The following is a 144179-nucleotide window of genomic DNA, read 5'->3' on the forward strand; positions in this document are numbered from 1 at the left end:
TGTTCTGTTGCTTGCAGGGGACTGTCATGAATGCCTAGTCTGTCTGAGATACAGCAACCTGAAACAGCTGGCTGTGACTGGAGTTACCTTGGTCATTTACAAATGAATACACCTTTTCTACCACCACAAATGATTTACTATGGAGTCCTTGCGTTCACCAAGACCACTTATTAATATTTCACACTTAAATCACATACACATGTAGCATGAGCCTCACTTGGCTTCGTAAATAAATAAAATAGGAAATAAAACCAGAGTCACTAACTTAATTGTTAAGACTTGGCGTGAGAGGAGTACACTTTGGGAAAGATGGCTCACTTAAATCTAGATCTCCTCAAATAAATTAACACTTTTACTAGGTAAGGCAGCTGATTTAAACCTTTCTCACATGGCCCTCATACCCACCTTTGGAGGTTAGCTGTCAGTCAGAACAGATTGTTTCCCAGAATGACACAGGGCTTTCGAAGTGAGTTGTCTATCCCTGTTATATGTCTGGCATCTCAGTGGGCATGTTTCTCACCTCTGCCCGTCCTGTCCAGCTGGTCAGGTCCACATGCTCTATATATACAAACTCCTCAGAGATGCTTATCTGTCCCAGGGCCTGACTAATTTCAAAGGACTCTTTATCAATTGAACAGGTCACTTAGGTCAGTCAGCGAAGCACATTTTTAAAGGTTACATACAATATACACATTTTCATACATGAATATTAAGGGAAAACAATAATACATAATCGTATGGGAATTTAGACTGTAAGATCCAATGGGACTGATGTGAGTGAGTTCTCTGTACAGAGTTGCGGAATTAGTGTCGCTATATAAATAGCTGCTGCTGCTGATGATGAAGTCTATACAACTACACATGTTGGTAGGTTAGTGTGGGTTTTTGACTGCTTGTTAATACTTAGGAAGAGATCATTTCAAAAGCTATCAATCACATGTCTAGGCCTACATTTGTACATTGAAAAATAATGAAAGAAGGTGTCCATTGCCAGAATTTAGTAGGACCATACAATTTATTTTGTACATGTTACTTTACTCACGCCTTTTTTATTTCCGAAGCTGTTCTGCGGATGGGAGCCACAGCACTGATCTGCCTTGTGATCTGCTCCTAGATGGGCTGGTGTCACTTTGTGGTGGCTTGGCTGGGCCCAGGAGCTTATTCATCAGGGATATTTTTTTATGATGTAATTTGTTTAAATACAGAAATCTATGGTGAGTGTCAAAAATTCTAATGCAAACTCATTTGTTGCGTAGGTACGGTTCACTATCATCTTTTTTCTTCTGTAGAAAAGTATAGACCTCACAAATTTTTATCTGCTGATTCCATATTTGCCTGGGCTGCTGTTATATAGGTGTATTTAATAACTGCAACAACCACACCACAACTACATCTGCATGTGGCTCCAAAGTGCAGTCCTTTGAAGAGTGCTGTGTTAAGTTTATGAAAAATGTTAAGGATAATTTAAAATAATATAGCACCTGTAGAGCTTGAGAAATGTGGGACCAAACTTCACATAAATACTGTAATGTAAAAGTGGTGTCCAAAGCATATACCTGCTAACATTGTTTAAATATAGTATTTAATCTATTTTTTCTCTCTCAACAATTTCCAGCTGAACAACAACATGAAGAGTTGTAGGAAAGAATCTCTGTCTAAAATGCTGCAAAAAATAAAATGAAAAAAAAAACCGGCCAGCACCATGGAGGGCATAGCTTGCACTTCCCTCCAGCCACCTACATCTCCCTCCCATCCTTCCTTATATAAAGAGTGCAACACTAACTGGTGGGAATACATCCCAGCTGTTCCTGATGCTGGGACAAGCTCTTGTCTTATCAAATAGTCCCCTAAAATCAGGACTATCCAGTTGAGAGGTAAAAGTATGTTATTTTATTGACCATTAAAAACAAAGATACAATGGTTGATTATTTTTATTTATAAAGTGCTTCCTTTTTCCTCAATAATTTTTATTGAAGTTTTTGCAAAATATTTGGGGTACAGAAAAAAAATGGAGGGGAATCAACAAGGGGGGATACAGTGGGGAACGCCCTAGCAGAAGGAAGGGGGTAGTTGCTCAATGAGTATTGGCAAAAATATAAATCCACACATTCTGAAAAAAGAAAAGACACAACAAAACAAAAAAAAACCCATTACAATGCACATCATAGAAACATAGAAAGAACGTCCAGAAGATGTCGTGGGGGGAATCACTTATCCTCCTGGGGGGAATCAGGTAAAGCGAGGAGAGAGTGGGTGGGAGAGGAGGAAGATAACCCTCTATTTGCACCCGCTTCCTCTGTAACGTATACATGGCACTTGAACAACTTCATGAAGGGGCTGAAGCAGAAGTGGAGTATGGCATGTCTATTGCCTCCATTTCAAAGCTGTACTGCATTTTAGAAATAATTTGAGCCAGCATAGGGGATTCATAAAGTGCTTTAACAAAAACATACATGAAAAATGCTAACTTTCAGGTTTTTAATATTGAACATAGTACAGGGTGCTGAAAACTTAATAAAATAAATTAAACTTGAATCTAAGTAAAAATTATTATAAAAACACTGTCTATTGTATGTATCTATATTGATCACACACATTCTTTCTGCAAACAACCTACCGGATCCTTTTCAGTCAGGCTTTTGTTCTCAACAAATGAACAAATATGCAATAGTGTGTATTGTACCACATCAGATAAATAGGCTGTGGTAACAGATATTAATTATAAATGTTATTTATTCATAAAATTTCAACACATATAAAAACATTAAGTGGAATAAATAATTGAAACACAGTTGGTACTAATGAACTCAACGCAAATATCAACTAATGCTGCAATGATGTTACATGCTAAAAATCAAGGGGTAAATGTAAAAGTTTGCCTTTACAAGGCAGCACCGCTTTAAATTTTACATGCAAAGTCGCCGATCTCCCGCGAGAGGAAAAAAAATGGAGCATAATACATTTACCCCCAAATTTAATCAATAGATTGAATAACAATCCAAATATGTTGCTGGAGCTAAGCACATTCACTGTATATTTGAACGAAGTAATTCAGTTTCCAGAGTGCAAACTAAAGAATGTACTGTATCAAATAATATTCAGGGACCAACCTAACCACCAAATGTCCCTACTTGATTAAGTATGAATGCTGACTAAAGATAAATCCTTTACATGAGCCGATGTTCTCACCTAGATGACTTGAGAGGGGAACTGAGATGTAAATCAGCACAGCTCGGTGTGCGCAGGGCCGTCTCTTCCATAGGGCAGCTGGCGATACGGCTCCCTCTCTGGTCTCCTCCTCCATGTGGCACTCGCAGTGCATGTTGGGCGTGACGTCAACACGCCCGCCCGACATCCTTTGCAGAGCGCAGCACGGAGGAGGAGACCAGGGAGGGAGCCGGATCGCCAGCTGACCGCAAGGTAAGTATTTTCTTCTTTTTTTTTCAGGAACTTTTCTCTCTCGCTGCCTCTGACGGGCCCCCTGGGCTGCAGGGCCCATATATATATAATCATTTTATTTTTTTTGATATATATATGGGCCCAGGTGCACTGCTTTGCCCGGGGCCCCAAATGTTGTTAAGAGGGCCCTGGGTGTGCGTAGCTATGTAAATCACCCACAATATTGAAAGGGTGGGCGATGAATGGACTCCTCTCCCTCCGTACGCAGGGGAACCAAGTTGTAGTTTAGCACAGCTCCGTGTACATTGCTATGTAGACCACACACAGTGTACTGAGGATCGTCAATGTTTGAACTCTTCCTTCCCCGTACACAGGGAGTGCCCTGTCAATAATCCCACAACAGTGCAGATGGCAAGGTGATGTTATTCAAATGCAACAGTCGTAGGTCCAGATTTAGAATTCGTTGGTAGAAATAATGATAAAGTCTTTAGTGCTTCATGCTCCCAATTACAAAAAGCATCCGCATAAGGTATGACGCGTTTCATAACCTATAGGTCGATTTCATCAGAGACATCATTTTGCTCTCAACACTCCACAGAGACTGCCCTGACCAAGGTTGTCAATGATTTCATCACAGCTAAAACTAAAGGCCATTTATTACTCTCTTCTAATTCTACTGGATCTGTCTGTTGCATTTGACACTGTTGACCTCTCTATCCTCACACAAACGCTACAATCCCTAGGTCTTCAAGATACTGTCCTATCCTGGTTCTAATCCTACCTATCTAATCGCTCTTTCAGTGTTAATTTCTCTGGATCCACCACCGCTCTGCTTCCTTTATCAGTTGGAGTACCGCAAGGCTCAGTCTTAGGTCCTCTGCTATTCTCTATCTACACCGCTTCTCTTGGAAAACTAATACGCTCCTTTGGATTACAGTATCATCTCTATGCATCTTTCCTCTCCTTATCTCTCACCATCTGTGTCTCACTTCACTGACTGTCTTTCTGCCATTTCATCTTGGATGTCCTCTCACCAACTCAAACACAATCTTTTAAATACAGAATTAATAATATTCCCACCCACTAACAAAAGCGTCTTGCCTGACATTTCTTTTTCTGTTGATAACACAACCATAAATCCCACCCCGTAAACTTGCTGCCTAGGTGTAATCCTTGACTCCCAACTATCCTTTGTTCTTCACATCAACTCTATATTTACATCATGCAGCATACATCTAAAAAGCATTTCCAAAAAAACTTACATATCTCACACAGGACACTGCAAAAACTTTAATTCATGCACTCATCATCATCATTGCACCAACATACATCTCCTCACTTGTCTCAAAATATCTCCCATCTCGACACCTCTGTTCTGCACAAATCTGAGTCTTTCTTTCACTCTCATCACATCCTCCCATTCCCAGTTACAGGACTTCTTTTGTGCTGCACTCACTTTGTGAAATTCCCTCCCTCGCACAATAAGACTTTCCTCTAGTCTTCAAACCTTCTAGCGTTTTCTGAAAACCCACCTCTTCAGACAAGCTTATAATATTCCTCAACTACCCTTTTAATCTCCCTAGGTTACCATGTTACCACCGTCTACACAGCTGACACAAGACGAAAAACCTCTGACCAACATTGTTGTGTGACTGATCATACAGCCCACTAAATAATTTTTACCTCTGCATTCTAGCTGGACCAATATGCAATATAATGGAGCACTTACTCTTGTGTATCAAACTCCCATTGCCCCATAGATTGTAAGCTTGCAAGCAGAAACCTGTTACTTCTCTGTATGTATCAACCAGTATTGTTTTATAACGGTTTGTTCCCAATTATAAAGTGTTACGGAATCTGCTGGTGCTATATAATGTTGATGATGATGATGATGAGATATATATATATATATATATATATATATATATATTGCAAAAATGTGAAAAACTTGCACACCAAACACCAGAATAGAGAAGGAATGTGATCTAAGTGACTTTTACTGTGGAATGATTGTTGGTGCCATGTGGGTTGTTTCAGTACCTCATAAACTGCTGATCTCTTGGTTTTTTTCCAGACAACAGTCTCTAGAGTTTACACAGAACAATGCTCAAAACCTAAACCATTACCATACACCATCCAGTGAGTGGCAGTTCTGTGGGTGGAAACACCTTGTTAATGAGAGACATCAGAAGAGAATGGCCAGCCTGGTTCCAGCTGACAGGAAGGCGACAGTATCTCAATTAACCATTGGTGATATGCAGAAGAGCGTCTCAGAATTCACAGCACATCCAACCTTGAAGTGGATGTGCTACAGCAGCAGAAGACCACACATCACCCTTGTGATCGCCACACAATACACAGGACACGATGACAGAACTGCCCCTGGCAACCAGAGAAGCCTCACCACCCTCCCCACGCCATTTGCCCTCACATAAAAAAACAAACATTTTTTTCCTACTCTTGGCTGGCCAGGGCCTATTTCTGTGGAGAGGCCTGGGGCTGCAGCCCCATCAGGCCCATTGTTAATCCAGCCCTGACTTGAATACTAGCTGAACTACGCAACAGTTGTGTGCTCTTTTAAAACACGGATAATATGCACTTTTTGCGTTACGATTGTGCTCTGATTGTGTTTTAAACACAATCAGACCAGCCGGGCAGCACACTCTCCCTACCTGTCTCTGCCAAACGGACTGCACATAGTGTGCAGCCGCAGGCAGCCTCTTAGCTGGCAAAAAGGGGACAGGGACTAAATTGCCACCCATAAATCACCCCTGTGAAATAATATTCTAGATCCGCCCCTGCCATGTCTAACCTACATATATTTTTACATCAAAAAACCCAATTTTCTGTCTTTCTCTTTATTCGCATTGACCATTGGCAGCTCATAGGGTACCAGTTCTTAAGACATACCTGGTCAGCTAACATGTGTCACTCACCGGTCCTCTGGGTCAAGAGTCAGCCCACTCTCTACTCTGCCGGTGCCCGTGCGACGCTGCGGTCGTCCACCATCTTAGCCATGCTTCTGCGCATGTGCAGACCGAAGGACTGTTGAAACCTTTTCCTCTCCCTCATTGGTTCTCCAATTGTCTCCTCCTATTTAAGGCTTCCCCTGACCTTCCTTCCTTGCCTGTTCTTGGTTCTCATTCTGCTGAGGCAACCAAGGTGTTCACACCTCCTGGATCTTATACCTGTCATCCGCAGACAGCTCCACGCTACCTTGTATCATAACCTGCAGCCTGGACAAGCCTCATCTCCACCTTAGTGGTAATACCTGTCAGCCGCAGACAGCTCCACGCTACCTTGTATCGTACCTGCAGACTGGACAAGCCTCATTTCCACCTTGGTGGTAATACCTGTCAGCCGCAGACAGCTCCACGCTACCTTGTATCGTACCTGCAGACTGGACAAACCTCATCTCCATTTTGGTGGTAATACCTGTCAGCCGCAGACAGCTCCACGCTACCTTGTATCGTACCTGCAGCCTGGACAGACCTCGTCTCCACATTGGTGGCAATACTTATATCTCTCAACCCCAGTTTGTTCCTTTGTGACCTGCTACTATACCTGCCTCCCTCAGAAGCATTCTCGTTCTACTTCCATCCTCCGCTGACCACAGCTCGGCCTCTTCTCTCCCAAGACTCTCCGTTACTTCTGAGCCTTCTCTACTATCTAGCCCTGGCTAGCACCTAACCATCTTCTATAGCTGTTATCCGTCAACTCTACCTTACTCATCAGAGGGCCACGACCTGCACAGTGGAAGCCGCTAAAACCCATACTTCCTTGCGGGAGTTCCTGGAGAAGACCAGCCGCTGTGTTAGACTCCGCGCCTCTGGTGGGCAAAGTCATCTATTGGTAGATTCTGGGTCTAGACTCCTAGTGACTGTGACAGTAAGAACAGGCCATGACGGACCCAGGTTCGGAACCTACAGCTAAGGATCTTTTACAACACTTGGTTACTCGGGTAGAACAACAAGATACCGTTCAGCATCAATTACTTCAATGCTTCCAATCCCTAGTGTCTCGGGTAGACTCCTTGCAGCCAGCAACCTCGTCTCCAGTTCCAAATCCTCCCATGGTGTCTCAGTCCTCTGAACCACCTCAAGTCCTTACACTTTCTGCATTACACCTGCCTACTCCTTCCAAGTTTGATGGAGACCCAAAAGCTTGCAGGGGCTTTCTCAATCAGTGCTCCATTCATTTCGAACTTCAACCTCAAAATTTTCCTACCCATCGCTCTAAGGTAGCCTATATGATCTCATTGTTCTCTGGACAGGCTCTGGCATGGGCCTCCCTCCTCTGGGAGAAGGCTGACCCTCTCCTAAAAGATAGTGCTGCCTTCATTTCTACATTTTGAAGAATCTTTGACAAGCCCGGACGAGTCGTCTCAGCCGCATCCAGCATCCTTCGGTTGCGACAAGGCTCCTGCTCTGTAGCACAATATGTGATCCAATGTCATACATTCTCTGCTAAACTCCAGTGGAATAACGAAGCCTTAACAGCTGCTTTCTGGCAAGGTCTTTCTGATAAAATTAAAGACGTGTTACCATCTCAAGAATTACCCTTCTCCTTGGATGCCTTGATATCCCTATGTAACCGAGTGGACATGAGATTCTGGGAGAGAACTTCGGAAAAAGAGCCCTCTTCAAGGGCACCGATCCATTTGGCACCTCAATACCGTCACCCCTCTCCACCAATAGAACCCATGGAGTTGGGACGCTCTAGATTAACACCGGAAGAGAGGGAGAGACTCCTGAAGAACAAACTTTGTATTTATTGTGCTGACCCAAGTCATGTTCTTAATTCTTGCCCAAAAAAAACAGGAAACGCAAGACCCTAACCTGTTCCGTAAAGGTTAGGTTGGGGTCTCTGGAATCCTCTCCACTCTGTAAAGCCTCAGAAAATTGCTCCTTTCCTGTTACCATCTCTACTTCTACCAGTTCTTTTACGTTTCAGGCACTCTTGGATTCTGGAGCAGCGGGGAACTTCATTTCAAACTCTCTGGTGCTTCAATGGTCCCTACCAGTCATTCCACTAGACAAGACTATTGTCATCACGGCTATTGATGGATATCAGATTGCTAACAGAATCATCACTAAACGTACCATCCCTCTGTCTCTTCAAGTCGGGGCCTTGCATCAGGAACAAATCTCCCCCTTGGTCCTTCCTTCTACTACTAGTCCTCTCGTTTGGGCCTTCCCTGGCTCCAACTCCATTCTCCACAAATAGACTGGAATTCGCCTCAAGTTGTATCATGGGGTTCTGCATGCCATGACCGATGTCTTCCTCGGGTCCTTCCAGTGAAAATGTCCAACTCCTCGCTGAGTCCTCCTCTGCCTGGTCTTCCTCCACAGTATGCTTCCTTTTCGGATGTATTTGACAAGATACTTTCTGAATGTCTTCCTCCTCACCGTACCTGGGACTGTCCGGTGGAAATACAACCTGGTAAAATGCCACCTAGGGGTCGAGTATATCCCCTTTCGTTAGCAGAGACCCAGGCTATGTCAGACTACGTTAAAGAAAATCTTCATCGAGGCTTCATACGACCACCTACTTCTGCCGCAGGAGCGGGCTTCTTCTTCGTTATAAAAAAGGACGGTTCATTAAGACCTTGTATCGATTATCAAGGTCTTAACACAATTACTATCAAGAACTGTTACCCTATTCCTTTGATTTCTGAGCTCTTCGACCGCATCAAAGGAGCCCGGATTTTCACCAAACTAGACCTCCGCGGTGCTTATAACCTAATTCGGATCAAGGCTGGAGACGAATGGAAGACAGCTTTCAACACCAGGGACAGACACTATGAATATCTTGTCATGCCATTTGGGTTATGTAACGCCCCAGCTGTCTTCCAAGGATTCGTGAATGAGATCTTCCGGGACCTGCTTTATGTATGTGTCGTTGTGTACCTAGACGACCTACTGATTTTCTCTCAGAACCTTTCCTCACACCGACAACATGTTGCCGAGGTTCTCTCTAGACTTCGTAATAATCAATTATTCTGTAAGTTGCAAAAATGTTCTTTTGAATTATCTCAAATTCCCTTCTTGGGGTACATCGTCTCTGGAGTGGGCTTGGAGATGGATCCTGAAAAAGTAGAAGCGGTTCTACATTGGCCCCTGCCAACAACTCTCAAAGCTTTACAACGCTTTTTGGGCTTTTCCAATTACTATTGGCGCTTTATTCAAGGATTATCCTCCATTGTTTCACCCATAGTCTCCCTTACCCACAAGAGTGCAAACACCAAACAGTGGTCTCCTGATGCCCATCAGGCATTCCAGTTTCTTAAAGAGGACTTCACCTCTGCTCCCATTCTCCAACAACCTAATATCACTCTTCCGTTCTTCCTCGAAGTAGATGCCTCCAACGTTGGAATAGGGGCCATCCTATCTCAAAACTCAGTGCAAAAGAAACTTCATCCCTGTGCCTTTTACTCTCGAAGTCTTCTGCCTGCAGAGAGAAACTACACTATTGGGGACAAGGAACTCTTAGCTATCAAAGTGGCCTTAGAGGAATGGAGATATCTGTTGGAGGGGGCTCGCCATCCTATAACCATATTCACCGACCACAAAAATCTTCTCTATCTACAGTCCGCCCAATGTATGAATCCACGACAAGCCAGATGGTCACTATTTTTCTCCAGCTTTGATCTTGTTATCACCTTCAAACCAGCCTCCAAGAACAAAAAGGCGGATGCATTATCTCGAGCGGTTGCTCATTCCTCAGACTATGAAGACCGTATGGATCGTCCAGTGCTTGATCCTAAATGTGTGATTCTTTCTGCTTCTTCGGCCACCGCTCCACCCTCTGGCAAGACCTTTGTGCCCTCCCTACTTAGAAAGAAGATTCTCTCTTGGCATCATTCCTCCCGTTTTGCCGACCATGTCGGAGTACGGAAAACCTTGGAGACGCTCTCTCTGAATTATTGGTGGCCTACTATCAGAAGTGATGTCAAAGATTTCGTCTCTGCCTGTGATATTTGTACCCAGTTCAAGTCGTCCCATTAGGCTCCGGCTGGTTTGCTTCAACCTTTGCCTATACCTTTTAAACCATGGACCCATATAAGCATGGATTTCATTACCGATCTTCCTCCCAGCAAAAGATTTAACACCATTTGGGTAATCGTGGACAGGTTCTCCAAGATGGCCCATTTTGTCCCACTGGTCGGCCTGCCTTCATCTCCCACTCTGGCTAACCACTTTATTAAAGAAATATTCCCAATTCATGAGTGCCCGTCTGAGATCGTTTCAGATAGAGGAGTACAGTTTGTTTCCAGATTTTGGCGTTCCCTATGCAAGATCTTGGGTGTCCGCCTGTGTTTGTCTTCATCTTACCACCCTCAGTCGAATGGCCAGACCGAGAGAGTCAACCAAGACCTTGAAACATTCCTGAGAATTTTTTCTTCAGCCAACCAGGACGATTGGGCAGAATTACTCCCGTGGGCCGAATTTGCCCATAACAACACATACCATGAATCTTCATCTAATACTCCATTTTTCGTGGTCTACGGTCACCATCCTTCTCTCCCAGAATTTCCTTCCCTCCCTCCCACCCAGGTTCCTGCAGTTAATTCTTTACGCCGGAGATTCTCCTTGATTTGGTCCCAAGTCCGGTCCTCTCTTAAGAAAGCTTCTTCCAGATATAAATTCTTTGCCGACAAGAAAAGGCGAGCAGTACCCGCATTTAAAGTTGGAGATCGTGTCTGGCTGTCCACTAGGAATATCCGTCTGAGAGTTCCTTCTATGAAATTTGCTCCACGTTTCATTGGGCCATACAAGATTACGCGGGTGATAAATCCCGTATGCTTCAAATTACTACTGCCTAAGAATCTTCGTATTTCCAACTCCTTCCACGCCTCCCTGCTCAAGCCTCATCATTAATCGATTTTCTGTTCCTTCCTCTACACCTCCGCCAATTCAACTTCAACAAGAAGAAGAATTCGAGATCACTCACATTCTCGATTCCAAAGTCTCCAGAGGGGTCCTTCGTTATTTGGTTCATTGGAAAGGTTTCGGTCCGGAGGAGCGCTCTTGGATTCGTGCTGCTGACCTCAATGCTCCTGTCCTTTTGAAGAGATTTTACACCAAATTTCCTGGTAAACCTGGTGCTAAGTGTTCTGAGACCACCTTTAAAGGGGGGGGTACTGTCACTCACTGGTCCTCTGGGTCAAGAGTCAGCCCACTCTCTACTCTGCCGGCGCCCGTGCGACGCCGCGGTCGTCCACCATCTTAGCCATGCTTCTGCGCATGTGCAGACCGAAGGACTGTTGAAACCTTTTCCTCTCCCTCATTGGTTCTCCAATTGTCTCCTCCTATTTAAGGCTTCCCCTGACCTTCCTTCCTTGCCTGTTCTTGGTTCTCATTCTGCTGAGGCAACCAAGGTGTTCACACCTCCTGGATCTAATACCTGTCATCCGCAGACAGCTCCACGCTACCTTGTATCATAACCTGCAGCCTGGACAAGCCTCATCTCCACCTTAGTGGTAATACCTGTCAGCCGCAGACAGCTCCACGCTACCTTGTATCGTACCTGCAGACTGGACAAGCCTCATTTCCACCTTGGTGGTAATACCTGTCAGCCGCAGACAGCTCCACACTACCTTGTATCATACCTGCAGACTGGACAAGCCTCATCTCCACCTTGGTGGTAATACCTGTCAGCCGCAGACAGCTCCACGCTACCTTGTATCGTACCTGCAGACTGGACAAGCCTCATCTCCACCTTGGTGGTAATACCTGTCAGCCGCAGACAGCTCCACGCTACCTTGTATCATACCTGCAGCCTGGACAGACCTCGTCTCCACATTGGTGGCAATACTTATATCTCTCAACCCCAGTTCGTTCCTTTGTGACCTGCTACTATACCTGCCTCCCTCAGAAGCATTCTCGTTCTACTTCCATCCTCCGCTGACTACAGCTCAGCCTCTTCTCTCCCAAGACTCTCCGTTACTTCTGAGCCTTCTCTACTATCTAGCCCTGGCTAGCACCTAACCATCTTCTATAGCTGTTATCCGTCAACTCTACCTTACTCATCAGAGGGCCACGACCTGCACAGTGGAAGCTGCTAAAACCCATACTTCCTTGCAGGAGTTCCTGGAGAAGACCAGCCGCTGTGTTGGACTCCGCGCCTCTGGTGGGCAAAGTCATCTATTGGTAGATTCTGGGTCGAGACTCCTAGTGACCATGACAACATGTTGACACATGGCATTTTAGTAGGACCATTTGGTCAGATATCGTGTTAATGTGTGGATGCTTACACGATGAACGTCAGTCGTCCCAAAGTACCAATTGTCGTCAGGGTCATGGCAATAAACATGTCACGGTGACTAAATGTAGAGAGTGCTGTAGATGGAACAATTTGTTTGTTCATTCTGAGACTGAATATTTTGTTTGAGTCACAGAAGCTAACTAAATTTGTTATATCTGGATAGCTATAACAAGATGATTAATCAGTGTGACAGGAATGAATGAATGCATATTGTGCTGTCATTCTCTAAACGACTATAGGACCAGATAAAGAGTACAGATCTGAAGGTAAATCGTGTGTAGTGTGATGCATGAATCACCCGACCAGTCGGACCTTCAGTCGTAGGTACAATCATTGTAGATAACAGATTGGTCAGAAAATTCTCCAGTGTGTACCTAGCCTTAGCGTGTTCTGCCACACAACAATGATCTTAGTCTCACTACCCAGGATTCATGCACTTAAAGTTGCAGGTTTGCAAACTAGGCTTCTGAAGGGAAGAAATACTGTAAAGCTTTTTACTACAGAAATAATTTATTTTGAAGAAAAAGTGGCCAGGGATATTGTAGTGCAAGATCAATTAGTGCGCTGCCTCAATTAGCAGACTGATTGGGATCCATCAGCCGTTACCTTGAATACCTTGAATTACAGCCCTGTGAATGCTTAACAAAACCTTTATTGTCATCAGGCCTGGAGAATTTTCATAATTTGTTGACATTGAACAACTGTGTAAAACTTTCCATGGGTGGCAGCTAAAGCTGCGACAGTCCAATGACACATGGCAGAAATTGGTTTGGTTTTTTTTACTTTTTATTTTGGATTATTGAAATGAACAAAGTGTGAAAGAATAGGGAAACAATCACAATAAGAATACATTACAGGATGCAGCCAAGCATAAACAGACCAATAATAAAAACTCATCTCAGATTTTGTTCATGCATTGAAACAGTTTTTTTAAATGGGGGTAGGAGGTGGGGAAAGGAGGGAGGAGTAGGGTACCAGGTCGTTGCAGGTGGGGCAAAACACTTTATAAAGAGATAGAGGGCATGGTTTCAGGAATGGCCTCAACTTGTAAAGTGGTGCAGATGAGGTCGAGCTGTAAGGCTGAGAATAAGATGGCACCAAGAACAATTCTGTAGATATAGGAAATCATACCTTTTCAAAGGGGGTGAGCAGAGACACAGACTATGGAAGGGGAGGGACACCTATATGGAGAGACCCCACAAAGTGCCTTAGTTGAAAAAGCTTGAAGGATTTTGGCAGAGGTCTAAAATTTGGATAGCAGATCATCCTAGGAGTGAAAGGCGGCTTGGTGTAAAAGGTTACCAATAAACGAATACCAGAAGCAATCCAAGCATTAGAATAGGCAGTGGAGAGACCCGGAGGGAAGTCAGGGTTCCCTCCATAGAAGTAAAATGGAAGGGGAGGACGGCTGTATGTCCAGGTGGCCCGGCAGGTCTCCCAGATCTTAGATGAAAAAGTCAGGGTAGGACACAGTTTGATGAGGGGAGATCTAAGGTGTTTAGATAGACCCCAGATGCAAGAGAGGAATGGCAGCATGAGGTAATTGGTTTCAATGTCTACCCACGACAAAGATGCCGAAGAAGTAAAGGAGGCCACAAACTGCCTCCAGTGATTAGAGCAGTAGTAAATCTTCAGATCTGGGAAACCCTTGCTAACACATCTAGTGAGATTCTTGAGAAGAGCTAGTTTGACCTATCATTGCACGCAAACTTTTCCAGACATTTTTGGATGGAGGTAAGCTCAGAAAGAGGAACCCTGGTAAGAAGAGTCTGAATGTAGTAGAGAAGTTTGGGCAGGATATTCATCTTGACAGAAATGAGCTTGCCCAGCCACAAAATATTTAAGGGGAGACAAGAGAAGAGCTCTGAGTTGGTAATAAAAACACCAAGATATTTAATATTTTTTTTTGCCACTGAAAGCTAAATTGGGAAGTGAGGTTATGACCGGTCCGACTAGGCAGGTTAAGTAACATAGTTTCCGACTTCGTAATGTTAATTTTGTAGCCTGAGAGATTACCATAATGATCCAGAATTCTGAACAGGTTGGGAAAGGATGTTCTCGGCTCAAGATGATGGCATCAGCAAAAAGAGATAACGTGCTTTCAAGATCCCCCATTTGCACACACTGTATGTCAGGGCAGGCTCTAATGTTTGAAGCAAGGGGCTCTATCATGAGGGCAAAAATTAGAGGGAAGAGGAGACAGCCTTGGCATGTACTGTTAGTGATGCAGATAGCATTAGAACTCTCGACGAGGGGTTTGAGTAGAGGATTTTAACACCAGTAAGAAAGCTTCCAGATATACTATATGTCATTAAAGTTTGTGACATAAAACTCCAAGAGATCCCATGGAAAGTTTTCTCCACATCTAAAGACAGAATAATGGCTGGGGTTTTCTTAGTATTGATTATATTGGCCTCCTTGTGTTATCCCTCGCATGGAGGCCCGGTACAAACCTACCTGATCATAATGAACGAGGAATGAATATACCGAATTAAGTCTATTCACAAGAGTCTTGGTGTATAATTTGACATCATTATTCAGCTGGGAAATGGGGCAATAACTAGTGCAATCATAGACATCCTGGCCTTCTTTCTGGATCACAGAAATCTGAGCCTCCAAGCATTTCCTGGACCAAGACTTCCCACTATGGATGGAATTGAAAAGAGTGTGCAGATGGGGGACCAGGATGTTACCAAATTTTTTAGGACTTTATAAACTGCTCAATTTCCAGTGAAGTGATCTCAGCTCTGAGAAGAGTCATGGCTCTGGGGGAGGGGGGTATACCTTGGTGATATTAGCAATAGAAATAAAGTTATCAGTCATCCGAGAGTGCCTTTATTCTGCAGAAGGACCAGAAGGTTGAGGGAGGTTATAAGGTTGTGAATAAAAGGTTTGGAAAATGGAGCGGATCCGTTAGGTATCATAGTGCAGAACATCACTTGAGTTCCTGATGGCCAGGAGATTCCAAGCAGCTATATTAGTTCTGGGGGTAAATGTATCAAAGTGCGATTTTGCAACTCCAGCGATTTTCTCGGGAGAGTTGAAACTCGCCGATGTATGAAGCTGAGATTTCATGCAAAATCGCCAGAGTTGTGCTTCTGTCAAAATCGCTATTTGCAAAATCGCCAGAGATCAAACTCCCGACTGTTTGCCACTGCAGCTATACAGCTCTCAAATGTATGAAGCTGCGAGTTAGCAAACTCAGGAGAGTTTGCTTCTAAACACTCCAGATACAACACGCTGCTTGATAGCAGCGTGTTGTATAAACACATCACTGTTACCCTGGCAGTGTTAAAACTGTAAAGAATAGATAAAAGTTGAAAAAAAAAAAAGTGTGAGGTCCCCCCGCTATTCATGCTTAACCCTAGTGCTGCCTGACTAGTGCTGGTCCTGTGAAAATCGGGGAAAAATTTTGCGTGGGGTCCCCCCCGATTTTCACTTTACCAGCACTAGGCAAACCAGCCAGGGTTGGCGGCACTATAGCAGTGGGAAACACGGCAGGGGTCCCCCTGCCATAATGACTAACCAACCCTAGACTGTTCAGCGCTGGGCTGGATTCCCTAGGGAGTGGGTTTATTTTTTTCAGTTTATTTTTTTCATTCTTTATCGCCGTATTACCTTACTACCCACAGCCCAGGAGTAGTAGGAAGAGCCCTAGTGCTATCAGCACTGGCTGGTTCTTTCTAGGGGGGGGGGGGGGGGGGGGGGCCCGCTCGTTTTTTTTGGCGTACCCCACTCCCTAGGGAATCCAGCCCAGGGCTGAACAGTCTAGGGTTGGTTAGTCATTATGGCCGTGTGTCCCACTGCTATAGTGCCGCCAACTCTGGCTGGTTTGCCTAGTGCTGGTAAAGTGAAAATCGGGGGGACCCCACTCAAAATTTTTCCCCGATTTTCACGGGACCAGCACTAGTCAGGCAGCACTATGGTTAAGCATGAATAGCGGGGGGACCCCACGCTTTTTTTTTTTTTCACTTTGATCTATTCTTTACAGTTTTTACAGCTGCTGGAGCTCCGGCAGATGCATGACACGTCAGTGTAATAGTGATGTGTTTACAACTCACTGTTACAACACAGGAGAGTTAGCTAAACTCGGGAGTGTTTACATCGCACAAAATCGCCAGAGATGACCAGCGATTTTGAACTTCAGTGTCAAAATCGCAGTTTGATACATTTCAGGTTTTTTTTTCAAAACGCACGGGTAAACGATTTTCCGCGATTTAAACACGCTGGCAAACTCGCACTTTGATACATTTACCCCCTGGAGTTTAGTAGCCAGGAGTCTGATGGCTTTATTGCCTTTTTCATAGTATTGCTGGTTCAGGCCCTTCAGCTTATTGGCGGCTTGATCAGAAAGAAGAAGGTTAATTTCTTCCCTAACAGAGCTAATCCCTTGGAGAATATTGGGGTCTGGGTTACACTTATGTCATAATTCATATTCTCGCAATGAAATAGCTGGATGGTTTGGGCCAGTTGAAACCTTTTACATTTGAGAACTATGTCAATGAGGTGACCCTGAAGGACAGCCTTTGTAGATTCTATAGGGTCATTGGGGAGATATCAGGAGTACCATTTGTATCAAATGTTAAGTCTCCAGGTCGGTTTTGGGGGTCGCTGAGCTAAGGAAGTGAGGACAGCTGAGATAGGGGCATGGTCTGATGAGGTTATAAGGGGGATTTGGGAAGGGACAAGTTTTAAAGTGAGGTCGTAGCTGAGTAGGATCATGTAAATTCTGGAATAGGTATTATGGGGAGAGGAGAAAAAAGTGTAGTCGCTAACTAGAGAATCCACAAGTCAAAAAAATGCTTGCAGGGCTTGGAGCTGTGGGCATCTCTCTGGATGGGGTAGGGCATAACGGGGTGATGGGCGATCTATATTAGGGGCCAGGACAGCATTAAAGTCACCAACGACAATCAGCTCTCCTCAACTAATATATGCCAGCAGGGAGCCCAATTCTTGAACAATTTGTGCTTATCTACGATTGGAGCATAAAGATTCACAAGGGTGCATGTAACATTGTTTAAGGAGCCTATTAGGATCAAGAAGCTACCTTGGGAATCTAAGATGTCGAAACTAAGGTGACGTGCAATAGAATTGCAACATTGCGTTTCTTTGGCCTGAGATCACATGCATGGTTGTTCAGGGGAAATTTTTGGGTTCTATGTTGAGGATGAAGGCAGTTAGTAAAGTGTCACTCCTGATGCGACCAGACCTCCCTTGAGAGTTTGGAGAGAGGAGTGTAGCTTGGCATGTTTTGGGTAAGTTAAGACCCTGCGCGTTATACAAAATAAGATTTAGGGTCATGAGAGGGTCATTGGGCGGAAATCAGTAGACCAAGGCTGGTAGAAAATGAGAAGAAGTCGAGGGCAGATAAGATAAGCGACAACCAGAGTGAAGGGAAGGGAGAGATGACAAATTGAAACAAAAGTCACCAGTCTGTTATGCTCATTAGGGGCGGGATGTGATGAATGAGGCATTAAGGGGAACAGCATAGAGACCGAGGCTCTATGGGGGTGCATGACTGGCAGCAATCAATGGCAGGGGGGCAGGAGATCAGGAAGAGGATCCTAAGTAAGTCACAGTGAATGGGTAACTGTCATTTAGCCGATATAGGTCCTACACTCATTGGTATAGGTCATCGAGGTCTAGCAGATAGACCAAAGCTGGAGGCTGCATAGGGCCGAAAAAACAGGAAACCAGGCATAGAGGAAAACAATAAAAATAACACAAGTTTGACAAGAAGAGAAATAATGCAACTATGATTCACCTTTTAGCAGCAGAGGGGGTAATTTATGAAGTGCAAAACTGCCACTCTGCAGCACAAATGCAGCTTTGGACTCGCTGCTTGTCTTACTTTGTGCAAGTACACCTAGGTTTCCCCCATGGAGCATAGGTATGTGGAGCAAGATGAGTGGATTTGCAGAAGAGCGGACTTGGCTGAGTGAATGTCTTCATAGCGAAGATGTTGCACTTTGGTGGAGAAATGCATTTACAGGCACACTTGAAGCAATGTAATAAAATAGTCCTAATGGGACTAGGAAGGTCAGAAGTCTCCTTGTTATAGTGGTAACTAGCCCAAGCTTACTTTCACTTAGGGTGGTTGAGAATTTTAGAGTTGGGGCATGCTATGCATTTATTTTGTTTCTTGTTTACTTTAAGCAGCAACCGTCATATGAAATCAGGACATGCAGGAGACTCTGTGTAGACCAATCAGAAACTGTAACAAAAATGATATAAAAAAATAATAAGACTTGCTTCTGGCCATTTCTGAAAGAGATAACACCAGAAAAATGTCTGATGATTTCTCCGGGGTTGACCCAGTTACCACCGATTACTGCCGTACCCATAGACCTTCTTTATTAAATTACAGCAAAAGTATATTTTTTTTGCTGCAATAAGTGGTAAAAGTTTGCTTTTTGCCACAAGAGGGGTCTGATTGATAAATAGACCCTTTGAATGTTTCAAATATAAATTGATATGTCTACCTTTATACAGGGCCGTCTGGCACAATGGGCAGGTGCCCGGGGTGCTCGCAGTGCATGTCGGGCATGACGTCATCACGTCCGCCCGACATCCATTGCGGAGCGCAACGGAGGAGACCATGGAGGGAGCCGGATCGCCAGCTGACTGCAAGGTAAGTATTTTCTTCTTTTTTTTCAGGATTTATTTTTTTTTTGCTGCCTCCGACGGGCCCCCCTGGGCTGCAGGGCCCATATATATAATAATTTTTTTTTTTTCTGTATTTATATAGGGGCCCCGGTGCACTGCTGTGCCCGGGGGCCCAAGATGTTCTTAAGAGGGCCCTGCCTTTATATAAGAATGTTCTGTGTAATTTACTGATCACATTGCTAATGAAACGACAGGTATGTGTAGAACTATTTACATAGCCTATAAAGTCTGAGTACGATGTGTAGATATAAAATCTCCCTCTTCTCACTGGAAATTCCCTTTTCTAAACCAGCCCCTCACCCTCCTTCTTGTAAACCACATCGGTAATCTAAAGAGAAACTGAAAGTAACAGAGTCAGAGAGACAGACAGAGAGCCGGGAGGTACAGCTTGTACGAGAGGGCCAAACAAAAAACAAAAGAGACAGAGAGGGGGTGAGATCAGGATCCAGAGAAGGAGATAGAAAAACACCGACAAGAGACAATAGAAAACTTAGAGATGGCTAAAGCGTGTACTCTGAAGATTAGCCCTGCTAACAAGGAAAAGGTAAATGTGCTTCTTACAGTAGTGTGTTAAAAAGTATATTTGGGAGGGTGGGAGTGATAGTACCTGCAAACAAAAGGGCAAGGAGGCGTTAATGGAAAACAGTTGTTTTGGAAATACTTATTTTCACTATGAAAGATTAGGCAACTTGCTGTTACATGGGCTGAGGCCCATGAACATTTGTAACCAGGAAGCAGTTGCACATTAACCCATTGAATTGAAAATATACAAAGATATAAGTCTGAAGAGGTTAAATTTGTTCTTTACATCTTTGAACAATCATTCTTTTACATCGGGAGATTACAGACACACTTAATCCACCTCTTACCCACCTGGGACACTGGTAAGGTTGGTATGCAACGTACATGCAAACATGTCCTAGTATTAGTAGAATTAATGAGCACTGGTAAGTTAAAAAAATATATATTTAACTAATCTTTGCTGACAATGCCACATATTTGTTTTTACATGTGACTGTATATACCAGTGTTGGCTAACCTGTGACACTCAGGGTGTTTGTGAAACTACAAGTCCCAGCATGCTTTGCCAATACATAGCAGCTTATTGCTGGAAAGGTATGCTGGGACTTTTAGTTTCACAACACCTGGAGTGTCACAGGTTAGCCAACACTGGTATATACTGTAATATTGTGAATATAGGCCGGTGAAAAACAGAACCTTGGACATCATTGAAATTATTGTTAAAAACAAAACTTGTTGAATAAATAAGATCACGTGGTTGTTGCTGACAAACTATTTTTCTCATAACATTCATAGCATTAGGATGCTTCACCTTAACCTGCTAATTACAAAAGTTCAGTTTGACAGTTTCGAGTGACTTAAATGGCCAACAGATTGCAATAGTTAAAAGATGCTCAATAAAAAGCTGACCCTAGTCTCTCTCTGTCTGTGTGTGTGTGTTAGGGAATTTAGACTGTAAGCTCCAATGGGGCAGGGACTGATGTGAATGAGTTCTCTGTACAGCGCTGCGGAATCAGTGGCGCTATATAAATAAATGATGATGAAGCAAAATCCATTAAAGATCAGAGTTATTAGCAGCAAAATGTTTAAAGCAATTTTGAATGCAGACCTATTTAACTAGAGAGACATTAATCTTGTGCAGTATTCCTCTAATGCTCGCCACACACACTGTAACATTGCAGCCAATAATGGGCTGTTGGCCTGACGTGGCAGTATGGGTTGCTCAAAACGGCCATAATGCCTGATGATAAGATGATCACAATCAATTGCATCATTATTGAACATTATTGGATGGTAATTGCACTTGGAGAATGATCACTCGCAACCTATGTGTATGGTCATCTTCCAGTCTCACTGTCAGGCTCGAGCTATGCTGGATATTAAATTATCCTTTGTAGTTTTGATGTTTTTGAGCAGCATTTGCACATTATTTAAATAAAAGCCTCATTAAATAGGAAATTGCATCCGAACAAGGACACATGAAATATGAGCAATCAAAAACAGTTTACAGACCCAGAAAGAACACTATTAAAGGGATATTAAAATACAGCCCTCTATGTGTTGGTGAAATGATCCAACTCAGCCTTACCATTACTCTAAGCTTGTCCCATATATTCATTCGCTGGTCCATGGCATGTTAGTCTCAGTTCTACATATAGGACTTAACGTGGCAAGGGTGAAAAAAAAGTTTCAGTACTGGATGAACAAGTTCTACAACAATGTTGTCTGCTTCAGGCCTTAGTTGAGGTAGTTTAACTTTACAGTTCTGTAAGCCGTGGTCATAGCAATAGAGGCAGCAGTGAGCCCGACAGTGACCCCAATATTCTGCATGGGCTCAGGCCTACTTGGTTTTCTCCCTCTCATTGCAACCATGGAAGCACTAGGACAACCTACTTCGCAGTTATAGGACGTGTCCTAAAGTACTGGTGTAATAACTAATAATTAGTAAATCTCCAATATCTACCAAATAGGCTGCAATGATCCTTCTGCACGTACAAAGGGGCTGGCTCATAATTGCCATGCCCATGGGCCTTTAGCTGCACCGCTGGCTGTTTATCAAGAATAAAGTTTGCAGTTTCCAATATTTTAAAAAATATTTTCATGGGGCACTTTGTTGCTGAGCCAGTGCACCTATGAAGAGGCTACATAAAATAATGTGTTCTCAATAAATATTAGTTTCTGAAGGCTAGAAAATAGTAAAGATACATGTCAAGAAGTAATCCAAAAGACAGTAACATATTAATTTTATTTAGCAGTTGGGCAATACTGAAAAATAAAAACATTTCCAGGAAGAAACATGTCCAGGGAATATATTTAAAACCTGGACTAAACTGCGGATATGAAAAAGTGGAGATGTTGCCTATAGCAACTAATCAGATTCTAGTTATCATTTATTTAGTACATTCCACAATATGACAGCTAGAATTTGACTGGTTGCTATAGGCAATATCTTCACTTTTTCAAACTCGCAGTTTAGTAAATATACACCTAGGAGTTATTAATGAATAAAGTGCAAATGTGCAGTAACCAATAGCAACCAATTAGCAATTAGTTCTGTCTTAATGCAGTTTAAAGGGGTGATTTTTATTGTAATAAAACAGCAACAGGTTTATATCCAAAGGTAAACATATAAAAATGGCATCTATCACAAGGGAAATACAGAATTTTCATGGATGTCATTCCACCCTTGCAATTCAGTTTTTAGATATGCATAGTATATAACTATCTATATATCTATATCTATATATCTATATATATATATATATATATATATATATATATATATTGTGTGTGTGTATCAGTCATGCACTAGTATAGTCTACAACCTGCATTGTACAGTAAATCTATGATTTGAATGGAAAGTTTGTGCATCAACTATTGGTTTCCAGTGGTACTGCAGTTTTTTATTTATTTATTAGTAGTAGTACAAGTAAATGTAGTAATATTTATTTTTTTAGCTACATAATTGCAATGCACAAAGTAAAGCTTAAAGCTTATGTTTGTTTATTTGTGTCATACAGGTGGATGGATTCTCTGCAAATCTTTATAATCAGGTAACATAAAAAATAAATATAATTCTTTCCATTTATCTTTCTACAAAATGAATTTCATCCTGTTATTACCATATACGGACGTTTTGTAGCTTATTTTTAAAATTTAAGGAAGCATGTAGACAAAATCATGTGACATATCATAGAGACATTTGTACTAGAAAGCACAATAGACATGCACATTATTGATATAAGAGTGCAAAAAAAACCGCTTCAACAGAACCCGTGTGTCACTTGGCCATGAAATTTCTCATCAAATTACATTTGACAAATTTTTACCAAGAAGCACTTGCAAAAAAAGCATTGTGCAGTGACAGTATCAAGCTCTATTGCCAGTGTGTATTTAAAGTATAGATGACTAGTAATAATAGTGTCAAACCTTTGCATTTTATAGCAGCAATTCCACTCATGTACCTTGGCCCAATGAGTAGTGTCACAGCATTTTTTTTTCAGCAACTGATCACTGAATATATTTTCAATGGCATTCTGTAGCTGAGTAGGCAAATGCTGCTTCAAAAACATTGCTAAACAAAAGTAATGTTTAATATCAATATTTTGTAGCATAGGAAAAACAGCAATTACCGTCATAGGCAAAGCCCAAAACTCTCAGGTGTGAGCTACAAAATGGCTGCTCTGTATATAGCATTTTACACAATCATACATTTCAATTTTTAAAGAGCAAAAAACATCTTGTGAAGTTAAATAAATTGGATATATGAAGCTTCGTTTCACATGGAGGTACGTCTCACCCTATGTTTCCACATCAGTGTGACAGGAGCCTGACATCACTACTTTTTGCTATTGGAGGAACATGTTCATTCCTCTATCTAAATCTCAGCCTGTGACTTCCAGCTTCCAACCATTTTTCACATGACATCATAACACTGCCCCTGTCACATGCAGCCCTGTTGCTTCTGGGAGCATTCTGATAGTCGATGCTATTCGACAAGTTTGCAGTGAAAATTTAAAGCGGCAATGGCTTTAAAGGCAAAATAATGCCTTTAAAGCCATTGTCACTTTAAATTTTCACTGCAAACTCGCCGAATAGCGGCGACTTGCAAAAATTTGAAATTAATACATTTACCCCCAGGATCGCACCGGACACACAGTTAGTGCAGTTGAATGTTGATCACACAGAGAAATCTCGGTTATTGGCCAACTATATTTTCTGATGTTCTTGATCAGATTTTGATTTGTGCTGGGTTTTTTTACTTCTACACTAACAATCATACTTGAGAAAAATTGTTTGAAAACAGTAAAAATCACATAGGGCCTGAGTCATTAAGGAGAGCAAAGCAACAAAAAGGAGTAAAGGAGTAAATTTGCTCTTGTACAAACCATGTTACAATGTAAATTAGTTAATTATTTTGCACGTAGGAAAACACTGGCTCCTTTTTTTTTTGGCACACAAATGCTTGATATCTTTATTTTTACACTGAAATTTAAAGTTGATCTAGGACATGGCCTCCTCCAAGTATAAATCTATCCCCACATTTTAAATTTACGTCCACCAGCAATGCAACATGGTTTTGCCAAGGTGCAACGTTATTTTTGTTTGCTTTCCTCTCCTTAATGACTCAAACCCATAGTGTGTCGACAGCTAACTTTTAGTCAACACTGTATCTTTTCATTGATATACCTTTATCACTGTAGACCAGTTTTAATACATATCCTTTACAACAAGCAACTTACTTTATCTCTTGCATGAGCAGTAAAACACTCAGGCACAGCTCTAGACCTCCAAAGGCTAAAGGCAGCAGTACCAACCATGTCTAATACTTGATTTATCTCCCAAAACAATTATTCAAAGGATAATAGATACAGGAGTAATTGCTGCTAAGAGAAATACGAATAAGAGTAAATGCTGTATTAATGTGCCAGGGACTTAGTACTTTCTTTATGGGGACAGTCAAAATCATTGTTACATATGTCTGATAATCTAACAGACTCCTGCTCTTCTTCGCTATATATAACATATATAAATATTTCAGTTTAATTTGCCTTTTATCCTTGTCAATTACTTGTCATATAAATATAGTATTGTATCATAGCATTGTGTTGACACTGATAATCTCTCTACAGGTCCAGAGCTTCCTGTCTGAGTTTGTCCCAGAGAAGATTCAGTCCCTGGACAACCTTCTCAAGGTCATTAGAGAGAAGTGTGTCAGAGGGGTTCCAAATAATGTGTTTTGGGAGCAAAGGGGGTATCCTTGTGTATCTTACCTGAAGGGTCTTAGCTATTGTTAGCTACGAAGCTGACAAATACAAACATTCAATTAACTAAGCTATTTTAGTTACATTATATAATAAATATAAGTGCTCGTGATAGTTTTGTACGGATTTATATACAATTGTAACGTAAAATATGGAGTAATGCTTGTTTTGTGCATGTGAATTATTATAATTGTGAAAACATCAACAAAGAAAGTTTTAACATTTTTCTTTTGCATATTTGTGTAAAAATACATTGACAACAAAACAAAAGTAAAACCCTAGCCACAAATGACCTTTTGACATTTTGTAGCCAACGTGGTCTGACCATTTTTTGCATTCACAGAGTGATCTCTTTACCGTCAAGGACCTGACAGCTCTACATTCTGAGCTGAACATCCCCATTCCTGACCCTCCGACTCCTGAATCTGAGGTGAGAGTTGTGGGAAAGAAGAAAATCTTTAGCTACCTGAATGATTTTCAAGGCACACAACTGTAGGGTGCTGTCAAAGTGAATAATAAGACTCAGTACTAGTGGTAGCAAGGTAATACAGTTTAGAACGGTATTGGGGATTTAGGGCCCTATCTATATGCTGAGTTTGAATATTCTCGGGTCTCCTTCTGGTGCTCTGGTTTGCTCCCATACTCCAAAGACATATATGATAAGTAATTGACTGGTGACATATGTGGACCCTAGTGTGCAGGGCCGGACTGGGACTAAAATCAGCCCTGGCATTTAAAGTACACAGGCCCACCTCAGGTTCAGCAGGAAAGTAAATATGTGCCGCCGCGCAGCTCAGGGTATTTATGACATCAGGGCCCCTATTATGTAACATGGTTATCATTTTAGATAAATACACAGGCACTACTGTTAGAAGCACACAGCTTTGCCTTCACAAGCAGTACGTTGTGAAGCGGGACATACCTCCCAACTGTCCTTGCAGTTGGACCAAATCCTGACTAAGTGAGACAGTCATCCAAAATCAGGACTGTCCTACCAGATTCAGGACACTTGGCAGACTGTCCTGCTCTCTCCTACCTGTCTTGGTCACTTTCACCACTTGTAGTAGCTGGTTTATTTAGCTCAGTTCATTCTTGTCTTGATCCTGGAATATTGGATGCCCTATTTTGAAAAAAAAAAAAATGGGTACATGAGATTTAGAAAACTCCAACTAGCCCCGCCCGGTGTTAAAACAATAGCACTCACGTTTTATAATTAGGCCTCCCTCCAGTCCCCACGATAATATTCACATTTAATAAGTAGACCTATTTCCCTCCAAACAGCCCCAACATTATATTAACAGTATACCCATTTACTCAAAACATATTTCCCCCTCCAAACAGTCCCAGCAATAAATTAAATAGCACTAAAGTTTAATAAATATAGCCATTTTCCACAACCATCCCCGGCAATAAATAATTCATATTCACATTTAATAAATAGCCCTCCTTCCCAAAATCAGCCCCATATTCAACTGATAGCCATAAACCACCCCAGCATTAAATTAAAGGATCCTTTCTCCTCACCTTAAATAATTAGCCCCCACCTACACTCCACCATTAAATAGCCTACCTCCCACACTATATTAAGATCCTTCCTTCCCTCACATATTATATTAAAATACTGCGCGCTCACACACACACATGCTACATTCAAAATACGCACACTATTAGCCACACATACACACTATTAGCCACACAGACACACTATTAGCCACACAGACACACTGTATTATTAGCCACACAGACACACTGTACTATTAGCCACAGACACACACTGTACTATTAGCCACAGACACACACATTAGCCACACACACTGTACTATTAGTCACACAGACACACACTAACAATAAACAATAGTGACCCACGGCGCTAGAAAGTGGAAAAAATATCTGATCTCAATGCTCACCACAATAAAAATGCTAATAAAGTACAGCAATAAACGTGAATAAATATATAAATGTGTGAATGAACCAATCTGTACTCTCTATATTGAAACCAAACAAAGGGGTTTATAAATTAACTAAATAGGAAAAAGGGAAACTGGATAGATCCCAAATGACCAGCAGAAAAAATATGCAATCAATAAATATTTCAAAAGTAATCCATAGAATAGGTTACAAGAAAGAAATATAAAAATAAAAATAAAAAATATATAAAAAATATAATAAAAGAAAAACCTCAAGTAGAGTACACAAAAGGGTACTATAGAGTCATAAAATACAACCCCAGCGATATTAACATGAAAAGTATGGATGGATGTATAAAAAATACCTCAAAGAAAATGTCCCAAAAAAAGGTGCCAAAGTCAGTTGAGCCCTCCAGTGCTGCATACCCATACAGACACACACTGTACTATTAGCCACACAGACACTATTACACACTTACACACAGACACTTACCTGTTACATCCGAGCAGCAGCAGCACCTCCTTCCTGCGCGCTGGTCAGCGGAGAGTCAGTGACTGCCGTCTATGCAAGTAATCACATGGGACGGCACCTGTCACGTGATGCCGTCCCATGTGATTACTCACATAGGCGGCAGTCACTGACTCTCCGTCCGCCGAGCAGCGCGCAGAGTGCTGCTGCTCGGCGGGCATGCGGACCGGCCCATCTGGCCATCAGCCCTTCTGGCATTTGCCAGAAGTGCCAGATGGCCAGTCCGGCCCTGCTAGTGTGTATGACTGTGTGTGTCAAGTTTGTCTGTCTTCTGCTTGTTTGCCTGCGTTTTCTCTTATTGCACTGGTTTATTCCCATACTCCAAAGGCATACATGGTAATTGACTGGTGACTTATGTGGACCCTTATATGTTTGTGTGTGTACATGTTGTGGAATTTAGACTGTAATTTCCAATGGGTTAAGGGACTGATGTGAAACACAAATATTCTCTGTATAGTGCTGCGTAATATGGTGTGGTTATATAAATAAACAATAGTAATAAAGTAAAAAATACAAAGTAATTTTGTTTCAAGGGTAAGATGAACACAGCTGTCATTAATAGACCCAGGTTTGTATTATCCACAAGTTAGCCTAGGTTAATGTCTTGGGCCTGGAACTGTCAAGGTGCCTAAGCTCTATGGCAAAACACTAAATTGGAGTCTATTGTGGTTGTGGTGTGGTTGCCATGTTATATGCTTATTTCCACCTTTCATTAAGATGATTAACAGTAATGATCTACTAGATTTTGAATTCAATTGTGTTCTATAGCCTATTGTTATTTTATTCCTATTCAGTGTTATTTGGTTCTTGTTTTGGTTCCCTTTAACACCTATATTTGTCAACACTACGGAGCCGTAATAGATTATAGAATGTAATTATTTTTAGCCCTGAAATTGTACTGTACATTGGGCTAAATTAACCCAGCTCTGTTAACAATGTGATAAATCTCATAGGTGTAAGGAATTGGGTAGAAGTATCACAGCACAATGAAAAACATTAATTTCTATAACCCAAATAGAACGCATAATAGTCATGATTTACTGATCATCACTTACAAACCCCTACAAGGACCATACCAGCCATTATAGACAAAACCAGATAAATGTGTATGGGTTAAGGAAAGAAACACGATTCTTGGCTACTCTGTAAGTATTTGAGTGCCTTAGTGCAAATGGACAGGGATTTTTTTATTTTTTTTAACTCAAACGCCTTTTATTGAATTTTTTTTAGAAGAGCATATTACAAACATAGCAGTGATTGCAGAGTACATACAGCAGATCAGTTATATTGAACAATCCACACTGCTTAGATAAACAATCAAACAAGAAAATAAAAGTGAGAAAAAATATTGGTACAAACAAAAAACGCATCTTTTGACCCAGTCTACATAAGCCAAAGACGGCAAAGAGAACAGACAAGAAAAACAGACGGATAGAGAGGGGGGGGGGGGGAGACAAGACAAGAGACTATCTGGTTATAGAAAGTGTACCAGTGGGTCTAGCCCAAGTACCCAGCTTAACTCAAAAACCGTTCCACAGTACTCACAGAGTAAAGTACTCACACCATATAAACCACTTAACAAGCTGGGAGGAAGCCCCTGTAAACTGATTAAAACCTATGGTTTCCATTTTGTAGCTATGTTGGATCTTGTTAATAATTTTAGGGAGCGCTGGAATTAGAGGTGATTTCCAGTTCTGGGCTATTGCAGCTCTTGTTGCAATAAGAATATGTCCAGTGACATAATGATAATGCCGCTGGAGATGTTTAGGATACAGATGAAGTAAAGCCATATCTGGGGAAGGAGAGATATTATTTTTGGAGACCTGAGAAATGAAATGAAAGATTTCGGTGGACAGGGATATCTTAACATGATAAATGTTGCTAACATGTTTTGTCCTGAAATGAACTACTTGAATTTATATTTTCTTTTCAGGACTCCAAAATGGAAACAGACAAAGAAGAAAAGAAAGGTAACTAATCTTACTTGCATCTTTCTATTATTGCTTTTGACCTTGGGGTATTTACATATCCTTCTGGATTTCACAGTTCCTAAATGTGGATTCTTGAAGGAGAATGAGAAGCTGCAGAAAATACAGAACATTGTCCAACCTGAGATAAGAACTTTGAGAGAGGGCCTAGCCCTGGTAAGTCTGAAATCAGTGACCTAAACATGCCATTGTCAAGTGAGTAAGTGTCAATGGCAGCAACATATCAGTATCTCTTTCTCTTGTAGATTATCACTTGGGTCCATCATCTAATTCCAAGAATTGAGGATGGAAATGATTTTGGGGTATCAGTGCAGGTACATAAATATTAATATGTCTTGTTATATATGTACACATTTATACAAAGTATAACCATTAAAATATAAAAAGATAAGCATTATAAGAAAATAAAGAAAATGAACATTAGTTATTTTGGCTCATTTTAAATATTTTTTTTCTTCTTTATATATAAGGAGAAAGTTTTAGAACGTGTAACAGCTTTAAAAACTAAAGTGGAGACATCTCAAACCAGCATGTTCAAGTAAGTAACCAACATTCACACTCTTCTCTAGTTACCGAACTATGACTTCCCCTTCTGTAAGCATGCTCACTGGTTCCATGCTTGGATTGTTCTCAGTCCGTATAGCTCTGTTGGCTGGTTTCATGTTAGTTGCTCTTAGACTGTAATCACCTTATCTCGTTTCTCATGATGAGGCCCTAATTCTCTTGCTTCAATACATAATTCCCTAATTTTGTGTATGTATGTATTTCATGTTTCCATGCATCAGATTCCAAATTACTTGTCCAGTTGTGCCACACTACATGGATTTGTGGACATCTATTAACTGCTTCTAAGGTTCTGAATTTGTGACCTGTTTTTCTCCTTTCAGGTATTTCACAGAAAGGGGAGATGCAGTTGCTAAAGCTTCAAAAGAGACACACGTGGTGAGAAACCTTAATCACATACACTGCTCTCCTTTCTTTCTCTTTTACTCGCATACTTTTCTGCCCAGTCCAACATCACTTTGATTCTCTCCTCCAGTTTCATGCTCTACTGCCTCTTAAACTGGTTTTCTCTAGCCCTTTCATTCCCATGTCTTCTGCCTAAAGACTATTCATTTTCTTTATTATTTTTCTTTGTTTCATCTGCCCAGATGGACTACAGAGCTCTGGTTCATGACAAAGATGAAGGCGCCTTTGTAGATCTAAGACTAGCTCTCATTGATGTGAGAAATATCTATGTGAGTTCCAACTTTTGTGAATGTAAAATGCATTGTGCAGCCAGAATGTGTGAAAGGAAAGTGGCTACTGAGTACATTGAATTTCTTTCTAGCTTGAAAAGGGATACAGATATATCCTCATTTGAGTGTCTTTTAAAGTTGAAGTAAACGCAGAAAATATTTTCATACGTGGTAGAAGGTGAATGCAGAATGATTTTGAGAGTAAAACCATTTACCAATTTCCAATGAAATGCTGCCATATGTCTACAAAACTCCATCCCACATCTTTAGTTTAAAGGTCTAAAATTTCGATTGTATGACTTTTTTTAGGGGTTAAATGTGTAAAATAATCCAAACAGTCTATTTTGCAAATATAAACCCTATCCTACCTGTATGGTCTAAAATTAAGCATACAAAGAACAAAATCTTGGCATATGTAACACCTAACCATCACTTCGATAGAGATGGTCATGGAGACTCCTGTCAACAAGAACGTGATTTATTTAACTGATATTAGTCAGTATAAAATTTCATTAATCACATTCACATATGTGTATTTCTACTGAGGATACATGCCCACCCACCTATATTACAAGACTTATCATAAATGTATTGCAATGTGAAATGCCCTGTAACGCAATAATGCAGCACTCACGTGATGATACTGAAGTTCTGCTTATAATACATACATATGCCAGCCTTAAACATAGGTTAACACTGGTGTTATAGTGAGAGTAGCTTTATTAAGAGGTTACAATGTAATGGAATGATACACTTTAATGTACTTTTGTACAGAGTATACACCAAGGTGGTAAGTGAGGATGGAATTATAAAGAGGGAGCACTGAAGTATATATTGCACAGCTCTTCTTGCAAGTAACATATATATTTGCATCTGTTACAGGTTGAAATATTTGACATTATTCTCAAAAACTTTGAGAAAATTACAAACCCAAAAGGAGAAGAGAAGAGTCCAATGTACTGACTTTCATTCATGGCACCTTTAGTGTACGACATCTTCCCTCTTGAACCCAACAGAAGACTTCCATTTTTAATCCCATTTCATTTTACACTGGATGCAATGAAAACAATAAATTGAATAATAGAAGACAGTGGTACTGGGTTTCATTTTATTTGTAGGATAATGTATTTTAAATGGGGAATATATTTGTTTTGAACAAGGCATTGTTTCATCATGTGTGTCAGTTATTCTGGTGTTGGGTGTGATAGACATATTGACATAAATCCATTAAATTATGTGAGATAACTAAAAGAAGAAAATATCACTTACCTGTGTTCCCTCGATCTGGCCACAGTGTCTGTAAAGGTCCAAGCAGAGGTTGCTGTGACCTACTTGGTGATGACTTGCATTGTTGTCAAGGTGTCTCTCCTGTGAGCTTTGAATTAATCAGAATGGGAAGCTCACAGGGCAGAAGCCTGCCCTACATCACAGAGAGAGGATCTCTTGCTTGGACCATTACATCCATTGTGAATCCCGCCAGATGAGACAAGTGTTATTCTTTTATCTCATAAAATTGCACTCTTACTCACTTTGGATAGAGTTATCCTGCGACTTGCACACATGAAAATCATTCTCCCGTTCATATATTCATAACTCTATTCTGGATCAGTCTTAAATTCTTGCAGTTCAACCTGTGCCTTTACACTTTGCTGATTCTTATCTAAAACTGGAGCGCTATCTGGTCTTGAATGAAAGACTATTGATCTCTGAGGCAAATAATAATACCTGAAAGAAGGAAATGTTTGGCATTGGGGCTAGCAAAAAGTGGTTACCCTCATTTTTACATTAACAGACCAGAAAAAAATCATGATGAGCCAATGACCATGCCCTCTTCCAGGATAATTATGGCTACTATTGAAGTTTTCTGAAAAAAAAATGACTGCTGGTATATGCTAGTAGTGATACTCATTAAATGACCACCTATCAATGGTGCTGTATAAAATGACTTGCAATGCAGGTTGAATAATCACTAAGGGCTAGATTTACTAAGCTGCGGATTTGAAAAAGTGGGAATGTTGCCTATAGCAACCAATCAGATTCTAGCTTTCATTTATTTAGTACTTTCCACAAAATGAATCTGATTGGTTGCTATAAGCAACATCCCCACTTTTTCAAACCCGCAGCTTAGTAAATCTAGCCCTAAGACTACGGCTCATCAATTTTTAATGTACACTTTAAAATGCAGAGTTGCTGCATTTGTCTTTTCTTATAAGGCATCTCCTTATTAAACACAGCATTATATTGGAAAATACAGTATACAATAGTTTTATTTTGCCATTTAAATTGTGTTTGTGCAAATTTTGTATAGGCCAACACAAACTAAGTATTTTCTTGGTATCTTTGTGTACCACCGAAGGAAGCCTATCTCAAGGGTGTCAAGTGTGCTTTTACTTTAAAGATAGCATTTACCTCCAGCCAGCCCTCCTGATGTCATCTGTACTCAAGGACCGATGAACTTTTTTCAACATATAATATGTAATTATTCATATCAGACCCTGTCCCAGTGGAGCTTCTATATTCCCTACCACATGGACACACTAGGGTTAATTTTTTTCAGAAGCCAATTAACCAATCAGTATGTCTTTGGAGTGTTGCAGAAATCTCGAGCACCCAGAGGAAACCTGGGCAGATATGTAGAGTACATACAAACTCCGCACAGATTTTTTCCTGGTCATAATCGAACGTGAAGTAAACTTAATCCAGTTGCAAGTACCACAAGAAATAGCATGAACAGCACAAACATTCACAAGGTTTCTCAAGATCACGGGTAACCAGAAAAGTGGGTGGGAGGGAAGTGAGCTACTTTATGGCTAACCACTGTCTTAATTCCACACTTGTTTTCACCCAGGCAATCAAGTTTTGGGATGCCCTATTAGGCTTATGGAATAATGTTAGACACATATCCGTACATTTAGAAAGATCAGTGGCCCAAGTAAAAAAAATCTCTATAAAAAAATGACCCACCAACACATTACTGCCAACCATTGAGAACTGATGACAGCTGGTGAGTCCCCATCAGAAGAGTTTTCTCACATTGACGCACCTGTTTAGCTGACTGGAGCTCCCCTGGATAGCAAAACAATCCTGAACTGTGGTTACTGAGATCATGGGGACCTAAGCTGTCGCAGGTGAAAGGAATTAAAGGAGCGAGCCAACTTGGGGGAAAAAAAGGAGAAGTGACAACAGAAATAAATAACCAAAACCCTTAAACTGGAGTGTGAACTTCTATAAGTAAGTGCACATACAAAAGTGGGTGAAACTGAAATAAATCTGTATTTAGAAAAGGAAAGCAGCATGACAAAGTGATCTTTTGCTATTCTAATGGGCAGATTCAATTCAGTGTGAGGACCCGCCGAAGAGCGTCTCAATGTTCGGATGTGCATATTGCTGACTATTAAAGTAAGGAATCTCTGCTCATTTTTCTGCCTACCTCCATGTGACATGAGGGAAATGAGTTGCGATTTCAGCCAGAACACATAGACGATGTGTCTGTGGTCTTTTCCATGGCGGCACCTCGTTTCAAATTGAATCTCCCCATTAGGGGAAATCTCTACTCATTTTCCATCCCATCCTGTAAAGGTGCACAGAAAAATGAGCGGAAATTCCTTAATTCCTTCAAGTAATAGACGACATCTCACGCTGAATTGAATCTTCCCCTTAATATAGATTATTTCATGCACTAACAATAATGCTTGGTACACTCTACATCTTGAATTTTAGACACTGGGCCTGATTTATCTTCGGATGTAAGCCCCGTTGCATTCCGTATCTTGCATGAAATTGTTCTGCGCATGATCAGAAATGGACATTATGCCAATGACCGCAATTGAATGCAATTCATGTCACCCCTCCTTCTAAGAGTGTAAGCTCTTGCAAGCAGGGTCCTCTCTACCTATTGTCCCACGTCTGTCTACTGTCTGACTCCCACGTTTGTCTTGTCATGTCTTTTGCTGCACTCTATGTGAGCATTACTCATCTGTGCTAGTTATATGTATTGCCTCATCTGTTTGTTACTTGCTTCTGTATCCGGCGCTACAGAATCTGTGGCGCCTTATAAATACATAATAATAATAATGTCCAAATGCAAATTATACTTCTAATTGCCTATGACTTTAAGGGCGGAATGGGATAGAGAAGGGGAGGACGCATATAGGCAATGTACAGTAAGGGTATGCCGGGGTTGAGTGCACGCACATTTGTCCAATTAAAGCTCTGGGCATCTCTTTGGTACGTGTTTTTTAACCGTATAACATATAGCCAGAGCATACTTATACCCATATTCAAATGGAAACGTTTCTTCTGCTTGTACTTACAAATGTGCGAGTTAGGTATTATATTTCTCGAAGTGTAAGTTGCATTCCAACATGAATCAGGCCCTGTATGTTTTGACCAAATTAATGAATATTTTTTTATTGTACTGTATGTTTTAACCAAGTTAAAAAACATAATTAAAAAACATAGTATAGGATGAGATGTGATCTCGGCTTCTGAGAGAAGCTTATTTCTATGTGCACTCCAAGCAATGTAATGAAAAGCTTAACTCTCACAAAAGAAAACCATAATATAAAAAAGGTCCCAATGTCCCCTTCTAATAACTTATTTAAGCGATAAATAAGGCTAAATTAAGAAGTTTTTTCTTAGAAACAAATGAAAATGTTTAATGTAATTGAAAGGGGTGGTAATAAAGGGGTAGAAGCTTGGACTTTGATATGACCTTTAGACTTTTACACAGAGCAAAGGCCAGTTACCCTCTGGTATAGTGTTTGTGTAAATAACACAAATGTAAACCACATATAAATACTGTGCATATGTTTAATAAGCAATTAACATGTGGTATACATGTGCTGGACACGTTTTCATGCGTTTGCGAATGTGTCCAGCTACATGCGGCATGGAGTTTTTCCCATTTATTTCAAAGAGGTTACAAGGGTTTAGAAACCCCAGTAAAATGAATGAACTATTCAAATGATTTTGAGAAGCTACAATGATAAATTAAAAATATTAAAGGAAGTGTGGGCTGGTTCAAACTAAAACTGGATAAAAATGAGCGTGAGTGAGCTTGGCAGCCACTGAGGAAGGAGGAAATTTTGTGGGCCTATTTGTGACAGGAATCCTGCACTCACAGCCCACCGTCTTATTCACCTCGACATCTAGAAACACGGGAATGGACCTTTGATCTCTAAACCACCATCTTTGGATCCACTGGACCCACAAAGTCCCCCGCCACCACTAGGAGCATGGGTTAGATTCCTGCAGAAGAAGAATAACATACTCTCTGCTGACACTGCAACGCCTCCTACATCAGGTCTTTCAACCAATAAGCACCTCAAATATACAGACTACTTCCCACTGGTTAATTAAGCCTGAAGACCACAACCACACTATGTCGCGCTCCACTTACTCCCCGACTGTACAGTCCTGTTTGTGACTCCTGCAGCCTATAAGACCCAGAATTGGGATTGACTAGCTGGACAGTTATATGTGCACTTGAACACAACATGCAAGCACATACCGATTTGCACTCCCCTCCAATCTTGCTAACCATCATTAGTCCAGGGTAAGCACAAACGCCTGATTACCTCCACCATATATTACTTACTCCCAGCACATTGAAAATAGTCGTTCTTTGGGAATATCACCTACTCAATAATGCTACTTGAAGCACTGGCACTATCTATGAACCCCCACTGGGTTGCACTGCTTTAACTCATGCAGGTGTTCTGAACTTTTCACTCTATACTAAAGTTGTAATAACATCTACCATCATCAGAGGTCAGTATAAAGCCTTTCAGAATTTAAGAAGCTTAAACAGTACCAAACCTACTGTGCTTAATTCTCCCTTTGGAAAAGAGCTGCCTTACAAAACCTTTGAAGTCTATTTTCACACAGGAGGAACAGGATACTATTATTTTTTTTTCCAATATGTCTAAAAGGAAAAAAATGTCTCGGCCACAGACACCAAGGGCTAGATTTACTAAGCCGCGGGTTTGAAAAAGAGGGGATGTTGCCTATAGCAACCAATCAGATTCTAGCTTTCATTTATTTAGTACCTTCTACAAAATGATAGCTAGAATCTGATTGGTTGCTATAGGCAACATCCCCACTTTTTCAAACCCGCAGCTTAGTAAATCTAGCCCCAAGTATTTATAATAACAATGAGAAATCACCATGTCACAGCCTCTCCGGAGAACATGACTTCAACTCGGACTCATTTAACCGACCATGGCAGAAATCACGAAACAAGTAAAATCTGTAATTCAGTCAGACATTCGTGCTTTATTAGCAGAACTGAAAACCAAGATCTCTGTGCTTGGATCCCACACAGATGCTCTGGAAAATAAAATGGACGAGATATGCAGCTAGCAAGAAATCACAGATAATGAGATCACAAATATTAAGTCTAAACTTGATACTCTCAAAGACCAAATAGAAGATCAAGAAAAGAGGAGAAATAATATCTGTATTAATAATGTCCCAGAGACAGTTACGTCAGATGATCTCCCAATTTTTAAAAAGATTATTCAAATTGTTAGTCCCAAACTAAACTACGGATGACCTGCTTCAAGACCGCGCTCTCCGTGCTCTAAAATCAAAACCCCAACCTAATCAACATCCACGTGATATAGTAGTACACTTCAACTACTATAGAATGAAAGAGATAGTCTGAACATCATTGAGATCACACAAGTATATCTCCCTCTCTGAAATGACCCCCCTTAATTTTAAAGACCTCTCACCTACGACACTAAAAAAGAGGAGGGATCTTGTAGAAGTCACCTGAGTCCTTTGATTCCACGACATCCATTACAGATGGGACTTCCCACTCTAACTCTCATTTACATATGTTGGCAAATCCTTCTCTGTGAAAACCCTGGATCAAGGCATGACTCAATGCGGCCGCAAGACTCATCTACCTCTCACGCTGCTCCTCCTCTGCCTCCCCTCTCTGCCTTGCCCTACACTGGCTCCCCTTCCCCTACAGAATTCTTTTCAAACTCCTCACCACCACTTACAAGGCTCTCTCCCACTCTACTGCCCCTTATATCTCTAACCTCCTCTCCATTCACACTCCCACCCGCTCCCTGCGCTCGGCCAATGACCGCCGCCTCTCCTCCACTCTGATCACCTCTTCCCATTCCAGAATCCAGGACTTTTCCCGTGCAGCCCCCCTTCACTGGAATGACCTCCCTCGCTCCATCCGCCTCTCTCCTACTCTGTGCTTCTTCAAACGTGCACTCAAAACTCACCTCTTTCTCAAAGCCTACCAACCATCCACTTAACCCCCATCTCCTCCACTCATTCTCCCCTCTCTCCCATTCCCTCAACTGGCTCCTCTTGTGCCTGGTCTGTTTAACCCTCCCTTAGGATGTAAGCTCGCTTGAGCAGGGCCCTCTTCCCTCCTGTCTCCTTACCCGTTCTTCTGCTCCGTGTCTATTGCATCTGCCTGCCTGGAGTTTCTGAAGTATTGGTACTTTTGTTTATTGTTCTGTACTGTTATATCCTGTATAGTCTACTGTTTGTACTATGTGCGGCGCTGCGGAAACCTTGTGGCGCCTAACAAATAAATGATAATAATAATAATAATAATAATGACCATTCTTCAAAAGATGAGCTTTATAGAGATACCAGCCTCTGCGACCCCATCAATTACTAAACCAAGAAAAGACCACATCTATCGAAATGGTCAAAGGCCTGAATCTAATCTTTCAAACTATCCAATCGACTTCTTAAGTCTCCAAAGCACCGAGTACTTTGAGGATTCTTTCTGAGTTTTACTACTCTAAATAGGGCTCTCAGGTTCCATTTAAATATATATTGCGTTTAAGTATTTTTTGTATTTTGAATGACCCACAGATTTAACTTTTACATTCTATTCAAGTATTTCACTGTTTCTCAGGACCTTTTATCTTAGCAACTTTGTTTAAACTTTCAGTTGTGTTATTATATTGTTTTATATATTGAATTATGATGAGAGAGTAACTAACAGAATTGGCAGTTCGTTCTCCTTTTATGTTCTTTATAATGTGGTGAGTGAGTGAGTTCCTGCCCTCCTGGTATTTACTTTCCTCATGTTGCCCCTTTACACTCGTGACCTCAAGGTACTCCCCACAATTCTGGTACCTTTGTTCTATCAAATTCTTTCTGTCTGGATTTGCCTCCTCCATAGTAGGCCTGTCATCCCTTATTTTCCTTACTCTTCTTCCCTGGGAGTTGCATTGATTTATAAATATTTTCGCCCACCATGAAAATTTTATCCGTTAATGCTAACAGCCTTATTTCCCCCACCACATGCACAACAGCTCTTCAGCACTTTAAAAGACACCATGCAGATATAAGATTTCCCACCTTATGCTGAATAAACAAACGTACCCACTAGCCTTTTATGCTTCAACCAACTGCAAACAAAGAGGCACAATCATACTGCTACACAGCAAGACTACCATAGTCGTTGATACCACCTTAGCCGGCCCTCAAGGTTGATATATTATCGTTATCAGTGCCCAAAGTTCGACCAGGGTTACAATAGCTTCTGCTAATGCCCCAAACACTGGTCAGATTGCTTTCCTCACAGACATTTTAATTCAATTATCTAGCCTGGCTCATGGTGAAATCATCTTAGGCTGCCTTTTTGGATCCCAAACAAGACTGCTTCAACGTCTCCTTCTCTTGTCTGGACTCCGCCAGAGATTCTACAAAACTCTATTCACTCTTGAAATTACACAAATTGAACGTTGCTTGGCACATCTTGCTCCCCACAAGCATACAATATACTGTTAGGACTGATTAGCCACAGTTAGACATGCCTAAGGAGGATATTGATTAATGAGAGATCTTACCAATCCTCATTGCAATTATTATGCAGACTGTCTCTGAGATAAGATTAAAACACTCTCTCAATTATTTGCCTATATTATCAATGAATATCTACTGAACACTGAAGGGTTCTGTTTTTAATATTCACAATTTCTTTTTTTACACATTCTTTATGTATATTTTAAATATTGAGCCAACATCTAATTTCTGGAATAAAGGTGAATTTGCCAAATAATAAGATATGCTGGTTATGGAAAAATGATTTAATTTGTATAACTTGTAATCGTGAACTGAAGTGTCTTTTGTTTATTTCTCTGTGTTCCAACTGTGGTCTTTTTGTCAGGAGTGTTCAATTACTTTGGAAGAGCACCCACTTTAATATGGTCTTTCTAATTAAAAGGATAATCACGCTAAAGAAGTCAGTCCTTATTCATTATTGTGCGAGAACTGAAAAAATGTTTATTGGTAGCTACCCTGCTACCACAAGAGTATAAATTGTAGTTATTCCCGAGCCAAGTCAGAGCACAGATTGTTGCAGCAGCTATAGACCTTTTTTTGTTTTTTTTCAATTAAACTACATTTGTCCATCTGCCCTAACTTACAGACTCCCAATTCACAGCTTAGTATAATAAAAACGATCAAATAATAATGAAGATGAACTATTTATCTTTTTAAAGAGTTCAGTACTCATATACCTATGTTTAATTTGTGTTGGGCTCAGAAGATTGTATGTAGTGTACATATAATAGTGACTACACAGAGCCAGCACACCTTATACTACACCAGAGGAGGCGGACTAAAGCGGAGAGGTGCCGACCTCTACACCCAACAGGATGTAGCATCCCATTGGCCAATCTCTCCCTAATGAAGGAAACAAGCGGAAATAACCTGCCGCTCCGCCAATCAGAACTCACTTTGTGAGTTTCCGTGTCTGTTCGCCAATCAGCGCTTTGTGTGGGCGGAGTTATTTAGCCGGTGAAGCCGAGTTCTGGGGTGGAGCTGAGCTGACAGGTCTGTTGCTATTATTGTTAATTCTCATTATGAGCCACATTGTTGGTATTATCTGCAGACAAGTCCTCTCCGTATAACAGCCGTGTGCTAGCTGTAGATAACACTGCTCATTCCTATCGCCCAGTACAACGTTGAGCTCCTGTTACCTTCACCACCAACAACATAACCTATAGCACCTGGTCACTGCCTAAAGGGACATCGCTCGGTATGTTAATATGGTAGCACCAGCGCAAATTTAAATAAATGACACTCATAGTTATATTTTTAACAGAAGTCATCCCCTATGTGAATCCACCAGTTATACTGAGCATTTCTATTACCTGGGAGACAGACACTCACCCCGCCCACACATTTAATCTCCTTGTTAGTTCCAGAGTGACACAAGAATAGAGGCTTTGTCCTTTTGCATAATATTAAGTATGTCTGCTTTTTCCAAGATAAAACTTATATAAGTAATGACAGCTCTAATTATTTCAGCACAGGAATTCCTGTAAACAAAAATGCAAAACATGTAAAAACCCTAAGTTGCATTCACTCGATGGTAGTTTATTTGCATAAAATATTCTTGTCTGAACAATTCCTTTGCATTAAACTGCTCTGGCTATAGGATTTGTTACATAGCTAATTGTTTAGCAGCCCATAATGATCGTGGCATAGTACCCCGAGTGGATTTATGTGTACTTATGAGGAGTGGTTGGGTTATTTGTATGGGTAGATGTATGTCATGTATGAAAGAGTAATTTCTTTAGCATACAAGTTGCTAATTGTTTTATCATGTTTTACAGAAAAATGTGTGAAGTTGAGCTCTGCACACGTGTGTATGGAAAGATGATTTTACACGCAGCACGCTATCCTCAAAGTACAGTGAGTGGAGTTCTTCTGGGACGCAGGACACCTGACTGCATTACTTTATGTGATTGTGTCCCTATAGGTCACCTCCACCTGCCACTTGCACTCAGTCTAGAAGTGGCTCTCACACAGGTACCACATAGTCTAATAGATTTTGTTTCTTAGGTTCTCTATAACCTACAGCTCTTCTTAACAAGTCACCGTTGTCTGTCATTTCCTTTTTACTGTCTTTATGAATGTTTGTTTGTAATTGCTTATGTGTGTTTATTTTTCTCCATTTCATTATTGTTTTCTTCTCTCTACTCCACTTTATCTGTCAATCCTTTCACTCTCATCTCTCCCTCTGGCTGTCCCGCAGATAGACTCATGGAGTGTTCTTCAAGGACTGGTTATTGCTGGCTTTTACCAAGTGAACTCTGGCCTTAGAGATACCAGGTGAAAAGCTCTCATAAACCATAACACTGTCTCACCACATAGCTGGCTTATCATCACATCTGTCACACCCTACAATGTTTAAATAATAAAACAGTATCTCTTCTAAACTTAATTGCTTTATAGATCTATTTTTTGCTGTGTTTCAGTTTGCAATTTCAGGTAGCTTGTTCATGTAAAATCACTTGCATTTTATTTTAGTAAATGGTTCTCTAAGAGTTGCATTTGGTGAAATGAATTATGATCACAAGGCACCATTGCAAGTGTAGCCCTAAAGTAATATATTCATATCATTACATTTTACCCCACTGTTGAGGAAAGCCTCACACAAGTCTCAATTTAAAATGCTTATTCTAGATAGGTCGTTGAAAATGCTGCACTTAGTGTGCTAATAACGCATCCCATGGTGGCAAAACACACACACATTAAATAAATAAATAAATATATATATATATATATATATATATATATATATATATATATATATATAGATATATAAAATTACACACACATTCATAGCGTCTGCTCTGTGCCTCCTATGTTATACATTCATTTTTTTTCTCTTGCCATTTCAGCATCAGTAGTGCTGCTCTTAGATCAGCGTCATTGATAGCTGAATACCAGGAAGATGCAGTGTTAATACTGGTGAGATAATTGAGCATCTTTCATGTCAGCCATCATTTTGTTTGTTTTTTCCTCAGCCTGTCTCTGTTTTTGTTTCTAATCAGATGAATAATGAGCGTCTGTCGCCCAGTCCTGGGGTCCCTCCTCTCACAGTTTTACATCAGAACAGCAGCAAGCAGTGGGTTCCCAAAGACAAAACCTTGTAAGAATATCCTTTGTGATATATGCATCACTCCTCCAACATTTTCCTTTAAACTAGATTTGTCATTCCCAGCTTTAAAAATAAAACGTTTTGAAATGGATTCTCTTTCCTTCCCTAAAGCTTCTATAGCAGTGGCCATCTTTTTTTAACCTATAGGGTGACGTTATTTCTGTTACATAAGATGCCACTGGTATTAGGGACTTCCACATAAAACAGGGAAGGGATCATTTTAATGGTATGAAAAAGTGGAAAATTAGTATGCATTTTTGAACCAAATGGGTTGTATAATGTAATTATAATGAATAATCGCATATGTACACCTACAAACCTAGCAACAATTTAGATACATTTTAGACTGAGCATTTAAATGTAACGTATCATTATGTCAAACAGGCCAACTCTTTTTAGTAAGGAAAATCATTGTTTTGTATGGAATATGTACATAGAATCTAGAACATTGCTTATTGCTGTTTTTTTTCACAGGGTAATGTGGGGTCACTGGGAAGAGACCCAACGAATTACAAGACAACTAATTCAAGCTAAAGCATATCAACAACTGATTGACTTTGACACTCACCTTGATGATATCAGAGCTGACTGGACCAATGAAGAGTTGAATGTTGAAATAGCACGGCTAGCTGCAGCAGCAAATGGCAACAAATGAACTCTGGAAGTCCTATAATTGGCTAGGGGCTTGACTGCTGGACTTTCTTACTGTGTCTCATAGCTGTATGTATATATTTTTGTGCATACAGCCTGTTTGTGTAATAACATATACAGCTATTCTACTATATATGTTATGTAAAATTATTATGGCCCATTGATCCCTTTAGCAAATGTCACAATTCCTTAGTTTCAAGAGCATTAACATGTTTATTTTACTTCAAGTGCCTCCTTAGCTGGGAATCAAGCATTACAGTAAAGAAAATGCAAATATACATCCTGTTGAAACATATCACAAGAAGCATGGCAGAAAGCTATTGCCAAAGAGAAAAGTTGACAGGTTAAGTGTGCTTAGTAGATGAGTCTCTTGGTGTCTCCACGAGGTCGTTTAATCTTGCTGTAATTCTTGATAATGACATCACACAGCGTGGCCTGAGAAAGGAAAATAGCGTGGTCAGTGATGGAGGTACTCATTTGAAGTGTTTGTTGTGATTAATTTTGTTTTCATAACAATGGTCAACTGAGAAAATCTCCTTTAATATGTTGGATATTAGGTGCTTGGTGCTCACACATAGTCTGATCCACATGTCCAGCCTAATAGTCGAATGACTGGCAAAGATTGAACTACCTTATAGAGATTTATTTGTTTATCAGTGAGGGTAAAGGACTAGATCATGCAAATAGCAAGCAGTACCATCAGGAGATAACATGGGGTCACCTACATGCAGTTTCCAGCCATCCACTAACCGGATTTACCAATGAAAGCGAAGTGACTCTCACCACTCCAGATGTGACCCACATACCATGCTCTAGAGCTTTAGTATTTTGTAAAAGTAATAAGATGTGAGAGTTGATTGCATGTATTAGGAGTAAATAATGAGACAAAATTGGATGTATTTCTGTATCTATATAAACTGATAAAAACTCCACTATATTCAGAATAAGCATGGGAAATTGCTGCACCGAAGTCATAACTTCTTTATCAACAACATACTTGAATGGTGTGGTGGGCTGGCTCAGTGATTATGAGCTTATACTACTAAACAATGGCAGAAACTAGCTGGTTTAAATGATATCGTAAACCCCGTTGTCTGTTGGATGCCTCCTTTGTGCATACCATGCAGCAAAAAATGTGACTAACGTGGATTTGGCAGATAAACTGTGCCTTAAAAAAAATCATGTTTATAACTGTACAAATTCTATATAAAAATAATAATTTATTTTCAGATTCACTGAAGTAAAAAAAACAAAAACCCTATTTTATGTGACACCATGGAAGCCCAAAGAGAAATGCTAGAGTTGTAGAGGCAATACCATGGACACCATAGGCACTTACACTTGTTTAAGCCACACACTCCTCCCCTACTATGCCCCTCCTCTCCTGCAGATACCTCAGTTTTGTATAACCAAGTGTAAGAGAAAAGGGCAAAAGTAGAACCTAATAACCATAACGGAACAGAACTATTTACAGAGCAAAGAGAGGGTACGCAGTGTCCCCCAAGGAGTCGGAGAGCCAGATTTTACGGTGATAAAAATCCTATTTTCTCTTTTCTGTCATTGGGGGACACTACGAGAAATTGGGGACATACCAAAGCTGCCTCTAAGGGAGGGATTACTCTGGAACGGCTGCGCGCATTACTCTGCGCCCAAATCTCACATCAGCGGATGCACAGCCCTGCAACCTTTACAATTTTGGAAAAGGTATGAAAAGTCGAACACGTAGTCGTCCTGCACAACTGCTCTGCCGAAGCACCATGACGTGCCACCCAAGAAGCGCCAACATCCCTAGCAGAGTCAGCTATTACTGGGACAGGCCGAACATAAGCCAACCTAATCGTGGAAGTGATCCAGTGGGCGAGAGACTGCTTGGAAGCTGCTTAATTACAAAGAGGAAAAGAAAAACCTCTCTCCCATGAAGGATGCACTCTAAGTTCACATTTTACTATACAAAAATCATTTTATTAAATGTATTAAAACAAACAAAAAGGGAAATATTAATAGATAGTAGAAAAGTGAAAACAAAGTATGAGAATGTGATTAAAAACAAAAGTCATTTTCACCATACAGCCTTGTCAAATGTTTTTCAAAATATTTATATTCCATATTTATTAAAGTGTAATGCAACAACTGGACTCTCCTGTAGTTATTACCAATGATTAAATATTGTCTAAACTGCAAGATATATATCTCTGTATTCCCCTGATAATACCTGTAGTCCTCTATGCTCATAGTATTGGCTGCTTGATAAAGGTATCTTCAATAATGCTAGATAAATAAATGTGCCTCGTTTTATAGTACTGAATTCTACAGATTACTGAGAACTTGCATTACAATGCTCATGTGTCCATCCCAAATAGATTGATACTATAATGATACAAAGTAACCAGCTACAGCATCATATTATGTAGTTACATAATATTAAAGCAATATCATCTCGTATTGCTTCTAGTGAAGTGTTCACTTTATAAATCAGCAAACAGTTTATCAATTCCACCATACAAAATCCTACATTCGGACGTTCTGCACAGAGCGGGGTCCAGCTGTATATCAAACTGCCTTGTATTAACGTTCAGTATCTCCAACTTGTGGCAGATAAATCTGTATACAGCATATGATCTATGGCACTGTCTCTCTAATTAGGACAATGCCAAGGTATTATATTGTTGCCCTGTGTAGCTGTATGCCTCAGGTGTTTGCTTTATTAATGTTCCGTTTAGGAGTCGCTCAGTAAGATAATTAAGCACTTCTAGATCTCAAATGAATGTCCTATTTTATAACACTAGATCATTCATTTTGAGTGCTTTATACTCTAAACAGAAAGTCCGGCTATATAGAATATAACACAGCAGCGTGTCGGGATGCTTTTAATCATCTATCTCGCCGGCAATTATTCCACTCCTAACCCGTGTGGGTGGCTGTTAGCTGTATTGTTTTAATGCAATCATTCCTGGCTTTACATTAAAATACCAGTAAGCAGAGTCGAGCCTTTGTGATATTACCATCTATGATAGCAAATGCTGATCTCATTTATATTTGTTAATAATTCAAAGGCCACTTGTGAATCTTATCTTGTACTGAGGCTATTTATATTACTAGTTTAAAACAAATTGAACTATCTACGCAGCCAATGTGGTCAATTAGGTTTAATCGTAAACGTGTCTAGATCCCTGCATTGACAGCGTTATATAGCCACTTCTAATCATCTCTGTCAGAGGCACATTTCTATAGTATGCAGGAAGAGGATTTAGTTGTAAAAACAACTTGTTATAGAAAGAGGATTTAGTTGTGAAAACAACTTTTAACAGGATTAGGCTGTAGGTAAGAATTACAATATAGTATCGGCGTGTATATCCGCCTTAATTCCAACGCGCGTTTCGCTCGTGCTTTGTCAAGCTTGACAAAGCACGAGCGAAATAGATTGGTACATGCAAGTAGGCATCTATGATGTCTATGGACCCTAGGAACTCTCCCTGCCCTGTTCCATGCCTGCAATGACAGTACGAAGGGACTCTATCCGAATTTTGAGAATTCTGACCTGCTTGTTGAGTGCCTGAAGGTCTAAAATGGGACGGAAGGCCCCTTCCGGCTTGGGTAACAGGAAGAGGTTGAAATAAAACACCTGACCCCTCTCCTGCTGAAAAACCTGGACAATGACTCCGGCTTCCAGCAGCTTCTGGATGGCTTCCTGAAGTGCCTTGCGCCTGAGGGGCCAACAGGAAGGGCTGTGGAGAAGAACCTCCGCTGTGGAAAAGTCGATGACATAGCCCCGGGACACACATCCTCGCACCCAAATATCCGTGGTGGATGTCCACCACTGGCTCTGGAAGCAAAGAAGATGTGCCCCCACCAGACTCCCCTGGAGGCGGTCTGTCATGCCGTAAACTTGTCACCAGGCCTCGTGGCTCCTCGCCTAACAGTGCCTCTGCGCTCCCCTGGGGGCCGAGGATTAACCTTTGCTCCCTTCTCTACAGGGACCCAGAGTGAAGGAAGCCAACAGGCTTTTCACTCCTCTGGGTCTTGAGTTCGATCCCTGCACTACACCTGTAAAGAGAAGTAAAATAAAAACATGAAAACCTATATCTAATTAAAGTATAGGCAGGAGCCTATACCAAAGTGACCTATCTTCTAGGCACTGAAAAAATACTAAGGTATCTGCAGGTGAGGAGGGGCATAGTAGGGGAGTGTGAATTAAACAAGTGTAAGTGCCTAAACTCCTAGTCCCACCTACTATACCCCAATGTCTCGCAGTGTCCCCCAATGGTAGGCAGGAGAAACATTATTTTTCCAATACTGGGTTAAAAATGATGATGCAGACTGCAAGTATGTGCACTGATTTATTTAATAAAACTGTCAACTTCTAACAGCTAATGTGTGTACCTTTACTAAAGGATCTTTAATGTACCTGACATGCAGAAATAAAAAATGTACTATTAACAGTAAAGCCTAATAAATCTTCATTTAAAAATGTAGTTATTAAAACATGCTATATTTTGAGAAAACCAGTTGTAAAACTGTCCCTCGCACTCTGCAATGACCGCCCTTCTATTTTATCATTGGCAGAGTAAAATTTGACTGTTGTGGAAGGCTGTTCTTATAGCTGTTATAATTTCAGTGTAATCTCATGTGATTACTCAGAGCCAATCTCAAGCCTATGTAAAGTGGGTGTTTGTACTAAATGTTCTTACACTTTGTCGATGTCATGACACATGATATTCCAGTACCTCATGTTCAGCCTCATTACTATAGTGTACCTGATAAAAAGATGGTTATGCTCATGCTGACATGTACAAATGTGTATATAAAGGAGACTATAACAAACAACGATAATATATATTTGTCGAGATATCTGTTAATGTGTAGATGACAGGTGTGATTTAAACAAATAAAAGGGGCTCTATTTAAAATATGCAGTAGGTTCCAGGCTCTTTTGGGATACAATGTTTAATAATGTTATGATTTGCACAATTGTACCATATGTGTAAAAGTTCATTTGAAGACCACTTTTAAAGCATTTCAAATGTCTTTCACATGGTTACAAGCAACGGTGTCAATGTGGTTACTAGCTATGCAATTCCCTTTGAAATGTGATCTACAATTATGTTGCATGAATAATAAGGCCAGATTAGGACACTAGTTGGATTTGATCAGCTGTCACTTTCATGTGCCACAAGAACAGACTGCTTTACACCAGGCCAACAGATAGCTTCATAATGACAGATAAACACACTCCCCCTGCAGCACTCACATAGAAGTTCCTTATTTCCAAAGCTGTGATCCGCAGCTCAGAGTATTGGGATTCATCCAGCTGATGAACTAGAGCACGATAATCACCCTGAGAAAAGTAAAAGAGAACAGGTTTGATATGACAAAGGATTTGGGCTCTCTTTCATGATAAACAGTTACTTTATTCAGCCGTTAACACCAAAAATTCTCGGATTCTACAGTGATCATTTGGAAAATGTTTCTTGTGAAATAGTATTCGCCCCAATTCGAGACGACTTGAGGGTCTGTCATAAGTGTGGAACAGAGGAAAACACTGATATGGATAAGCTAAGCATGGACTCTTACCACATGGGGACCTTTTGCTGCTTTGGCCACGGCATCTCCTCGATCAGAGAGATATCTAAATGGAATAATGATTACAGCTAATAAAAACAAGTGCAAATATGTTTGAAACTCTAAGTGATATAAACCAACTACGTTTTGTAAGAAATAATTACTGCTATCTGAAAAGTACTCACTTTGATATCGCAGTATTGGATGCATCTAACTTGGTCCTCAGGCTTGTCATCACTTCAAATACTTTTTCCTGATAACAGAAAGAGACTAACATAGTATATGTCAATATAAACGGCAGTGTTGCATCATGCGCAAGTGTCACATGACTCACCTGAACAGCAACTCCAAAGTTATTCCCGTCTTCAATCTGTGGAATCTGAAGCTGCAGCCAAAGAGAAACCTGAGAAGGGCAAAAAATACAGAGTGTAGGAGAAGTGCTTATCTCATTACTTTCCAATTCTCATTTTTAGCTACTACATTCTCACATCTACCAGTTCACAGCGCCTGCTTCCATTCCACACCTTCACTACCTCTGTACTCCTTTCAGTTCCCTCTTTCTCACCATATTCAAATTTTCCTTTAGTTCTTGGATTTCACTCTTGATTTTTCTTTGCAAACTTGTGATTTTCTCATTGCAGGAAATGGGACCACAGGGGGGACCTACAGTGAGGAGAGAGATGTCATGAAGCGTTTACTTGTGCCTTTAAAAAAACAACAAAACATTATTGTGTCTAGTTCCAACTGTTAACTATTTTGTTTAAGTTTTATTTGCTTCAAGGTTGAACAGTCCAGCAGATAAAAATAACATAGACAAATGCCGTGAAGACATGAAAATAATTTAATTGCATAACAAACACAGTGGTACTCAGGGTTGGAGCAAGTTGAAGAGCCCATCAACCAGGGGTTTTTTACTAACAGAACAGTGTGACACGAAGAAAGGCAAGGGAGCGAGAGGTCAAGAAGAAGGGGAAAGGGGAGCAGTCATGTCCAGGGGGAGGAACATGAATGGTGAAACTGGACGAGGACTGTTAAGTAGTCAGGGGTAGGTGTACTGTGTTGCAAGCAGCCCAAGGTTCCCAGGCATTACCAAAAGCCAAATAGCTAACAAGGCATGTCATGTATTCCTTTCGGTACTCATATCAGAATTTGGTCGGGGCTGGTGATGATCTCCAGTCTGCCGCTAGCTGGCAGGTGGTAGCTTCAATAATTGCCCAAACCTGCAGGGAACACACTGGGCAAGTTGAGTTGCCAGATAATACATTTTGAAATTTTGATACCCAGTAGCAACAATAGTAGTTAACTATTTTCATGAGATATGCAAATAAGTCTACTTGAAACTATGCACCTCTGTTTGTTTGTTTTTCACACAGCTATACACAACAACTTTTCTCTTTCATCCATTGGGGACACTGGAGATGCTGGGGTATAGAGTGTGCTGGCTAGAGCACTGGGCACTTTCAAATTTACCAATAATATTCAAGATCCTCCCCCTCTATATACTCATTGGCTGCTTCCTGAACCTTTGAAGTCTTTGTTTGTGCCTGCCGGAGCTAAGGCGGTTTTCTTGGCTGCATAATATTTTATTTTGGTTTTTTTTGTGGTCATTTCTCCTCTCATATTCAGCATATTTCAGCAGCAGCTGGGGATGTCTGTAATAAAAATAATAGTCTGGCAGGCTTGGTCTTCTAAATCTGCAGTCACATTGTACTGTGTTATATAGATAATACACAAAGAGGAGAGCTCCATTGCTCCATTGCTAATTGACATTGTTGAAATAGAAATAAAAGGGCTGGCAGTCTTGGTCTTCTAAATCTGCAGTCACATTGTACTATGTTACATAGGGTAACACACGAAGAGGAGAGCTCCATTGCTAATTGTCATTGCTGAAATACAAATAATAGTGCTGGAAGTCTTGGTCTTCTAAATCTGCAGTCAAATTGTACGGTGTTATATAGGTAACACACAAGAGAGGAGAGGTCCATGGCTCCATTGCTAATTGTCATTGCTGAAATACAAATAATAGGGCTGGCAGTGTTGTTCTTAATCTGCAGTCACATTGTACTATGTTATCAAAATGGATTCACAGCAGTACACAGAAGACCAGGAGCACAAAGCAGCTGCTGGCACCAGACATGATGATAGTAATCCCTCTATGCATCTACTAAAGCCTATGTTAAAGTGCATAGTGTTTTTAAGTCAGGGAAACAAAAATGTAAAAAACACCTTTTGACCTTAGTCAAGAAAAAAAGACCTGTAATCCAGGCAAAGTTATCTGCAGAAAAAAATAAAATTGCCATCATGCCATTCTACACATGCAGTGGCAAGGAAAGAATGAGGCCTTCGCCTTTCTCTATGAATGCGAGTTCTGCAACTGTCACTGAGGCATCTTCTTGAAAGGTCAGTCATGACCAAGCAAGACCTTGTCATTGGGACTCCAAAAGTGGTGTACAAATACTTTTACGTGTAAAGGCTGAGCTGGAAGAAAACAGTAAGGCATTGGAGGAAAATGTATGTTCAGATTCAGAAATAACACAAATTCCTGAGGAGAGTCTATCCACGAGTGCTATGTGTAATCCTGACCTTTCTGATAGTGTACCCATAAAGAAGGCCCCTTTCAGCATTTCTGCAGATGTTTGCATAAACAGAACAAGTGTAGCCGGTGATACACAAATTGAGGATGCCACTTTGGAATTGCAACAGAATGAGGGGGATATTTGTGTAGCTACGAGGGCGCTAATGAGGATGTTAATGAGGATAATGTTGTTTGTGTAAGTCCTGCACCAGTGGAAGCAGTTCTTGCACATGATAAGAAGAAGGCCATTGTCATGCCTGGGCATAAGACCAGAAAATCCACCTCTTATATGTGGAAATATTTTTACCCAAATCCTGACAACAGTTGTCTAGCCATTTGTAGCGTTTGTAAAGCCACAGTAATGTAAGCATGGATGTCTTAATAGACGTGTATATGTATTACCTTTCACTTTGCTGCTGTTTCATCAGTATTGCACAAAGTGTTTGTAATCTGCACTTTACGTCAAAGGTACCTAACTATATTATAATTTTTGGGGAATTGGGGCTCATTCTGGGCTCAGGGATGAACTTGCTGTTTGCTGTGAATTACAATGGCTCTTTTTAGTGCATTGTCTGGCACCTTGGATTGGTCAGGGTCTGATAAAAGCATGCATGCATGTATTACCTGTAGTATTACCACATTTATCCAAGGAACGGGTAAAGCGATCAAATGAACCATAACTGATTTCATGATCCAAGGACAATTCCATCTTGCACCACTTTTCTTTTCTGCCACTGCTGTGTGGAAATGTTTCCTAGATGTGCTATGAACTGCCGTGTGTTTGAGCCATTGCTCTGTCGTTTAGCATCCAACCAGGTCGCTGCGGTCTTTGTTTGAAAGTGTATGAAAATAATATTGTGACCTGTTAGATGGTCAAAATTGACTGCAAATGATTTGAAATTAGTGTTACTGAGGTTAATAATAATGTAGGGGAAAAAAAGCAAAATTACGTGATTTTAGCAAAAAAAAATTAGAATAAAATAGGGATCCAAAACCAAAACACGCAAGGGCAGTTTTGGCAAAATCAAAACCAAAACCCGAAGTTAATCCAGATCCAAGACCAAAACCAAAACACGGGGGTCAGTGAACATCTCTACTTTATATGCAATAATTTATAGTCTCTACTACTGAAAATGGGTAGATTTGTGTTGGATTTCAGAGAGAGAGGCCCAGGCAGTGCCGGCAGTCAGATCATGGGCCCCCTTTATCCCAGCCTGAATCCATTTTGTGAAGGAAGGGGTAGAGAGGCCAGGAGAGAAATTTGGGTTGTTCCCGAGAGGCACCAGGGGGGATATAGGGGATGTCAAACTAAATCAGGACCTGCAAAAGTCCCAGACAGGCAAAATTTTAAAGAGGAGAGGAAGGTAGCCAAAGGGGGGCGAGAGAAGGACCCAAACTGATGTCAAAGTATGGACCCCAACAAAATGCGTTTCCAGATCTACCCAAGCTATGGTGTGGCAGGGGGCATAAGTTGCCGCCAGCGGCGCAGGTGAGATGCATAATAATAAAGCTTGACATCGGGGAATCCCAGCCCCCCTCGGATCCTAGGTTTCCTAAGAAATGCTAGAGAGATTCGGGGAGTCTTACCTTTCCATATAAATTTAAGAAAGGAGGATTGCGACCTTAAAGGGGAGAGTTTAGAACAAGTATAGAAGTTTGGGGATCAGGTTCATCTTTATAGAAATAATACTCTCCAGCCACGAAATGATATATCCCTTCCAGATGAGGTGGTCATGTTTGATTCTAGTAAGGAGTTGAGGAAAATTGTCTGGGTAGAGATGTCATAGTGAAAAGTGATGTAGACCCTGAGGTATTTAATCCAGTGTTTTTGCCACTTTGAAGCAAATGATGCTTGGATAGTGGCCTTCAGCAAGGGGGGGACATGTAACAGCAAGGCCTCAGATTTTGAAAAAAATATTTTATAGCCAGATAGAGCCCCATACGTATCCATAAGCTGATAGAGTGGTGGAAGGGAGGTCTGAGGGTGAGTGAGGGAGAGGAGGACATCATCAGCAAATAGGGATATTTTGAACTCTCGGGGCCCCACCCCCACACAGGGCCAGTCTGTGCAGCCATAGCGGCAAAAGGTTCAATTACCAGGGCAAATACCAGGGGGACAGAGGGCAGCCCTGTCTAGTCCCATTAGAAAGGAAGAAAGAGTAGGAGAGGGAACAGTCAATTAGAACCCTGGCTGCAGGGGGCGCATACAGGCTGGCGATACCCGACAGAAATTCTGCCAAGATGTCATAGGCCGGCAGGGTTTGAAACATGCAGTGCCACAATATCCGATCAAACGCCTTTTCGACATCTAGGGAAAGCATTATCGCCAGAGTATATCTACGATTAATAATCTGAATAAGGTCTGTAGCCCTACGTGTGTTATCCCTGGCCTGGCACCCTGGAATTAAGCCCACTTGGTTGTTTCTGTAAATTTGTAATATTAAACATTTATTTTTCTTGAATTCGGACTTATGATGCACCCAGGTCAACAGAATTGGAATATTAGTTCTGTCTCTCTCCCAATCTGTGCTCCTTCAAACGGGCACTTAAAACTCACATGTTCTTTAAGGCCTACCAACCATCCATTTAACCTCTCATCTCTTCTGCTCATCCTCCCTTGACCCCTCTTCTCTCTCCCTTTGATTCAAGGGCCCCCTTTTGTGCCTGACTTTGTTTACCCTCCCTTAGGATGTAAGCTCGAATGAGCAGGGCCCTCTTCCCTCCAGTCTCCATACCTGTTCTTCTGCTCTGTCTCTACTGTATCTGCCCTCCCGGAGTTTCTGAAGTACTGGTACTGTGTGTTTATTGTTCTGTACTGTTCTACCTTGTATAGTCTACTGTATATTCTACTGTTTATACTGTGTGCGACGCTGCGGAAACCTTGTAGGGCCCTACAAATAAACGATAATAATAATAATAATAATAATAATATTAGTTGGCTCCCAAAATGAAGCATTTCAACTAATACAAAAGCTACTATTTTGCCATTGGTGTGTATCGTCTACTGGTGCATTAAAAAAAGTTTTTTTTTATAATTTTATAACAGTAGGAAAACTAATACCTCAGGGCATCACACAACAAAGCAAGTGAAATGCCATTATTAATTATTATCAGTAATAATAGTGTAAACATATTGCCTACATAATGACTTTGGTATTAGCAACATTTTGAATTCTTCATTACTTGTAGGTATTTTTGCTATTGAGAGGACATAACAATAATAATAGTACCTGTGTAGTAAAAAAAAAACTTTGTGTTCCAAAAAAACTTGGAAGGAGAACTATCATTCTTTTACTTTGTAATACTTTAAATAAAAACACATCTTCTATGTTAAATGGCTCCTGAAATATAAACTCCTGAAAGTCAGAAAAATTGTACAGTAGCGAAGTCCAGTGTTACTAGACATATTTTACCCATAGGGCTGGAGGTAAGAACATAAACAAAGTTTAAACTCTTTACCCTTCTCCTCTTCTTCATCTTTCTTTTTTTCATCTTTTTCTTTCTTCTAGATGATAAAAAAAAATATTTACTTAGTAAGGATGTCTATCGATTTCTTTTAAAGGAACAATTAAACTCAAAATAATATATTATCATACACGAACTGTGCAGACTTACCCTAACTTTTAATACAGTGTGTTGAAGTATTTATTCTCCTTCATTCCACAGCTCTTAATCTGGACACACATAGGCCAATCCTGACACACATAGGTGGTCAAATGGTATGAGATCTGGTCATTTGGCGTTTGGGTTGAACATGATTGTTAGTGCAGTCACAAGGTGGCCAATAACAGTCATATGTGGCTACTTTATAACAACATTTACCATGCCCAATAATGATCCTATCAATTTTGAGAAGATTACTATCAGACATGTGTCGTAGTCAGATGGGGTCCAGTGAAGGCAGAGTATTAACCTGCCATGCATGTGGCACAGGACTTGTGTGCTCCACCTCACTGATTGGCTGTGCAGTATATCAACAAAGTTATTGCAGTGTTTGTAAATGTATCTGCATAGAAAAAATGCTCTGGTTATTATTGATGCAGACTGTTAACAATGTTTGCTGGGAATTTTCTTTTAAAGCTTTGGGGTAAATTTATCAAGCAGCAGGTTTGAAAAAGTGGAGATGTTGCCTATAGCAACCATCAGATTCTAGTTATCATTTATTTAGTACATTCTACAAAATGACAGCTAGAATCTGACTGGTTGCTATAGGCAACATCTCCACTTTTTGAAACCCGCAGCTTCTACAGTTTACCTCTTTGTGTTTTCTGGTCTCATTGTCGAAACTGTGAGTAATCTGTAAATCAGCCAATAATTCTGTTGTGGTGGCAAGCTTACTATTCTAATTTTTGCAACACTCCACACTACGGATGCCCTTCTTATCTCTTATTTAACTTTGGACTTTTACAATCATGAGATGATAGGAGAATATGGTGTTTTCTCAAGATGAACAGTGAATGTGGATTAAACAGAATAGTAATATATCCTTCCTCTAAGTTTGAGCTACTACAATAAAGTGTGTAAGACATAAAATTAACTTTATGGCTTACAATTAATTCCAATTGTTAAAACGGAACATTTTCCAGTAAAATATATGTCCTACAGATCACCCCCTCTTACTGACACACAGAGCTCAATAAACGCAATTCAGCAATTGGATCTACTAACCCTACTCAATTTTTTCTTCTTTCATGTGCAAATGTTGAATATTGTTAGGTACCAGCTGTTCCGTTTGATAGGATCCCCCCCCCCCCCCCCAAATGCAGCAAAGATGGGCCAAGTCCTCCTGTATCATCATCAGCAGCAGCTATTTATATAACGCCACTAATTCTGTAGCGCTGTACAGAGAACTCACTCGCATCAGTCCCTACCCAAATAGAGCTTACAGTCTAAATTCCCTAACATATACACACACAGTATGCTTTTGGATTGTGGGAGGAAACTGGAGCACCCGGAGGAAACCCACGCAAACATGGAGAGAACATATAAAGAACAATAAAATAAATCCAACCCTATTTGGCACATGGAAGGGATGAGAGACGGCATACAGTAGGTGGACTGTTACAAAAAATGTCACTTTTACTATTCAAACTGGCTGTGACATCACTGGCTATGCCAAATGTGTGTTAAACACCAAGCAGCAGAGTATTTTGGTAAAATGGGAGACTTCAAATCCTGCCACTCCAACAGCTACACTACAGTAGACTGATGTCAGACAGAGTAGCAGATGCTATCAGCAATGGGACAAATAGCATTCTTGACAGATTTAGTTTAGGATGATGACTATCCGTAGTTACCAGTACATCACCTGCAGCTCTATTACATTCTCCAGCATTTGCAGAGAATAACAACACCTGAATACATGACCATGGGCACTTATCAAAACAGCTGCCACCATTCTCTTCATTACAGTCCTGTCTGGTCTGCCTGGTCTCAGGTTGAGATGAGTGAAGACTTAAGTGGAGGAGCAGGTGGGCCGTAACATTCCAGCAGATGATGTACATGGAACACTAGGACCAGTTATTAGTAATAATGACCCTGAGCAGACATATCCTTTAAAATACATCAATTATTTCCAGCACTATGGGCCATATTCAATTGACGGCGGGATCGCCGAAAGTTCCGCGCTCAAAAAATATTACCGTTATTACGGTAATCCTGCGCGAGAAAACCGTTAATACGGTAATTTACTCACTGGATCTCAGGGAGCTGCCAGCTGAAATCCAGCGAGATATTACCGTATTAACGGTAATATTTTTTGAGCGCAGGATTTTTGGCGATCCCGCCGTCAATTGAATATGCCCCTATATGTCTCTTTCGGCCTCTTTCACTATGAAAGACTAGTTTCTGTGGTCAAGTTGGAGTTCAGGAACAGTCCTCACTCTGCCATGACTGGATTTTTAAAGTACTTTCACCGTTTCAGCTTTAGTAAGTATTAGCTACGTAATCCCTACTTCTAGGCTGTCATCAGGATATCATCCTGTGGCCAAAAACAACTAGCTGGAGCAGAACCTATAATACTGGAACTAACAGTTATGCTGGTTTTATTTAATGGGAGTGTTGGATTGATCTGTCACTGTTAGTTTCTCACCGCTTTCTCTTTCTCTTTCTCTTTCTCAGGGTCTGGTATTGGTATATCCAGCTCAGCTCGCAGTGTTGTCAAATCAGTAACATTCAGCTCTGTAGACTAAGTGAAGAAAACAATATAAGAATTACAGTAGAAAAATCCCATAAAATAAATAAAAGCATTGACAGATTGCTATATCACTCCCCACAATAAAATGATGCGCCTATATTTGGGGTTGACCTGGGACTGCAGACAGTACGGGCTGTGTGAGGTCACTGTAGACAACAGGGAATCTAGTTATGATTTGCATCTATATATAGCAGCATTTACAGATGTAGACACTAAGGAGGAGACTCATTGCCGCCGATGTGGCGCACGGACATCGCGCTGCGCATATTGCCTGAAATTACGGTAGGTATCTCTGGTCATTTTTCCTTGCACCTCTAAGGCTCATTTGCACTGTAATGTGTTTCTGGAAGAGACGTTTAAATGAGCTTCACATGGAGATTGTGTGTTTTGGAATGAGATTCCTGGTTACTTAGGCGATGCTGACCTTCTTTCATTCCTGTATTATGTCTCCATTTTGACACTCGGAGGAGGTGGTGATCATGCTTCGTCCAATACTTTTAATTGAATACCTTTTGCATCATCCAAGTTACTGAGAAATGCGCCTCAATAAATATTCCCTATATGGTCATCCACCCTAAATATCAGAAAAATAAATTTTTCCAATCCAGGTACTATGATGCCAATAATTCATTTGAGGAAATACTGGCATTTCTGTATTCACTTTTGAAAGATCATTATTTTTTCATAAAAAAATAATATTTTTAATTTTATTTTCTGGTACAAATAAAGAGTATATTAATATATTCTTTTTAGGTTGTCTCTAGATTTAGTGCCAGAGTGATTTTAAATGTTCAAATGTGACACACAAAAATCAAAACGGCCATGTTATTTCTTTACTCTAATGACTTATTTAGGACATAAATGATACTTCATCAAGCAGCATTCTATAAGGAAATGAAAAAGGTGTAACTCATTAGGGTGGAGGTCCCAAAGTAATTACAGGATTTCCACCATTCACACTCACATCTCAAAAACTGATTGCTCCAAATATTTCCACAGAGGCACTTCCCAAAAGCCCAAAGTGGCTGTGCACCTATGTATTCACAAGACAGCAAACAGGTGCATTTGCCCAAAATGAAATGCTCTGCGATTATTTGACAATTAGTAAGTGTAGTATGGTCCTTATGAAGTAGATTTCTAAAACTCCAGGGTAGATTCCAGAAAATAACCCACCATAATATTTTTCTTATTGCTTAAATAATTACACCAATAGTTTTGCAGCATGGACCCAACTTACACTGATGAGTTTGTCTAGCTCAGCAATCTTCTGGGGAAATCCCACTGAGATCAGCTCATCAGCCTGGGGAGGAAGTAAAGAGGACAATGTGATAGAGAGCTGAGGGAGATTAGTGACTGACAACACTAACGATAAAACTAACATGTCATTAAACATCTCCTTACCTCCTTACTGAGCTGACTCCGGAATCCATCCACCTGTGACAAGAGGAATTGTTAATAGATGGTTTGGTTATAAAGATGTTTTTGATTGGTTGCTTCATGTCACACTATTCGTAGTAGTCAGCCCTCCCTGATAATCCAGGACCAGACCCAGTTTTTAAAAGTTTTTAAACATGTCTCCTTAGCCATTTTGTCTGCTACAATGCCCCTTCAAATAGCAATCATAAGCTGGCCAAATACAATAAAATCCAGATCAAAACACAGAACAGATAGATGTGTTTCCAATGTACTCACATATGTGGGCAAACAAACTGGGACAGATCCTACCATTCAGTAGTCAGGCCAAATGCCTGGATCTCTATTAGTATGTCTGTTTAATGACAATACACAAATAGCTATAGCGGTCACCGTCCAATTACATTTTGGGTTGGGTGCAATTTAAATCTGGATGGATTTTTTTTAATCATTTTCAGCCCCCTTTGGTATTTGGTGGAGACCAACACCTGACATGTAGCAATCCTGGGCCAATGTGGTCTAAATTGACAAGTTGCCCAAAAAGCAGGACAAGTAGGGCCACCTTTAATAGGTATCTCACTGTAATTCTTCTGTATATTATGTGATGGTTTCTAGCAATGAGAAGCTCATTACAGCTCTAAGGCAGGAACTGACTGCTAAGGTAGCTCATTAGCTGGGACTCTTGCTTGATGTCAAGCAGAACCACATGCCTCATCCTTACAACAGGTGGTACATTCATGAAAGATGAGGTCTTCTCACTCAGTGACAAATATGCCTGCCAGTGTTAGGAACTCCCAAGCCAGTACAATGAAACTCGGGGTCTACTCTGAAGGCCCGGTGTTCGCTGGAGCCCCTAGTGGTGGGGACAGACTTGGCCGCGGGCCGACAGAGGGTCGAGTAACGTATACTGACTTAAGGAGAACCCAGGAGTGGAGTGATTGGCGGATAGTAGCAGGCAGGAAAACCAAGGTCAGAGGTCACAAGCACAGGTTTGAAATCCAGGGACAAGCGAAAGGTCAGGAGCACTAGCAGAAGCAGAATCCGGTTTTCAGGCAAATGGTCAGGTTCAGAAGCGTAGGTTCAGTGGTCCAGAAACAAGCAAAGGTCATACACGGGAAGTCAATCAAAGGTAATAATCACCAAGCAGAGAGAGAACAAGCAGGCAGCAGAACTGAGGACAGGACGCTATAACCGGCAGTGAGGCTGCAGACCTCACTGTCTTAAATACCAGTAACAGCCAATCAGAGCTTAACTCTGATATCACATGAGCAGGTTCTGATAGCCACAACTAATTAGCCCACAGGCTTGTGAGTGCTCCTGCGCATGCACCCGGCTGTCCCCAGCTGCCGGGACGCAGCGCTACTTCTGCTGGCGTCCGACCGTTGCCTTGGTTTCCGGAAGTGACGTCCCGGTCCCCATAGCGACGGCCGAGACGCCTGCAAGAGTAAGGTAAGAGTCGCGGCGGTGCCCGCAGCCGCCGCGACTGCTGACAGCCAGGGGACGGACCACCAGCAGACTGGGAGTAGGCAAAATGTCACATTATTTCCCTTTAGTTCCTAAAAATAAAGTGTGTACAGATCACAAAGCAACTTAATTTTTCACTCTGAGCAATCAGATATGAGCAGATTTTGAAACAAACCAAATTGACCAACTAGATTTTTACAATATGGCAAACTTAAAACAAGAGGAAAAGCGTAGCTGGGAACTTTCCATTAAAGATGACACTAAGGTGCTTTATACTTTACAATACGAAGCCTAGAAATACAATATCAATCTTGAGAGAAATAAATATTTTTGAACCTTTGATATTAAATGTAGATCCTAAAATTAGAATTAATAACAACCGGGTGAATTATTATTATTTTGCTTTTTTGCTTTTCACAATGAAAAACACTAACATGCATGTTCCAACAGTTGGCAGTAAGTGTAAAACAGAATAGAGTGAAACAAAATAAGTAACGTTAACAGCTATAGTCCATGTATGCCTGCCATGAGGTTTGTGCAAATACTGCTGGTAAAGTCACAAGGACAATACTCAGCAAATTAATTAAGGTGGAACAATTTCTGTAGGCAGTGTCCAAGGCAGACATAAGCTGTAATGCTCGTTTTCAGACCTTAGTACACAGATGTTTGTGTATATTAACACCACATACCCAGACCACGCACAAGAGATTTGTAATGATATTTAATCCTCATTCAGGTTGTCATTTAATACTCATGTTTCTTGTTTCCAGATCTTATGCTAGTTGAATTCCAGATTATATTTCTTCACTACCTGTAATGTAACGCTTTGATTTTCAACTGCCCAAAACTTCTTTCTATTAACCTTTTAATGTGAATTGTGACAATATCTTTATTCACAAAGCTAAAGGTGTGTTTGTATATGTGTGTGTGTGTGTGTGTGTGTATATATATATATATATATATATATATATATATATATTCAGCAAACCAAAATACAACAGCAGGCCTCACCCTTATGACAACGCTGCTTTCATATACTGCTACCTGTTAGTATCAGTGTGTATACAGCGTGGGCCTCAGTATATATGTGGTCTGAGATTCTAGTTTCATTTGATGTTACTGTGTAACCCTGTGACACTCCTTACATGTATTATACATATTATCTGCTCATATATGCTCATGAATACTGAAATGTTTATGCACATTGTATATATGGCTAATTGAGGCTATGCACCTAGAACAAATATATATATATCCATACACATATGTACATATAAATATATGTCCGTACATGTACATTTAGGCACACACAAACACATAAACATACACCTGTACTTCTCACCTTGGCTACAGCTGCTGGTGAAACATGTAAGTTGGCCATTTCCGTAGAGTGATTAAGGTCGCAGGAGGGGAGAACGTCCCGTATTTGTCTGCTGGCTGCTTTATTAGTGTAGTCGTTGGAGCGTTTAAGAGAAAGTGAAAGTAAAGACGAAGGGACTTTACAGGATCGAGGAGGGGCGATGGTTGTGTGAGAGGAAGAAAGAGGTGACGAAGAGAAAAGAGGGTAAAGTGTGTGTGGAGGGAGGGGGAGCTGGAAGTTATAACATGGAGCTAGATACACTGTTGGACATGTAATGTATGTGTATACATTTAATTCAATAGACCAGAAGTGAATTAAAGGGAGTTACATGATCCATAACCATACATTCTAATGAAGTTTAAAAATTCTATGGTACATCAAAAACACTAGTTATTTTACAAATGCCTAGTTTATCTATGCAAATGAGGTCATATTTTAACAGTGCAAATTTGCTCCTTTTTTTCTTTGTTCTGTAAGAGGGGAATTCAATTAGCTGCGAAGTGTCTCGCAAGCATTCGGGAGACACTTTGTGGCGGAGATTTTAACAGAAATCTCCACTCATTTTTCCTCCCACCCCATAGAGGAACATCGAAGCTAATTGAATTTCCCCCTAAAAGGTCTATGGGGCATATTTAATAAAGCACGACAGTGATTTTAACGGGTCATTAAGGTCCCACAGTGTCCTCCGCAAATTTATTAAGGGGGCATCGCAGCAGATATCATGCATTCCTCTTCGTTTTTGGGAGCAGTCACCATTCAACAGAATGGTGACTGCTCCTGGCCGCAATCTAACAAGTCCCGAAAAAACATTTTTTCGGGAACTTGTCATGTTAATGTATGAAGCTGGCGTACATCATCCTAATTAAAGAAATCTAATGCTGTCAGCTCTGCTCCGAAGAGCAGAGCTGGACAGCGCATGTGTGGAGGGATCACATGATCCCTCCCTGTCACTCAGCGCTCTCTCTCTGCAACTATCGTTGCAAAGACAGAGAGGGGATCTGTGTGCGCATGTCCAGTTCTTGGAACTGGACATGCGCAATTGAAGAGTGAAGAGAAGACCTGGAGACAGCGCTTCCGAAGAGGGGGGTAAGTATGATTTTTTTTATCACTGAAACAGCAGTTTTTCGGAACTGCTGTTTCTGTGCAGGGCTGTACATAAATGTGAGAAGTAGTTCAATCCTTATCATTGCGATAAGGATTGAAAACTACTTTTCACTTTATGTGAATATTGATAAATGTGCCCCTAAATATTAAAATAGTGCAGTGACAATCATTATGCATCACCGCAAATCATTAATATTTATGCGTATAGGAATACTGAATATAAATATTCGGAAGTTTTCTCCAGCATTCACATTTAGACAAACTGTGCCGTTCGCTCTTATCTGCTCATGCAGCTTTGACTACCTACTGTTCTTTCTTGCTGTTCTCTCTTAAAGCTTTGTTGTCATTTGGCTTCTAGAAAGTTGGGGTCCTACTTTGAAAATATGCAAAAATTGTATTATACTATAAAATGTTAACAATCCCGGATTGATTAAGCTCTTTAGTTCAAACACAACTCTCCATTATGGCATTCTTGCCAACTTTTAAAACCTGTCCTCTGGAAATTCCAGGAGAGTAGGCAAGTATGCCTTGAGAAAGACCCTGGACTGTGGGTTGAAACGCGTCGGCGGCTGGTGACCCGGTTATCGTGTGTACAGGTGACAGTGCTGTTTATATTGGAACTGAGCTGCAGCAGTGAATATTTATACGCATGCACTTTTATGCTTAACACTTGGTACGGGTCCACACTATTGACTCTAATCATTCAGATTGTTTTTATGAAAAATAAATGTGCTTTAGGATAATGCACTATTGTGGTTGCTTTGCTTCTTCTTCTCTTTATGTCTACATGTTGGAGTTGAGTGAAAGAAAACATACACTGCAACACTGTTAAGGGAGCAGAGCACAACCCTACAGGCGCATATTGATCTTCTGTTATGTAAGCATATACCCTAAGGGGGAGAGAATTGAAAAATAAACCACGGGTGCTTACTGGAAGTTTTCATTGACATCACCTATTTTTGAGGATCACCTTATACCCCATAGTGGTGGTGGACTTTATCGAGTGTTGTACGTTATTATGCCATGTTTTTTCTTTGTTTTTTCTTGTATTATGTACCTCGCATGACGAGAGGATTGAGGAGATACAGTCCTCTTTTCAGAGGTTCCCTGTGAGTCTAAGACGGTAGCGCCAGTGTACGTACCCATTTGTGTGTTACTGTGTATTTATAATTGAGTTTTTGGTGGAAGCTCTGGGGTGGGTACACGGCTGCACACCTTAGTGAAGCGCCCATAAGGTCTGTTCGATTATAAGTATGCATTGTGAACAAAAATAAATAGCAATAGACAGCGCAGAGACTAGTCAGATCAACACAATGCTAATAATTAATAACATTTTATTAACTATTAATAATGTGACTTTGATATCACATGGTCATTAGGGGGCTCTCTATACTGTGCTAGGGAAAATAGAAGGCTCTCTGTATTGTGCAATGATCGCTATAGGGTTCACTGTATTTTGCAGGTTTCACTAGATTGCTCTCTTTATTGTGATTGGGTCACTGTAAAGCTTTCTGTATTGTATAGATGCCAATCTGATATTTATCGCAATATATATTTGGGATCCACCTTGAAATCTAGGGAGCGGATACATGGTCTGCTACCAGAGGGCCTAAGTACATCATGACAGAGAGAATATGAGTGAAATGGGACAGATTTGAGGGAGAAATTACCTCAGAATTTGGCTGTGTGACAGAGGGGAGAGCTAAGTCAGAGGGAACATACCACATTACCCAGGGCCGGTGCTAGGGTTCTCAGCGCTCTAGGCAAAAATTTTAAAAACTATGGTGGATACAATGATTATTTTAATGGCACCTCATGCTCTATATTTATATATATATATATATATATATATATATATATATATATATATATATATATATATATATAGAGCATGAGGTAGCAATAAAATAATTATTTTATCCACCATAGTTTTTAAATCAAAGATACAGCATGGGTAGCCCTTATAGAAAAAAAATAAATTATAAAAAAATATATAATATATATATAATACACAAGAAAAAAATAATACAAAAAAAATAATAATAAAAAATAAAATAAAAATGGAGATACTCACTTTTTCTTATTCCTGAAGGCTGGTCAGCAAGTGCAGGGCACCTCTTCAATGGCTGCCCACCGCTCCTCAGCTTCTCACATCAAAGGAGGAGGGTGGAGCACAGCTGTGCATGCTGGGAGGGGAAGGAGGCGTCGGGAAATAACTTTAATCACACTGTCAGTGTTAATGGGAAGGTCACATGATCACTGACATCAGTGATCATGTGACTGCATCGGTAAGCCCGGGCGCATCCATTTTCAGAAGAAGAAGAGGCCACTACAAAACCGCTGACAGTGACTAGATTTTCTTATCTAGTCAGCGGTGTGGGACAGAAGTGCAGCGGCGGAGGAGTGCCTGCTGCTGGTTTTTAGTGACCGCCGCCGTCCTCTTCTAAGAAGAGGACGGCGGCGGCCACTACAAAACAGCAGCAGGCACTCCTCCGCCGCTGCACTTATGTCCCACACCGCTGACTAGATAAGAAAATCTAGTCAGCGGCGCCCTGCAGGTCCCGGTGCCCTAGGCAACTGCCTAAGGTTGCCTAATGGGAGCGCCGGGCCTGACATTACCTCAGAATATAACAGTATGACTGAGAGACACAGCATCTGATGTTACCTCAGGTACATCCTGCTGAGAGCAGAGAGACAGAACACTAGTAAGTAAGTGTCAGATACCAAACATGTGAAGAGTCAACCCCTCAGAGGAGGAGTGAGCAGGGCTGAGAGCAGGGGAGGGCTGGCAAATTTTAGTCGGGAGGGGGGGGCAGGACTCGACTCACCAGCCTATTAGGAACATTTTAAAGAAAAAAATGCAGGGAGCCCAATGACCCAGCCTAAGGTAACCCACTATGGGACCAGCCCTGGGGGTACATGCCACTCTGGCCCATGGCCCTGGCTGAGAGCACCAGAGACAGTGCCAGAGACGAGTGAGTGAGGAGGGATGAGTGAAACACTGCTGTGATATAATGGGTGTGCGCTGAGGCACCACTTTAAATATGACTGTTCTTTTATCATAACCATGTCACTCCTTTAAGTACTGTGTTGGAGGATAAGAAGTAGTATATTCTTTAAGTAAAAGCTGTCAACCACCTAAGAACTGTGTAGGAGAAGCAGGAGATAGTGTATAGTTATTTTAATATCTGTAACCCAAGTAGGGTGCTGGAGGAGAAGGAGTGTAAAGAGTTTATATTTTGCAATATAGAGATAGTCTGGCACTCAACTTACTGTGAAATCTATTGTACTGAACCACCACTCAACAACCTGTGTCCACACCAGACATTGTTGTAAAACCTGCACGTGCAGAGACCCTCTGGGCACTTACGCCCACACTCAAGAGCTAGCCAGCGCAGCAGAAAGTGCAAGCAAGGCGTTGCATTACCCGACCATGCACCCCAGGGCCACACACAGTGACAGAGGGTACATATTTGTTTCATGATAATTTTTTTAATATTGTTAGCATGTGAGAATTTTTGTCATCATCCACCTCTATCGGGAGATATGTCTGACTTCATGCTTCTCTGCTTTTGGAGCGGGAGCTGTGTGCACCTAACGTAGCACACAGCATTGCCAATATATTTGAAGGGTAAGGGTTGGAGAGTTGTCTAAAGTGATAATCATGCCCATTGCATGATGGCTATGCTTACTCTGGTAGTATGATGGCACCCACACATCGGCAGACTGGTGGTGCATACATTCTCCTTCTCCTGCCAAATTGACCCTGCCTAGTAACAATTTGGACACACCTACGACATGAGGCCATTTTCAGAATACTTTCCAGGGCTATTTTAAGCAACCAATACGCCACTGAATAAGGCCCTAAGTGTTAAACAAAATCTGTCATTATTAAATGAAGAATAAAAAAATAATATAAATGTGGCTTAATGTTGTAGTAATTGCAATATCTCAAGAATATGAATATGTAATAATTATATATTAGACTTAATTATTTTTTTAATTTTAATGTAATCAGAATAATTTTACAACATCTCACTTTTTTAATTGTGTTTTTTATGAGTAGAAAGAATGGCATTGCGAGTTAGTGGTGGGATTGCAGTATTAAAAAGTGCTCTCTGTGATGCCCATGAAGAAGGTCTCCTAAGCCTAGTTCGTAGAGTCTGTTTGCATATGACAAGTTGTTAGAATTTGGCACGGCCGTTGCAGTGGGTTGCTGTAGCAGAGGTTCCACTACTTGTTTAGAGACACCCTGCTATGTTATCCTTCAGTACTGCCGGCTAGAGCATTGGTATAGTCATAGCAGCCCATATTACTGCTAGGAGGCCCAAATATATTTAGAATACAGATGTGAGGGTTTCCTCAGCCTGACTTTATATTAATTTATACATGAAGTAATAGGATTTGCTAAATAATGAGAACAAAAAAAAATCTATTTGTAGTTGAGTGAAAAAAGTATGCAGCAGTGTTCAACAATGTTTTGGAATAGACCAGCTCTGTAATTCTAAGAAATAGTGCAGCGTACTGTGGTCCTGTGGAAAAAATTACACAATACACAATATTTTCATCCTTTTTCTCTCCAAAGAGGAGTATAGCATTAGATCAGTAATTCAACATAATTGTAAGTTGACTTATGTTCAAAACCCAACAGACAGGCATACAATATCCTTAATCTCAGTAATAAAAACTATTTGCCAAAATTACCTCTGAACCCCCACCATCACTCATCTGAAAATGCCCAAAATTCCTCCACATGCCCTCAGACCCCCATTTGCTTTGAAATGTACCGACATACCTCCCAGATCTACTACTTGCAATAAATTGCCCTAACATACCACTGATTCCCCACTTGCTCCAGAATTGCTACTTGCGATAAAATGCTCCCACATGCCACTTAGATCCCCCACATGCTCCAGGATTTCCACACATGCCCGCAGACCTTCACTTGCATCAAAATGGCACCACATGCCACTCAGACCTCTTACTTACCTCGTCACTCAGTCTGGAGTGCAGTGGAAGGAGGGAGACCATGTGGTGTAGACTACATTCCCTCCTTTTTTTCCTTGAATTAGAAGTGCTGTGTGACTTCTGTGTTTTGCAGAAGAGGTGACTTGATGTAGAAGCCAGCTGCTTCCATCACGTTCAGTCTTACTCTCTGTTGCAGAGAATAAGTCAGAATGAGGGCATAGAGCTGGTGGATGTAGGTGATGTCTTGTGGCCCAGGGACCATCTGTTGGCCACCATTGTCTACAGCTTGTTGCTAATGGTGTCCCTTTGCCAGATGGTCAGTCTCATGTGTAGAAAGACGCATTAGACTGATCTTGAGGAGTGCCAGTGCATGAACAGTTATCAGTGACCCGTGAACATGCATTAACAGAGTCTCTGGTTAGGATTATGTCATTCACAACTGTAAGAATATTGTGATGCACAGTTCAAGTTGCAGGAAAATAGTGCAAGTAGTCATGCAAAACAGTGCCTGTATTTTAAATAAGGGCTAGTATGATAGTGTAGTGTAACAGCAGGGAAAAGTAGGTAAGTTCAACAGGGTAGCAAATTTATCCATTCTTTACTAAATTTTGTTATATATTAAACTAAACCCTTCTGATTTAGTCTGGGAGTCTTTTAGTATATCTCACCCAGAATTCAAATGATGTCTCTTCTTAGTCTGATGACTAAACCTATGACCCAGTGTCTACCAGTGTATGTTCTCCCCGTGTTTGCGTGGGTTTCCTCCGGGTGCTCTGGTTTCCTCCCACACTCCAAAAACATACTGGTAGGTGAATTGGCTGCTAACAAATTGGTGTGTGTGTGTGTGTTAGGGAATTTAGACTGTAAGCCCCAATGGGGCAGGGACTGATGTGAGTGAGTTCTCTGTACAGCGCTGCGGAATTAGTGGCGCTATATAAATAAATGATGATGATGATCCATCATATGATCATATCTGACCATTGATCCCTATGACAACAGCTCTTGCTAATTCACAAATTAACACTAGTTTAACTCCATGAAGTAGTATATATATACGTTGGAGACTAACGGTTAATAAACTGTGTCATTGTTTTATGGATCTATAACACCTGAGATATTAAGTATTTCTGGCTGCAGCTAATGTTCATGTTCTTTTGCTTGAGAAACAACATTAAGGGGCCTGTTTATTTTAAAATAGCATCTATTGTATTTTCTCCTGAGAATGGACTGGCTGAAGGCTTCTCTCCAGAAGAGTACCCTAACTTGCAAATTTTTTGAGACTTGGGAAAGTTATATTGATATCCAACCCTCCCAACTACGAAACCAACTTTATGAATGCTTACACCAGACACTGTGGTCTGAAACAAGGGTACTTCTTCAAGACCCTTTCAATTCTTGTATGAGATGATGGGGCGGACCTGTCCTCTCCCTCTGGTCCCTCCGAACCTTGATGAAGGGTTGGGAGTGGGGAAACTGCAATGATGCGAATGCTCCTCTCATTGAGGGGGGATGACATGTTTGTTCTCATCACAAATGTTATCCTATTATAGTAATGTCCTACTTCATGCTACAGTCCTATAGTAGACTAATGTTAGATATACATATCCTGGAATATATGAAGCAAGGTATTGTCAAACCCCCTCAAGTAGAACCTATAAAAAATATAACAATATCTATGTACATGTATGTTGATTGTATTTACAATTGAATGCTTCTTTTTCTTTATGAAACGAACTATATTGTATGATTGATGTCTGCATATCTTCAATAAAAATGTTTTAAAAAAAATAAAAAATAGCATCTATTGCTATTTTTTGCAGTGATAAGATATGTGTTTTCAGATCAATTTACCATAAAAGTCATGAGCCTCCGATAAGAGGCTGTCCTGGCGATGACTCCACACTGATGACAGCTTTCATGTTCTCTAACTGTGCACGTGTGTCCCTAATACTGCGCATATACCAAAAACATAATTTATTGACTCCTGCAGTACTTGTGGCCATAGAGTTCAGATGCTAGAGCCATTCATAGATGCTGTTAGCAATAGACTACAAGCTTCAAAGCTTCACTTTTTGGAGCTTAATAAATCACTCCAGATTTGAGAATTAGGGTGATTGTGGTATTCAGCGTTAGATTGCTAAACGCCTGAGATATCTCTGATATATACACCTTTAGTTACTTGATACATTGCTCTGATACATTCTATTTTGCCTTAAACATGCAGAAAGTCGTTTTCCACATGCTTTAACACTTAAAAACGGTTGATAATTAGGCCACTCTAAGGGTTAATGTACATTTTGAATTTACCCAAGATGGTTCCTGGTTTATTTCTTGAGAGAGAAGTGTAAAGTGGAGGAAATGCTGGGACATTAAGGATCATTATTCAGCTTACCATTTTCACATATTGTAGGATGGATGTGTATAAAAAAACAGGAATGTTTCATTTTTTCACATGGGCTACTTTTCTTTTCATAGGCAGTAATAATTCCTAGTCTGTTGGTGTCTCTCCTCCGCTTCCAACAATGTGCACTTAGCCTAAGATTATTGCAACACAGTAGACCAGGGTCCTTGCCAGGGACAGGTAAGGGGAGGTGCGACATCTCAGGCATACTGGATACATGTTGGCTGAAATCTACAGCAAGTACGTCTATTAGAAATAATGTATCATATGCTTATTTTTTCACTAAAACAAGCAGAAAATTTTATAACAATAATTATAAATCATCTTAATAAAAAATATGTGGCATTTCATTTAAACTCTAGCATTTTAGATGAATGCTGAGCGAATCTTGATGTCTTCCCACTACCTAAAAACATGAAAATCACAATTGTTCTTACAGTAGAATCTGACTCATTAAATTAATGACCTATGAAAGGGAATGCATTTATGCAGGTTGTTAAATATGGATAACCCCAGAGTGGTGGGTTATGTTAAGCAAATCGACTATATTCTGCCTAAAAATGAACTTGTTTTTAAACAAAACCATCATTTGTCATTCAGAAAATGTGTCAGGATGTCTTCCACACTTTGTGAAAAAGTGAAATAAGCAACCTAAAATAGTCATGAGACACAAAACATTTACTATCCATTCTGCTAAACATTGTTATTTGCATCAATAGTGTTATGTTGTTAGACATAATGGGAGTCATTTACTAAATGTCAATTTGTAGAAATAGTGATAAAATTGCTATTTTTTTTAGTGATTTATAGGCAAATTTCTTAATCAATGAATCTATAAAAGGCAAACCAACCTATAGGAAAAAAAATTAAAACTTCACAAAATCAATATATCAGTTATAAATATAAAACAGTAAATCTATGTAATCTACTGATTTAGCAAATTGATCTTGGAAATCAACAAATATATTTTAACTGGTTTTAAATACTAGAGTTCAAAACCAGTGAGATAAAAAAAAATAATGTTTTATTCATGTACAAGCATTATAATGAATGGGCCCATTAATTTAAATGTGTTTTTCAGAATTACGCTAATAGCGATACTGAAATGAATGGGAAAGCTCCTAAACTATAGAGATTTTGATTACTTAAGTTATAGAATTGTCTGACATTTGGACATCCTTCTGGAGTTGCCACATCATGATTTCAAATGATCCTTGATTCTGTGTTTCCATGTGCCCAGAGCTCCCCAGCAGTGTTGTTTAATCCCAACATTGATAGAGATTCAAACATCTTTAATTCATTTGTTAGTACTTTGATTATGCTCAATATTGAAAGCTTTAATTTTTTCATTAATATACTCGCAGTGGGAGCTTTCAATATTCAGCGTAATCACACAATATTTTTAATAAATAAACTACTCAAATACTTCTGAAACTCTATTGATGTCATAAAAAGAAAATTAACACTAGCAGGGACTCCAGGCACATGGAAACACACACAAATGATTTGCTGTAATCAGTAGAACCATGGAATAGGGTGTTGTTTAATTCAGCTTGAGCAATATCACTACTTGAGGGTACATTTATTAATGCCAACCTAGAGAGTAAACTTTTAAAATGCCTTTGTCTATGACATTTTTAGTGTGGCTAAAAGCCATAGCAAACCTTTTAGGGCCTAAAGTTGTCAGATAGCTGATGTTCTGTGTTTGTTATATAGATGTTATCTATATATTTCTCAAAGAGGAGTAACCACTAATAGCATACTGTCCCACTAAGGGGTTAAGTATAAGGCATTACACAAAATGTATCATATATATTTATTATATACATCTACAATAGTTTGATATATATATTTTGAATTTACCTAATACTATGAATTACTCTTTTTTCAATCATAGCACACACTCAATAACAAAAATCCAGCCAGGCAATTTTCATGTGGATTTATATAGGAATAATTCTAGCCCTTAAAAGGGTTGTCCATAGTTTTTATGTAATCCTGTCCCTAACGTATAGCACACAGGTGTATATGAAATGGAGAGCAGTCTCTGGCCACAGCTCATGGTGCCCGTTAATCCGTAGTGCTGCAGTAGGGGTCTATGCAGGTGTAAGGCATGAAAAATAGCAAGCCGGCTGCCCATTACAGGTAATGGGGGATACCTATGTTGCTTTAGATGGGGAACAGGATTGTTTTTAGGTGTTTCTCCTTTTTTCAACTTCATTTTGATCATCTCGTACTAAACCATTAATCCAGAGATATCTTTGAAGGATGTAATATTGTATAGTTATCAATCAATGATTAGAGTACACAGAGGCATATTTACATCATGGAAGCCTGTGGCACATAACCTTTGGCACTATGATCCCTATCCCATTATCTAGCCACAAATCTTTTATACTCTACCTTTGCTGGTTCCGTCACTGAACAAAACATAATAACAACATTAACCCTTACCGTGATCAATTCATATAACCTTTCTCATTCATAAAAAAATGTATCCTCTGTACTGTGCCAGGACACAGCGGCATTTCTTCCTCTGCCTCACACACGTACAGGTCTCCTCTGCCTAATGACTGTGCATTTGTTAACAGCAGTTTTTGGGTAAAAGAGTAAATACATATTTTGAGAGCATTTCCAGGATGGTTTTCATTAGAAGTGAGCTGCAGTGAGGATTTGTTTTAGTTCTGAAAGTCTCTAGATTTCACAGAGCAGCCTATACACACAAAAGATATAATTCTAGTGCTGTGTGTGGCAGATTTGGGTGATCAATCACAATTAGGCAATAAATACATGCACAATTCTGAATTATTCATCCAATTTCCAACATGATTTAACTGAAATACATACATCACATTTTGATTTTTCTCTGTCGGTACAACTAAATTAGAACATTTCATTACAATTCACTACACCTTTGCGGCGTGTTGATTGGTTCATTGTTTAGCATCACAAATTGTCATGCAACGTTATAGTTTCAAAAACAGTGACGAGTGGGCAGGGTCTCTCTCCACGACATACACATGTGGATCAGGCGAGTGCAATAGGTGGTCATTGTGGTGAAACATGTCAAAACATAAACAACATTTAAACATCAACAGTAAAAATTATATTTTCTGGTTTTGGCATTAAATGATTTATTATGAATAGAGAAATTAAGGTACTAGGTAGTCGTAATATATCATGATTTGAGGGAATGAAGCAGATAACTTCATTATTTTGAATTTAGTTATCATATCCCTGATAAACAGAGTCCAGTCACTATTTAAAAAATGAACAGTAAATATTGAATTTGTAATTGGTTTTCAAGAGGCAAATCCCAGGTGGTAATTTACCAGAAGTGGGGAAGATTCCAGATAGTACGCCAGTTCTTTCTCAATCCAACTTATTTCTAGTTGATGTTACTCTGGGAAACATTCCATAACCAGGTGGTCCAGGTGAATAGGATGTACGGTACCAGCCGCGATAGGTAATGTGCCAGCACAGGGTCCCCACCACTGCACCAATCACGCTCTGTGTATAGCAAGGTGCATAGAGAGCTGTGCAAAGCAAAAGCATATTGTACAATCCCAGAAGACTGGCATTCAGCAAGAAGACTAAGTGCAGAGCAGTGCCAGCGGGGTAGCCCCTTCGCAGATAGCGCACAAACACAGCTAGCTCTTCTGCCAAAGACAAGCTGCATAAGGTGAGGGTAAAGGTTTGGGGAGAAATATGATAACCCTGCCATTGGTGCCCTTCTGCTTGACAGCTATGTCTACTTTCCAGCCGAGGTAGAAGCAGTGTACCAGGTGGCATTGGCTGATGACAGGAGCCAGTTAGATCCTCCAAGAGCTTGAATAAATAGGGAATACCTTGGCACATAGCTGTACTTACTCCCAGCCTTGCCAGGTGCTTTAGACAGAGCAGTGGACGACCAGTGGGTACCAAAGACACCAGCAAAACAAATCCACAGAGGAGCAGAAACGTCCAACCGCAGGAGCAGTGCACGAACTTCCTGTGGAAGGAGGGGAGTTAGTGTGCGTGCTGCTTGGGAGAGCACAAACTATAGGTGAGAATGAAAGTTTGTAAAGGTCAAATTTATACATGCAACAAATATGAACTCTTTGTTAAATACTCTGAAAATTACAGTAGTCTGTTTTTATCTTAATATCTATATAAAAATACAATTATTATGTTGACTCAAACCTTTGACTATTTTGCCATTTCACTTTTAAAGGTTTTTTCTATATATCATTTTTATAATTTGGACTTTCACTTAGTGTTTCTATGAATGTCCACAACAAACATTCTCAAGTTTCAGCAGATACATACAGATCAGGTTTTTAGAATACTCCTATGTAAGCACACCATGTATTTAATCACTAGTTCTGTGGTCGTCACTAAGGGAAGCACAGAGAGGTGTGAAAACTGGACTGTCTGCAGCTACCACTGGGGTCTAGTGATCTTTAAACTCTGAATGTGTTTTAAATAATGAATATTTTCACAAATACCAAATATATTTAGAATTAAATAACTATAAAATGTTATAAAAAAAGAAAAAAATATTTATGCAAAAATATTTTAAATCTTGACTAATACTTAGGCTGAGTACACACTACAGGTTTGTAAGCCAACTATCGGGCCAAACACCTAATAAACAGCCGTTTGGCCCGATATTGCATTAGTGTGAATCAACTTTAGGAGACGGTCCTGGAGCTTGCTGGATGTTCATGGGCACCCTGAAGCCTTATTCACAACTATTGAACCTCTCTCCTTGAAGTTCTTTATGATCCGATACATGATTTATTTAGGTGCAATCTAGCAGCAAAATCCTTGCCTGTGAAGCCCTTGTTGTGGAGAGCAATTATGACTGCACGTGTTTCCTTGCAGATAACCATGGTTAACAGAGGAAGAACAATGATTTCAAGCACCAACCTCCTTTTAAAGCTTCCAGTATGTTATTATAACTCAATCAGCATGACAGAGTGATCTCCATCCTTGCCCTCGTCAACACTCTCACCTGTGTTAACTAGAGAATCACTGACCTGATGTTAGCTGGTCTTTTTGTGGCAGGGCTGAAATGCTGGAAATGTTGTTTATGCAATGAAGTTAATTGTCATGGCAAAGAGGGACTTTGAAATTAATTGCAATTCATCTGATCACTCTTCATGACATTCTGGAGTATATGCAATTTGCCATTATAAAAACTGAGGCAGCAGACTTTGTGAAAAATAGTTAGCAACAACTAACTACACTTCTCTTGGACCACATGAAGAGCACAGATCTGAAGGTAAATTGGTGTATAGTGTGTACATATGAATCGGCAGACCGATTGGAACTTCAGTCGTTTGTAAAATCGTTAGTGATAACAAATTGGTTGAAAGTTTTTGTAGTGTGTACCCAGCCTTACAAAACATCAAACCCACAACAAAACCTCTGGTACAAACTCCCGAAGTTCCAACACATTTTATTATTGATGTTTCCTTAGCTAAATTACTTAATTGATGTTTAAAACCACCCACATACCCAATGGATTTATTCAGTCCCAGTAACCGCAATAATAAATTAAGTGGAAAGTTGAGGAGCAAAGTATTTTTATGAGATGGTTTTGTTGGAGCATCTGTAACATGTCTTTGTCTTTAGAATGGTCTGACCACTTATATTTTAATCCTTAAATTACTATTACTTCAGTACATCTACAAAATTAAAGTTAAATGTTTGATCGCTTGAGAAATGTACCCCAAAGGGCTGCTTTGAGGATTTGCTAATCATTTTTAGAGTGCAGTTCCCATGGGCCTTTTAGAATGCCAGTTTTCTGAAGTAATGAAACGCTCTCAGTGTAACATTAAAGTAATTTGGAAACACTGTTGCTAAGTCACACCAGATCAATTGTATTGTCAAAATGCTGCGTGCAGCAATTTGACAACGGACATTGCTTTGGTGTGAATGGGGAGAAGCATTTCCCATTCACAGCCGTTTATGAATTTACTAGTCAGAAAACTGCACCATTATAAAATGGGCAACTTAGCCATGAACTGTGGATTTTTAACAAATTTACATTTAACACTAATTTACACAGTGTACAACCTAGAGAAAGCATATGAAAGGGTGATGTTAAAATATGTACTTTATGACAGTGCAAAATTATGGATGCTGTTGTTTTCTCTTCTGCCATGAGCCTATATTGTGTCTCATAGGTAATGCCATGGTGCCAAGATGGCAGTGCTCTATTTGGTGGGAGGAGCTGGATGGATTATGCTGTTATTTGCAGAACGTGGGGTTAGGCACAGTAATGCCATTAATTATACACACAATAGCAAAAAATTGGATTTATTTAAAGGTTGATATACTAAAATGAACACAATGCACAACATGCTGTACACACATTCTCAGAAGTGATAGAGATAAGTTGTTAGCGACTACTTTTAATATGATGCCTGTGGGGTCAACCAGGAGAACTTTACTAGGGAAAGAGTATTTATATGCATGACAACCAAAGTAAAAGCATTAAAGTGGACAGAAGTGACACATGAAATAAACAGTTATGCTCTATTCTTATGACTTTAATGAGAAAAATGTAAAAGTTGTAATATAAGGGGTGAGGGTCCTGAAAGTGATAGCATGGCTACTTTAGCTGGCATGCACTGTACTATTACCCGCACATATATATGCGATGATGACTAATCAGGAGCACTACCTAACCTTTTATGATGGCTGATTGCAACTTCACCACTCCAGTTTATAGTACTTAAATAATTAGTGTGGTTTCTAGATTATATTTTTCCATTTGGACTGTGGCAGAAAGATTTGAATGTTAAAGGGGAAAACAACAACAGTGTTAATTATACTTTATATAAATACGACTCTTGCATTTATTAATAACATTATTCAGACACTATTTTCTCTTGTGTATGTGAGACTTCAATACATTATTATATTTTGTACAAATAGGATAATGTGACTTTAGATTTACTATTAACAATGTCAAACCACACCTCTATGCTATCCCTACACTATAGTATAAATAGTTGCTGCAACTGGTGCAAATGCTACTGGCCATGGGCACATACCTACATACATAAAAAGCATAAATCCTCTAGAATGTAAGCTCTCACGGGCAGAGTCCTCTCTACCTATTGTCCGCATTTGTCCTGTCATGTCTTTTGCTGCATTCTGTGTGAGTCCCCATAACATTACTCACACTCATCTGTGCTACTTATTACATCTGTATGTTACTTGCTTCTGATTCCGCCGCTATGGAATCTGGTGCCTCCTAGATAAATAATAATAAATGCATCCAAATCTAATTGAGCCTCATAGTGTATACAATGTGACTACTGCATAGGCAACCTTTCAAAATGAAGGTAGAGTGTAAGCTTCTAAATTAAGAAATGGAAATTGACATGTGAGCAAATTTGAAAATATCCTGGAAGCCAACTTATATAGAATGTGCAATGTTTTGTAAACCATAAATAGCATGCTAATTGTATGGAGGAATCTGGTTATTTTGCAATGACTGCAAACTCCTTGGAAGAAATCCACATTGCAATAAGGTTTGCATTTCTTTTTTCTCATAGCAATAAGATCTCTCATAAAGTAGTAGTAACTATAGGTGAAACAGCTTCATGAACCAGAAATGTTGTGCTTTTGTGTTTTAGCATAGAGTTGAGCAACATCATTAATAGAAACTTCTAAATTATATCTAAGTTGTTATACCTGGAAATACTGTAAAATAGAACATTTGCTAATAGCTGTATACTGTACATAATGATAATGACAATCTGCTAGTCACCAGTCCATACTGACTGTATGGGATACACATCAACAAACATATACACTGCCTTTTACAAAACATTAATCAAAAAAGAAGGGGTAATAATGCACATTGCCAAAACATGTCCAAAAATGTGTTATATACAAAACATGCCATATGGATCTCAGATAGCTAAAAGTGCTGTAATAAAGGGATGATTGCAAAAGAGCAATGTTATACTTGCAGAATGTGACATTGCTATATAAATAAGAATAATATTGTACACTGAAATACATTGAGCTTGCATATGGGACCAATTGGAAATCTTACATGACTTGATCAATATGGAAAGTGTAGGACAATGCACTTGGTATGAGTATAAATGTAGACAGAAATATAATGAAGTGTATGGCATACATAATGTTATGTTACCATTAAGGTAATCGCCAGAAAGAGTACATTGATCTCCTCTGTTTTCACTGTTGGCACTTATAGAGCACAAAACGGCTGTTACTGACATGGCCCTCAATTGCACCAAAGAATATAGGCTTGTGGAGCGTCAATGGCAGATATGGAAGTTAGCACTGGCCGAGAGGAGGAGTTACTAGGTTAGGATGTGATGGCATTCCTTGCAAAGTATGGAAAAGACACACTGATGAGATTAGTTCTGCTGAGCAGTACAAAAATGATATTTTATCTTGTGGAGTAATATTATTGAAATCAGAAAGCAGTGGAGTGGGCACATTTTTAGGGACATACCTTGCGGTGCAGAGGGACGCATGGCCATTGCCACTCCACAAAATAACTTTATTTTTGCAGACTTAATCTGGCAGAGAATAAGTCTCATGCTATACTTTCAACTAAACACAGCTCGTGCATTACAGTTGCCCTTAGGCAAAGAACCGAGTTTATCACCAAAGTAAAAAGATTTTAACTCACATAAGTGCCAAAGGCAGTCACCATTTCCCCTTACTCATGATTAATTTAAGCCATAAATAAGGCTAAAACATGCACTATTTTAGCAGAAATAACAAATGTTTTAATTAATAAAAGGGCTGATTTTAAAGTGGTAATAGTTAGGACTTTTGTAGTGATGTTTATACTTTTACACTGTACAGAGGAGTAGACGAGCACCTTGATTTGTGCTGAGTGAATGATCCAGACACATGGGTGCAACACCAAATGTGCTTTATAAATTACCTTCACTGGTACCAAAAATACAAACTAACCATAGCTTATTTTGTATATCCAGTAATGGGATACACAGGAAACATAAATGACTGTGCACTATAGCTGGGGGTACAAGGTTAATTTAAATGCACACAGCAATAGCCAGACACACATAGAGAAAAGTACTCAACCTATTTAATTAGTTTCCATAGTTACGATCAGGCAGGGAGAGAGGAGTATTGTTAGAAAGTACAGTTTACTGAAGGAGTAGTAAATGCCAATGGTAAAACCAAAGTAAAAGAATGTAATTATTCTTGGGATAAGCACAGATCAGTTCCAGAATGAACCATTACCAAAATGTCTTGGTGTGCCTTCAGCATCATTGGGTGACATCTATGAAAACTGGTAAGAGGTGGGGTGGTCCACACAGTCTCATTTTTCTTGTGCAGTTTAGAGAATGAAAGCAAAACATTGGTTGCTACGAGTTACAGTGCAGTTTACAGCTGTACCAGTTTTATAAATGTCCCTATCTAGATTTCTGTGGAAAATGCTGTGTGGTAGAAGACCACTTGGCATCATAATACAGAATGCTGGCCGGTAATATAAATAACCATGGCATTTTGTGTTGCAGATAACAAAGTCACAGTTTTTCCATTTAAAAAACTAAAGATACATTGCAATAATAATCAGCAGGTGAAATATTAATATTGCATGGTGGTGTCAGACATGTAATGTATCAACTAGCAAAACTGAGAGCATTGAAAGGAAAAGGGTTATTACATCATTCAATATTGAGTCACAGAGCTACATGGGCTCCCCATAAGTAACACAATAGGTGACATGCTTGTATGGCAGAGTAAGAAGTAGTTGCAAGCAGGGATACAGAATATTAAGAATAGCTATGAAAGCTGCTATAATGTGCTGTACATTTCATGTATCAAACATCTGACTTTACATGCCAATGTCCAAATTTACATATTCTAAATAGTTACAAGAAGGAACCAATTCAACCCTGGTTGTCATCCCACTGTTCCTTAATGTTCCATACCAACCTAAAACTACTATTGCCAGTCAAGTTACTAGCTCACATCTTTCTGTGTACATAATATACTTACACGTTGAAGAAGTTGTTGGAGTTGGAGAAAATGCTCCGAGGGTTACTTAGTCCCTGCAGGAAGGGTGTCAGACTGACCACAGCTGCCAGCCACAAGTGATACCCTCTTCTCATACACACACTGCCCAGTACACGGGCACAGATCTCTGAGCAAACACACACCGGGGCACACATATAGTTGCTGAGAGAAGCCATGTCAGAATAGGGACTGCAAGTTAGTAAGATGGTGGTGATCAGCTCAGGGTAAGATAAACAGATTACGATAGGAAAACTTAAATCAGGAGCAATGTAATAATAGAGTTGAAGGGAAAATAAATAAGTGAAATATCAGAGAGGTGAGCGAGGTTGTAGCACAGATTAGGAAGGGTGAAAGGATTTGAAAGACAGCTTTGTACAGAGATATAACACAGCTCACTCACAGGAGACATGAAGCAACAGGCACAAATCACACAAGCAGAGACCCATACTGGAAAGAAACCGCTCCACAACAGCTGTTATCCTGCCCTTCACCCCCTCCCCAAGAAGGACAGCTCTAATCCCATCCCCCTATCAGCTGCTGAGTGCCTCACACATGACACTGGCACCCTGTCCATGTTACACTGTGTAGGAACATGAAACATTTTGGAAAGTACCCATGGTGCCATATGCCAATCTCTGCCAGCCACACAAAAATATTGTCAACGGCTGAATATCATTAAAAATAATAAAATAAGTGTATACTACCACAAACATACACACTGACTATATGACAGTAACAACTAAATAAAGCAGTGAAGCAACAACTGTAAACAAATTTCCCACCTCTCAAGTTACTATTAACTGTAAATAACAACGGATTGGTCATATGTGTCATATGCCTTCACAGACTGATCTGGATGAACATCTTCAGTTTAGGAACGCACAATGATGGGATATTGGCGTTCTCAAGATACAACTTACACAATTTCCTGTAAAAGAAGCAAAAGCAACCCGTCATTCATGTACACATAAAGACTAAATAAGTTGGTCACAGTCTTCTCAGAGTCTTTGTGTAATACATGACAAACTACAAATAATGCACATAGCAACCATCACTGTCAGGATTAAAAAAAAAAAAGAAGAGCCAACACAACAAAACTTTGGGACATGTTTATTACAGAAAGACAACAAACCCACCATAGTAGTACTATCCTCTGTTCACCATATGTCAATAACAGGTGTCGCTGCGGTGTTCCAAACAAACCCACCTCCCAAACTATGACACCTGTTATAAAAGTTCACCCACTTGGTCAACTAACCTCAGTAGGGTCAGTAGTTCTTTCATAATTTTACTAGTTCCTAATTACAAATCCATTCTCCCATACAATCACATTTACCCAGCCACACATATAAAGCATATATCATATTATGCCCTGTCCATCTGCCTTCAGTCTCATAGCAAGCCGATCAATGCTGGTGGCTACCAGGAACAGGAACTGCTAGCGGGGCTGCCTTCAGACTCTAGGGGAGCGGTGCGGAGATCCTCCTCATAAAACTCAGCCTGACGGTGATCCCAGACACGAATGGAGCCATCCCACTAAAGTGAGAGCAAAATAAACATGTTCAAGCTTTTGTATGCGAATAAAGGAGGCAAGCAGATGTAGGGACCTGAAACATGGGAATAGTGAGGCAGCATAAGACAGTCTCAATATGGGCAGTTCATCAATGAAAGGATAACATACTGCACTATTTGTCATTTCCAGGGTCCTGATAAATGGTTATTTGTAGCACAATGAAGCAAACATTGTATTGAAAATGAAGCATATTGTGAAGGTCTCACAGTAACATCTGGATGTAGTATGAGATCAGTACAAGTATAATGTCTTCACACAAGATAGGTTTGTCATATCAATATTGTACTTGGAGACATATTAAACATACAAGCTACATAGCCTCAATGCAATTAATGTTGTTGATGCATGCATATGTTGCTATAAATTGCAATATTGTTATGCATAGTTCTTGTGCGGACTTAAATGGCTGGCCTGGCAAACCAAGACACAGTCAATGTATAGAACTGGTCGGCATGCTGTCACTGACATCACCATCCAGCTATGGCTCAACCTACTGCACAGGGGGTGTGGCTGAACTGTCCATCATCCTCAATCACTAAGTATAGGGTTTTAAATGAGGAAATGACATGTGCTCATGGGGTTACAGGTGAAGTCAATTCTGTTTTTGTTTTTCTATTACACTCTAGTGCCTTCTTAATTCCTCATTATACATAATTATCCCTATATAGAAAGCACAACAATATGCATGTGCTTGGAAACACCTCTTTCTAATTAAGACTATACCAACTAGTTTGTTGGCATACGTCTGCATTGGCCATGTAGCTGATCTAGCTATATGACATCACAGGCCTGTCTTCATGTTTCGTTTCTTCTTGTGTTGTTTGACATTTTAGGCAGTACTGTGGACCTACAGAATCAGTGCTGGAACTGCAATCCAAAAAACACTACATTTCCATTTTGTGGGGACTCATTCTGGGATGGGAATAAGACAATTTTTTAATTTGGCAGGGAAACTACTTTTACTATGTTATTGGCCTTTGATGGTGCATATCAATTATATATAACATTTTTCAGATCACTCACAGAGCTGCTCACAAGCCTGTTGTCACATGGATGCCAACTCACGTCCCGTACACATGCTTTGTGGTTTGTCAGTTTCTTTACTATCTGACCCGTTAACAAGTCATATACTGAGAAAAGAAAAAAGAAAGGCAAATAAGTGTAACTGGAATAGTTATTGAATTGCAAAGTTCATATTGGTCCCAAAACAATGTGTTTTTCATTGGTAAATGGAAACAAATATGTATCCAACTTGTCAAGTGTAGTTTTGGAGTCATTTGTGTAGTCAGTAAACAGTATATAGCAAAGGGCTGGACAAATGCAGGGTTACCAGGTCACCACTGCAAGTAAAAAAAATGCACTGTGGTAACCAGAGCATGTAGATCTTCTGTGCTTACTTCCTCCTCTCCATACTGGAAACTGGTCGAAAGTAACAGAGTAACAGGCTCTTCAATGCATATACCAGGAACATGGATCCCGGTGTTTACGGCGTGCTTAATACACTGCTGTTACTGTCCATAGCTAAGCATCAGAAAACATTTAAAAACAGAGAACTTTTCTATAGTAATGCTCTGAATACTGTAAGAAAACAACATGAGCTGTAATCACTAGGAGCGGACAATATGCTGCAGAGGGGCAGGGGCCGTACGACAATACTGACAATGTAAGTTTGAGGAGTTTAATACTTGAGGCAATGTTATTCTGGTCATTATTACAGATGGGGGTTTTTACCTACCAACATGTATCACCATACCCCTAAAAAATGTTTGCTTGACTCACAAATTGTTAATTATAGAATTCTCAGCTCCTAAGTTTTGGCCCTAGCTCATACCTTTTAGAGTAATTTCTCCAAGTCTGATTGAGCATATAAAGTATAAGCTATTTACTTACTCACGACTCGACCAGTGGAACAGCCACTGTACACATACTGCTGGCCAGTGCTGTACGCAGGGGAAAAGCGACTCCGTATCAAAGTGTGTAGGACTCCATGGCCACGATAAGTCATCAGAGACGTGTCCCCAGAGAGGCATTTTTTCCTGAGAGCTGGAAAGTGAACAACAAATAGGTTAAGATAAAAAATGAAACTGTGGGCTTAGAAAAAAGTGAGTTTTTTCAGTGTGGAGGAGGAGGGGGGGGGTCTTGGGCGTTAGGGGGACTCACCTTTTTTGGGCACCTGTTGCCATCGGTAGTCCCAGTTTTGTTGTGTCACTGCTCTGCGAGATGCCTCAAGCCCCTCTGGTCCTGAAAATCTCCTAATATCCCACAGCTTAATACTCTGATCCTTAGAGTTAGAAAGCAGATACCTGGCATCTCCCTGGGATAGAAAGAAAAAGACATTTGTTAGATATGACGAACATCCTTTGGCAGAGGAAGATAAATAGACTAAAAGAAAGACAACTGGTGATGGAAACAGGAGGACAGGTGATACTGGAAGAGGAAGACAGGCACATGAATACACAAAGAAGATAATATGTCAAAGAAAGCAGGAAGAAAGACGCTCGAATGAAGATCAAAAAAAAAATCAGTATGAAGATAAAATATATACAGAAGATAAAAATCACAGATAGATCACAGTAAATGTGATTAACAGAGTACAAAAGCAATACATGGTAACCTAAGCCTTGTTTTCACCTTGCTGTCAATGAATGTGATACCATCTTGATGTCCAGCTAACAAACCCACTGGCTTTGGATCATCCTCGCGCATTGTGCGACGATCCCACACTTTACACAGAGCATCATCACCACCAGAATACAAGATGTGACAGCTGTCATCAGCAAATGAGACGGCATTAACATCATCCTCATGAGAGGCAATCTGAGGGTAGAAAGTAGAGATGGTAATGAAAATAACTGGACTGGGATACGATAGCGTGGTGGGGAGGGGGAGGAATTTACAATATAAGGCTGGTGTACAAGATAAAAAAAAAATAGAGGAAGGCATAGGTAGGGAAAGAGTGCGGCAATCCAATGACAACACTCCAATTAATTAAATTTATGTTAAAACGTCTTTTGGCTATAAGCCAAGGGAAAGCTACCAATACAATGCCAACAACAGAATTGTACAGGCATAGGACCCATGCAGTTCTATTAGTGGTGTAAAGAGAAGGTCAACATGGAAATATGACATTTAGGTTTAATTGTACTTTAGATGGCAATGGAGCAAAACTGGTGGAGTTATGTTAGGAGTCAATAAATTATATAAAAGTGGGGCACAAGGGGGAATGTACCTTCAGGGTTCGACGGTTTTGTTCCCGGTCGTACACATACAAACATCCATCATTGGCTCTGTGAAAATAATGCATATGATCTGAACTGCTGAAAACCATAAACATCATCCCTTAATTTTGGGATATACACCTTCACTCCATACAATACATGCTTCGAAGCATCTATTATCACTTTAGTTTAAAAAGTATTTTACACACAAACATATATAATATAGATTTGCATGCTAGCTAGCTGTATACATAAATCCACACAAGGGCCTTAGGACTCTACATCACAGCTTGGAAACTGAGGCAGAAAATTTTGTCACCACTAACACTGCCAATCCCAACTGTCAATGATAGCTGTGTGGTATAATTAGAATGCCAAAAACCAAATTAAATTGAGATATCTCAATGTCAGCAAAAATCATTCAAGATGTATGCTTCAAATGCCGAAATGCTACAAGTGTATGCACTCAAAGTGGAAATCCTGTAAGGTCACTACAGGGATACCCCTCATTCATGTTTAGCACAGTGTACTAATGAGATCCCATGCAGGACAAAAACCCGAGACTACTACAAGCATTTGAGTTCCTGTGACATCAATGTCCCTGCCCCTATGTATCCACACAACTGAAGAGCAGGTGGTGAGACATGAGACGTAGGATAGAGGGCCCTGCCCATGGAAGCTTACATTCTAGAGGAAGAGAATAGTGAAAGACAATAGGAGCAAAATAGCATTTCTATACTTACGTAAAATCCATTTCTCCTAGTCCACTGAAGGACACTGGAGACATTGGGGGTATAGTGTAGGTGACAGGCATGTGTGGGAGCTATTAGCTAGCCCTAGCTCCTCCCTCTCTATATCCTCCTTCCTGCTTAGGTTTTAGTTTATATTTAACAGTAAAGTTTAAGTCCCACAGTAAAGGGGACAATAGAGAGAAACACCACAGAGAAAAAGAAAATAATAACATCCTATAGAACAAAAAACAACAACATGTAAAAGAAAGAGAGAGACACTAAAGCGACCAGGATGGGCACCCGGCGTTCCCCAGTGGACTAGGAGAAACAGATTTTACACAAGTATAAAACCCTATTCTCCTACATCCATTGGGGGACACCAGGAACATGCCAAAGGCTGCATTATGGGTGGGAATGGTCAGAAGAAACAGCGCAAAAGCACATTTCTCTCAAAACTTGCATCCTCAGATGCAAACACATTAAACCTGTAAAACATATGAACTGAGGACCAGGTGGGTGTCTGACACTTCTGCTCAGTCAGGGCACCATGCCCTGCTGCCCAGGAAGCACTCGCCAACCTCATTGCAGTGAGACAGAAGATTTTGAGGAACAGGCTGTCCAGCCTTATTATAGGCTTGACAGATTACAGTTGTAATCCACCGAGTAATAGACACCTTAGAAACTGGATAAACGCTTTTGTGGGCATCATAGAGGACAAAATCTTGAGTCATACACGCACATACATCTTGAGAACGTAGAGAAACGTCATCCGCTGAAGACCGACATCTGGTAAGAGCAGGGATGACAATGTCCTGATTTATATGGAATCTGGACACCACCTTATGGAGGAAGTAAGGCTTAGTTCGAAGAACTGCCCTATCCTCATGAAAAATAAGAAGAGGACAATTCATCATCATCATGTATTTATATAGCGCTACTAATTCCGCAGCGCTGTACAGCGAACTCACATCAGTTCCTGCCCCATTGGAGCTTACAGTTGCAAAATAATGCTGCAAGCTTGGAAACTCCATTGAGATGGCCAAGAGGAGAACAGTTTTCCAGGTCAGAAACTTCAAATTCACTGCAGATTCACTGACTGCAACGACTCCATCTTGAATCTGGGAACTCTGCCCTTTCCTTTCAAACATTTCAAATTCAGAATCGGTCGGAACGAGCCGTCGAGTTTTGGAACAAGAAAAAGGTTGGTAATAAACCTTTTTGGCGATTCGGGAACCAGAATAACTACTCCGGGAGAAATCAGGGAGTGGATGGCCCCTCTCAGAGCCAGCCTCTTTAGTTGACATTTTTGGTTTGGGAGCATTGATAGAAAGAAAAGTACTTTTTTTCCTCCTGTTGCTTGACAGATAATTGTGTCCAGGTGAGGCCCAAATAAAACACTCCCAGAAATTAAACCAAAAAGTCAGACGATCAGTCACCACAGAGGCAAAAATCTGTGCCCACAGGGTCGCTTCTCCCAAGAAATCCGTAGCTCTCTGAATCTGTTCCACCAAAGGAAGCAGTTCAGAAGACTGTCTCCTGGTAGACTGAAAAGGTGGTGGCATCAGAGGCCGAAAGGATAGTAACAGGCTGAAGACCAGGTTAAAGGTGGAATACCTGAGAGTAACCTATAACAGATTGCGTATATCAGCCAGCAGCAGTGTCTATCTCCCTTTCGATGCATGCTCTAGCTGTTTGAAATCCACAGTCCTCCTAGGACAAGGTAGGTTGTGAGCAGGAAGGTGCCATCGGAACAGCGCCTGAGATGCGGAGTGTGGAGGCTGCAAAGAGACAGTGCAGCCATGCAGCACGGGGAGTCACAAGGTAGGCCATTTGGCAGCAGCAGCAGAAGGCAGCGTCTGCCCTAGCAGAGGAGAGCAGGCGGGTGAACATCAAGTGCAGGAAGGCGCTACCAATGGGAGATGCAGGGGCCTTAAGAGGTAATTTCTAGGATCAGGGCCCCAGGCTAGTGATGAAGAGGTCTGGAACAGTCATCATGCCTGTGGGTTCTCCAAGCGAATCCAAGAAGACAGAGAGTTGGATAGCTGATACACAGCTCATTAGAAATTGGGGGACAGGGGAACAATAGGTCAAGAGCAAATCGTACTGGGGCAGGGAGGAACCCCAATGTTAGATGATATAGATCAGGAAAATCTGTGCCTCTACAGGTATTTTAAACTACAAGCCCCAGCATGATCTACCAGCCAATAGCTGGCAGGGTATGCTGGGACTTGCATTTTCACAAAATCTGGAGAGCCATAGACTTTCCAAGCCCAATATAGATGGTGCCTTGGAGGACACTGTGCATATGCATGTCACCCCCCACCACCAACCCAATACATAGGTTAATTTCAAAAACTGGCTTTACTTGCTTTTTAAAATAAAAGGATTATGTGTACTTCAATATGCTACCAAAAGAAACCCCTATTTCTTCCAACTATATAAAAAAATAAACCACATAAAATATATTTCTAATGAAACTGACAAAGCCTGCCTTGGTTATGAATAGCATAAAGAGGAGATATGTCCTTATGATGTTGCAAAAATTGTCTGATATTCAATATAAGTTATTATGAACAATGAAATGTACAATGAACAATTACCATGACATTTATAGATCACTTTTAACAAACTCCACTTTTATAGAAAGCCTCACAAAGTGTGATTATAAAAAGTGCAGTGCTCCTACTTTTTGTAATTAATATTATTGTTACAGAATTTGGTGCGGCTATAATGCAACATATTGTTAATGCTGCTAACTGCTGTGTAAGTCCAATATTTCACCAATGTTTACACCAGTTTACAAACAACTCTAATATACCATCATACACTTATTGATAACTAACTCATATACAGTTTGGTACGTTTTTCATACATCTTCCATCTAGTGGCCCTATGTTCTCAAATAAATATTTACTTACCCACCAAGCACTTCCCGACCATCACAAGACACAGTGAGAGAGAAAACAGCAAAGCGTCGGTCTGAAGGACTGTGTGCATAAAATCAACAGAAATGGTGTCATGGTTGAGGTCCAATAATTTTTTTTTTTTTTTTTTTGTAAAGATAGAGGGATATTGATATTTAAAAGTGTTAATCTTGTCAATTAGTAAGGTGGTATGTGGAGTTAGGCTTTCTGCTAAAGCAGACTTCCTGGTTACAAAACTCAGATGACAATAAGCTTCATCTGCATATGAATACTCTTCTCTTAGGGGAGCTGAGACAGAGGCAGGGGCGCACGCAGGGGGGGTTTCTGGGTCTCCAGAAACCCCTCCCCCCCGCTAACGAAGTGCCCCACATAGCGGCACTGTACTATACAGCAGCCACAGCGTTGTCAAAGAAGCGTCTGCGGCGGTGCTGTATTGTATACAGCACCGCCACGGACGCTTCTTTGACAGCGCCGCCGCTGCTGTATAGTACAGTGCTGCCGAAATGGATCGCCTGCGTGCACCCCTGAGAGGGGGGATTTTAAAACTCCTTGTAAAACAATCCTTGGGTGTCAGTCTTTTGGGGGATCAATCTAATTGAGAACTGTCCACTAATGTCGTTCCCCCGGCAAACGTTTTTATATCCCAAGCGCTGTACATTTTTATGTGAATTCTAAAAATGTAATATGTTGGTCCTGTTACTCCAATGGATGCATAAGATTTTTAAGAAGATGAGTAAAACTTGGCTATGTTAACCCTTTGAATGCTAGTGTATAAAATGTTAATCCTTTGGTTACCAGAAAAGGTAGGGTGTACCAGAACATACATTTGTATGACAAAGCGTGATGTGGTAACACTTTGGGGAGGGATTCAATTCTGTTTGATGTGCCAACGAACATTACCATGATGTTTGGCTGCGCATTTCAGAATACTATGGTACCCCAACATCACAGATTTTCCTGTGCACCTCTACGGGCTGCAAAACAAAATCTGCAATGTTGCATAACCACGATGTGCCCAGGAGATCCCTTCCCCCCGGCATATTGCACAGAATTGCATTTTTACCTTGGAATGCTAGTATGTGAAGTGTTAACCCTTTAGCTACAGAGAGGGCAGCATGTGCCAGTGTGTACATTTGCATTCCGGAGTTATACAGTCCAATCGCCCTAATTAAGTTGTGTATGGATGTGAGAGAACTGCTTGGGTGTGCGATTCAGCTAGATCAGTAACTTGTGTGAAAGGGGAGTGCAAGATTGAGTGCTATAATCCTGTTTAACCATTTGCAATAACATCCAAGTCATGAATGAAGTGAGTGCATTTGGTACAAGGAGAATAAAAATATATAAAAAATGATTTCAAATAGATGTAAAACTGTAAAAGATGTGCTATAATCATGCCTGAGCAGCAAGTGTATTGTTACCCATAGCAACCAAAAATAAAAAAGTGCTAGAAAAATATGACAGCTTTATTGTGAATGGCTGTTTCAAGTTAACAGCACATTTGTGCACATTGCACCAAATTAATAAATAAGCCATTATGGGCTGATGCAAAGTGAGTACTATGCCAGTTGGTATAGCGTGTCTTGCATGAAATTGCTCTGTGCATCCACAGAAAGTGGACGCATATATATGCACCCATACAGATTTGCATGATTCTGACACGTACACCAGCCTGTACCTGGAGAGGCAGGATGGGGGCGCTCTAACATAGACCTAGTACAGTAAGCACGCGTTACTTCGAACAGATGCAGACACATACATGCCTGGGAAAGTCATATTATCAGAGTGCTCAGGGGCAGGATAAAATAGTGGATAATGATGATAGTCTCTGGCACTAGCGAACTGCTTGTGATTGGCTGTTTGGTGCATTCTTCATCGTTCAGGCATATATTATGTTTTTGTGTACGTGTTTAAGCTAAACTTTTCTTTGTACATGAGACGGGGAGATGTTTATGCTGTATTAGAGAAGGTTTTTAAGTTTTACTGATGCCTAATAGTGAATGTGTTTGTTGCACAGAAAACAAATATATAAAAACATGGGTGAAAATGGGACATTAATGCCTGTGACTTGTGCCTGGTGTAAACCGGACGCATATACTACTGCAGCCGACCTGCACGGATCTTAAGATGCATATGGCCATAAATACACTATTTTTATGGCCATAAATACACTATTTTTAATACACTGCTTGAAAGATAGATATAGATATATATATATATCCCTAGTTGTTCTAATAAAGTGAAAAGACCAGCACAGAAATGTCTCAAGTCAAAAAAGAGGATTTATGTACTCACGTTAAATCCGTTTCTCTGATTCCGTCTGGGGGACACTGCTTACCATGGGTTGTGGAGGGAGCTTGGGGGAGTTGGCACCTAACTAGTTAAGTTTTAGTACTGCCGACAGACCCCTCCCCTCTACAATCCCCCTGGACTCTTCAATTTATTAAAAAAGCCCTAGGAGTAAGGCCAGTCAAACAAGAGCACACAGAAAAACAGAAGAAGGGAGGGATCGCAGTGTCCCCCAGACGGAATCAGAGAAACGGATTTAACGTAAGTACATAAATCCTCTTTTCTCTTTCATCCAGTCTGGGGGACACTGCTTACCATGGGGACGTTCTAAAGCAGCCCCTTAAGGGTGGGACTACTCTGAAAATCCCGCTCGCAAAGCATTACGAGCGAAATCTGCATCCGTAGATGCAAATACATTAAATTGGTAAAATTTTGTAAACGTGTGGACAGAGGACCAGGTGGCTGCTCTGCAAAGCTGGTCCGCAGAAGCCCCATTTCTCGCTGCCCACGACGCCCCTACCGATCTGGTGGAATGGGCCGTAAGTCTCTCTGGCACAGGACGGTTAGCCTTTATGTAAGCATGTCTAATCGTTGCCGTAATCCATCTAGCGATGGACTGTTTTGAGGCTGGCCAGCCTCTCTTATTAGCATCATAGAGGACAAACAAAGAATCTGTACGTCTAATTTGTGAAGTTCTTTTTACATAGATGCGCAGAGCCCTAACCACATCCAACTTTTCCATAGTCTGAAGATCAGATTGGGAAGAGGATGAAAAGGCCGGGACTACAATGTCTTGGTTAAGGTGAAAAGCCGAAACTACCTTCGGAACGAAGGAAGGAAGGGTTCTTAGGACCGCTCTGTCCTCGTGGAAAACCAAATATGGTTTCCGACAGCACAAGGCTCCTAATTCCGAAACTCTTCGAGCAGAAGCGATAGCTAAAAGAAAGAGGACCTTCCAGGTCAACCACTTTAATTCTGACACACGCAAGGGCTCAAAAGGAGGCCCTTTAAGCATTTCCAGTACCAGATTGAGATCCCATGGTGCTGTCGGCGGAACATAGGGAGGCTGAATATGCAGTACTCCCTGGAGAAAAGTCCTGATATCCGGTAAATCGGCTAATTTCTTATGGAAAAAAACCGAAAGTGACGATACCTGGACCTTTAGGGAACCTAACCTGAGACCTGCCTCCAGGCCATCCTGAAGGAAAGCTAACAAGCGAGTGAGGCGAAAGGAGGATGAGTGGCAAGTCCTACTTTCGCACCATCTAATATAAGCTCTCCAAATCCTGTGATAGATGCGAGCTGAAACTGGTTTTCTGGCTCGCATGAGGGTGTTCACCACATCTGGAGAGAAATCTCTAGCTCTCCAGAGGCTGGCTTCAACAGCCATGCCGTTAAACTGAGCTGAGGTAAATTCTGGTGTAGGAATGGACCCTGAAGGAGAAGGTCGTCTCGAGATGGAAGACGGAACCCTGGTCCTTCTGCCATGGAGATTATGTTCACGTACCAGACTCGGCGCGGCCATGAGGGAGCTACTAGAATTACTGGTAGACCCCCCTGCCTGACCCGTCTGAGGATGCGAGGAAACATGGAGATAGGAGGAAATAGGTACCCCATCCTGAACTCCCATGGCATGGTCATGACGTCTATTGCCACGGCTAAGGGGTCTCTTGACCTTGCGCAAAACCTGGGAACCTTCCTGTTGTGTCTGGAGGCCATGAGATCTATGTCCGGAAGGCCCCACCTCTGAACCAGGGACTGAAACACTTCCGGATGCAGAGACCACTCCCCCGGCATCATCTGGTTGCGACTGAGATAGTCTGCTTCCCAGTTGCGTATTCCTGGAATGAATACAGCCGATATTGCCGGAACATGAAGTTCTGCCCAAGACAAAATCTGGGCTGCAATTTTCATTGCTGCTGTACTCCTGGTTCCTCCCTGTCTGTTGACATATGCTACAGCCGTGGCATTGTCGGATTGAATTCTGACAGGGTGGCCCTGGAGGAGGGACTGTCCTCCTTTGAGGGCTAGGAGAATAGCCTTCAGTTCCAACACATTTATGGATAGGGATGATTCCTGAACCGACCAAAGGCCTTGAAGCCGGAGGTGAAGGATTACCGCCCCCCAACCTTTCAGGCTGACGTCTGTCGTTGCTATGACCCACTCCCCCGGAGAGAAGGATCTGCCCACTGTTAAGTGATCCTGAATCAGCCACCACTGGAGGGATTCCCTGGACCTCGGGGATAGAGAGATCTTCTGTAGGTCCAGACGTAGGTGGGATCCTGACCACTTTGTTAACAGATCCCACTGAAAACAGCGAGAGCGGGCTCGAGCAAAGGGAATGGTCTCGAAGGAGGCCACCATCTTTCCCAGCAACCGCATGCACAAATGGATTAAGGGTCTGGGAGAGGACAAGACCTGGGAGGTTATACTCTGAATTGAGGTGGCCTTTTCGACAGGCAGGAACACCTTTTGTTGGCTGGTGTCCATGATGAGGCCCAAGAAAACCATGCGCTGACACGGGACCATCTGAGATTTCTTCAAGTTGATGAGCCATCCGTGGCTCCTGAGAATCGCCAAGGCAAGGGATAAGTGATAACGCAAACAACTCTCTGAGGAGGACTTGAAGAGCAGGTCGTCCAGATAAGGCACGACCTGAATGCCCAGAAGGTGCAGACGAGCTGCCATAACCGACATGACTTTTGTGAAAACCCTCGGTGCTGTGGAGAGGCCGAAGGGGAGGGCCCGGAACTGATAATGGGAGGGTCCTACAGTGAATCTGAGGAGGGACTGATGGCCCTTCCAAATGGGAATGTGGAGGTATGCATCTTTTATGTCTATAGAAGCCATAAATTGATCCTTCTCCAATCCGTTTATGACCGACCTCAGAGATTCCATCCGAAATCTGTCTACCCTTAGGTGTACATTGAGTGACTTCAGGTTTAAAATGGGTCGGAAGGAGCCGTCCGGCTTCTTCACAAGGAACAGGTTTGAATAAAAACCCTGTGTCTTTTGGAATTCTGGAACCCTGCAGATAACCTTCTGAGAGAGAAGAGAAGCGACACAATCCTGTATTGCTTGTCTTCTGGATGGATCTCGGGGTAGGGGGGTTACGAAGAACCGATGGGGTCTGGGACCCAGCAGGTCTATCCTGTATCCCCCTGATATAATGCCTCGAATCCAGGGATCCTGGGAGGACTCTGTCCACTGTTGAAGAAAAAGAGACAGACGACCTCCCACTGGGGTTTCCCCCCGGGGAACCAAGTGGTCGTCAGGACGCAGGCTTCTCCTGAGTCCTGGCCGAAAAAGAGGATCTTCATCTAGAGGAGGAGCCTCGGGCATTTGGCTGTTTACCCCTAAACGACTGTCCTCTGGACAAGGAGGATCCTCGAAAGGGCTGACGGAAGGAGCTGAACCGGGGTTTTTTGCTTCTACCTGGGAAAAACCGGCAAGGAAGTACTCTTGCCCCCCGTAGCCTGGGATATTAAGGTATCTAATTCCGGTCGAAACAAACCTGCTGCTGAAAAAGGAATGATTTCAACCGATTTTTTTGATTCTGCATCTCCTTCCCAGGATTTCAGCCATAGAGTTCTTCTAGCTGAAACAGATGCAGCCTGTATAGAGGAGGAGACAGCCGCTGAATTTTGAGCCGCCTCATAAATGTACCCCGATGCCTCTTTTAAGTGTAAGGCCAATGGGAGTAATTCAGAACCCTGTAAGGCCTCTGCCAGCTGGTCTGCCCATACTTCCATGGCTCTAGCCACCCAAGCTGAAGCGAATGTGGGTCTAAAGGACAAATCTGCAGCCGCAAAGATAGACTTCAGTTGGGATTCAACCTTCCGGTCATTGGCATCCGGAAGGGACGCTGAACCAGGAGCTGGAAGTAAGGTGTGTTTTGCTAAACGTGCAATAGGCACATCTACTTTTGGGATACTTTCCCATCGAATTACCTCCTCCTCCTGTAAGGGGTACAAGGAGGAGAATCTTTTGGGAACTGAGAACCTCTTCTCAGGTTGTTTCCATGCTGCTTCAGCAATATCTACGCGTTCCCTAGAAGGGGGAAAACGGCAAGCCTTTCTTTTGGCTTTCTTGAACAGAATTCTGTCTCTAGGCGTAGGATCCTCCGGTTCTGGGAGGTCTAACGCTTGTCTAACTGCAAAAACCAAATCATTAACAAATTGGTTTCTAGAACTATCCTTTTGTTCCGAAGACTGAACTTGGTCAGAATCGGAATACACTGCCCCATCATCCTCAGAAGATTCCTCAGAATCTGAAAGGACCATGATAGGGTTATTCGATCTAGGTCTCTTCCTTTTATCGTACGGGATGTTTGGGGACTCAAGCAACAAGTTAAGCTTATTTAAACCTTTAAGGAAAGCTGTGGACCATGTCGCTTCTGTGGAGATAGTGTTTTGGTCAGAAAAAGAAGAGGAAGGTCCTGGTAAGGACGCTCCAATAGACCCTGTAGTAACAGGGAGGCCCAGCTGAGTGCTATTACTAGAAGCCACCGAAGTAGCCATATTAGATAGCAATTGGTTAGATTGTAATACCATCTGAGCTAAGGAGGAAACCGACTGTGTCAGGGAGGCCACCCAGGCCGGCTCCTCCGTCAGAGGGGCTGTGGGCTGATGAGTCCGCACAGTGGAAGCCCCTGCATCACAGGCAGAACAGAGGGCCAATTTAGGGTCCTCCTGCCCACACGGTAATTTAACTTGACATTTTGAGCAAGTAAAATATTTTGCAATAGGGCCCTTTCCCTTATCTGTCATTTTTTATAAAGGAAGGCACACCAAACACACAGATAAAAGGGTTAATCTAGCTGTGTAACAGAGAGAATAGAGAGAGATATGTATGCAGAAAACAAATTGTATAACAAGAAACAACTAATCTGTATAATAAAAGTTGTACTTGCAATAATTAAACACCAATTGTTTTGTAGGCAAGCAGGAGACTATAATGTAAACCTTACAGCCTACTTTTTTTCCACAGAAAATAAACAATATGTGTGTTAAAAGGCAATACTTAGCCCAGGGCCATAAAGGAGAGAAGTCCACGGCAGTCTGTCCAGTGTCTGCTCCCTCAGCTCTGATCTCTCTTCCCGGGCTTACTTTGGTGCCAGAAGACTGGGATATACCATCTCTCTGTGGAAGGAGGGGGGAACTCTATGTATTAGCTCCCCCCCCCTTCAATAGCTCCAATCATTGAAAAAAGGAAAAAAAATGGAGCGTGACAGGTAGTGGAGACCCCTTTACAGAGGTCTCCGCAGCGACATACCCGGCGCCCTCCTCCTATGCATGAGGGGGGAACCGTGGTATAGCCCCCTTCCTCCTCTTCTCCGTAGCGCTGCTGGCCCGAAATCCAAGATGGCCGCCGCTACTTGCAGATCCGATAACCGGCACTCTATGCCTGTCATGGCAGCGCCGGTTATCGGGGAGGCTGGAGGAGTGCAGCGGTCCATGAGACCGCTTGTCACTCCTCAGTTTAGGCACCCTTTTAGAAAGTTTCCCTGTCAGTGAGAGTCTCTGGCTTCCATCTGACAGGAGAATGCCTGCGCTGCTGGCTGTGAGTGTGTTCTCTCTCATAGAACACACTCCAGCACTGTCACCAGTAAGAAAGATAATAAAAAGTAAAAGAAAGAAATAAAAATTTTTAAGATTACACTAGCTATAAAAAACGCTGCCCAACTCCAGGGCACCTGAAAAAAACCGAAGAGTCCAGGGAGATTGTAGAGGGGAGGGGTATGTCGGCAGTACTAAAACGTAACTAGTTAGGTGCCAACTCCCCCAAGCTCCCTCCACAACCCATGGTAAGCAGTGTCCCCCAGACTGGATGAAAGAGAAATATAATAGAAAAAATACAACAAAAAACAAGAAGGAATAATAAATACATTACAAATCATTTCCTGGGCAGCAATCATTTCAGTTCCATTTGGCCAGTATTATTGCTTTTTGTTTCTTTTGTATTTTTCTACTAAATTTTTGACTTCAGACACCTCTGTGCTGGTTTGTTCACTTTATTCGAACAACTAAGGACAAATTATTAGCTCTATGGAATTGCACAGTTTTTTGCTGTTTTATTTTAATGTTGGTTAATTGAGTGCATCCACTCCTATGTTATATATACGTACAATATATATATATATATATATATTATATATATATATATATATATATTATATATATATATTTTATATATACACACACACACACACAAACATAGCAACAATACCTGAGATCCAGTGCCGTGTGCGATTCTGCGTCGCCATATATGTTGCAGACGTGAACTGCAATCACATTAATAGCTGCCTCATTACATACAATTGCATGTAAGTAACAAACAAAGAACAACAATAAAATGGGGAACATGAAATTCAATATTAAAGTCAGAGAGAAGTCTTTGTTCTACAGTTAGTTCTTGGTAGTCGTGCAAACATTCAGTAATTTTTTGTTAGTCAAGCAATTATTCTGTCAGTTTAAGAAAATGTGTAATTTGTAGACCAGGGACACTATGCCAGCTAAACTTGTGGATATTATATTTAAGCTTACCATTGTACATCAATCAGTATGCTGGCTACTTCTTGTGCTAATAAATACAGCATGTTTATAATATATAGCTCACTAGGGATTTTCTCCTTAGTGAATAAGTTTATAAATAGGTCTCTCTCTTTTCAGAGAGCCTAATCAGCTACTTGTGTCTGAAGACAACCTATATTTACAAATTAAAGTGTTAAACAGCTTATATACCAGCTAAATTATCAGAAATTAATGTCTACAATTATGACTAATATGGCTGCAAGGAGAACCTCTGTTGACTACAATCCTGCTTGGTTGATGTGTGTGTGTGTGTGTGTGTGTGTGTGTGTGTGTGTGTGTGTGTGTGTGTGTGTGTGTGTGTGTGTGTGTGTGTGTGTGTGTGTGTGTGTGTGTGTTTCTTGTGTTTTTTTATTTTTCCTGGAGATTAGGTTAAAACAAGTCTATACTGGAAAATGTCTAATCAAGAACAGAACACCATTTTTTTAACAATCAGAATTGTCACTGTGTGTATTTTGGTTTAATTAGAATGTATTTATGTAAGAGATGTGGATGTTTATTTCTAACTTTAGTTTTCAACATAATGGACAGAGGTTTTACGGACTGTTTGGCAGCTTTTCCATCCTCGTGGCACTTGCACAATGGACATTCTGTGTCTCTTCGGCTATGGTGAAAATACACATCTACGCATACTGGGAAAGCCACTGGTTGCCTACCTGTACTATGCAATACCTCCTAATTGCTATATTTTGTGTACTTCTACAAAGTCACCCATTGCTTCAAGGCTTGGGCAGTGCTTGGAGCTAGACAGATGTCCTGGAAAGTGAGAAGTTAGTCCCCACACTTCATTGTGATAGTCAGTAGAATAAGGGTCTTTGTTTCAGGAAGATATAGGCAGTTGGTGTGTTTTTGGTGTTTGTTTTCCTATTAGGTACTGCAGGATTATCTCATTTCAACTAGGCCAAGTTATTCCTTTCTCAGATACCAATTAGTCAGTATGCTTTCCATAAGAAGGGCTGAAGACCTAGTTAGTCATTGTAAGTAAAGAGACTGGCACATATGTGAATACTCCATTTAGGAAGGAACTAGTTCTTGTGCCTGCAAAAATTATAGGTCTCTGTATGATCCAAGAAGAGGAACAGTAAACTGGCAAAGATAACATAGGATCTGGTGGTTCTTATTGCGCTAGTCATGGCCGGGAAATTGTGTGACAAGGTGTCTGTTACTCCACAAAGAATAGTAAATGGGTGCAAATTATTAAACCAACAGACTCATATTACTAAGGAGTAACAGAAAAAGTAGTGTATACTGACTGTAGTCAGACCAGCTAGAATACAAGAAGTGTCCCCCATCTGGAGTAAATGCTACATCTAGAACACTCCAGCCCACATCTCGCGCCTTCACAGTCCGGAACTTCTTGAAAGATCCTTGCCGGCAGTCATACAGACGAATATTTTGATCTGTGGCAAATAAAGAGGAATAGGTGATGAGTGGGAGACAAGGATGGAAGGAAGAAATAAAACATGAAGAAGCTAGTAAATTATGAGAATAATTAATGGGCTTCTGTATTTTTACGTGTGGAGTGTGTGGTGTGTTTTTTTATTACCGACAGACGACAAAACAACAACCAAAAACATATTCTTACTCTGCAGCCGTAACTACACACTTTATATATAAGAAATAAAAAGTCTGAGAGGAGAGCATTAGAAAGTACACCAAATTATATTATTGAGGCACTCCATGTCCAAATACCCATAAAGCATTTATAGTGAAATAATAGGCTGCATCTGCATGAATTTTTGCTCTGTGAACTATAAATACACCTTTAAAAGAAGAATGGGATGTAAATGGCCCATGTAGTGTACTATATTCAAATAGTGAAGAGAGAAAGAAACTGGCCATTCAATGACAGAGGACCTCAAGATTGGGTAAAGACTGACAATAGAAACAGAACTCTACCCTGGCAGGCGGATGCAAAGGTCGCTCCATCTGATGAATACACCCCACAGAAAGCCTTCTGAGAGTATGAATCTGTGGCAAACACATGGTTTGGCAGAAAGCTGTAACAAAACAAAAAACACAATTTTCACACAAACACTCCCATCTAGTTTAAAGAGAAATAGATATCAATTTATGTACACTAGACATGTAGTGTAATAAATATTTAATAATACTCACTGAGATGTCACACGGCAGCGTTCTCCATGGGAGAAACCACACCCTCCTCGTTCTCTCTGTACACAACAAAACCAAATCTAAATGAAGTAGACTCCTATAGTTTTAATCTCATATTGGGACAAATTTGATTTGCTTAACCCATGCAAGCTTTCATGTACTACTCTAAAACAGGAGTTTTCAACTAGCTAATCCATGGCAGAATTCAGGAACCAACTCATGTTTTTCTTGCATGTAGCTTCCCTGACCAACTTCAAAAGTTTTAACCAGGCCATGAACAGTACCTTTTTTTAAAAAAAAACAACAACAACAAAAACGGGTTAAATTTTTAAATGCAGCAGTAATGAAGGTATCTGAAATGTCATCGCTTTATTTGAAAAGGATAAAAACCATCAATGAACACACTTATTCCATGTGATGTGTGTCACTATGTTAAATGTGTTCATCCTAATATACAAAAGCACATGTCCATTTTTGAACATAGGGTGTTTCAAAGGGTGTTTTTTTGCCAATTTAATTATATACCCAAGTTTATCAGTAGGTTGGGGAGATATTCGAGTGTATACAACATATCTGACCCGTATGTAAATTATGTTGCTTGCTCATTTAGTGGGCCTGGCACAGTATGGGAGCAATGGGACATTTCCAGCATCCACACTACATCACTAGCCAGATATCGGTAGATTTGAATTGAAAAAACGCAAGTAGGACCCTGCCCTATGAATGAGCAAGAGAAATTTGTTTCAAATAAGTATAGTACATTAGGCACTCTCTCTGGTAATTCGATCTAACCAACAAATGAATGTAGGCATATCATCTAATTTGCAAAAAACAGCTTTTACCTTCAGTTATGAAAAAATATGTCCACAAAAGTGGACAAATATTTGAACCTTCAATACCTTATGTTTAATAATACAAGACATCCATGAGCCAAGTCGTGTTATGAAGAGTGTGTAGTTTACCTCCAGTAGCTGACGTGTAATGTTCTTTTCTTTACGTGCTCCTACCCTTCCTGTAGCTAGCAGGACCTGGGTTCTGATCTGGCTCTGATCCAGTACAGCGGTGTCTGGGGTTGGATCAACTGCACGAGATAGTAACAAAACATTCTCTGAAAAAATAAAGGCTACCTCAAGAAACAGGGATAAATAACAATACAATTCAGATCAGGTGTTAAAAAGAAAAAAAAAATTCCCCCAGAACTAAAATTAGTCAGCAGACTGCTTGGGTTACAAGACTCACCAACAAGCACCTGGCTAACATTCAATACCTCAACCAAATTTTAAGTGCTGCTGAAAACTCAACACTTTTTTGTTTCCAGAGCATTTAAGTGACTGGATGGGCATGACATTCTATCTCCTGAATTGACCAGTGATCAGGTGTTGATTGGAAACTAGCTAATTAATGGTAGGCATAATCAACACTGGGCTCCCGAGGTTCAGTTAGTTGGTTCATCTGGAAATTACGGTACAATTTTAGTTCAGGGTGAAGTTCTTCTTTAAAAAGGTAGCTAGAGCCGGAGAGAAGCCATGCGGGTCACGTCCCTTCCTGGCTGCTCCTTCACTTTTTCCCTCATTTCGCTCTCTCCCCATTCAGGGAGATCAAGCCTCCCCTTCCTTCCCTTACTGGTGCCCTGTCTCCTCCTTTCACATTTCACTTTTTCCCTCCCCTAAAATAGAAAACCCCAACAACATGTAGCCTTTGGAGGGCTCAGTCTAGGAATTCTTAGGGTACTTTCCTCCAGCCCCATCTTTACTTGTTCAACTATTAGACATTGTGTCAAGATTAACCAATCGTCTACTAGAAATATGAAGTCCATGTATTCAGTTTATAATGTTATGGGCATATTAGTATCTCCTTAATGCCCCAGTAAATTATAACTTCATTAACTTAAGTCTGTAATCTAAAATTCAGAAATTAGTCACTCTACACTGTTGGTCTTTTTAGCTTAAGGTTATTGCTCTGCAATCTGCATATAGTTACTTATCATCATAGATTTGCCTAGAAAAAAATGCCAATACTTGATTATGTGGTTTTTACTATATCACAACCTTCGTTCAATACACTCAACTGTGGGTTACAGGCACATTGACATGAATAGTGACCTATTTAAAAACACTGCATAATGTTGCTGATGTCTCACTGGACAGGGTTATAGACACTGCTCATTTTGTGATTTTAAATGTGATTTAGGGGATTTTACTTACCAGGTGGATTGTAGCGGTCCCCCAAGCAGCCCTCCCAAGCACTGTCATTGTCATCATCAGAATCAGAAAGAGACTGTACCAGATGCAAGCTTTCAGGGCCCCCGCCTTGCACTAGCCGCACCTGCCCCCTGTGGAAAGGACAGAGAGGACAAAATGTATCAGCCAAAATACCCCATGCACTTCTTATAGTTACCTCACTATGGATTTGAGGGACATTTAAAAATATTCATGGCCAGTCAAAAGTGAGAAGTTGGTAGTGAAAAGGTCACCTGAAAGTAAGCCTAGATGTGTGTCGTTTTTTTGTGCAACAGTATAAAGGTAAAGTAGTTTATAATGATAGGTATGGCATGGTAGAGCATTTGTAATTTTGTAATTCTCTTTCAGTTGCCTTTATCAAATGAAAGTTGTGCGCACAATAGATTCTAAAACCTAACTAAAATAACCTACAATAACAGATATAACAAACAAGTAGGGCAGAGTTGGGTAAAGTTCACTCTTGTGCAATTTACATGGACATGTAATCACTGTAGAGGAGCCTGCACACGGCCCAAGCCAATTTCTTTTTTTTTTTTTTTCAAACAGACATAGAAAGGTGTGCAAATAAATGACTATTAACTTAAATTACAGGTCAATCCAATATGTAAAGGTATTATTCAACAGTCACAAGATTTATGTAAATGTCCTCACGCTGTGATAGATGAGCAGTTGCTATATAGTTAAGTACAGGATACAGTTATTTGTCACCAGCCAAATTACATTTGAAAGGATGCTTATAATAGAATGCAAACCAGAAAGTGTTCAGCCTTATCTAAAATATCCCTAGTTCTAATAAGTACTTGTAACACTATATTAACCTACATTTTAGGTTAACATAGCACAAAAGGGATGGAAATATCACGTCAGGGATCTGTATCTTCTGTATCTTTGAGGTGTTTCGAAAGAAAAACCACAGCTGCCATTGCCTTTTCCCATCTCACTCACCATTTTGTGTAACTTCTGTAACAGAATTCTGGTGTAGTAAGAAAAACCATATATACTGTAGCCCAAAACTATATACTACAAAAATGCTGCTGACCAGTAACAAGTGAGGTGGAATATAACATGAAGGTCTTTCGGATTGTGGGGAAATAAAGGAGGATGTGTCAGTTAGTGAGAAACTATATTATGTTTTGTTTGATTGCAGGGTGATCGATGATGTGTGGGGGGTTGTTACCTGCGCAGAAGATACGCCAATACCTGCGCCAGGTCAACGTTCTCCTCATCATCATCATCCTGGAGAGCACGAGATCCTGAATTGTTGTTGAAGCCTCCTGGAGAATCCCCTGAAGCTCCTCCTCCGCCCGTACTGCTGCTACTGCGTGCGCCCATCCTCCATTCCCCTGCACATCATACATCAAGTAGTTATACAGCAAATGCACTAAATTGTCACACAGGCAAAATCCCCTCAAAACAGGAGGAACAACACTACAATGGTAGAACTTTGTGCAAAGAATCAGATTGTAGAATGCATTTGAGAAGGTCACAGGGGAGACTTGGAATTTGAAAGGAAAAAAAAAAAAAAGGATCTCCTTCTTGGACTGACAAGAGGACTGCCAGAATGAAAAGTCAGGAGAGGCAAGTAATTTTCTTTTCTATTTATCTTACCTAACTACGTTTTTAGTTATGGGTGTAAGTATCCTTTAATATAATCCTGTTGATGCCACCTTACAGAGTTAAATGAAGCATATATTAACTGTGCATATAATGAATCACTATATGACATATCTGTGAATTTCACAGTATAATATATATAGCAAATGAGGTTACCAACTGTTGATAATCATTGATACAGAGGCCATGTGATGGGAGTGAACAGACATGCAGGCTTGTAGAGATACAAACTTTGCTGAAACACTGAAGAGCAACCACACTTATCCTACAATGTGCCAGAAAGCATGAACGTCTGACTCCGTAGCTAATCTTGATGGATACTGCTAAACATGCAGGACTAGCTGCAATTTTAGGAAGGGTACTGGGAATATCAAGAATTTACTACCATTGCCCTGATCTCCTCCATGGCAACAGATAAAAAAAAGGGGTTAATGTCCCCTTCTGAGTCAGAATACAAAAGAAAACACCTCATACATAAGGCCACCCCTTCCTACAGGTGTCTTTAGGCTTTTCCTAAGCTGCAAATATATCTCAAATAATTATGTGCAATTATAAGTAAAGCAGCTTAGGAATGGGAACCAGGCTGCCATAGCAGAGATCAAGGACAGATAAAAAAAAAAACCCAGTAATAATCTGTGGTTTTCCTTTTCCTCCACCATAGAAATGGATACCATGCCTAAGCAGTTAATTCAGTGGGTGGACCCCTAATCAATATAATCTGAAATGTTTTATACTACAGCGCAAAGAACCTTCTACCAAACCTTGCGTCTGCTGAGGTTTGGACATCAGTATGGTAGTTTTTGGAAAAAGTTTGTACGGAAGACCATTCTGCTGATTTGCACAATTCTTCAATTGATGAGGATGCTTTCTCCACTCATGAGGCTGCCACTGCTCTAGTTGAATGTGCCCTGAAAAAAATATAGAATTTCTCCTGGATATAAGATTTAACACTTCTGGCAACAGATGGCATTACTATCAACTTGTCCTTTCTTTTTATCCAAACTTAAAATATACAGTTTCTTTGTTTTCCTATACATTTCAGTCCAACACAGGTAAATGCGTATTGTCCAAATCCAGACACTGAAAATTCTTGTTCTTTAGACACTTGGGCTTTGAGCACAGGTAGGGGGGACAGTTTCCTAATTTATATGAAACCCTGATACAACTTTAGGCAAAATGCTACAACTTTATCTATTTATTACCGTTTATTACTATAGCACCGATCATTTTACATAGCAATTACAGAGAATATGTAATCATTAACATAAGTAATTTGTCCAATTGGAGCTTACATTCTAAAGCCAATAAACCTACCACTAAATGTTTGGACTGTGGTAGGAAATCGAAACAGTGGAAGGAAAGCCACGCAAACTCAGAACAGATTTGTTCAAAGAACCATTTTACTCTGGATTATATTAAGATTATAGAAGGTCCTTCAGCCCAGAATGCTTACAGCTCTAATACTATAGGTGAAGATCTTGTATTGCCTCTCTGGATAAGGGAATTAACTGATTTGGATCTGTTCCAGCCTGCAATAAAACTATTTTTCAGTTGCCTTATGTATAGTCTCCTCCAGGGCACAACCTGTCTGTGGCCATGAGTCCTAGCACTCTTAAGCACATCCCCACCAGGGCCCATGTACTTATTTGCAATCTTAGAAATTAATTTAAGAATTCTGACCTCTTTCTAGGAACAAAAATGCTTTTCCTTGAAGTGTATCTAGGCAATTCCCTAGATCAGTGATTGGCAACAGGTGAAACATCACCTGCGGTCCCCAGCTCATTCCTCCTTTGTCAGATATTTTTGTGGAGCTTGTAACACTTGCTTAAAATATCTGCTGATCTGTTATGACAGATGGGTATGTTTTTCTTTGATTAGATGTATTATTTTAACTTATTACTGATATTAAGGCCAATTGGAAGGTTAGATGGCCGCCAATATGGCCCCTGAAGCTTATCTCTTGCCTATCACCACCCTAGGTATGTTAGCCTCCAAGATTGCCGTTAGTGACATTTTTCCTTGTTGATCCAGACATGCTCTTCTAAAACTTGCATGATCCTTGCAGTTGCTTGAGATGCTGCTTCTTTGGATCTTGCCTCTATCATTATTCCTACAACCTAATTTGGCAATTACAAAACCTTCATGAATGTCGTTGGCACTGTGGACAACCCAAAAGGGAGGTTCCTGAATTGGAAATGTTGCTAGAAAGTCAGGAACTGTTGGAAGTCTGTCGATAAGGTCCATTCTGAAAATCTGGTGAGCCTGCCTCCCAGCATTATGTCCCCAGAAGGATGAACCTTTTGGGCATCATTGCAAAGAAAATGTACAAAATACTCAGGATTCCTGGTCTCTCTGCAGCCAAAATTCCTGTCTTGAGGTCCATGTGTGATATTGTCTGCCGTGGCTTCCCCCAAGCCTGTATCTGTTTTCACTCCTAAAAAGGTACTATAGAACAGGTGCATCAGAACAACATATTCTGGACAACCATATGGACTTCCTAACTTCTGAAAGAGAGACTAGAGCTTTTCTCCAAAAAAAAGTATTCAATGCCTAAATATTCTTGGAGGGATTATCTGCCTACCAATACCGGTGGGTTACCACAGTAGATGCCATGGTCTTTGTCTAATAGAGCCCATTGATGACGTACACATGAAGGTAATTGCTTTTTGCATCATTTGGGACTATTTTCAAGAGATCACTTCTTTCGACACCATCTTGGCTATTGCAACAGATGCATCAAGCTTAGGAGGCATATACCAGCATCTGATTTCATCAGGAGGGAAGGGATACATATGTCTCAGCAAGGACGCATTTGACTGATGTTTGTCTTGGTGCTTCCATTTTTGATAATTATGTATTTAACCGCATACCATGTTTTTCATTTTCTTCTCTAATTTAAATCCATAAGACAATGGAAATATCTGTATTTAAATTTCTCCCAGTTATAATTCCAAATTATCTGATTTTTCAGACCCAGACCACAGTAATATATTATCTTCAGAGCCCATTTCTTCTGTATCCTAGTCTGCCCGACAGCAGAATCTGCTGAATATCTTCTTTCTTAATTATGCCATCTGAGGGGTTAGTTGATTTGCTCATTTGCAGACAACTTCTACATAACCTGCAAATATATCCCTCAGGGAGTCATTTATCAAAGACTGCAAGTATTTTTTGCTTTTGAATGGGGATCAGAATTGACTATCTCTTTAGAAGTCTCTGCTGCAAATAAAATAATTCCCTGGGGGCTTATCTTGTATTGCACACTTGGGACCTCCTCTTTTTCTCCATGCTGTTGGAACAGCACTGAGTGCCCCTGGTTTAATAAATATTGTCATACAATTTATTGCTGCCTCGGAGTATTCAAAGGCTCCAGTGGTCTCTCATGCCTGAACCTGTTTAACGAAGTGGACAGACAGCTAGACACCTGGAGGAAGGGGAGAGTGGCCCTATGTACCTTCTGCAGGTGGTTTCATTTCTTTACGGACTTTGTTGGATGGGAGGAGTAAATCCTGGTTATCTGCTGCCATGGAGGGAAATAGAATTTATTGCTATTGGTTTCCCAATTTGCAAAAGGTACGTTGAATGCTTCTTTTTGTTTGATAAAAAAAAGAAAATTGGTTCACATTTACAGGTGTATTTGCCCTGTTACAAACATCAATGTCTAGATGCATCAGAAACACAGCTTATAGTGGGTAGGTAATGGTGCTGAAGAAATCCTGTGTAGGATATATGCAGCACTCATTCTCAATCTATTCCAGAGAGGTAACCTTCTTAATAATGTAACAAAAATAATAATCAATGTATAAGGTATATTAAACCCAGTTTGATTCAGCAGCTAGCTTTATTATTCTTACAAGCACTAGACAGCATACATCTCTTATTATAATGTCTATGTTCACCCACCATCTCATCAACAAATGACACAAGCCTGCATGGCACACATTTCTCAGGCCCCTGGAATCCTATATAGGAACATAGGAACCAATTATAGATTGTCTCAATATTGCTAAATTTAGAAATTCTTTTATTTAATTTGTTCACAACATACAACTGGTGGACAAATGGAGGCTATGCATCCCAGACAATTTGCTACGCTCAGACACATTTTTATTTAATTTTTTAGTATTAATTTGGCTCAAAGATATCTCAAGTTCTAGCACTTCATGTAAGGAGAGTGGAGTATTTAAAAAGGGGTTTCTCAGGTCACTGAAATGCATCACATAGCCTAATTCTGACTTAACATTTCCCAAAGTTGCTATTCCATGGCAACTTTCATGGGAAAGCATTTTTCAGATATCTTCTATTCAGACATACAGTTCAGAAACAATGGGGCTTTGAGGGTGCATTATCCAACAATGGCAATTAAACCTGTTACTACTTTAAGGCCAACAAATGAAAAGTTTAGCCAAAATAAATAGCATTTATCTCTCAATTGACCTGCCCTTGGAAAAGACCTAGCCAGCTGCCATAAGGGAACTTTCAGAAAATGAGTTGGGGGCAGGCTCTTGAAGTGCCTCAACAGCTGTCAAGATACCTACCCCCCCACCCCCCACACACACACATCCTTATGTGAAGGAACAAAAGGTACATTCATACATTTAAGAGACAGGCCCATTGACAATCCAGTTATAGTGTGATGCGTTGCCCCACTTATTAAAAGTTATTCAATGTTTGGGTCCTGCCTCACCAATAGCTTCTTTACTGGGGACAAACACATATTTGACAAACACATCCATAATAGCCAAGATAAAACATTCTTCTGCAAACTTCTGTTCTATGTTATAAAAACTATTACCAGCAACTGGCTAACTGCTGTCATTTCCACTGCTGTAATGTGGCTGCAAATGGTGAACAATGTTCTTGGATTTCAAAAAATATATATACACTTGTCAGGTGCTAGTGATAATGTTTTTTTTTTTTTAAAAAATGGGGTAAATGGCTCTAAAAACGGAGCAGTGGAGCTCTATGAACGTTATAGGTATGTCAGTAGATAGAACCCAATGTTTCTTGGATATCTTTCTGAGCTATTTTGTGGAAGAGGGTTTAAATCTGCAATATAATGACATATGCCTTCACATGATGCATATTGTAATATGATGTATTTGCAGATATATTATGCACATTTGTGCATTTTTCTTTTATAATGATATAATTTGATCTGCATTAATGTCTATTTCTTCGTTATGTTATGACACCAATCGTTTTTTTCTGTCTAAAACAAATAACTGTTGATGCAGAAATTTATATACCTGTTGAAAACAGTCCCTTACTTTAAGGGACAGTCTAAAGTTTTGCTTCTGTATATATTTGCCTTAGCAATATCCATGTTTGCTGGTCAATGTTCCAGTATTATCTGCTTTGCTAGGGTTGCTTGTTTCTCTTGCAGTTATTAGCATCTGTTTTTATCTCTATGCTATCAAAGTTGACATTTGTTGAAAACAGGCATTTTAAAAGCAATATAATTGTATTATGATCACATCCATATGTACGATCATGCATGATAGGTGTAGTCCTATGTTTATATAATGTTTTACATACAACATGTACAGTCACCATTCTGACAGCAAAGGACTCCTGAAAATTGTATTCAAATGTTGGCATTCATTCATGGATGAAGTGAAATATATGGTTGACTTTGCTCCTTTGAGTTTAATCTCTGATGTCTTCATGTGGCTTTCCTCCCACAGTTCAACGACATACTGGTAAGGTTAACTGGTTTCTGAGTAAATTGGCCTTGACGTGTTTGCACTTATGTGACTGTGGTAAGGAAATTAGCCCGTAAATTCCCTTGGGGCAAGGACTGATATATTTGAATAAAAGTTATTTGATTATACATTGCTGCAGAATATGCCAGTGCATTATATAGTACTATAAAAATATCTCCTGATTCGCCTAAGTGCCCTGTGGAACACATCTCTCAAGTCTTTCATGTCCATCTCAGCCTCAATCTGTACAGCCTGCTCATTAGGTTTTGGGTAGAATTTACATTAGTGTTTTAATACCCTGGAATTGTGGTATTACTTAATTAACATTGACGTTACCATATGACATAATACACATGCGCTGTATGGTCTCGGCCAGAACTACAATTGAGAACTACAACTCCCAACACGCTTTGGGGAAGAAGAGGAGGAAGAAGATGGCATTAGCCATTAGTTAGTGAGTATGCAGAACTCAGTTGTAGTCTGTTAGCAAGTGACATGGGAAGCTGGTAAATGAGGTTGGAGAGTGAATACTGAAAGGAGGTGTCAGTGTGGAGAGCATGAATGAAGAATAAAGAAAGGAGTAACAGGGCAGTAATAAAATTTTTAAAGCTTCTCAGAGCAGCAGCAGGGATTATATAATAAAGAACTACAAGAACAGAAGAAAGCAGAGTAGAAACAATATATTATTACTGGACTGTGTCTTCCACTTTATATATACTAGTGTTCACTGGCAAACATGACAGAAAGAGAACTCAAGCTGAAGTGAAATCCAGAGTATCTAGCAATAGGTTGGGCTGGTGTGTGGCGTTTCTTGCTAAGTGCAGGTGAACAGACCAAGACATAAAAGGAACGCCCAACGACTGCAGAGAATGCTTCAATTAAATGCATTTTTAAATGTCACACAGCTATTTCTTTGTATCCTATATAGAGAAAATTGTTTTTAAGCAAAAGGTGAAGCTAACAGAAAATTACAATGGACTAAATGATTCTAAAATTTTGACATAGCCTTGAGATATACATAAAAACCCTATGACTCAGCCTGGCCCAGGAGTTCCTAGACCTAGTTATGAGTTATGTAACTTTCTTGTACAATTATGAAAATATACATAGCATATGTGACACTTGTTAGTACTTTCCAGGGAAAATTCTACATTTTTATTTTATTTTAAATTGTTTTTTAGATTTTTTTTGTGCCTATATTTTTTCTTCTTAATGCAGACCAGCTTCTCAATACCACTGCGCTAGTTTTAAATACTATATACAATTAAAAGTATCAGTACATGCCATATTTTTCATGGGGTAGCTGCTTAACTAGCATAAAGACGTCCAACACTGACAGCATCAGCCCTGAGAACAACATACATCGGTCTTCGACCCTGTCCACTGAGTTGGAATAATTTATGACACTGACCCTCCCGATTACCTTACTAGCTTTAGTTGTAACGAGACAGTTAGACAAGTTCGGCCCTACACATATTATCTGCACACAGTACACATATAGGACACACTGTTTATGTGTCAGCCCTACATGACATTGTGTAAGTGTTATGGCGGAGGAGGTCGGACTATACTTGTAATACACTGAGCCGTTCTACCTCCCTATACATCTCCGACCTCTCCCCGGCATATAAAGTAGATCTAAGCCGACAACATGACACATACATAAATATACCTACACACAGTGTTTACATCGCTTCGGACGTCTCTCTGCTGCTTCCGCTTCCCGGACCCAGCATGTGATTGATCTCTGGTTGGCCAACAGGTCGACGGAGTTCAGCAGCGCCGCCATTGATTGGTCCCTGCTTCTTCCACCCTCTTCTTACTCCCCAGCGCTGTGGAGGGGAGGCGATGCCCTGATTGGCTGTTTGGGTTACCCTGGAGACAGGGCCCGAGCGAAAGAAAACATCAACACTTTTTCTGTGTGAGTGGCTGGATATGGCAGTCCTAAGCTTCTAGGATATGACAGTCCTAGGCTTCTAGGATATGACAGTCCTAGGCTTCTAGGATATGGCAGTCCTAGGCTTCTAGGCTATGGCAGTCCTAGGCTTCTAGGCTATGGCAGTCCTAGGCTTCTAGGCTATGGCAGTCCTAGGCTTCTAGGCTATGGCAGTCCTAGGCTTCTAGGCTATGGCAGTCCTAGGCTTCTAGGCTATGGCAGTCCTAGGCTTCTAGGATATGGCAGTCCTAGGCTTCTAGGATATGGCAGTCCTAGGCGTCCAGCTTGTAGGACAGCAGTCCCTAGCACGGCCTTAAGAATGTAACAGAGGATGCTGGGACTTGCAGCTCTGCATCAGGGGTGTCTTTCTCTGGTATATAGAGAATCAGCAAGCATACATGCTGTACTTAAGACAACCCTTTGTATAGCATATATAATGATAAAGGAAACTTTCCATTGTTTGACACATAAGGAAAACTGATATATGTGTTAAGGTCATTACGTGTTGAGTTGAATATAAACTGTTTATAATGATGAAGATTTTTCCTTTCAAATGTAAACTAAACTTAAATTATTTTGATTTGAGGAGGGTGAAGGTGAACAGCACCTAATGGAATGTGTGAACAGATGTGTTTACTCGGATTTTTTCTGATATATTTCTGTGAAATCCCTTCCAGTTGTCTGGATGTGGACCAATAAATAGAGCTTATTATGGAATTTTATTTTTTCTTCACATGTACAGTTACCAGTACCATTCACTTTTACAGAGTTAACTAGTTGCTCCCCCATTATCATCAGAACAGCCTAAATTAATGGAAACGTACTTGAATGAGCACAGTGCAAGAGTATTGGTTCAGGTTGACTCAACTTTCATAGTTGCTACAAATTAGCTTTGTTTTTTGTTGACCAAGGGGGACGGGTCATTGGCTGCCAGCCCATCTATTCTGCACAACTCATTCCAGTCTCCATCAGCCCCTTTTGCTCCTTTTATTTATTTGGATGATAGCACATTTTTGAAATAACTATGATACCATTAAGTGCGAAAACTCCAGGGTGTAAATGTATCAAGCTGTGGGTTTGAAAAAGTGGAGATGTTGCCTATAGCAGCCAATCAGATTCTAGCTGTCATTTTGTAGAATGTACTAAATAAATAATAACTAGAATCTGATTGGTTGCTATAGGCAACATCTCCACTTTTTCAAACGCGTAGCTTGATAAACTTACCCCCAGCAGTGTTGCTGTTCCTGATATACTTATAAGTTGTGCACAAACGTTCACACACACCCTATCCCTGTTAGTACCTGTAGGTACTCTCCATGGAAGGGTGTGTACCTAGTAAACTGACCTGAGAATTAACCAGGGGCCAAATAAATACTTTTTTAGTTGGGGACACTGAGATCATTGTTAATAAGCAGTTACTTGCCACAGGACCATTCTAAGGGCAGCTGCATCAGAAGAATTAGCAATTATTGCACTGTGCTGATGATCAGAACACAGTTGAATAGTTTTAACAGGGCCGCAGCGTTTGTGAGTAAATACTTAACCATGTGGATTCCAGAGCCCGTACCCCTGGTTTTTTTGCTGGTTGGAGGCAAAGATTTTATAGAAATTAGTATTTTGAATGGAATTTTCCATTAACAGATATGTGCAAGAACATACAAACTCTACACATATAAGGCCCTAGTTGGGAATCGACCTAATGACCCCATAGCTGTGAGGTAAAAGTGCTAAGTAACCACTGTGTTATCTTGCTGCGCATGTAGTACAGCTTTATATATACTATAACCCAAATGAATGAATCAGGAGATAATCCTCAATGTCTGGTCCTTTTTAAAGATAACATTCTCTAATTATATTTTTCATTTAAATGAGCATAGTTTAACAATACAAATATTTCATTAAAAAAGCCATAGAACATAATCTTTATGACATGCTATGTAAACTAACCCAGATCAGACATTGTGTTCTGTGTAAATAGTGTACATGAAATGTATTATATTTGCAATCTGTGCTAGAATGATAGACTTATTGGTTTGGAAAGGTAATACAATAAAACACACCACATTTTATCAAAAATAAAACAGAAAGAGATATATTAATTTCCACAAACAATACATTTCTGTCTCCAAAACTGATGTTCCCCATTGTTAAATAATCACTTTGCTTCCTTGCAGATTTGTGTCTATTGTTGCTATAATACACAGTGGAGTAATAAAAACAAATGATGTTATAGCAGATAGACTTTTTTTTTTCAATAATTTTTTTTTAGTTTTCATAAGTGATTTAGTTAGGGGTACAGAAAAGAAAGCAAGATGGGGGAATAGGTTAGGGGAATACATTTTTACACATGAGATGAAATATGAAACCATACTTGCCAACATTGTTCTGCTCCCCTCCGGGAAATCTCAGACCGGAGCTCTGGGGCATGTGCAGGGTGTGCGTGATAACACAATTGCGTCATCATGGTCCCACCCCTGCCATGCAATGCCGCAAATCAAAGTATTATGAGGTGGAGGCAGGCGATGATGCAATTCTCCAAAAAAATTGCTTTATCAATACTCCTTCCCGCCCACTTCACAAGGGAAGTGGGTGGGTCCGGGAAGTTGGCCTGCTCTCCCTGGAGACCGTGAGAACTCTCCAAAATTCAGGAGTCTCCTGAACATTCCAGGTGAGTATGCAAGTATGTATCAAATCCTCTGAAAACTCCCCCAGTAGGGCTGCCACTTCTCTATCTCATGGTGCACTGTTTATATTTCCAACACCAGTGAGAAAAGATACAATAGGGCTCTAGACAATGAGGTGGTATAGCTACTAGAGGGATTTTTAGATCCGTTACAGGGATCCTAAGACTTTGTGCACATCAATGTTAATCAGTGAGGGATTACCCAGAGATGGTTACAGATAAAATAATGAAAAAGGTGAGTTTGGGGCAGATGAGGGGCGCCTTTGACCAAACACCAGGGGTTGTGTTTTTCCTATTGGACATGTAAACTCCATTGTCAGGGAATGCTCTATTTTAACAAGGAGATTAGAACTAGATACAAAAGATACATTTATTTAGCCAATTTCTGAAAACAAAGAATTGCACATCTACATGTGATTAATTTGTCCTACAGAATAGAGATAATTTGATTTTTTAACACAATAGCTAAGCCTCTTTTCCATGTCATGAATAGATTAAAATAAAATGAAACTGTTATGACTTTACCCAGTAGATGGCAGTAGAGCCATACAAGAATATATAGGAAAATATAGGCTTATAATAATGAGTAGAAGTTGGGGGCAGTTTGTAATAGCCTATACCAGCCAATTAGGAACACATGCAGTGACCGATATCGCAAACATTATTTTTCAGAAACATACAGCACGTCGGTTAGATTTAAAATGATGGAATTAGCAAAAATATGTGCTTGGTGTCATATACCTCATTTGATGCAGCCATTCGGTGGCTCAGGTACTTGGGACAAGGGGCAGTACTGGTGAAAATGAATATACATACATTTTGAATGTGTTCATCTGTTAAAACGCGTGTGGGAGAAAAAGATTTATGTGGATAAATGTTTGCTCAAGGGCTGTTCAATATCATATGCTTTTTTGAAGCCTTTAGCTCCTTCTGCAGTGGATGCTAAGGGAACAGATGTCACGGGCACTAGGAGTCTTTACCCAGTATCACTCGCTGATGGTCTTATCAGAGCAGTAGAGTTGGTATATGATACTCTGGTGGCAGGGTGATAATGGAACTGGAAACAGCAGATGGTTAGAGAATGCTCAGAAAGTCTATGACTAGCAGCACTGGTAAACAATAGGTAACTGAACACGAGGATCCGGATGGACAAGGACACGTGAGGGTAGTCAGTGGTCTGCGTACGGCAAGTTGTACCACTGCTATAGTGAAGGAATGGAATCCAGGTGAAGGTAACGGGGAAGTCAGTGGTCTGCGTGTAGCAAGTTGTACCACTGCTTATGTGAGAGGATATATGCAACTGGTGACACAGGGAAACAGGAATCAGTGGTCTGCCTCTAGCAAGTTGTACCACTGAATATATATGTGAGGAAGGACACGAGGAGATAAATGCAATGCAGAGTCTACACGGGTACACTGAACTTGATCCCACGTTGAACTGCACACAATAATAATAATGAATGAACAGCACTGCACAGATAAACAAAGTCACTAGAATAGTCCAGCAAAAGGAAACACAGTCAATAATAGCAATAGTCTCAGAGGATGGAAACTCCGGAGGAGAACAACTCAGTCCAGATGGCTATGCAATACACCAGCACAGTCAATGAGAAGTATGCATACCGTGGTTCAGATGAGCAGGCTGTTAGAGATAGCTGCAAGGATACCTGAGCGGCAGGGAACTGACGAGATGAGAAGTCCTTGCAGAATGGAAGCGGCAGGTAGGTGCAGCGCACTGTAGGTAGGCCAGCAAGGACGACAAAATACTCAGGAAGCAGTAGTATATCGAATTGAACAGCAGGAGACCACGGGAGAGCTGAAGCGATGTAGCAGAGCTGGAAGCCGAGGAGCGTAGACTCGATGCTAACAGGCAAGTTGACACAAATGGACACACTGTAGAAGCAGTAGGCAGCGGGTCAGCTGACGGCAGGTAGAATGCAGACTGGAGCGCTGAGACGAGCAGGACTCTGTAGACACGCTGAAGTAGCTAACAGGAATCAGCTGGAACAGTAGCGATGTAACACAGGAGAGTTGGAGAGATCTGTAACTTGTTAGACACACGGAGGCAGCGGATAGGAATCAGCTGCTGGAGTCACGATGAAACCCAGGAGAGTTTGAAGTAATCTGTAACTAGATATACGGAGGCAGCGGATAGGAATCAGCTGCTGGAGTCACGATGAAACACAGGAGAGTTTGCAGTAATCTGTAACTGTAGATAAACGGAGGCAGCGGATAGGAATCAGCTGCTGAAGTCACTAGGAACACGAGGAGACACTGGAACACCTTCAGAGACTCATGAGGAATGAGACTCCAAGATCAGGCCACGTGGTATTGACCACAGGTGCTTAATATAGGGAGTGTTGCCTGATCAGCCAATTAAGTTAAAGAAACAGAACTGAAGGTTAGAAGGGACTGCACATGCGCAGTACCTCCTTATAATGGACGGACACGGTTCCTAGCTACCTTAGAAGTTGCACTCACAGTCCGGTGAGTGACAACAGATCAATTTGGATGTCTACTACCTGGGTTACTTCCTGTTCATGGGCTCAAGGTATTCTTCATTATGTGCAGCACTGCTAAGCTCAATAGAACAACTGGTAGGAACTTTTGGGGTCCCATTAGCGCAGGGTAAGACAGAACACCCAAGTTCTTCCATGATTATTTTGGCCATAAAATCGATTCCTTTCTATCGGGATGCAAGCTTCCGCAGGATAAGTTATTGGCTTTGGCAGTGTCTGTACACAGTGCACATATGTTGTGTAAGATTACTTTGTGCCAGCTGCCATCTCTTCTGGGAATGTGGAAATTTCCCTATGGGAAAGATCTTTAGGTGCAGTTTGGCTAAGAGGACAATCAGTGGTTGGGGCCCATATCACTATGTCAGCGTAACAGAGGAAATGAGGGAGGATTTAAAAATATAGGATGAATTATTATGCTTTTACAGAGGGAGGTAAAAGTGGTAAACTGAGTTTGTTGATAATATCAAGCTGCATTTGTTCACAGATGCGACAGCAGTGGTAGGGCTGGGAGAATATTTTCAGGAACAATTATGCATTGGGAATAGGCAAGCATGAGTTTTTGCAGAGGTGATAGATAGTATGATACTGATGCATGAACTTTTTCCCAAGAGTATTAGCAGTACAGCTATGGGGAAAATGTTTTCAGGATAGGGGAAAATACTTTCATTGTGATGATATGAGTGTGGTTATGGCTACTAAATGTATCTTCTTCTTCCCCCATCATTAGCCTGTTGCTGCACCTGGTCTTGTTTTGTTTAAAGGCAAACATTTTCTTTTCTGCTAAGCATGTGTGATGGGTTGAGAACAAGGTAGCTGATGCTTTATCTCATTTCCAGGTGGACAAGTTCTGTTTAATTGGGCAGCAGGCAAGCAGACATGGCTGCCCTTGGCCAGTGTTTCTGTGCTTGGCCTGTGGGAGTCAACGCTAGGATGATTGCACATGGGCAGCATTTAGTACAATATGGCATGAGTGGCAGAGGTGGTATCTCCAATAAGCAGGAGTGTTTAGCATTGCTGCTCTTTTTTTTCCGGGAGAATTGTTCACCGGAGGAACAGCGTTTGCCTTGATGAATCAGCACTTGTCTGGGTTAGAGTCATTCAAGGGAATAAAAGAAACATAGAATATGACAGCAGGTAAGAACCACTTGCCCATCTAGTCTGCCCAATTTTTAACCAATAGTAACCTGAAACCTTATTTGATCGTTTATTCTTTGTAAGGATATCCTTATGTCTATCCCAAGCATGTTTAAAGTGCTCTACTGTATTAGCCTCAACCACCTCTGGGAGGATATTCCACTTATCAAGTACCCTTCCTCAAATTTCCTCTGAACCTCCTTCTCTCCAGTGTCAGTGCATGTCCCTGTGGTCTAAAATTTCTCTTCCTTTGAAGAATGTTTCCCTCCTGTATCTTGTTAAAACCCTTGATATATTTGATAGTTTCTATAATGTCCCCCTATTACCTTCTCTGCTCCAAACTATACATATTAAGATCCTTTAGTCTTTTCTGGTAAGTTTTGTGCTGTTAAATGTAGAGAATGCTGTAGGTGGATTAATTTGTCCATTTGTTCTGAGACTGAATATTTCGTTTCAGAGTCACAGAAGCTAACGAAATTTATAATGACATTGTGGAAAAGTCAAAGTTTATTTTGTGTGCTCCTATACCAACCTATCAAGGGCATCACTAAAACCTCAGATAAGCTGATCCGACACATCTATAACGCAGCTAAGTTACAAATAGCTAGTGAATGGAAGAAGGCCTCACAACCTTCTAGAGAGGGTGTTGTGAAAAGAACTTGGAACACGGCATCCATGGAATATGTGACTAGTCTCCTCCATGACACAGTTCCCGAGTTCCACAAAGTATGGGATCCTTGGTATAGCTTTAACAACAGTTCTATGCCGGGTCTCTCATAAGCCTTAGATACTCTTTCTTCCTTCTCTTTTCTCAATTTCTATAACTTTCTTTCTACTATTCTCTTTGTGCTCCCTCTGTTCACCTATCCCCCTCTGTCTCTTCCTCTTCCTTCCTTCCCCCCGTACCTCCCAAAAAATAAAAAAACTCATGGCAGTTTGTTATATTCGCTGGATAGGTACAATGGTACAAGATGCACATTTGAAATTGGGAAAATTTTCTATCTCAATATTCACTTTGCAGATCTTTAACTAACTCCCTCTTAGAATGTACTTGGGTGTGAAAAATATATTTATATCTTTTCTGTTGTTCTTCTACACTTTTTATTTTTCTCACCTGTAATCTTTATATTTTGTAATCCTGGTACTTGGATATTATGTATGACCTGTACTGTTGTGCTTTATACACATCTGCTATTATAAATAAAAAAGTTTTTTTTTAAAAAAAAAGTTTATTTTGTGTGTTATAATCAGTGTGACAGGAATGATGGACCTGCTCTGGGACCAGAGGAAGAGCACAGATCTGAAAGGTGAATCGTGTATAGTGTGTACACATGAACTGGCAGACTGATTGGAACTTCAATCGTTTGTAAAATCGTTAGTTAGGTAACATATTGGTCGAAAGTTTTTGTAGTGTGTACCCAGCCTTTGTCTATGAATTTGCTATGCAACTGCAGGTTTTCTGTTATCAGCTATTTTAGGCTGAGGAGAGACTGACCACTGTGTCCTTCAATATGTTTAGTGAGTCGTAATCTGTTGTGTGAAGGACAATGGGCTAGATTTACTAAGCTGCGGGTTTGAAAAAGTGGGGATGTTGCCTATAGCAACCAATCAGATTCTAGCTGTCATTTTGTAGAATGTACTAAATAAATGAAAGCTAGAATCTAAATGGTTGCTATAGGCAACATCCCCACTTTTTCAAACCCGCAGCTTAGTAAATCTAGCCCAATATCTCTACCCACAAACTCAACTCTAAGGGCTAGATTTACTAAGCTGCGGGTTTGAAAAAGAGGGGATGTTGCCTATAGCAACCAATCATATTCTAGCTTTCATTTATTTAGTACTTTCTACAAAATGACAGATAGAATGTGATTGGTTGCTATGGGCAACATCCCCACTTTTTCAAACCCGCAGCTTAGTAAATCTAGCCCTAAGTGTCTGAAACTTACATGTTCTTATGAATGTTATTAATGGCTTATTTTATATAAGCAAACTTGTATTTTAGGTTTAGTGCATCCTTAATAAACTGGGGGTGTTTGTAAGCATATGACATGGGTAGTCAGTCTAGCTGTCCAGCTGTTGTGGAATTTCAAGTTCCAGCATGTACTGTGAGTCTCAGCCAGCTGCTGTCTGCTACAGGTTGCCTAAGTCTGGTATATAATATATTGCTACAAAAATAACAAGAAAAACAAAAAAAGCAAGCCTGCAAAAATGTATACGTATGAAGTAAAAGTTAATTATTAACAGTTCCCTTTGCCCTTTTATCTTGCCAGCTTACATTAGTCATGAAAAGAAGACCAAACTCTGACCCTGGGTCCAATGTCCCTACTTGTTCCTTCACAACAACACTGGCACAGTTGTTTGCAGTATGCATAACCTGTTATTATTTCCCACTGCTGTCAGACTGCATCTGGTCCTATGAGATCTAATATTAGGGGGGGGGGGGGGAGCTGTAATAGCCACCCTGCACATATCAAGGACTGTGACTCCTCCCCTTGTACCATGATCACTTTCACATTCTGCTGATTCATTGTTGTGCACTGTTACTATTACTACCTCACACTGGAATCCTTTACTGCATTACTGCAATACATTTTGCTATTGGCCAGACATAGCTGTACTTGTTGTTTTCAGTAAACTATGTGCAGAAACAATACCTACCCAACACAGTGGCGGATCCAGGGGGGGGGGGGGGGGGCGATAGACACTTGCTGTCGACGGCTGGGACAGTGTGCTGCCTGGCTGCTCTGACTGTGTTTAAAACACAATCAGAGCAGCCGGGCAGCACACTGTCACGGCTGGACGGACCTGCACATAGTGTGCAGCCGTCAGCAGCCTAAGATTTTAGAAAGGGGCGGGGCCTAAATCCCCCCCCCCCTAAATCGCCCCGGGTACAGTACTTTTCTAGATCCGCCCCTGACCCAACATGACATGATCAACAGACATCATAATATAAATAATATAATTCTACTTCTTTAATAGCTCATATTTTATAGATTAAATATTAACTCATAGTATGCGGAATGAGAACAGATACTGGTATTTGCAGCCAGCAAATAAAAGTATACTTGCCCACTCTACCAGAATATCCAGGAGGCTCCCGAATTCCGAGTAGTGGTCCTGGACTCTCGGGAGATTAGGTTATTCACCTGCAGCAATGGAGCATCAATGATGTGATTCACCACAAATCTCGTAATTTTGGCCCCACCCCCTGCGGTGAAATGGCACGGGGATAAAATGATGCAATTCATGGCACCACGCCCCCTCCGCACCTCAATTAACCTCCCCTCCAAGATCTCCCACAGAAGAAACATAAAAAGTACCATGAATAAAAGTAAAACTGGACAACTAAGAACATTCAAAATAAAAGTTTACAGGGTCTTAAAAAAGTGGTGGGTACGTTATACCGGTGCTTGGAATGCCGGCACCCGTTATAACTACCAAATAATTCCGAGTCCAGTAATTCCAATATATAAAAAAAGCCTATTTACTATAATGAAGGCACAGCAGATGACCGATAACACTCCTGAATGGCTGCTATACATTCCGATAGTAGAAAATGGAGGCGCACCAAATTGATGTCACTTGTAATGTAGACAGTGGGGGGTTTTTTTTGTTTTGTTTTTTAAAGTGGCAATGGTAGGACTGTAAACCTAACCCTAATCCTAACTCTAAACCTAACCCTTGGATTAGTTTGTCGAGACAGCAGGTTCTGGCATTGCCACTTTAAAAACAAAAGTATGAGTGTCTTTTCTCAGCTTTATCTCCAGAACTCAGCCTGCGCATTGAGAGGGCTCACTGTGTGCTCTGTCCGGAATCAAAGGATAATAAGCCGCCACACAATGCTCACCACCACAGTTCGAGGTAAACTGCAATTTCTCTACGTCAATATATAATTACAATTCTATCAAGAAAAACATTGGAGAAATATCTATACAGCGCTGATCAAAGACTTAATTACATACACCATGTATAAAGAATCAGGAAAAAAACTAAAAAAAAAAAAAATCTCTCTCTATATATATTCTAACATGTTGAGAATAATAAATCTAAATTAAACAAATTAGATCAATAATAAGTGAAATTCTGATATATCAATAGGGCAGAATGAATAGGTAAAATGTCTCTGTATTAAAATGTATCAAATTTATTAACACTTAAAAATTGACAGTGAACAATAATCTACATATACTAAGTTAAAAAAAACAAAAAACAAAACTGGAACACTAAATCATTTAATCGATGTTATACACATGATGTAAGCACTAGAGATGGGCGGGTCCGGTTCTCCGAGAACCGAACCCACCCGAACTTTGGGTATCCGAGTACCGAGCTGAGCAGCTCGGTACTCTCCCGCCAATTCCGAATCCAAATCGAGGCCGAACGTCATTGTGACGTCGTCGGATCTCGGGACTCGGTTCTCGCGATACTTCAACTTTATAAATACACGCCTCCACAGCAATCCATCGCCATTTGACAGAGGGAGAGAGCAGGGTGTAGTCATAGGCTAATTAGAGCAGGGACAGAGAAAGAATACAATATTGTTCTTGCAATTGCTCTAACCAAAATCGCTAGTGCAGAGAGGAGGATAGAGGTTTATTATTTTTTCTTCATATTTGGCACTCCCCAGCGCTTTTGGGTTGTCCCCCATAATTGTGCATTAATATTTCTGGCTGTCAAAAGTCATATCTGTCAGCAGTATCTACTCAATAAATGTTAGCACTCCTCAGTGTTTTTGGGGTGTCCTCTCTAATTGTGCATTAATATTTCTGGCTGTCAAAAGTCATATCTGTCAGCAGTATCTACTCAATAATTTTAAGCACTCCTCAGTGTTTTTGGGGTGTCCTCTCTAATTGTGCATTAATATTTCTGGCTGTCAAAAGTCATATCTGTCAGCAGTATCTACTCAATAATTTTAAGCACTCCTCAGTGTTTTTGGGGTGTCCTCTCTAATTGTGCATTAATATTTCTGGCTGTCAAAAGTCATATCTGTCAGCAGTATCTACTCAATAAATTTTAGCACTCCTCTGTGTTTTTGGGGTGTCCTCCCTAATTGTGCATTAATATTTCTGGCTGTCAAAAGTCATATCTGTCAGCAGTATCTACTCAATAAATGTTAGCACTCCTCAGTGTTTTTGGGGTGTCCTCTCTAATTGTGCATTAATATTTCTGGCTGTCAAAAGTCATATCTGTCAGCAGTATCTACTCAATAAATGTTAGCACTCCTCAGTGTTTTTGGGGTGTCCTCTCTAATTGTGCATTAATATTTCTGGCTGTCAAAAGTCATATCTGTCAGCAGTATCTACTCAATAAATTTTAGCACTCCTCTGTGTTTTTGGGGTGTCCTCCCTAATTGTGCATTAATATTTCTGGCTGTCAAAAGTCATATCTGTCAGCAGTATCTACTCAATAAATGTTAGCACTCCTCAGTGTTTTTGGGGTGTCCTCTCTAATTGTGCATTAATATTTCTGGCTGTCAAAAGTCATATCTGTCAGCAGTATCTACTCAATAAATGTTAGCACTCCTCAGTGTTTTTGGGGTGTCCTCTCTAATTGTGCATTAATATTTCTGGCTGTCAAAAGTCATATCTGTCAGCAGTATCTACTCAATAATTTTAAGCACTCCTCAGTGTTTTTGGGGTGTCCTCTCTAATTGTGCATTAATATTTCTGGCTGTCAAAAGTCATATCTGTCAGCAGTATCTACTCAATAATTTTAAGCACTCCTCAGTGTTTTTGGGGTGTCCTCTCTAATTGTGCATTAATATTTCTGGCTGTCAAAAGTCATATCTGTCAGCAGTATCTACTCAATAAATTTTAGCACTCCTCAGTGTTTTTGGGGTGTCCTCCCTAATTGTGCATTAATATTTCTGGCTGTCAAAAGTCATATCTGTCAGCAGTATCTACGCAATGGATTCAAAGCAGTCCACATATGATCTAAATGAGCAACCAGGTTCTGTCACCAGTCCTGATGTTAGTGTTCCCAGTACGTCATCTGGCCAAGGCGATGTCAAACAACAGAGTGTTTTCAAATTAGTGCAAAAAACAAAAACCAAAAAAAAATTTACTGTATTGAAGCGAAAACGAAGTGTAACTGAGCAAAAGTTAAGTGACGATAAAAAAAAAATTGCAAGCATGCCATTCTACACACGCAGTGGCAAAGAGAGAATGAGGCCTTCACCTTTGGCTATTAGTGGCAGATCCCAAAAAGTTACCCAGCCTACAATTGGTGCACAACTACTGTTACGCGTCAAAGCTGAGCTGCAAGATACCAGTGAGGCATTACAGGAGAATATTTGCTCTGATTCACAAATGACAACAATCCCTGTGGAGAGTCCATCCAACAGTGGGATGTCTAATCGTGAGCATTCTGCTGATGTGTGCCTTAATAGCCCGAGTGTAGCCGGTGATACCCAAATTGAGGATGCCACTTTGGAATTAGAAGAGGATGAGGGGGAGATTTGTGTAGGCGACGAGGGCGCTAATGAGGATGTTGATGAGGATGAGGTTGTTTGTGTAAGTCCTGCACCAGTGGCAGCAGTTCTGGCACGTGACAAGAAAAAGGCCATTGTCATGCCTGGGCATAAAACAAAAAAATCCACTTCTTATGTGTGGAATTATTTCTACCCAAATCCAGACAACAATTGTATAGCCATTTGTAGTGTATGTGAAGCCACAGTCAGTCGAGGGAGGGACCTTAACCATCTTGGAACCTCGTCTATGTTACGCCATTTAACGAGAGTTCATGGCAAAGTGTTGGGAAAAGCTGAAAGTTCTTCCCAAAAGAATACAAGCACTCCCTCATCAGCTAAGACCCTCCGCTCACCGACATACCGACGGCCACAAAATACACCCACCACACCATCCTCATCAATATCCTCAGTAGCGCTCGGAGTTAGCCCGGCATCCCACTTAAGGCTGGATGACTCCGGCACTATTATTGATTCCTCTGAAGAAAGCGTTAGTCCTGCTGCTGCTGTTGCTGCTGCTGGGGGTGAATCGTCATCCCAGAGGCAGGTGAATAAAATGAGCAGTCCTACATTTCAGCAATTAACTGTGAAACAATCCTTTGCGAGGGGAAGCAAATATGACAGCAGTCACCCAGTCGCCAAGCGAATCACAGACGCCATGGCTGCAATGTTAGTGTTAGATCTGCGTCCAATCTCCACCATAAACGCAGCTGGTTTTTCACAGTTAATTGAGGTTTTGTGTCCGCGTTACAGAATTCCATCGCGACACCATTTCTCCCGTAAAGCTATTCCACAACTATACCAAAAAGTGTGTAAAAATGTAGAGATTGCGCTGAAAAATGCCATTCTGCCCACTGTTCACTTAACCACAGATATGTGGACAAGTGGAAGTGGCCAAACCAAAGACTATATGACTGTGACAGCCCACTGGGTTGGTCATTCACCTTCACCAGCAGGAACAGCAGCAGCATGTACACCACTACGTAACATTTGTCACAGGCAGGCCACTCTTTGTATCACCGGCTTCACTAACAGGCATACGGCTGACAATTTGTTACGCAAACTGAGAGATGTGATTGATGCATGGCTTATACCACTCGGACTCTCCCCAGGGTATGTCATTTCAGATAACGCCAACAATATAGTGCGAGCATTACAGCTGGGTGATTTCCAACATATTCCCTGTTTTGCTCACACCATCAACTTGGTGGTGCAGAGCTTCCTACGAAACAACCGTGAGGTGCAGGAGATGCTTTCGGTGGCCCGTAAAATTTCAGGCCATTTCAGGCATTCAGCCACAGCATGTAGGAGATTACAGCAGCTCCAAGAGCAGTTTAACTTGCCCTGCCACCAACTTAAGCAAGAGGTGGTAACTCGGTGGAATTCCACCCTGTACATGCTTCAGAGGATGGAGGAACAGCGCAAAGCCATCCAAGCATATTGCACAAGTCATGACATTGGGAAAGGAGGGGGGATGTATTTCACTCTTGCACAGTGGGGAATCCTTTCAGTGCTGTGCAAGGTGCTGAAACCATTTGAAGTTGTGACATGTGAGGTCAGTGCAGACTCTGCTAGTTTGAGCCAAGTCATTCCTTTAATTAGACTATTGGAAAAGCAGCTTGAGAAAATGAAGGAGGAGCTGAAAGCAAGCAATTCAGCAAAGTATGTTGGCCTTGTCGATCAAGTACTTAATTCGCTTCACAATGATCCTCGAGTTATTAAGATCTTGAACTCGGATCAGTACGTTTTGGCCACTGTGCTTGATCCAAGGTTTAAAACCTACATTGAGTCTTTACTTGTAAATGAGCGAGATGTGAACTTTTGCAAGGAGCTATTGCTCAGCAAGTTGGCCGCTGAACTGGGCCTCGGCTTGACGACGTGTCCTCCTTCACTTTCTCAAGCTGTTGCTCGTAAAAAATTAAATTTCCAAAAAAGAAGCAGGGAAGACACAGGGGGCAGACGAGAACAATTTAACATCTGGGCTGGTTTGAAGGATTTTTCAAAAAAAAGTGTCACTTTGCCCATAAGTCCATCCAATATGAGTATAAACATGCAAAGGATGGTGGAGGATTACTTTCAAGAGGTAGTTGATATGGAAATGTCAGACAGTCCCTTTCCTTACTGGGAAGAAAAGCAAGCTATTTGGAAACCCATGTACAAACTTGCTTTGCAATACCTAAGCTGCCCACCCTCCAGTGTGTACTCTGAACGAGTGTTCAGCACAGCAGGGAACTTAGTCAGTGATCGCCGTAGAAGGTTACTTCCCAAAAATGTGGAGAAAATGATGTTTATAAAAATGAACTACATCTTCCACGAGGAAGGCCTTCACCATCCAAGACATGCAAGCACTGACTGTTCTCTAATGGCGGATTCAAGCGGCGATGAATTGATAGTCTGTGATGATGACGATAACACTGATGAGGGTGAGGATGAAGCTGAAGATGATGCCGATAACATCTTTTTAAAACTTTCTATGTAAGTGTAGGGTGCAATCTACCCCCAAAGAGGAAAGGGACTTGTGGCATTTCCATATCACATACCATCTTGAAAGGCTGCTGTTAGGGCAATTTATCCTTAAGGGTAGGGTGTCATAGACAGAGTGACCCTAAACTGGCTTTGTCCATTTTTCATAATATTGTACAGTCTATAATGGCTGAATTTTTTAGTATTTTATACAAGTGGAGGGGGGCCTAGAGAGACAGAAACCAAACTGGCTTTCTCCATGTCAATTAATATTGTACAGTCTATAATGGCTGAATTTTTTAGTATTTTATACAAGTGGAGGGGGGCCTAGAGAGACAGAAACCAAACTGGCTTTCTCCATGTCAATTAATATTGTACAGTCTATAATGGCTGAATTTTTTAGTATTTTATACAAGTGGAGGGGGGCCTAGAGAGACAGAAACCAAACTGGCTTTCTCCATGTCAATTAATATTGTACAGTCTATAATGGCTGAATTTTTTAGTATTTTATACAAGTGGAGGGGGGCCTAGAGAGACAGAAACCAAACTGGCTTTCTCCATGTCAATTAATATTGTACAGTCTATAATGGCTGAATTTTTGGGTATTTTATACAAGTGGAGGGGGGCCTTGAGAGACAGAAACCAAACTGGCTTTCTCCATGTCAATTAATATTGTACAGTCTATAATGGCTGAATTTTTTGGTATTTTATACAAGTGGAGGGGGGCCTTGAGAGACAGAAACCAAACTGGCTTTTTCCATTTCTTTACATATTTAACTATAAGTGTAGGGTGTAATATACATTCAAAGACGATGGCTGCATTGCCAATATGCATAGATGGAGAGGAAGACAATCTGTTTTGTGTGTAGAATAGGCCTACCAACGAAGAATTAAACTGTTTTTTGGGATGATTTATTACCTCAACAATTAGATTACTTGTCTCTAAAACAGTTGGAGCACTAAATTGGGTTAATTTAGGCCCAAAAACATGGATTTTCCCAAAAAATAGCAAAACAAAACCAAACAAAACCAAAACCAAAACCAAAACACGCAATGGAGGTTTTGCAAAACCAAAACCAAAACCAAAACACGACGGTAATCCAGATCCAAAACCGAATCCAAAACCAAAACACGGGGGTCAGTGACCATCTCTAGTAAGCACACCTAATTCCTGACAATGAAGAAGATGTTAAAAGGTCTTGAGAGAGTTCTTTGCTTTTACCCATCATGAGATGTTTTTTGTGTGACACCTTTGTAATGAGACACTTTTTTACAGGCCATCAGCTGTGGCTGAACCAGCTGGTAGGATTGCTTTCTAATTACTGATAGATTTCAGCTGGTGTCTTGGCTTTCCATGCCTTTTCTTCATGTGTTCAATACTTTTTACCTGTGTCATTTCACATTATTACACAAAACTTAATTTATCTGATTTGTTTGCATGTGTGGATTGCAACGGTTGTTACTGATATTTGGTGCAAATTTCATTACAATAGCCACATTAAATATATATTTACTGAGAAAAATGTTGATGTGTTCAATACTTATTTCACCTACTGTATCAAAACGGGAAGCTGACCTGGGGAATCTAGAATCTCCAAGTGTTCTATCAGCGTCGCCATAAAGGAAGATTCATACAAAGTCCTTACTAGGTGGTACCTGATCCTTGCAGGTCTACATAAAATCTACCCAAGCTCTTTCAAAATGTGTTGGCGAGAGTGTGGCCAGATGGGCAGCTTTAAGCACATATGATAGTCCTGTCCATATATAATACCCTTCTGGACTGAAATAATCATCCTTATTGCACATGTTACTGGGCTGTCCCTCTGATATTTTTGTAAAATGTGTACTTCTTACATTCAATACATCACTTGGCTGATTTGTGTACAATGCTTGGTTGATTTCTTGAATGTTCCCAATGTGACTTTGCCATTCATATTTTCTCACTGTGTATTTTGTAAGATGTACTGCTTTCTCAAACTGAAATAAAGTAATGTTTAAAAAAAATAATAACAAAGTTTAACTAAAATTATGGGCACAAGACTTCAATAGATCCGCCTGATCTGCTGACAGGACACCAGGGGATAAATGTATCAAGCTGAGAGTTTTCCGGTGGGTTTGAAAAGTGGAGATGTTGCCTATAGCAACCAATCAGATTCTAGTTGTCATTTTGTAGAATGTACTAAATGAAAGATAGCTAGAATCTGATTGGTTTTTCAAACCCACCGGAAAACTCTCAGCTTGATACATTTACCCCCAGATGGGCTTTGTGGGGGGGGGGGGGGGGGCGACATTTGGTATACAGGCAGCTACGATGAGAGAGAGAGAGAGAGAGAGAGAGAGAGGCCTACTTTCAGCCTTGCTTTTTAACTTGTCCCTGGAATCCTTACAGCAATAATACAACACACACAGGAAACTGAACGTATACAAGTAGAAAATTGTAAAACATGTACCTTGATTCCTATAAATGGTTGCATCATTCTACACCTTTGTGGATTGGAAAGACAGAGGCATTGGTACAGTAGGTTGCCTGATAGAAAAATTGAGTAAACGGCTGTTCACATACATGCAGGCAGTGGAAAAATAGAATCTTCTTACTTCCTTACTCCCTTGCTACTTCCAGAAACAACATTACATTAGCAGTATTGTCAAAGAAATCTCCTCTCAAGATTGGCAGAACCCCCTTGACACACTTTTATCCCTAAACCCACCATAGAAGACCTAATTAATTTTCTCCCCTTTAAACCAGAATGGGCAATCCTGGGAATAATCCTGCAAGTCCACAAAGTATCAAGATATGGAAAGAAGATTCTTCTGGCAGAGAGTGCATAAGCCAGGAAAACTATTATACAAGTGAGGTCCCAACCAGGAATTCCTCAATTCAAATTATTTAAGGATTTTTGTATTTAGAATGGATTGGTTGGAAGTCATGTTTGCAAAGGAAACTAAAGTTGAAAAGTATTTTGATGGTATATAGTAGCAGCATGAAGCTATGTGGCATTATTATGGTGTGGCTGTATGATGGTATGATTGAACTATGCAGTGGCATTATGAAACTACATAGTGGTCGGTTAGGTCTGATGTGCTAAAATATATACTTTTTATTTAATTGTGCAATGTAAGTATTTTTTATTCCACAATGAGTACATTGATTTCTCACTGTACTATGCATGTAAACTATTGTTTTGCTGTACTCATTATTTGTTACATTATCACACTGTACTGGAAACCTGCAGCTAACTGAAGCCTTCTGCACTAATTTAACTATTTCTTGTCCCAATACAACATGTGCTTTGTTTGCCATGCAAGGTTATTCAAGGTGACCACACTGAAAAATATTATTTACTTGGCACGTCTATTTCCATGAGAATACAGTCTATGAAATGACAAAGAACTAGTGATATCACTTTAGATGGCACTACATTCCTAGTAAATACATAACAAACTAAGCAATCCCAAACCATATGCACTCTATTGATTCTCAGGTTTATTTTAGTAATATAATTATTATGCAATTCAATAGTTTTCAATACATTTTTCCAGACTAGAGGGTACATTTATCATCTGTGGGTTTGAAAAAGTGTCAATGTTGCCTATAGCAACCAATCAAACTCTAGTTATCATTTATTTAGTATATTCTACAAAATGACAGCTAGAATCTGATTGGTTGCTATAGGCAACACCTCCACTTTTTCAAACCCACAGCTTGGATCAATTGTGAGGAAATGGAAGTTGCATTATACCACTCAGGCACTTCCTAGACAAGGCCGTCCCTCAAACTCAGCGTCAGGACAAGACTTGTAAGACAAACCACAGAGAGGCCAACTATCACTTTAAAGGAGCTACAGAGTTCAGTGGCTGAGACTGAAGTTAAGGTACAACTGGCCTGCATTGGAGGGATGGCAAGAAAGATGCCATTACTGAAGAAGAATTACATCAAAGCACATCTGGGGGTAAATGTATCAAGCTGCGAGTTTCTGGTGGGTTTGAAAAGTGCAGATGTTGCCTATAGCTAAGCTATGTGTCGGACAAACCTACCACTGCCCATTCCTCAGTAAAACACTGTCCCAACAGTGAAGTAGGGGGGTAGCAGCACAATGTTGTTTGGATGCTTTTCCTCAGTGGGCATCTTGATAAAATTGAATGACAGATAGGTTGTGCAAGATACAGGGAGATATTGCAAGATAGCTTGTCTCAATTAGGAAAGGAAAAAGAGAAAAGATGCTGAATTAGTATTGGTGCATTCATAAAGTCCCCAAATTATATAGCATGTTAATTAATGAGATCAAAATATAAATATTAAAACATGACTTTTATTATGATTGAATAAAATATTTTTTTTTATTAGTTAATAAACTATTTTATTATTTAATTATGTATAAAAACAGCGAAATATAAGTGACATATGTGAAATAAAATTTAAAAGAAGAACTGTGAGTGACTTTATACTCTGATCGATATAAATAGGTTGGTATATATATATATATATAAAAAATAAGGGGAAGATTATCAATATAATTAGTCATTGTGAAACCCCTAATATTTTGTGAGATATCCAAAACCTATTAGCATTGAATATTCAATCCCCTTATAGTCACAATTGTAACTGTAATAGTTACAAAAGAATAAACTAAATTTGTTTGTAGCTATTTGCGTTCACAGATGGCATCTGTCCAAAATAGTTCTAAACAATATAGGATAATGTCTTCAGTGCAGCTGCGATTTAGGAGGATAAAAAGGAATTGTTGGAGTAATATTATCTACTAGACATCTACATTGTTTAGAAATATATGTGGTGCTAATAACCTGAAATGCCGATATTTCTCTGCTCGGCTGTCTGAGTAGATTAAACTGCCCTCCTGAAACAAGGCAACTATTAGCTGTCCGTCTATCAGGTCCCCCTCACCACCGAAGTGGCCCATCAATATAATTTGTTAGATAATAATTTTGTATTGTTAAAGGGATAAACTTCGTTATATTATAACTTCACAAGAGATGTCACACACAGCTACAAACGCCAACACGCGTTTCGCTGTGAGAGCTTGTTCTCAGCTGAGAACAAGCTCTCACAGCGAAATGCGCTAATTATATTGATAATCTTCCCCTTATTATATATATATATATATATATATATATATATATATATATATATGTATATATATATATATTCCAACCTATTTATATCGATCAGAGTATAAAGTCACACACATCTCTTCTTTTAAATTTTATTTCACATATGTCACTTATATTTTGCTGTTTTTACACATAATTTAAATAATAAAATAGTTTATTAACTAATAAATTTTTTTTTTTATCCTATCATAATAAAAGTCAAGTTTTAATATTTATATTTTGATCTCATTAATTAACCTGCTATATAATTTTGGGACATGAGTGCACCAATACAAATTCAGCGTTTTTTCTCTTTTTCCTTTCCTAATTGGTACTGCTATTTACGCTGATGGTTGCACCCTCTTGTTTACTAAATGATTTTGATTCCTTGATAAAGAGTAATAGAAAACACTGGGAGAATTTAAAGTATATATATATATATATATATATATATATATATATATATAAAAACAATAACATAAAAGAATTTACTTACTAGTGCGACATAATTTTCTCTTTGTATCAAGATAACATGTCTGTTAGAAAACTAAAGCTTGGGAGAAAAGTCACCTTTCAGCAGGACAATGATCCCAAGAGCAAAGCTAAAGCAACACTGGCGTGGTTGAACAACAAAAAGGTAAATGTTCTACAATGGCCAAGTCAAAGTCCAACGGGTATATTTACTAAACTGCGGGTTTTAAAAAGTGGAGATGTTGCCTATAGCAACCAATCAGATTCTAGCTGTCATTTTGTAGAATGCACTAAATAACTGATAACTAGAATCTGATTGGTTGCCATAGGCAACATCTCCACTTTTTAAAACCCGCAGTTTAGTAAATATACCCCCAAATCTCAATCCTATTGAGATTCTGTGGCACTATTTGAAAATGGTAATCCACAAGCGTCATCCAACAAACCTGAACAACCTGGAGCAAATATGCAAGGAACAATGGGCAAAAGCCACTCCCAAAACCCTGGTAGACTTAAAGTTGTTATTGCAGCAAAAGGGCACTGTTCTGCAGGGGTTGAATACTTAAGAGAATACTGGTCCGCAACAAAATTACCATCTGGAGCAATCTATGTAAATGTCATTCATGCGTGTGTGTATGTGTGTGTATATATATTTATATATATATATATATATATATATATATATATATATATATATGCATATAATGGCTTTAAAAAGTCAACAGATGTATCTGTATTATAAATGACATTTACATTGTTCCCGGGTGGGAACAATTACTCACACCCGTGCACCCAGGTGGAGCACATGGGTGTGATTAATTAAGGGGTTAGCTAGTTAGTGCTGGGGAGGAAGCATAAATAGCTGCTTTGATGTTGTTGGCGGGGCAACCGCTGAGAGCCAGTGGCCAGTTACTAGTGAGGGGACAAAGTCAGAGGTCCTGATTTATTCCTGGGCAATACCATGTTTCATTGGAGGGGGAGGTAAATTTAAAATGTGAAGACAGATTTATGGTTGGAGTAGGGCACGTCCTAGATTAACTTTACGTTTCAGTGTACAAATAAGCTATTAAGTATTTGTGTGCTAGATGAAAAAACAGTCAACATTTAACTTATGTGCAAAATAATAAAATAATTTGCACCCCTTGCATTGAAACATGGTTTTATCAAGAAGAAAACTTACTCACTTGTTCGCCTTACTTTCCTTAATGAATCAGGCTCAGTGTCTAGCTAGAAGCAGGGTCGTATGGAATTGTACATACTTATGTTTGTTTGTTTGCTGGAATTACAAGAGTTGCTGTCTGTACCATCCTGACATTCCTGAATAAAGCTACAGTAAATCACAAGTGATGTCATTGTGGGATCTTCAAAGGACAGCCATCTATCCAGGGTGGTGAGTGATGCAGAAATCTGCTTACTACAACTGTTTCGATGCAAATGTGGAAAATGCAAAGCTGTTGTAAACCTTAATCACAAAGCAAATGTATAAAATTGTTTGACGGCTGCAAGTGAAGCAAAAACTGGATATTACAAATATATTTGCTGCAACTGTGGAAAATGTACAGAAGATGCAAACCTTAATCACAAAGCAAATGTATAAAATTGTTAGATGATTGGAAGTGTGATTTACAGGTGACACAAAACTTTTTTCACAAGCAAAACTGTTAAATGTATGCTTAGGGAAGCAAAATTTAGCTTTCCTATGGAGGATCTCTTGATGGCTTTGGTGAATGTGGCCACTATATAGCAGGAGCAGCACAGGGATTTTCTGAACGTGGCCTCTACGCAACAGGCGCAGAAGGCCCAAATGCTGCAGGTTGCAGAGGCTCAGATAGAAAATACTAAACTCTGACGTGAATAGCTAACTCAGGTGAGGCAGATACAGGGGCCTCCATTCCCTTAATCCGGCCCTGGAACCACCACAAGACTTAAATAGCTGCCAGGACTCTGGGCACAAAAATATTTGAGTGAAGAAGCTCAGTAGGCTTTTGTTGATTTGTCTAACAAAGAGGCTTTTGATTATCAGCATGTAAAGGTTAAGATTTTGACCTGAACCTGTGCCTTTCGGGCCCAGCCTCCAAAGGTCTTATATCTATTCTTTATAATACCATACTTCCTGCCACTCCGCCTGTTAAGGATCGCTTTCAGACGCAGTGGGAGGCTGACCCGGGGACCGTGCTGGATCAGGAAGAGTGGTCGGATATATTTAAATGTACAGCTCGATGCTCTATAAATGTCCGCATCAAAGAAAATGCTAACAAACTGTTACATAGATGGTATTATGTTCTCTCGAGATTACAAAAAATATACCCGCAGACTAGCGCTGACTGCTGGAGAAACTGTGGTCAGACTGGAACGTTCATGCATATATGGTGGGACTGTCCCGGGATCCGCCCATACTGGACAGCAGTTCTCGCATTAGCCTCAACAATCCTAAATACTCATATACCACTCGACCCTAAGCATATTTTACTACCGCTGCCCCTCCCAGACCTTACCAAATCTGAGCATAAATTCTTCAGGCATATCATCAGCGCTGCCACATGTCAAATAGCAGCCTCTTGGAAAAGCTCCACACCACCAACACTTCAGATGGTCTGCAGTCGGATCTGGCATACTTACCAGATGGAGCACATTACTAGTGTGCTGAGGGGCTCCTCCGTCTCCTTCTACAAAGTCTGGTCCTCATGGGCCCTATATCATAACCAGCCTCCACTCCAGTTTTAGTGTAACCCGAGGATGGAATGATATTTCTAAACAACTTTATTTTTTCTCTTACTTGATGCGTGAATCCTTAACCCCCATCCCTTCCTCTGGTCCCTACATGTCCCCTCTCCATTCATTACCCCCCTTCCCCCTCTATACTCTATAACCCTGATATGTTAAAACAACATCTTTACAGTGCTAGATAAATATGCAATTATCTCCTGAATACGAGGGTACCATGAGAGTGTTTAAGTGTTCTGTTGTATGTAAACACGTGTTATCTGTCACTGATTAACCTCTCGAGATTCTGTAATGCCTTTTCTACTGGAAAAAGATGTTTCTAATAAAAAGTTTAAAAAAAAAGAAAAAAAAAAAAGATTTTGACCTGGATAGGAGTGACGGGACCAGGGAGAGCTCAGCACTTCCATGACTCGCATTTGTTCCAGGGTAAAGCAGTTGGTTCATAGCTGACAGAACTCTCTAAAGTGTTAATGAACTGGATGCATCCAAGTACCAATTCAACTGGGCGTATGGTATAGATTCTAGCAATTGATCACTCTGTGCGCGGGCTTGGCCGGAGCCTGCAGAAATGGGTGCTATATGCGGATCCACAGTCTTATGAGGAGCTTGCTAGGGTGATAGACTGTTATTAGACACTGCAACACATTTCTAAGGCTCCAGAGTGGAATCCAAAGCTATTGCCCAGGCAAAAGTCAACATCACTGTGGGCGGAGTTGGTAGACAAAGTCTCTCCAGCAAAATGCTTTGAGTGTAGTGAACCTGCTGAATGTCCAAGGCAAAATTGTTTTTTTGCTTGGCTGGAACCCTCCTTTCCTAGTTGCTGCACCATGTCCCTTTCCACGAAGAGTCTGTTGTTATTTCAGGTGACTGTCCTGATAAACCAACATGTTATTTTGGCACATTGTTTGCCCCTTCTGTAGTTCCACTCTAAAAGAGCATGATATAATCATACCCCCTGGGGTAATTAAGCAACGACCCTACTGTATACCCGAGGCTAGACGAGCTGCAGTGAAGCAAAAAGATGAAAACATGGTTCAACTGGCTGTTTTGGAAGAATTCGCCAGCAAGTGGAATAGTCAGATTGTTTTGGTCCTGAAGCCCAATGGGGCAATACGCTTTTGTAATGACTTCAGTTATATAAGGTCTCCCAGATTGACACTTATCCTATGCCACGAATAGATGAACTTGTGGTGACCTTAGCCAGGAGTGAAAATCTGACCACAAAAAGGAATATTGGCAGATACCCCTAAGAGCATCTGCCAAGCCCAAAACTGCATTCTCTACACCTGAGGGCTTATTTCACTATATGGTATTGCCTTTGGCTGCCACATTCCAGAGGGCTATGGATAAGATCTTGAAGCCACATAGGTCATATGCTACTGCGTATCTGGATGATATAGTCATCTATTGCTGGGATTAGGAATCACATGTCTCCAAAGTAGAGGCTGTGTTGGAATCTTTGAGGGCACATGGCCTTACGGCCAATCCCAAGAAATGTGCTTTGACCATGGCAGAGGCAAAATACTTGTAATATATAGTTGGATGATGGAAGGCCAAACCCCAGGTCGATAAGATGGAAGCCATAAATAATTGGCCCAAGCCAGAGAGAAAAATGCAATTGTGGGAATTGTGGGAATTTCTTGGCTTGGTAGGATACTATTGCCAGTTCTTAGAGAACTTTGCCACTCCGGCTATTCCACTGACAGAGTTTATCGAGAAAGCCTGTCCAGACAAACTAAACTGGTCTGTTCAGTAGAAGCTGCCTGGGAGGACCTAAGGATGGTTTTATGTACAATGACGGCGCTACAAGCGCCTAATTTCAGTAAGAAATTTTGTTTGCAGAACGATGCCTCGGTAGTAGGTCTGGACGTAGTAATGTCACAAAAGGTGGATGGAGAGAAGAAACCCATCCTGCATCTCAAGGTCTTGCCTTGGGAGAAGTATGTGATTGCTGAACAGAAGTGCCTCACCATCTAATGGGCTGTGGAAGCCCTCTGCACCAACTCTTGGATAGGGAGTTTACCCTGGTGACGGACCATGCACCATTAAAATGGATGCAGGTAAATAAAGAGGTCAATGTCAGAGTGACCCAAGGTTTCTTGGAATTGCAACCTTTCCATTTCACTATAGAGCATAGGCAAGGAGCTATGCATAAAAACGCAGATGCTCTCTCCTAAATATGCGCTCCCCGCAGTATTCGCATCGCATAGATTGGCGAAGCTAGGGGGAGGGTTATGTGGCAGAACAGTTTAGCATAGACCGTTAAGGGAGAGACTAATAATTTCTTTGGCAATCTGCAGGCTCATGCTGCAGAAAGAGTTAAGTCTCCATACTTCTCAACACACAGAGCACAGATTCACAGGTGGTGGTGCACATAAAGCTTCTTTGGTTTTGTGGACGGGGCGACCGACTCCAGACCGTGGCTGATGACTATTGAGGGGACAGAGTGCATCGCTAGAAGCAGGTTCGTATGAAATTGTAAATACTTCTGTTTGTTTGCTGGAACTACAAAAATCGTGGTCTGTACCATCCTGACATTTCTGAATAAAACTAAAGCAAAGTGGCATGTCACAAGATATATTCTGAATTTTATATATATATATATATATACATATATATATATATATTTATATATATATATATATAATATATATACACATGCATACATACATACATACATACACACAGCATACAGTCACAACATTAAATCAACGGACAGGTGAAGTGAATAACAATGCTGATCTCGTTACAATGGCACCTGTCAAGGGGTGGGATATATTAGGGAGTAAATTAACAGTTAGTTCTTGAAGTTGATTTGTCTAAAGCAGGAGAAATGGGCAAGTGTAATGATCTGAGCAACTTTGACCAGGGACAATTTCTGATGGCTAGATGACTGGGCCAGTGCATCTTCAAAACGGAAGGTCTTGTGGGGTGTTCCTGGTATGCAGTGGATAGTTCCTACCAAAAGTGGTCCAAGGTAGAACAACTGGTGAACAGGTAACAGGGTCATGGGCGTCCAAGGCTCATTGATGCGCGTGGGGAGTGGCTAGCCCATCTGGTCCAATCCCACAGAAGAGCTACTGTAGCACAAATTACTGAAAAAGTTAATGCTGGCTATGATATAAAGGTGGATATCTTTTCTCATTAAAAGCTATTTTATTTTAATTAAAATTAAACACATAAAATCAGCAAAATAATAGTCGCAAGTGAAACATGAAAATTAGCGTGAAGGTTAAAAAACACTGAATGCACCAATATTTGTGTTTTTATTATAATGTTAGTTTTTTGAGCTAATATTCATTTTTATGAATGAAAAGAATACTGGAAAAAGCGGTTCTCAGCGAAATGCGCGTTGGCTTTTAGCAGAATACACAAAGTTCTATTTAAGTGTAGTATGAGGTTAAATAGCAAGATTATATTCAGCATATGGTTCTGACTGCAAAGCAATAGCAGTCTCAAACAGACAATTAGGCTTCATCTAGCCACCAGATTCAGACGAACAATGTGATACCAGATAGCAATTTACTTTAGACAGCAGGGATCTGTATTCATAGCAGTGGATATATGATTCACATGTTCAGCAATATAAAATCGCTAATATATTAAAATGACAATAACTATAAGCACTAATGATCCTTCTGCTCCACAATATCACAATTAACAATGAATATATCTTAGGGACTGATTTTTCCTCTCAGTGATCCATCAGAGGATTTAACACTATTAACAGGATTGAATGTTATTAAGACTATCTTATTGGAACAGGAAGGAACACAATCCATATATGGCTCTTTGATTATATTGACTGCCTGTAAACTCTTTTGACTGCTACAAAGTATTATGTGTCTAATAATATCGTATAATTTATATTTAAGGTTCAGTGACCTCCCTTAAGGTTAACCTTAAATCTTCTCCAAGGGGAAGAGGGAATAAAGAACTATTGCTATTATTATTGTTAAGTAGATACATTCCAACTGTGTATAAAAGGAAGTGCAGACACAAACTGTATTTAACACAACTATATGTATGAATCCAAGGACAGGAATAAAAGAAGAAATCCGATATGCTTTTGATTCATAAAAATTAACACCAAAAAAAATATAAAAACTAGTTAGACAAACTGGCGCTATGTACGGAGTGGAGGTGGAGTCCCAGGAATTCTAAATATACTTATTTGCCAATGACGTCCTCCTCTACCTCACTCACACCCTCAAACCTCTCTACCGCCACTCTCTCAGCTCATGGAAGCATATGGGGCCCTATCTTGCTATAGAATCAACTTTTTCTAAATCCGAGGCTATGCTGCTACATGTCCCCCCTCCCCACCCTGCTGAAAGCTGTTATTCAATCGTCATTTGCTTTGAAATGGCAAAAACACAGGATTAAATACCTGGAGATATATATTGCCTCTCACTATGACCGTCTCTAACCAGACAACTTCACCGACTCCTAACCAGAATTAAATGGGATGTTTTTACCTGGAAGGGTTATATCATTTTGTGGTTGGAGAGAATTATTGCTATCAAGATGAATTTAATTCTTAAACTCCTATATTTGTTTCAGACTCTGCATATCAAGGTCCCAGATTCTGTATTTAATTAGTTGCAATTCTCCTTTATGAAATTTATTTGGAGCGATAAAACTCCACAGATTTCGCTAGCGGTCCTTAAGAAAGCCAGCACCTGAGGAGGTCAGGAGTTCCCAGACGTCAAGCATCCCATTATTCCCATGCACTATTATGCATCCCATTTGATTCAAATGGTGGCCACTTATGCCTTTTACCACCTGGAAACACATTGTTGAAGTTCATTCCCTGGCTTCGCTTTGGGACCTCCCCAGTATCGACCGACCCCTCTGGCCAACTCCCTTTCCTCCCTTAAATTCTGTCTATGACTTTTTTCAGACCCCAATCTTGATTGTCGCCCCTGTGGAACAATCTCAATTTCTCTCCTGATCAATCCTCCCCTCACTTTACAAAATGAATTCAGGCCAGGATTAGTGTGGCCCATGACGTGACTACTACCACTGCTTGGACCTCTCTTGCAGATATCCAACATAAATATACCCCTTTCTGCCCCCCTTCTTTAAATTTTTCCAGGTCCGTCAGTTTCTCATGTCCCTCCCATCGGCAGACACCGTTCGAGCCCTTACTTTTTTTTTTCTGAACGGCTATGCCTGCACTCTACGTTTTCCAAAGGTATAATCTCTTCCATTTATAATTGGTTGATTGAGATTAACTTTGACTTCCAGGGCATTCACAAGCGGGATTGACAAAGGGACCTGGGACCGCCTCTGGATGAGAGTCATGTTGGGAGGCGGTCAGAGAGGGAATTGCCACTAGCTCTGTTTCAATGCAAATCAAAGAAACAGTTTACAAACTGTATTACAGGTGCTACAACACTCCTGATAGACTCTCCAAAATGATCCCAAATTCTACTCCGAGCTGCTGGCGGAACTGTGGTCAGAGGGATATATTCCTTTATAGTTGGTGGACTTGCCCACGCATAGTCCCCTTCTGGGATATGGTCCGATCGGTCCTCAATTCAGTTTCAGAACGGCCGTTATTAAAGGGTCCTTAGACCTTTCTCCGTTCCTGCCCTATGCCTCAAGAGAGCTCCCCTTCTAATAAGTTAATATCTCATATCCTTACGGCTCCGAAATCTTTAATAGCCAATCACATGGAATTCATTACTTACTACCTCCATGACAACTGCCATAAATTTTACCTAGTCTGGGCCCCGTTACCTATGGGAAAGCCATGACTCTGTCCACCTCTGCCCCACCTACCGTTCTGTCATTCCTTGCCCCTTTCATGAACCGAACCCTGAGCTGTCTCGGGACCATCTGACCTGGATGTTCTACTCTTTGTACCCAAGGAATGAAATGCATTATGTCTATTTGTTGCTTATGCGGATGTATACAGGTAGGCCTGCCTCGTACTGACCAGCATTTATCTCTGTTATGTGAACAACATTTTTAGTTAATATCTCTCCACCTCCACTCTACCCCCCTACTATACTCTACCACCTCTCTATACGTAAGGAAAAGTTAAAGGGAATGACTTGAATGTTTGTATGCTAATGATCATTATTTTTGTTTTCTTAGTCCCCTTTCTAAATAAAGAGTTAAAGAAATAAAAATAAACAAAAACTGTAAATATATAATAAAAATATCAGTGCAGTTTTTTAACCTTCATGTTAATTTTCACTTACCATTCACTATTTCACTGATTTTATGTATTTAATTTTAATTAAATCAAATTGATTTTAATGAGAAGAGATGAATAATCTTCTAATAATAATTAGACTGCAAGTGGTGCTCTACGAATATAAACTATTTTCTTTATTTCCATATGTAATCTAGTTTAGGAGTAGCAGCTCAATGGTATATATGCACATTTTGTTATGATCATAATATAGGGAGTTACAGTCCTTGAAAACTATCATGTGACAATTTTTTTGTAACCTTTAGGATAGCAAAGTGTCAGAACACACAGTGCATCACAGCTTGCTGCGTAGCCACAGACTGGGCAGAGTGCCCATGCTGACCACTCCGAAAAGCACCTACAATGGGCATGTGAGCACAGAACTGGACCATGGAGCAATGGAAGAGGGTGGTATGGTCTGATGAATCAGGTTCTCTTTTATATCATGTCCATGGCTGGGTCAGTGTGTGTCATTTACCTGGGGAAGAGATGGCACCAGGACGCACTACAGGCAGAAGGCAAGTGGGCAGCGGCCGTGTGATACTCTGGCCAATGTTGAAGGGTGTGCTTGTTTATGGCCATGCTGACAACTTCTTTGCACTCTGATTTACAGTTAAGCTATATATTTTCAAGCATTTTTTTTTTTATAGCCTGTCAGCAACTGTATGGTGTGTTGGCCAAAATCTATTGGATAATGTCAGAAATAGGATAAATTAAAGACACCAAAGTGAAAAAAAAAAAAAGTTTATTTGTATTAGAAAAAAAAAAAAAAAAAAAAAAAAGAGACAAACCCCCCCCCCCATCCCCATAAAAACCAACAAAGTCATAATTCCTGAGGTCCCCTCACACAACAGGAGACAAATAATTCTTTGGTTGTATTAAGGCTTTAGATAACCATCTTACATTTATGCTGCCCTTTTCCCTTTGTTGCTCAGTGTGTCCTTAAGCCCTTAGCTCCCTATATGCAGTTTTCTCCCAAAGTGTATAGTTCAGTAGATTCAGGACACGTGCTTGTGACATTCCAAAATGTGTCATGTTGCAGGACGTTATGGAAACGTATGTGAAATAAGGCAATTGAACTCAGTCTACATAGAGGAGTATCCCTCGCCTCCTTTTTGGCCTCTCTGTTCTCTCACCGTACCTCTTCAGATTTTGCTCACTCTGCCCTCCAGGCCATGAAGCTCCTTCATAATTTGTGGGGGCAAGTCATCAGTCACTTGCTCTGTCAGGTATTTCCCCACCTCTTGCACCTCTTTTTCCCAAAACCCTTTGGGAAGAGAAAACAACTGCTCTGTGTCAACTCCACCCAGCCCATGAAGATTCAACGCCCCCTCAGCAGGGAGATAGCCAATAGGAGTCTGCCTAGCACTCTCCTCTCCCTCTACCCTACGGAAGATCCAATCTAGCACACGAGAATTCTCCCCAAAACCTGGCCACAAGAACTGTCCCTTCTCATTTTTTCGGAACCAGTTGACATGGAAAATTTTAGGAAGCTGTAGTCCATCCTTGTTCTGCAGGCTCAGCCAGTGAGAGAGGTAGTGGCCAAAGTTGTAGCCAAAGAAAGGTCGCATTGCAAATGGATCGTGCATGATCACTTTGCCTGAAGGGACACATAAGTGAATAATTATGAAAATAGGAAACATATGGAGACAGAAAACTCTGATAAAGAAGGATAAGATGGAGGGGGTATAAACATGTACAGAAGTATAAAACATGACAGAGAAAATCATACATATATAGGAAGAGGGGATTATAGATACAAGAGGAGTCCATCAGTGTCTGAAGATTACAATGATCCAATATCAAGGTTCTAGACTCACCCTTGTGTTCAGCAGCTGCTGTGGCCTCGGATCTCATAGCAGCCCCAACAAATACCCCATGATTCCAGTTAAAGCTCTCATAGACCAGAGGCACACCTTCAAAACAGATTAGTTTAAATTTACTTTACACAATGGAATTTTCACATCGAACACATCTTATTTCTATGAGCTAAACAGAGTATCTACCAGTATGTGCAATTATAAAGGTTTTCCCTACATAAAGACAAACACCACTTCTGTGTCATCTGCCTGTTGTTTGCAGGTTTGAAATGCATAGCAGGAATAGCTTTTCATGCTCTGGATTCCAAACCCACTGGTGTTGGCAGAGGACACTGCAGTAGGGGCAGAGATGTATACACAGCATATATGAGCTTGCCCTCTGGATACACATAAATAAAAAGTCCAACGTTGACCAAATGTGATGAAAAAGAATAAGTGCAAAGTACAACTCTTCCCTATTAGACTTAAACACAGGTAAGGACCATCCACCAAAATAAAAAGGTATATCTTTAGAGATGGGTAAAGTTGAGGTGAAAATTTTGTGCAATTCGAATAATGTGGCAGAAAATGTCGTTCCACAGTGGTGAAACGTTCTGGTTATGCAATCTTCATGTAATGCTTTTGCTTCGCTACTCCACATTGTATTTGTAAATTCTGTGTTTCGCGGAAGTTATAGTCTACAAATAGCGCTGGAACAACAATAGTCTGAATTCATACTAATCTGTGGTGTGGTTGTTGTATAATAAGGGGAGAAGTCCAGGTGGATCAAAAATGAAAGGGGAAAGATCCGTGCAGAAGTCCGCCAGAAAAACATGTAAAATTCCGCAGCCAAATGTGGAATGAGTTGAATATTTTTCTGATCTCTAGTATATCTGTCATGTGAAATATATAAATATCACTTACCCTCAGGCCGTCTCCCACCGAAGATAATTGCATCTATGGGAACACCCTCTGGGGATTCCCAATCCTCATCCATAATGGGGCACTGAGCAGCAGGAGCACAGAAACGTGAATTTGGGTGTGCACAGGGCTCTTTATCTCCTTTAAAAAAAAAAGTATAAATAAAGATTGTTATATGAAAAAAAACAAACAAACAAACAGTCAAGAGTACATTGCACTGGATAAAGGAAAATTCATCTGACCTTTGTTCCAAGGTTTTCCTAGCCAGGATGTGACAGAGACTCCTGGTGGCAGATCCTGATCCAGTCC

General features: G+C 40.5%; 6 protein-coding genes across 14 annotated transcripts in view; 2 read left to right on the forward strand and 4 right to left on the reverse strand.

Moving 5' to 3' along the window:
- The first annotated feature begins 19666 nt into the window (after positions 1-19666).
- PSME2 (proteasome activator subunit 2) lies at positions 19667-31866 on the forward strand. Its single transcript, XM_075211166.1, has 11 exons — positions 19667-19876; positions 22875-22907; positions 24987-25049; positions 25462-25548; positions 29488-29524; positions 29601-29698; positions 29788-29856; positions 30013-30080; positions 30430-30484; positions 30694-30780; positions 31663-31866. The coding sequence occupies exons 1-11, from the start codon at positions 19829-19831 to the stop codon at positions 31741-31743; spliced, it is 726 nt and encodes a 241-aa protein (XP_075067267.1). The 5' UTR covers positions 19667-19828; the 3' UTR covers positions 31744-31866.
- Positions 31867-40531: 8665 nt separating this feature from the next.
- EMC9 (ER membrane protein complex subunit 9) lies at positions 40532-43522 on the forward strand. Of its 2 annotated transcripts, none has more exons than XM_075211169.1 (6): positions 40532-40605; positions 41391-41586; positions 41813-41889; positions 42462-42531; positions 42615-42712; positions 43196-43522. In XM_075211169.1, exons 2-6 carry the CDS (start codon positions 41395-41397, stop codon positions 43374-43376), a joined length of 618 nt encoding a protein of 205 aa, XP_075067270.1. In that variant the 5' UTR covers positions 40532-40605; positions 41391-41394; the 3' UTR covers positions 43377-43522. The 2 variants fall into 2 exon arrangements, with proteins under 2 accessions (XP_075067270.1, XP_075067271.1); XM_075211170.1 differs by lacking the exon at positions 40532-40605 and adding an exon at positions 40615-40810.
- A 43-nt stretch (positions 43523-43565) lies between these two features.
- PSME1 (proteasome activator subunit 1) lies at positions 43566-62104 on the reverse strand. Its single transcript, XM_075211168.1, has 11 exons — positions 61922-62104; positions 59104-59136; positions 58940-59002; positions 57598-57693; positions 54966-55011; positions 49497-49594; positions 49266-49334; positions 49117-49184; positions 48944-48998; positions 48621-48707; positions 43566-43807 (listed from the first exon to the last, which is right to left on the reverse strand). Exons 1-11 carry the CDS (start codon positions 61958-61960, stop codon positions 43727-43729), a joined length of 735 nt encoding a protein of 244 aa, XP_075067269.1. The 5' UTR covers positions 61961-62104; the 3' UTR covers positions 43566-43726.
- An 11227-nt stretch (positions 62105-73331) lies between these two features.
- Positions 73332-81312, reverse strand: FITM1 (fat storage inducing transmembrane protein 1). The gene is made up of 2 exons (XM_075211171.1): positions 80427-81312; positions 73332-74403 (listed from the first exon to the last, which is right to left on the reverse strand). The coding sequence occupies exons 1-2, from the start codon at positions 80618-80620 to the stop codon at positions 73785-73787; spliced, it is 813 nt and encodes a 270-aa protein (XP_075067272.1). The 5' UTR covers positions 80621-81312; the 3' UTR covers positions 73332-73784.
- A 226-nt stretch (positions 81313-81538) lies between these two features.
- Positions 81539-111216, reverse strand: DCAF11 (DDB1 and CUL4 associated factor 11). 8 transcript variants are annotated; one of them, XM_075211178.1, is made up of 16 exons: positions 111117-111216; positions 104497-104643; positions 103322-103464; positions 102086-102213; positions 100844-100989; positions 99885-99940; positions 99666-99766; positions 99020-99166; positions 97405-97459; positions 88885-88953; positions 85247-85304; positions 84649-84834; positions 84178-84331; positions 83908-84060; positions 83041-83147; positions 81539-81980 (listed from the first exon to the last, which is right to left on the reverse strand). In XM_075211178.1, the coding sequence occupies exons 3-16, from the start codon at positions 103354-103356 to the stop codon at positions 81864-81866; spliced, it is 1512 nt and encodes a 503-aa protein (XP_075067279.1). In that variant the 5' UTR covers positions 103357-103464; positions 104497-104643; positions 111117-111216; the 3' UTR covers positions 81539-81863. The 8 variants fall into 8 exon arrangements, with proteins under 8 accessions (XP_075067279.1, XP_075067280.1, XP_075067278.1 ...); XM_075211179.1 differs by having other exon boundaries at positions 103299-103464; positions 111117-111208; XM_075211177.1 differs by lacking the exon at positions 104497-104643.
- A 30709-nt stretch (positions 111217-141925) lies between these two features.
- PCK2 (phosphoenolpyruvate carboxykinase 2, mitochondrial) overlaps positions 141926-144179 on the reverse strand; it is an 8815-nt gene continuing 6561 nt past the window's right edge. The window contains exons 7-10 of the mRNA XM_075211180.1: positions 144113-144179; positions 143874-144011; positions 142971-143066; positions 141926-142750 (exon numbers count right to left, since the gene is read on the reverse strand). The exon at positions 144113-144179 is cut by the window's right edge and continues 152 nt beyond it. Of these exons, the coding sequence (XP_075067281.1) occupies positions 142296-142750; positions 142971-143066; positions 143874-144011; positions 144113-144179 (756 nt within the window). The 3' untranslated portion in view covers positions 141926-142295. The remainder of the gene's footprint in view (positions 142751-142970; positions 143067-143873; positions 144012-144112) is intronic.

This window comes from Mixophyes fleayi, chromosome 1 (genome assembly GCF_038048845.1).
Source record: "Mixophyes fleayi isolate aMixFle1 chromosome 1, aMixFle1.hap1, whole genome shotgun sequence".
Classification (NCBI taxonomy): Eukaryota; Metazoa; Chordata; class Amphibia; order Anura; family Limnodynastidae; genus Mixophyes; species Mixophyes fleayi.

Excerpts from the sequence above, each read along its gene's own strand:
- PSME2 (XM_075211166.1), top strand. The coding sequence starts at position 19,829 with ATGGCTAAAGCGTGTACTCTGAAGATTAGCCCTGCTAACAAGGAAAAG. Across the intron at positions 19,877-22,874 it reads GCCCTGCTAACAAGGAAAAG|GTGGATGGATTCTCTGCAAA; the intron begins GTAAATGTGCTT and ends TGTGTCATACAG. Across the intron at positions 22,908-24,986 it reads CTGCAAATCTTTATAATCAG|GTCCAGAGCTTCCTGTCTGA; the intron begins GTAACATAAAAA and ends ATCTCTCTACAG.
- DCAF11 (XM_075211179.1), bottom strand. The coding sequence starts at position 104,521 with ATGTCCAAACCTCAGCAGACGCAAG. Across the intron at positions 103,465-104,496 it reads CAAACCTCAGCAGACGCAAG|GGGAATGGAGGATGGGCGCA; the intron begins GTTTGGTAGAAG and ends TATGATGTGCAG. Across the intron at positions 99,941-100,843 it reads TTACACGTCAGCTACTGGAG|AGAGAACGAGGAGGGTGTGG; the intron begins GTAAACTACACA and ends TGTTGTGTACAG.
- EMC9 (XM_075211169.1), top strand. The coding sequence starts at position 41,395 with ATGTGTGAAGTTGAGCTCTGCACACGTGTGTATGGAAAGATGATTTTA. Across the intron at positions 42,532-42,614 it reads AAGATGCAGTGTTAATACTG|ATGAATAATGAGCGTCTGTC; the intron begins GTGAGATAATTG and ends GTTTCTAATCAG. Across the intron at positions 42,713-43,195 it reads GTTCCCAAAGACAAAACCTT|GGTAATGTGGGGTCACTGGG; the intron begins GTAAGAATATCC and ends TTTTTTTCACAG.
- PSME1 (XM_075211168.1), bottom strand. The coding sequence starts at position 61,960 with ATGGCCAACTTACATGTTTCACCAGCAGCTGTAGCCAAG. Across the intron at positions 57,694-58,939 it reads AGCTAGACAAACTCATCAGT|TCTACAGAGCTGAATGTTAC; the intron begins GTAAGTTGGGTC and ends TTCTTCACTTAG. Across the intron at positions 43,808-48,620 it reads TGGAAATAAGGAACTTCTAT|GCCACGCTGTGTGATGTCAT; the intron begins GTGAGTGCTGCA and ends TTCCTTTCTCAG.
- FITM1 (XM_075211171.1), bottom strand. The coding sequence starts at position 80,620 with ATGGCTTCTCTCAGCAACTATATGTGTGCCCCGGTGTGTGTTTGCTCA. Across the intron at positions 74,404-80,426 it reads TCCAACAACTTCTTCAACGT|GAAGTTCGTGCACTGCTCCT; the intron begins GTAAGTATATTA and ends CTCCTTCCACAG.